This window comes from Phoenix dactylifera, chromosome 2 (assembly GCF_051530095.1).
Source record: "Phoenix dactylifera cultivar Ajwa chromosome 2, Ajwa_hap1_PhDact_Kaust_v1.1, whole genome shotgun sequence".
NCBI lineage: Eukaryota > Viridiplantae > Streptophyta > Magnoliopsida > Arecales > Arecaceae > Phoenix > Phoenix dactylifera.
The window spans coordinates 48,978,238-49,099,599 of record NC_143191.1 but is presented as its reverse complement, the minus strand read 5'-3'; the positions used below and the strand labels follow the sequence as shown (position 1 = coordinate 49,099,599).

The 121,362-nt window shown below is 40.5% G+C and overlaps 8 protein-coding genes and 2 long non-coding RNA genes across 21 annotated transcripts; 6 read left to right on the top strand and 4 right to left on the bottom strand.

Annotated features, from left to right (window-relative positions):
• Window positions 1-13,659: 13,659 nt before the first annotated feature.
• Window positions 13,660-21,668, top strand: EMB2217 (Pentatricopeptide repeat (PPR) superfamily protein). Of its 3 annotated transcripts, none has more exons than XM_088716754.2 (2): window positions 13,660-16,408; window positions 21,394-21,668. In XM_088716754.2, exon 1 carries the CDS (start codon window positions 13,780-13,782, stop codon window positions 16,159-16,161), a length of 2,382 nt encoding a protein of 793 aa, XP_088572880.2. In that variant the 5' UTR covers window positions 13,660-13,779; the 3' UTR covers window positions 16,162-16,408; window positions 21,394-21,668. The 3 variants fall into 3 exon arrangements, with proteins under 3 accessions (XP_088572880.2, XP_088572879.2, XP_088572878.2); XM_088716753.2 differs by having other exon boundaries at window positions 21,332-21,668; XM_088716752.2 differs by having other exon boundaries at window positions 21,322-21,668.
• A 5,757-nt stretch (window positions 21,669-27,425) lies between these two features.
• On the top strand, window positions 27,426-28,977 carry UFO (F-box family protein). The gene has a single exon (XM_008811127.4). It carries the CDS (start codon window positions 27,529-27,531, stop codon window positions 28,975-28,977), a length of 1,449 nt encoding a protein of 482 aa, XP_008809349.4. The 5' UTR covers window positions 27,426-27,528.
• Window positions 28,978-36,217: 7,240 nt separating this feature from the next.
• LOC103700338 (uncharacterized) lies at window positions 36,218-40,138 on the bottom strand. 2 transcript variants are annotated; one of them, XR_005507106.3, is made up of 3 exons: window positions 37,252-37,815; window positions 37,110-37,171; window positions 36,218-36,623 (listed from the first exon to the last, which is right to left on the bottom strand). It is a non-coding gene; the product is annotated as an uncharacterized LOC103700338 (long non-coding RNA). The 2 variants fall into 2 exon arrangements; XR_016399530.1 differs by lacking the exons at window positions 37,110-37,171; window positions 37,252-37,815 and adding an exon at window positions 37,827-40,138.
• Window positions 40,139-44,075: 3,937 nt separating this feature from the next.
• LOC103721085 (protein SUPPRESSOR OF FRI 4-like) lies at window positions 44,076-61,276 on the bottom strand. Of its 4 annotated transcripts, XR_015975763.2 has the most exons (8): window positions 60,860-61,247; window positions 57,433-57,530; window positions 53,039-53,165; window positions 52,469-52,887; window positions 45,429-45,586; window positions 45,280-45,312; window positions 44,618-45,200; window positions 44,076-44,477 (listed from the first exon to the last, which is right to left on the bottom strand). XR_015975763.2 is itself a non-coding variant. In XM_039124614.2 (7 exons), the coding sequence occupies exons 1-7, from the start codon at window positions 61,048-61,050 to the stop codon at window positions 44,406-44,408; spliced, it is 1,119 nt and encodes a 372-aa protein (XP_038980542.1). In that variant the 5' UTR covers window positions 61,051-61,247; the 3' UTR covers window positions 44,076-44,405. The 4 variants fall into 4 exon arrangements, 2 of the variants coding, with proteins under 2 accessions (XP_038980542.1, XP_038980458.2); XR_005511012.3 differs by having other exon boundaries at window positions 44,618-45,312; window positions 60,860-61,276; XM_039124614.2 differs by lacking the exon at window positions 44,618-45,200 and having other exon boundaries at window positions 45,259-45,312.
• A 217-nt stretch (window positions 61,277-61,493) lies between these two features.
• Window positions 61,494-62,367, top strand: LOC113463648 (uncharacterized). The gene is made up of 2 exons (XR_003388304.3): window positions 61,494-61,794; window positions 62,190-62,367. It is a non-coding gene; the product is annotated as an uncharacterized LOC113463648 (long non-coding RNA).
• A 2,980-nt stretch (window positions 62,368-65,347) lies between these two features.
• Window positions 65,348-72,896, bottom strand: AAH (allantoate amidohydrolase). 3 transcript variants are annotated; one of them, XR_005511016.3, is made up of 12 exons: window positions 72,656-72,859; window positions 72,468-72,562; window positions 70,266-70,369; window positions 70,108-70,192; window positions 69,916-70,032; window positions 68,183-68,292; window positions 67,996-68,101; window positions 67,831-67,917; window positions 66,292-66,531; window positions 66,047-66,172; window positions 65,793-65,944; window positions 65,348-65,713 (listed from the first exon to the last, which is right to left on the bottom strand). XR_005511016.3 is itself a non-coding variant. In XM_026810017.4 (12 exons), exons 1-12 carry the CDS (start codon window positions 72,837-72,839, stop codon window positions 65,576-65,578), a joined length of 1,554 nt encoding a protein of 517 aa, XP_026665818.3. In that variant the 5' UTR covers window positions 72,840-72,896; the 3' UTR covers window positions 65,348-65,575. The 3 variants fall into 3 exon arrangements, 2 of the variants coding, with proteins under 2 accessions (XP_026665818.3, XP_038980554.2); XM_026810017.4 differs by having other exon boundaries at window positions 65,793-65,954; window positions 72,656-72,896; XM_039124626.2 differs by lacking the exons at window positions 67,831-67,917; window positions 67,996-68,101; window positions 68,183-68,292 and having other exon boundaries at window positions 65,793-65,954.
• Window positions 72,897-76,201: 3,305 nt separating this feature from the next.
• Window positions 76,202-79,258, top strand: LOC148714874 (uncharacterized). Its single transcript, XM_088714716.2, has 4 exons — window positions 76,202-78,094; window positions 78,202-78,263; window positions 78,349-78,448; window positions 78,530-79,258. The coding sequence occupies exons 1-4, from the start codon at window positions 76,202-76,204 to the stop codon at window positions 79,256-79,258; spliced, it is 2,784 nt and encodes a 927-aa protein (XP_088570842.2).
• A 296-nt stretch (window positions 79,259-79,554) lies between these two features.
• LOC148714873 (uncharacterized) lies at window positions 79,555-81,296 on the top strand. The gene is made up of 4 exons (XM_089929126.1): window positions 79,555-80,010; window positions 80,098-80,421; window positions 80,531-80,638; window positions 80,745-81,296. The coding sequence occupies exons 1-4, from the start codon at window positions 79,927-79,929 to the stop codon at window positions 81,105-81,107; spliced, it is 879 nt and encodes a 292-aa protein (XP_089785252.1). The 5' UTR covers window positions 79,555-79,926; the 3' UTR covers window positions 81,108-81,296.
• Window positions 81,297-95,968: 14,672 nt separating this feature from the next.
• Window positions 95,969-98,352, top strand: LOC103721084 (polygalacturonase QRT3-like). Its single transcript, XM_039124637.3, has 3 exons — window positions 95,969-96,395; window positions 96,836-97,072; window positions 97,154-98,352. Exons 1-3 carry the CDS (start codon window positions 96,162-96,164, stop codon window positions 98,162-98,164), a joined length of 1,482 nt encoding a protein of 493 aa, XP_038980565.2. The 5' UTR covers window positions 95,969-96,161; the 3' UTR covers window positions 98,165-98,352.
• Window positions 98,353-99,483: 1,131 nt separating this feature from the next.
• On the bottom strand, window positions 99,484-114,878 carry LOC103721078 (uncharacterized). Of its 4 annotated transcripts, XR_606261.6 has the most exons (4): window positions 114,440-114,878; window positions 113,765-114,334; window positions 100,416-100,574; window positions 99,484-99,814 (listed from the first exon to the last, which is right to left on the bottom strand). XR_606261.6 is itself a non-coding variant. In XM_008811116.4 (2 exons), exons 1-2 carry the CDS (start codon window positions 114,847-114,849, stop codon window positions 113,824-113,826), a joined length of 921 nt encoding a protein of 306 aa, XP_008809338.2. In that variant the 5' UTR covers window positions 114,850-114,878; the 3' UTR covers window positions 113,636-113,823. The 4 variants fall into 4 exon arrangements, 1 of the variants encoding a protein (XP_008809338.2); XR_606259.6 differs by lacking the exon at window positions 100,416-100,574 and having other exon boundaries at window positions 99,484-99,828; XR_606263.6 differs by lacking the exon at window positions 100,416-100,574 and having other exon boundaries at window positions 99,705-99,814.
• Between the last annotated feature and the right edge of the window lie 6,484 nt (window positions 114,879-121,362).

Sequence of the window (121,362 nt, the reverse complement as noted above, 5' to 3'; positions counted from 1 at the left end):
GAGCCCGGAACCAGAAGGGGAACGGGTGAAGGGAGTGATGCTTCGAGATTGCCGCCATCCCTCGGAGAGGCGCGCGCGCTTCGAGCTCCCCGCCTTCTTTATGGCGTATGGCGGTTGTTGCTGACCTGGCAGTCTGAGGATTTCGGCGGACATCCTTCCTTAATGGCGTCGATTCGCCTTTGGGGCGCGAGCGACCCTTCGGCAGCCAGGCGTCCTCTGGCGTCACCGAGGCGTCACCCACCTTTCCGCCTATTTAACCGGGGGCCCTCCTCCGTCCGCCTTTCTCTTTACAGACATCTTCGAGTTTCTCCTTTGCGCTGCCGTCATTGCCGTCGGACTGTTCGCTTGCTCCTCCTTTGACGCTCTCGGAGCCGTTCTTCCTTCTCTTCCGGTGAGTTGCCCCATTCTTCAATTTAAGGCTCTCCATACTTTCTCCTTTTGTATTAGTGTACTCCAGTCGTTCCGGTCCTTTCCCCCTTCTTGACCCCGTCCTGACCGTAGATACACTGGCCATTAGGGATGGGCGAAGTGAGAGCAGACCGCATTAAGTCGGAGCTGGTCGCCGAAGACCTAGATAGGTTCGTGGCTCGATACCACCTTCCCGAGGCCTGCAATGTTACGCTCCCGGGGCCTGAGGAGAGGATGTCCCATCCTCCTCCAGGGAAGGTTGCCATCAATGAGGGCATTCTTCAGGCCGGGTTCCGCTTTCCCCTCTCGAACTTAGTCGTTCAGGTGCTTCGGGGTTTAAGAGTGGCGCCGACGCAACTGGTGCCGAACTCATGGCGCGCCCTGACGGCCTTTCAGGTTCTCTGCCGCATGCACGAGGTTCCCGCCACCCTGAATGTCTTTTGGGAATGCTACAGCCTGAGCGGCCACCCCCAGGACAAAGAGTGGTGGTGCTTTGCGGCGCGGCGAGGGTGCGGCCTCGTCAAGGAGGCTCCTACCTCCATTCACGGCTGGAAGGGGCGCTTCTTTTTCGTTGACGCAGATCCCTCTTGGGGAATCAGGGCAACCTGGGAGACGCCGATGAAGTCCCCGATTGGCCTATCGAGGTTGTCGAGGGAGGAATCCGATGGCGTCGCCGTCTTGAAGGGGTTGGTTGCCGAGGGCCGGCTCCCCCCGGTGGCTCGCCTTATTTCAGAGGATACCTTGGTGAACGTCGGTCTGAGCTCGGTCCCCGCTGACCGTGAGCCCGCCACCATTTCTTTTTTAGCTCTTTTCTCCTCTTTCGTCTCGTTCTTTCCTTCAGTTTCTCAACCTCCGACCAACTCGTCCTTTTTGCAGAGATCGACGACGTCATGCGGTCGGACAAGGCAACGGCTGTTGGTAGGACATCCCTACTGGAAGCAGTCCGGAGGAAGAAACGAGCTCCTCCGAGCGGGGCCCCACCGGCGAAGAAGTCCCGTCGGTAGGCGACTCCGACGCCGATAGACGGGTCCGGACCCACCGATCGGGGGGACGCCGCGGGCGCGGACCGGCAGTTGACGCTGTATCAGCCCTCCGATGCCGAGACTATCGTTTCTCCGGAGGCATCACCCGGGCGCGCCCGAGATGGACGGGTCGGACGTGATCGGTCCCCAGCCCAGCCTTCGACTCGGTCGGCTCCGGATGATACGAGGAGGGACGCGCCGAGGCCCCGGCCGAGCGGGACCCTGTCAATTCCAGGGGCGGTCCCCGCCCCGAGCATGGTCAGCATGACTCTTCCCCAAGCGATGGGTAAGGGTAAGGCTGCAGAACCACCGTCCGACTCCGGGGAGAAGTCGGGGTCGACCTTCACTTTCGCCGGCGCCCGAAACCTCATCGAGACGGTGCTGCTGGAGAAAGACCGCAGGCAGGTCCGGGAGATGAGGGTCCCTGACGTTGGGGCTGCCAGCTGCGTCTGTCTCATGTCGGTGAGTGTTCTTTTGGTCGCTTTCATCATTTATAGGCTCTGTTGATCCTCGCCTGACGCCCTCGTTTTTCCTATCTCTTAGCTCGCCCAGTACATGATCCGCCTGGAGGAGTGCTACGAGGAACAGGCGAGGCTTCTGGCGAGGGCCGAGAGCCAACTGAAGGCAGTAGAGGAGGGAGGTCAGGCTGCGGCGGGGAGGACGACCAGGGACCTCGAGATGAGGCTCCAGGTGGCCGAAGAGCGGGCACTCGGCTTCGTCACCCTCGAGAAGCAACTGTTGGAGGCTCAGGAGCAACTCAAGGTTGCCTCGGGTCTCGAGGGCGAGATCAAGAAGGCGGAGGAGCGGGCCGAGAAGCAGTCCCGGAAGGCTGCCGACTACCGGGAGAGGTGGGAGAAGGCCCAGCGGTCAGCCGACAACGCCCGCAACCGAACCCGGTCTCTTGAAGCCAAGCTGGGCGAATTGGAGTCGGCCTTGGAGAAGTCCCGCGCGAGCGACCAGGAGCTTCATTCGCGCCTGGAGGAGGCTGAGGCTGCTCGCATTGCTGCCGAGGCGAAGCACAAGGAGGCTCAGGCTGATCTGCTGAGGGTCTCCTCCGAGGCGGACGACCGGATTGTGGCGAAGGTCTTGGAGGCAAAAGCTCAGATTATGGAGCGGGCAGAGGCGGCGCTGGCCGAGAAGAGTGCGGAAATCGGGCGTCAGGCGGTACAGGCTTATCGTCAGTCCGCCGAGTTCACCCGTGATATGTCGGAGGCGGTACAGGCCTATCGTCAGTCTGACGAGTTCGTCCGTGACATGTCGGACGCGGGGTCCGACTCCTTTATCTTAGGCTTCGAGGAAGGGCTGACAAGGGTGTCGGCTAAGTACCCCGAAATTGACCTAAGTGGGATCTCTCTTCTAGACTCCTCTCCGGCGCCATTGCCTGTTGATTCTCCAACCGCCTCCCTACCCCCTGCGGACGTGCCCGGCGTTCCCGACCCGGGGGTTCCTCCAAGCTGACCTTCTGTATTTTTGTTCTTTTCTTTGTGTGTTGGCGTTTTGCCAAGTTGTATGGGTCTCGGCCCTGAAACAATGAAAGTTAATGCAAATAGAGTTTCTTCATTTCACTTTCGTCCTTCTTCTTTTTAACTCTTGGTAGCGTCTCGCTGACTCCCGACTCTTGAAATTCTTCTGGCGCTAGGCCAGGTATCTGAGGGTTAGGCCTCAGGGAATTCTTCCGGCGCTAAGCCAGGCATCCGAGGGTTAAGCCTCAGGAACTTCTTCCGGCGCTAAGCCAGGCATCCGAGGGTTAGGCCTCAGGAACTTCTTCCGGCGCTAAGCCAGGCATCCGAGGGTTAGGCCTCAGAAAATTCTTCTGGCGCTAGGCCAGGCATCCGAGGGTTAGGCTTCAGGGAATTCTTCCGGCGCTAAGCCAGGCATCCGAGGGTTAGGCCTCAGGAACTTCTTCCGGCGCTAAGCCAGGCATCCGAGGGTTAGGCCTCAGGAACTTCTTCCGGCGCTAAGCCAGGCATCCGAGGGTTAGGCCTCAGGAACTTCTTCCGGCGCTAGGCCAGGCATCCGAGGGTTAGGCCTCAGGAAATTCCGCTCGTTGGTCGGCCAAGGCTGGCGCAAGCCGAGGCGACCGGTCGGGGCTTCAGGCTAGTCTGCTCCCGGGATGATCATCGGGTTAGCCTGGCATCCGAGGGCCGAGCCTCGGGAGATTCCGCTCGTTGGTCGGCCAAGGCTGGCGCAAGCCGAGGCGACCGGTCGGGGCTTCAGGCTAGTCTGCTCCCGGGATGACCATCGGGTTAGCCTGGCATCCGAGGGCCGAGCCTCGGGAAATTCCGCTCGTTGGTCGGCCAAGGCTGGCGCAAGCCGAGGCGACCGGTCGGGGCTTCAGGCTAGTCTGCTCCCGGGATGATCATCGGGTTAGCCTGGCATCTGAGGGTTGTCAGGCCTCAGGAAATTCCGCTCGTTGGTCGGCCAAGGCTGGCGCAAGCCGAGGCGACCGGTCGGGGCTTCAGGCTAGTCTGCTCCCGGGATGATCATCGGGTTAGCCTGGCATCCGAGGGCCGAGCCTCTGGAGATTCCGCTCGTTGGTCGGCCAAGGCTGGCACAAGCCGAGGCGACCGGTCGGGGCTTCAGGCTAGTCTGCTCCCGGGATGACCATCGGGTTAGCCTGGCATCCGAGGGCCGAGCCTCGGGAGATTCCGCTCGTTGGTCGGCCAAGGCTGGCGCAAGCCGAGGCGACCGGTCGGGGCTTCAGGCTAGTCTGCTCCCGGGATGATCATCGGGTTAGCCTGGCATCTGAGGGTTGTCAGGCCTCAGGAAATTTCGCTCGTTGGTCGGCCAAGGCTGGCGCAAGCCGAGGCGACCGGTCGGGGCTTCAGGCTAGTCTGCTCCCGGGATGATCATCGGGTTAGCCTGGCATCCGAGGGCCGAGCCTCGGGAAATTCCGCTCGTTGGTCGGCCAAGGCTGGCGCAAGCCGAGGCGACCGGTCGGGGCTTCAGGCTAGTCTGCTCCCGGGATGATCATCGGGTTAGCCTGGCATCCGAGGGCCGAGCCTCGGGAAATTCCGCTCGTTGGTCGGCCAAGGCTGGCGCAAGCCGAGGCGACCGGTCGGGGCTTCAGGCTAGTCTGCTCCCGGGATGATCATCGGGTTAGCCTGGCATCCAAGGGCCGGGCCTCGGGAAATTCCGCTCGTTGGTCGGCCAAGGCTGGCGCAAGCCGAGGCGACCGGTCGGGGCTTCAGGCTAGTCTGCTCCCGGGATGATCATCGGGTTAGCCTGGCATCCGAGGGCCGAGCCTCGGGAAATTCCGCTCGTTGGTCGGCCAAGGCTGGCGCAAGCCGAGGCGACCGGTCGGGGCTTCAGGCTAGTCTGCTCCCGGGATGATCATCGGGTTAGCCTGGCATCCGAGGGCCGAGCCTCGGGAAATTCCGCTCGCTGGTCGTGCGCCTGTCGCTTGCCGCCCGACGGGATTTCTCCGTGGCCAGCTGCGATCGTGTTTCTCCTCCTCTCCAAGCGTCGCCTGGGGAACACCAGATGGGCATTAAATGCTAATTGAGGGGTTACCTGGGAAATCGAATCGCCAGTTGCTGCTTGCGAGGAGTGTCAGTTAAGCGGCCGCGATACGCGCGTTCTTCGAGGCGGATGCAGCCTGGGCGCGAGCGGAGATATGTGGACCTAGGGGTACAAGCCACCCGGAGTGTCCTGCACAAAGAATGCGATTAAGGAGAATAACGCTTAGAAAATCGCGGAAAGATACGCCTCGAGAGCCGGATCGGCTCCGGATTCAATGCGCCCGCATTTATTGGAGCCACCCGCATCGGAACGACCGGGGGGCCGCAGTTTGGCTATAAATATAGGTGCAGGTGCGATGGAGCCTGCCAAGCCGGAGCTGTTCAGGTTGCCATGGATCGTGGGCCTCCTCTCCGGCGCATGGTTGAGAGACCCCTACCGAAGGAACGGGAGGCGCGCCCTTCGCGACTTCCGCCAACTAGCCGTTTCATCTGGGATCAACAAGGAGGTTCTCCCCGGCGGAACTCCGCTCTAGGCGTTTCATCCGGGATCACGTCTCCCCTCCTTGAAGTTCAGCCTCCCGATTGAGCTCCGCGCCAGACGCTTGATCCGGGACCGCGCCTCCATATGCTCTTCTTCCTTGTATTCCTTCTCTCCCCTAACACTGGGGAGGACCGGAATATCCCTTGGAGGTGGCGTTCCCCTGGAGGCAGCGGGAGCTTCTTCTGCGGCGGCTCCTCGTCTTTTTCGTGAGGCGTGGATGGCGCCTCTGGGTAGGAGCAGTGTGGACTTCTCCTTCGTCCACTTCTTCTTCATCCGCGCTGGCTCTTCGTCTTTTTCGTGAGACGTCGATGGCGCCTCCGGTTGGAAGCACCCACTTCCGGTGGGATTGCAGCCGCTTCGGATGGAGGTTTCGGGATCCCAGATCTTCAGCTCCTCGGAGTCTCCACCTCTTCTTTACTTTCTTTACACCCTAATTCTCCTCTGGGAATTTCTTGTAATCACACGAGCACGCCATTGTAACCAGAAATTATTGAAATGAAAAGTGTTATACATTTTTGAACTGTCTTTCTGGCATTGTCGTTCTACTAGTAATACATCCGCAGGTTAGCGGAATTCCAGCTCCTTGGAATTTCTCGACCATCTAGGGCCTCCAACTGGTAGGAGCCAGGTCGGTTTATCCAGCGAACCCTATACGGGCCTTCCCAATTTGGCGCTAGCTTCCCACCTTCCGCAGGTTGAGATGCTTTAGCTCGCCTTAACACCAGATCTCCGATTCTGAAAAGCTTCGGTTGGACCTTGGAGTTGTAATATCGGGCCACCCTCCGCTGATACATCGCCATCCGAACCTGCGCCATTTCCCTCGCTTCTTCCAAGAGATCCAGGTTCCCTCGGAGTTGCTCCGAATTGGCCTCGGGTCGGTGCGCGGCCACCCGAGGTGAGGGGAGTCCGAGCTCCACGGGGACAACGGCTTCCGTGCCATAGGTTAGGCTGAAAGGCGTCTCCCCGGTAGGGGTCCGATGCGTGGTCCGATACGCCCAAAGGACATTCTCGAGTTCTTCGACCCAAGCTTGCCCCGTCCGACCGATTCGCGCTTTGATTCCTTGGAGGATTGTCCGATTTGTGACCTCGGCTTCGCCGTTGGTTTGGGGATGCGACACAGATGTGAACCGATGCTCGATCCCGAACTCCTCGCAGAAGTCACGAAAATGCTTGTTGTCGAACTGTCGACCATTATCCGAGATGAGGACCCGAGGTACCCCAAATCGGACAATGATGTTCTTCTTCACGAACTTCCGGACTTGCGCCTCCGTGATAGTGGCCAGCGGCTCTGCCTCCACCCACTTGGTGAAGTAGTCGATTGCAACAATCAAAAATTTCCGCTGAGCTAAAGCGACGGGGAATGGTCCGAGGATATCCATTCCCCACTGGGCGAAGGGCCAGGGTGCAGTGATTGGTGCCAAGGGGACAGAAGGGACTCTCTGGACGTTGGCGTGGCGCTGGCAGGCGTCGCATTTCCGTACATGATCCTTTGAGTCCTCCAACAAGGTAGGCCAATAATAGCCTTGCCTCATGATCTTGTGCGCCAAGGACCTAGCCCCCAAGTGTGATCCGCAAACGCCTTCGTGGACTTCGCCGAGGACGTAGGCCGCTTCCGAGGGGCGGAGGCACTTTAAGAGGGGGGCGGTGAACGAGGTCCGATACAGCCTCCCTTCATAGAGTACGTAGTGGGCGGACTTCATAACAAGTCGCCGAGCTTGATCTTCGTCTTCAGGGAGGATCCCTTCGGCGAGGTAGGCGACAAGCGGGTCCATCCAAGACGGCTCCGGATCAATCGCCATCACCGCTCCAGCCTCGCCGATGCTCGGGGCATCCAGGGTCTCCAGGTAGATCGCCCTCGACAAGTTGTGCGCGTCTGCGCCCACTAAGCGGGACAACCTGTCGGCCCTGGCATTTTCACTTCTTGGGACCTGCTGGATGTCGACACTGCCGAGGTCGGGAATGAGTGCTTGCACCTTCCGGACGTAATTCTGCATGGTCGGGTTCCGGGCCTCGAACTCCCCACGGACCTGCCCGACCACCAGCTGGGAGTCGGTGAAGACCTTCAGGCGCCGGATGCCGAGCTCCTTGGTGAGTTTGAGTCCCGTGACTAGGGCCTCGTACTCCGCCTCATTGTTGGTCACTGGAAATCCGAACCTCAAGGCATACTCGGCTATTACTCCATCAGGACTGGTAAGGACCAGCCCGGCCCCTCCACCTTCGGGGTTCGACGACCCATCGATGTGAAGCGTCCAAATCGGGAGGTCGAGGCTGGGTGTTTCCGGCGACCTAGGTTCCGCCTCCTGCACCGTGCACTCAGCGAGGAAATCCGCGAGCGCCTGGGCCTTGATGGCGGGTCGGGGCTGGTAGCGGATGTCGAACTCACCAAGTTCTACTGCCCACTTCACCAGCCGTCCCGCATTCTCAGGATTGCTGAGGATCTGCCGCAGCGGTTGATCGGTCAAGAAGGTGACAGAATGGGCCTGGAAATAGGGGCGAAGCCTCCTGGTCGCGGTCAGCAGCGCGAAGGCGATCTTTTCAGCCTTCGTATACCGCATCTCGGCATTCCGTAGGACCCGGCTGATGTAGTACACAGGCTTCTGGAGCTTTGCCTCTTTCCGAACCAGTACCGCACTGACTGCGGTTGGGGAGACCGCCAGATAGAGGTAGAGCATCTCCCCTTCTTGCGGCTTGGACAGCAGGGGAGGAGACGCCAAGTATTCCTTGAGCTGGTCGAATGCTGCTTGACATTCGGCCGTCCAGAGGAAGTCTTTCGGGCGTTTCAACACCTTGAAGAAAGGTTGGCAGCGTTCGGCCGATTTTGCCACAAATCGTCCGAGCGCGGCGACCCTCCCAGCGAGCTCCTGAACCTCCTTCACTTTGGTCGGAGGGGACATATCTTGGATGGCCTTGATTTTGTCCGGGTTGGCTTCGATCCCCCGCTGGTTGACAATGAAACCGAGGAACCTCCCGGCCGAAGCGCCAAAGGCGCACTTCGCTTGGTTCAGCTTCATGCGAAACTTCCGCAAGGTGGCGAAAGTCTCCTCCAGATCCGCGATGTGCTGGTCTGCATGGCGGCTCTTCACCAGCATATCGTCCACATACACCTCCATGTTCCGGCCGATTTGCTCTTTGAAGATTTTGTTGACGAGGCGCTGGTAAGTGGCGCCAGCATTCTTCAGACCGAAGGGCATTACCTTGTAACAGTACAGCCCCCGGTCTGTTATAAAGGCAGTTTTCTCCTCGTCCTGTGGAGCCATCATTATCTGGTTGTAGCCGGAGAAGGCGTCCATAAAAGACAGCAGCTGATATCCGGAAGTCGCGTCGACCAGTTGGTCTATCCGCGGAAGCGGAAAGCTATCCTTGGGGCATGCCTTGTTCAGGTCGGTGTAGTCGACGCACATCCTCCACTTTCCGCTCGCCTTCCGGACAAGTACGACATTTGCCAGCCATTCGGGGTAGCTGACCTCCCTTATGAATCCTGCCTCCAAGAGCTTGTCTACCTCCTGGTCGACCACTCGGATCCGATCCGGGGCACAGTGTCTCTTCTTCTGTTTTACCGGTCGGTGGGTCGGGTCGACGTTGAGGGCGTGAGAAATGACCTCCGGGTCGATCCCAGGTACATCGGCCGCCGACCAGGCAAACACATCGACATTGGCTCGGAGAAATTCCACCAACCGGGCCCGAGCTCCCGGGTCGAGATTGGCGCCGACCCGGATCGTCCTGTCCGGGCGACCTTCCTCGAGGGGAACTTCGATCACACCCTCGGCCGGCTCCCCGTGCCGCAAGGCCACCTCGTCTCTGGCGTCGAGGGACTCGACGCTTAAGGCTTCTACGGGCTTCTTCCTTTTGAGAGTTGCTAGGAAACATTGCCTTGCGGTCGGTTGGTCACCTCGGACCTCTCCAATCCCGGCCGCCGTGGGGAACCGCATGAGCAAGTGGTACGTAGAGACCACCGCGCGAAGGGCGTTCAGTCCGGGTCGTCCGAGGATAGCGTTGTAGGCCGAGGGAACACGGACGATCAAGAACCCGAGCCACACCGTGGCTTCTGCGGGTGCAACGCCCGCAGTCACAGGCAGCTCAACGACACCTTCGGCCGAGATAGCGTCACCAGTGAATCCTATGAGGGGGGTGGATGTTTTGTGCAACAATTGTCTGGACAAGCTCATCTTTTGGAAGGCCTCGTAAAACAAAATATCAGCTGAGCTTCCACTATCCACAAGAACACGCCTTACATCATAGTTTGCCATAGTGAGGGAGATCACCATGGCGTCATCGTGGGGGGTCTGAACCCCCTTTACATCTTCATCACAAAAAGTGATTACATTACCGACCCTTTGCCTTTTTGCGACGGCTGCCCCTGACGCTTCAGTCGAGCCCCCTGCGTTCCTCTCGGGCCGGGGGCAGCCCCCAGTGATAGTGTGGATCACGCCCGCGATGGGTCGATTCTGCTCCCGAGGCTCCTGAGGGGCCGGGTCGGCCGGACGCGGGTCTGCGGGGGGACGTCGGTCGTTCACATATCGACCGAGACGCCCTCGGCGGATGAGAGCCTCGATCTCGTCCCGAAGCTGGAAGCAGTCTTCGGTGTCGTGGCCGTGGTCCCGGTGGTACTCACAGTACGCCCGAGAGGGCCTCCTCCCAGGAATCTTCTTCATCTGTCTCGGGACCGGGAGGTCCTCCCGCCCCTTGATTTCCATGAGGATCTGGGCCCGGGGAGTCAGGAGAGGAGTGTACCGGTTGAAACGTCGGGGCGGAGAACGAGGGCGTAGGGCGCCGTGGTTCCTCGCCGGCGACAGGCTTCTGCGCCGACGTTGAGGCGTCGGGCTCCTCCTCTGGTGTGCCTCTTTTCGCCTTTTCTTCCCGAGCTTTGGAGGGATCTCGGCGGCCTCCTTGCTCTGGTGGGCGGCCGCCTCCTCGGCGTCCGCATACTGGTTCGCCCGGGACAACAGCTCCGGGAAGCTCCGCGGCAGGCGTTTGTCCAGGGAGAAGGTGAGTCTGCCCTTTCGGAAGCCACGCTTCAGGGCTGAAAGAGCCACCTCCTGGCTCAGGTTCCGGACTTCCAGCGTAGCCTTGTTGAAGCGGGTAAGATAATCCCGCAAGCTTTCTCCCTCGTTTTGCCGGACATCAAAGAGGGAGTCGGAGACCAGTCGCCGCCGGCTACTGACGGCAAAATGGGTGATGAAGAGGCGAGTAAACTGGTCGAAGGACTGGATTGAGTTAGCCTCCAAGCCGGCGAACCACGCCCTTGCCGGGCCACGGAGGGTCGCCGGGAAGGCCTTGCAGAGGAGAGGATCTGATGCTCCGTGGAGGAGCATAAGTGTCCTGAAACTCTCGACGTGATCCCGCGGGTCCGCCGCCCCGTCATAGGGCTCGATCGCCGGCATTTTAAACCCCGGCGGATTCGGGGTCCGCAGGATCCTCGAGGCAAGCGCCGGCTGGGAGGAGATCTCCAAGTCGGCGAAGGGATCTTTGGAGTGGCCCTTCAGGACCTGGAGTTGTCGGTGGAGATCGTCCACCCGCCGGTCCAGGGAGCGCGACCGATGGGTGGGAGACAAGGAGCACCGAGAGGGGGACCGACTGGAGCGCGGGTTCCTTGAGGACTGGGGGGTCTGGGAACGCGCCCGGGCCCGCCTCTCGTACCCCGCGCAGCTCCGATGGGAAGGTCCCGGCAGAATGGACCGTGCTCGAGAATCTTCCTCGCGCCGGCGCTCCTCCCCATGGGAGAGAAAGGAGCGCGGGTTGAGGAGGACAGGTGAGCGCTCAGGGAGCAGCGGCTCCTGGGCCCGCTGCGGCGCCCGAGACATCACACCCTGCAGGTTCTGCACTGCCTCCGCAAGGGTGCGAACCTGCTGGGCTAACTAGTCGAACTGAGCGGCTTCGACCATCTGAATGGGAGGTGGAGCGGTGGAGTGTTGCTGAGAATGTGTTGGAGACGCAGCGGCCTCCCGGCCGGAGGCGCGAGAGGCCCCGCGACCGGAGGCATTGGAAGCTCCACGACCACCTCGCCGTGCCATTACGATCGCTCTGAGATTCGTGCCCTCCTTCTAGCGCCAACTGTTGCTGGTGGTCCAAACCGAGAACGATTGGCACAGCGGTGTGAACGGGGTTCCGTTTGAGTTGCCTTGGTTGGTGTTGATTGCGCTCCACCTTCCACCGGAAAACCTGCAAGCAAGCCTCGCACCACCACTGGGGCAGTGGGGGCCCTCCGACGATCAAGTCAGAGGAGATTGGAGGAGAAGGAGAGATAATAGTAGCAAGTAAGAGAATGCTCTGGAAGTTCTCGCTTACCCCCCCTCCTCCCCCCAGCCGCATATATACCAGGCTGGGGGGTCTTTCAGGGGGGTTCGTCATCGTGGGGCACGATGGAGCTGCCACTGACACGGCCGTTACAGGACGTCGTGGGGCAGCGCTGGGTACGGCCATGACAGGGCGTAGTGGAGCTCCGCCTTGTACGGCTGTTACAGGGGATCGTGGAGCAGCGCCAGATACAACCGTTGCAGGGAGTAGTGGAGCAGGAGGCTGCGGCGTGCCTCTGGGGAATAGCCTATCGTTGTCGAGAGATGTCCGACTCGGGGTCGGGCTGCGGAGACGAAGATGTCCGACTCGGGGTCGGATTGCTGGATCAAGGGGCAGCCGACTCGGGGTCGGGCTGCGGAGCCGAAGATGTCCGACTCGGGGTCGGATTGCTGGATCAAGGGGCTGCCGACTCGGGGTCGGGCTGCGGAGCCGAAGATGTCCGACTCGGGGTCGGATTGCTGGATCAAGGGGCCGCCGTAGTCTTCCTGGGCGCGCGTGCCGGTCACGTGGGGCATGGTGGCTAAGTTCCCCCGTAACAACATTGATTGCAAGGATCCGTGGAGGTATATGTTTAGCCGCCACATCAGCTATGTATTGAATAGATATTGGATACTTACATAGAATCACAAAACTCAAATAATAATTTTTTTAGCCAACTGTTTTTTTTTAGATCTATTATGCTTTGGAAGCAGAAAATTGTGATGTTAAATTGTCAGGGGGACAATGGATTAACACTTCTTTAAGATAAAAGGCAATATGCGAAAACTTATAACGCGGTTATTTAGTCTTCAGTAATGTTAGGCATGCGCTTAATTGGAGTTGATTGAGTCGATATACTACTATATTTGATAATAAATCAAATCAATGATGCCAATTAAGAGAGGGAAAGAGGACATGAACCTCTTGACTAACCTTCGATTGTCAACTGGTGAAAGATCATGTTAAAGGATAGATCAACCCCTTAGATTTGCCAATCACATATGGTAAATTTCGCAAGGTGGATGAATCTCTAAATAATTAGTACACTATGAAACATCTTCTATACATATAATGGTCATAAATTTATAAAAATCAATGCAACAACTTTAGTCTATCTACATCACATCATTAAGTCTATATATCATGTAAAAGAAATAAGCGTACATTACTGCTTTATAAAGTGTGTGTCCAGACAAAGTGTGGATCAGCATGATGAATAACTGTATATTAATAAAAATCTCGCAACATCCTCCATGACTCCTTCCTCCACTCTGACCCTCGTTCTCATCCATTGCCTCGATCTAATTCGCTGCTTCACTGAATCATGCTGCAAAGAAAAGCATCAAACACATGCAAAAGCTACCCTATAATTAGCATTACATGAGTCAAGATGATGCAAGGTTTTTTTTTTATAATTTTAGCAAGTCAAGTACTTGAAGTAGCCGAGTATAGATACAACTCATAGCATTTGAAACTGTAAGATCATAATGCTCAGTAGGAAATGATTGTGGCATGGTCTACTCCAAACTCGGCCGCCCAATTGGCCGATTTGAGGCTTTGAGAGGAAGAAGGTATCCAACAACATGGGATGCCAATCAGTGGTGGGTGAAGCATAGCTTTTGATTCAATTGACAATATTAGAGAAATCATTCTCGAGCCAAATGCAATTAATCTAGAGTCATTCAATGGCAAAGGTAATACCACTAGTATGTTCTTGTACAAGAAAAGTAAATTTACACCCATCTGAGCCATGTTATAAGGTTCGAATCGTATCTTTCGGATTTATTTTTCTTTACATGAATCTATGATTCAATTGTGTGATAATAGTTTCGAAAAAGATGCAGGTGATGGACGAGTCAATTTGGAGTGTTTGGAGATCTGTGCATGATATGATTCACTGATTGACGTTGTGGAAGAACAGGAATCATTGCTTCGGACAAATGCAATCCTTACCTAATTTATATATCCCATTGTCCTCGTCCCAACCCTAACCCACATCCCCAGTGAGCCAAAGGCTTTCCATACTCTCACTTCTCGCCTGCTTTACCGTTCCAGATTCCAGACCAAGAAAACGATGCTCCTTCGCCTTCGAAACCTCAAGCTATCCCCAACCCATCTCCAAACTCTCCCCTTCCTCGTCTCCACGAAAATCCTAAACCCTAAACCCTTCTCCTCCTCCGAACCCCACTCCGACGCCGGCCCGCCCGAGTGGACCGACGAGATCCTCTACCTCGACGAGTCCGGCGGCGTCATCGGCTCCGGCCGCGGCCTCCGCCCCACCGAGCCCGGACGCGACGACCACATCCTCGCCGGCGGCCTCCGCCGCCCACTCCCCCGCTCTGCCGCCGTCTCCAAGCTCGTCGAGCTCGCCTGCCGCTGGCGCTGGGGCCCCGACCTCGACGCCCACCTGGACCGCCTCCCCTTCCCCCCCGACCCCTCCCTTCTCTACTCTGCCCTCGCCGCCCTCCCTGCCGCCGACCCAGAGCCCTCCCTCTCCCTCTTCCGCTGGGCCCGCCGCCAGCCCTGGTTCTCCGCCTCCGACGCCACCTACTCTCTCCTCCTCCATCGCCTCGCCGCCTCCTCCGACCTCGACGCCGTCCTATCCCTTTTCGACGACATCCTCACAGCTGCCACCTTTAGCGGTAGCGAGCTCTCTCCGGCCTCCTTCTCCTCTTCCCTCAACCTCGCCATCCAGTATTTGTGCCGGGCGTCGAAGCTCGAGGTCGCCTTTTGTTGCTTCAAGAAGCTCCGGGACCTTGGCTTCAAGGGGGTCACCACCCAGACCTACAATTCCCTCATAACCCTCTTCTTGAGCAAGGGATTGCCCTACAAGGCCTTCGAGATCTATGAATCCATGGAGGCCAGCGGGTGCTCCCTCGATGCCTCCACCTATGATTTGATGGTGCCTTCCCTTGCCAGGTCCGGTCGGCTCGATGCCGCCCTCCGTCTGTTCGAAGAAATGAAGACAAGAGATGGTGGCGGCCGGCCAGGGTTCAGCATTTACCTTGCGCTGGTGGACTCGATGGGCAAGGCTGGGAGGCTGGATGCTGCCATGGGGGTGTATCGGGAGATGCAGATGGCCGGGTACAAGCCGTCCATCATGATGTACGTTTCGATGATCGAATCTTTGGTGAAGGCTGGGAAGCTTGATGCTGGTGTAAAGATTTGGGATGAGATGAAGGCCGCTGGGTTTCGTCCAAATTTTGGTCTTTATACCATGATGGTGGAAGCACAGGCGAGGTCAGGGAGGTTAGAGGCTGCTGCCGCCCTTTTTGGTGATATGGAGAAGGCCGGGTTCCTCCCATCGCCGTCCACTTATGCTTGCCTCATCGAGATGCAGTCTGCCGCTGGTCAGGTGGATCCAGCAATGAGGCTTTACAATTCGATGAGCAATGCTGGCCTCCGGCCTGGGTTGAGTACCTTCACCTTGCTGCTGACTGTTGTTGCTAAAAGAAAGCTCTTGGATTTGGCTGCTAAGATCCTGCTCGAGATGAAGTCTGTTGGCTTTTCGGTGGATGTGAATGCAAGTGATGTGCTGATGATTTATATCAAGGATGGGTCGACGGATCTGGCATTGAGGTGGCTGCGATTTATGGGTTCAGCTGGAATTAGGACTAACAATTTTATCATCAGGCAGCTTTTTGAGTCTTGCATGAAGGCCGGGCTTTATGAGTCGGCCCGGCCATTGGTTGAGACATATGTAGGATCAGCAGCAAAGGTGGATTTGATACTCTACACTTCGATTCTTGCCCATTTGGTGCGGTGCCAGGATGAGAAGAATGAGCGAGCTATAATGGACATTATGAGTGCCACGAAGCACACAGCTCACGAGTTCATGTCTGGTCTGTTCACTGGACCAGAGCAGAGGGGGAAGCCCGTGTTGTTATTTGTTAGGGAGTTCTTTCAAGGAATTGATTATGAGGTGGAGGAGAGCGCTGCTAGATACTTTGTGAATGTGCTTCTAAATTATTTAGTGCTGATGGGCCAGATGAACAGGGCAAGATGCGTTTGGAAGGTGGCCTATGAGAATAAGTTGTTTCCAAAGGCAATTGTGTTCGACCAGCACATTGCATGGTCTTTGGATGTTCGGAACCTGTCAGTAGGGGCTGCACTGGTGGCTGTAGTGCACACCCTGCACCGATTTAGAAAGAGGATGCTGTACTATGGAGTGGTGCCCCGGCGCATCAAATTGGTCACAGGGTCCACACTTAAGATGGTTGTGGCGCAAATGCTTGAGTCAGTTGAGTCTCCATTTGAGGTGAGCAAGGTCGTGCTGAGGGCACCAGGGGATTCAGTGCTGGAGTGGTTCAAGAAGCCTATAGTACAGCAGTTCTTGTTAAATGAAATACCCTCGAAAGCAGACGTTCTGATGCACAAACTTAATGTTCTTTTCCCAAGCTCTGCACCAGAGGTTCGATCACTTTCTCCTTCAAAGGCATTGGCCATGTCAAGGTGAATATGGATTATATTTTTGGGCAAATGCTTGAGTCAGTTGAGTCTCCATTTGAGGTGAGCAAGGTCGTGCTGAGGGCACCAGGGGATTCAGTGCTGGAGTGGTTCAAGAAGCCTATAGTCCAGCAGTTCTTGTTAAATGAAATACCCTCGAAAGCAGATGTTCTGATGCACAAACTTAATATTCTTTTTCCATGCTCTGTGCCAGAGGCTCGATCACTTTCTCCTTCAAAGGCATTGGCCATGTCAAGGTGAATATGGATTATATTTTTGAATTCCTTTGATTATATTCATTTGGAATGAAAAGAAAATTAATAAATAGTTCGGTACTAACTGTATGTATGGAAAACAAAATATTTTCCAAATGTGCTTCTGATAGAGGAATTATTGCTTATGCCCACAGTTCAGGACTTCTGTTTTTCTAAGTTCTCTCAGGGTTCATAACTGCCAGCATGCAATTAACACAGCATGTTAGAGGTGTGGGATTTTTTTTTCATGTTTGCTATTCAGTCATACCTTTAATAACTACAGCTGGAGGAAAATAGGAAAAGGAAGTGTAACATTTGTTATTGAAACAAAGTATGAATTGTTTTCTCATAAATTCTTTATTCAGTTTTAGATTGTAAAATGATTGTAACATCTGGATTTCTTTTAGAAAACTACCTGTGTTACATGATAATCATCTATATTTCATGTATTTTCTTAGGCTTAGTGCACTATCACAAGGGAATTCTGAAATCTAGCAGTCAGAGAAGCTTTCATTCTCAATCTGTAGAATTGTTAGATATCCATCTGTTTATACTTTCAACATAATCTTTTCGATCTTCTCTAGGAAATTCATTGATAACTTGACCTTCTACTCATCCTCATCCTCTGGCTATTATCATGTCCAAATGGCTGCTCCATTCTGTTGTAAACATGTTGCTTACCTTGCCAGTGCCCTTAAACAAGCATGGGTTTTCACTCACAGCGTTTGTCTTGCTCCTCTCTTTAGTAAGTTGGATGAAGGTTTTAGGTGTCATTTGGCACTTATTCAAATATAACCAGCTTTCTCCCTCTGACTGCTTTCAAAGTCCTTGCCACTTCCATCAACTTGTTATCCTTGTCTCTTCAACATCCTTTAGGGTATTCATATCTTCGTTTTCCCACTAGTGGTGTGTTACTCATGGGGCTTTGTAGATGAAGGATCATAAGGGACCCATGGATTTCTAATCCTCACCCTCGCCATGAAGTTCCGCTTTGTAAACAATCTCTATTATATGCTTTTTCTGTCTTTCCCACCTTTAACCTTATGTTCATGGTCATTCCATGTTCCTCGATCCCCCCTACTTCTAAAGTTAGTTTCCTTATATCTGTGAGCATTTGTGTTGTCATAAATGACTGATTCCTGTGTCATACCAGTTGGAATTGATTGTTTACAAGAAGTTGACGTCCAACATCTTTACTGGATGTGAAAGATGAGAGCAATGGTTGGCCAAACTATCGCAAGCTGCCCTGTTCGGAGTGTACTAACCTGAACCGGTCAGTTACGGAACAAAACCGACTCTTGGTTCAGTTTGGGGCTTTATGAAGTTTGATTCGGCTCATCTCCTCATTGGATCATGTTAACGCTTCTAGCTCATCTCTATTTCCACTCTCTCGCGAAGCATTTGGCTCATCTCCTTACTGCCCTCATCTCTCACCTTGCCATCCTCTCCAATGCTTCGTCCGCCACTTTCACGATGACCTCAGCTATTGCGGAACCCGTCGCTACTACCTCGAGTCTAGGCCTCTTAGATGATGATGCTCCTCCCATCCAGGTTTTGCCCGTTCATCCTCTTAATGGCATCCCTCATTGAGGGCTTATTCCTGAAGGTCATGAATCTAAAGCCCCATGGCCTCCCTTATCTCCCGGTTGTTGATGATCTCCACCAAAAAAATAACTAAAAGCCGTCATATCTGATATGAAGAAATTGAGAAAGCTTGGATTCGAGGATCTTTCTAGGTTGGATCGAAGGATTGAATCTTGGATTAGATGATCTCGCTGCCCTCTTGAGGGAGGTGTTGTTCATGGTCCAGGCGACCTTCTCTCTCTCTCTCTCCTCTCTCTTCTCCCTCTCCTCTTCTCCCTCCCGCCATCTCCTTCTTCCTCCTCTTGATTTGACTACTTGTTCTTGAAGGTCATGAAACTAAATCCCTTTGACCTTCTCATCTTTCGATCGATGATGATCTACACCAAAAAACAATCAAAAGTCATCATATTTGAGATCGATAAACATAAAAGGCTTGAATTTGCTTGAAGTTGAGGATCTTTTGATTAAGGGATCAGGACCTTGAATTCGAGGATCTCGCCGAATTGGCTGAAATTCCTCTCGAGGGAGCCATCTTTCATGGCCTAGATGAGTTGATCTCTCTCTCCCCTCCTCATCCTCTCCCCCTTTCACTCACCCTCCCTCGGTTTCGGTACGCATCAGATTGGTACGGTACGCATCAGTACTATATTGAATGGATCATCAATTGGTATGTTGCTTGGTACCGATTCGGTGAACCTTGAGTGAAAGTAATGAACTTTGTTGACATACCCTTGGACCAACCCATTGGTCTCGAGATTTTGAGACTCCAGGAAAACATGTTAGTTTTGCTGATCATAAGTGTAATTCGATTAAATTGCAATATGTTTAGTAATGAGTCTAAACAAATTTTCATGAGCCTTTCTTTATGAGGTATATCTGATGTTGTAAACATATCAAAAAGTGTCTCCATCTTTTTATATAAAATGATTGGTAGATTGTAAGAGCTTATGATTGTAAAATCTAGGTACTTAATGTTCCTTTCTGACGGGGGATAGCAAATAAGCTTTTTGTGAATTGGTTCAAGGTTTCAAATGACTAGGACAACAAGAAAGGTTGTGAGCTAGAAATAAGCTAGCATGCAGAAAATAACAGAAAATATATATATTAAAACTGCACTATTGCTTCTACAAGATAAGCTACCAAAGTTTCATGGAAGCGGCCCAAAAAGAAAATTTTCACTTGACATTGTAAGACCTCCTCCAGACTACCTGTCTGCACACATGAGAAACCTGATTTGGCGCCCATATCTGTTGTTGTCCTCCACCTTCGGATCTGATTTCTGGTGCTCTTGGCTAGATTCAAGGTACATGGGTGTGGCTTAGATAGATAAATTGGATGGTTTGGTGGTGGCTTAATATTTTAGGTTTGAAGGTAAATGTTTAGGGTAGCGTAGAGGTTGTATGAGAAAGGTGTTTGCTACAGATTCAGCCAGCAACATGCTGAGAAGATGCTTGTAGCAACTTGGGGATTAGGAAGTAGGTTTCTGGGTGGCTATGGGATTGTAGTTAGAATATGGCAGCAGCAGAAGTAAATAGAACACACAGGAAAAAGAAATGAAGGGAAGATAGAACAGAAGTAGAAAGAGAGGGTCCTGTCTCATGCAGAACTCAAGAAGACATCACACCCTATCATTCTCACATTAAGAGGAAACCAGAGAACTTTCTTTATTCCTTTGTTCTTGCCTATAGAAGTGGAGTGCATGCTTTTATGTGGAATAAAAGTGATAAAGACAACACCTGTTTCATAAGAATGATTACTTCCTATGGATCAATCCTAGTTGTATCGCATGCTATCAGACCACAGGACTGGTCGAACAATCAGATGGCGTTTCCTTCATGTACAAACTTAAAATCCTCTATCCGGATATCCACCACTTTCCTTTCTCCCCCTTTTTCCGCTGCAGAACTATAACCACATGGATTATGTGCAAATTAATGCCAAGTGTAATGTGTTGTTACTTGTTAGTCAGCCCCCATATAAAGATTGCTTTCCCTCCTATCTTCACTACCAGGTGATGCATTTGTCATTTGAATCATCTTAGTTCTAGGACCATTGATAGAAAACATGGAGCAGATGCTGCCTTTGAAGCATGTGAAACAAGTGCTGCTGCTTTTCTGCCGAATTTTATTTAGGAATATCATTTTATTAGAATGTCTTCCACATATGGAAAATACAATGTGGTACCAAGACCAGTTTAGTTACTACTTAATTTGCTTGTTAAACTAGCATAAGTTATTACCTTAATATGTCACCAAACAGGGCATCATCTAAACCTTAGATCAGCACTCTCGAAGCATTTGTTTTTTATCAGACAATGCTAATTAACCAGCACTCTCATCTACAAATTCAAGCATATTCCATTGTTCTAACCATTGAAACACTCCCCATAGACACCTGGATTTGCCTATAAGCACTAAGATGGAAGTGTGTTAAAAAAAATGCTTTTTGTTACTTCATGTACCTTCATGCCTCTTAAGTTATGTCTTGTAACCTGTATTCTTCATTCTAATGGGTTGAAGTTGATTGGTCACTGCCCAGAATACTGTAATGAACTAGGTGCTCCCTTTATGGATGATTCGTTATGCCACCCCTTTCTCCAACCTCATGATAGACAAGTCAAGCAATTATGCTCCACGGCTTTCTATACCTCGCTTTTCTTGCTGAACCATGCATAGTTTGATAGCATCTTGCCTGTCATTTGTCCATTCGATTGTTTCTTTGCACATATCCTCTGCATGACCCCTTAATCTTATTGGGTCATTAAAGTTGCCTTGGTGTTTTCATTCTCTTTCCTTCTTTAGAACATATATGGGCCAAGATGATGAGATAATCCTGGCCTCTTTGAACATATGTGGGCCAAGACTATGTGATGATCCCGGCCTCTTTGAAATCCATTTTTATGAGCATCATCTTAGTAAAAGAGCAAGTCTTGGATCCACATCTGAACTCCATAAAAAAGAAGAAAGTTAAGGAAAGAAAGTAAAAAGGAATAAAATAGTGGTTGGGCGCCGGGCGGGGTACCTCTTTTTTATCTTAATCATTGACTGTGGTATCTTAATCATTGACTGTGGTGAGTCCAGGTCATCCGTAAGGTTTAATTTGAGTCATCGAGGTTATTTAGAGAGGTGAAGTGAATATGTCAAATATTATGATTTATTGATGAAATTTCTGGTTATCTTGTTCTTCTTTCTTTATTATTTTCTTCAGTTGCTTGTTGATTGCCCTCAATTTAGGGCTTTACTGATGTCTCCCAAAATGCAAATTTATTCATGGTGCCAAAAATTTTAAGTGTTGACATAAAAATCTTAAATCTGAAATCAAGTTAATCATAGGGTATTGCAGGATGTGAGATCTAGTCTGAATGAAGATGATTCTGTGAAAATAGAGGTGTTATGAGTTTGCAGAAATTTGGCTGCTTTGTCCGAGGATCAACCTTGAAAGAAGAATTTCTGGATGAATCGTATTCAATATCCTTCTTCGTATGAAGGAAAAATATATCCTCTTCTTGAAGCACAGAGATATGGATGATAGGCTAGGTCAAGGTGTAACCTGATATTTTTCTGATCTATGCGTGAATTTCTGAAAACAGCACCATCCATAGTGCTGTGCAATCACCGTACGCCTGTAATAATTGAAAAATGGTTCTATAAGATTCATTGTACTGTTTCAAAGACAGAAATCATGCATGATAGTGCACAGGATATTAGTCTCTTGAGATGGGAAGAGCATAAATAAACACAAGCATAAAAACTGAACAGCAAAGTACGAAGTACTCAATTGAAATGGTTTAGCGACGTGAAGAAAAAGCTCGATAATTCTGATGTGATTTGATTAGTTCTGGATTGGACGTGCAGGTAATTGAACTGGATCATGTTGGTATAGATCTATTTTTATATTTGAATCTATCTAAATAATAATTTGAGGATCCAAGTAATATCTATATTTGTATCGAGATAAAAATGGATAAAGATATGGCTAGACAACTATCCATGAATTTTTTCTTCCGATTGTAACTCTGTTTAATTTTATGGTATTGATGAACTTTTAAGAGAAATAAGCGATCGTGTTAGCATGGTATTGACTTAATTTATCTTCCAATTAGGGCTATCTTTGATCAGTGGTCATAAAGTTTTTAACTGTCCAACTTATATCCGTTTGTATCTATATTCGTACTTTTAATATCTGATTTGTATCCATATTTTTTTAAAATAAGTAAAGATATAATTTTTTGTATCCGACTAATATTTGGATTGATATTTATATCCATCAAACAAAAAAGATACAAATATGTATATATTAATATCCGATCTATTTTTAACTCCAACGTAATGCCTATTAATACAGAGGAGTGAAAGAGTTGGCAGCAAGATCAGACCTTCTCCCTTAGGTTTTGCGGTATTTCTGTCTGATTATTGAATTGAAGTGTTTCTTTTAGTTGACCAAATGTAAGTTTCACTCCTCCAAGACCAGCTCCGGGGTGTTTTACTCATCATTTCACAAAAGTTGGCACTACAGTTTTGGAAGGAAATGGAAATGGAGCTGCAAGAAGTTCGGAAGTTTATGGGATTGTATGTCATGCTATGCACAATCCTAATGTTTCATAAATTCTATTAGCTTGGAGATGGCACTAAGATGCTTTCCGATATGGATACCATGATCTTCATTTCTTAACCCTTGCTCTAAATTTGTTGCTCTCTCTTTCTTCTTCTTATTCTCATGCAGGCATTTAGAATTCATATATATTAGGAATTGAGAGTTATTAGTTCCTCTTTGCTAACCAAATTCCAAATTAATCCTTTTTTTTATCAATAAAGATTTGTTGGGACCTAGTTTTTCTAGAGACGGGACATGTTGAATTCTTTAATTTCAATTTTAAAAAGGTTATTGAGTTGAAATACTAGGATTTCGATGTGATGTTGATCCCCCTTTTCCAAGCCAATTCGAAAACAGTATTCTTTTGCCACCAAGGTGGTAGCCTAGTGGTACTGGGCAGCAATTCTAACCATAAGGTCCCAAGTTCGAATCGCTGCGGCGACGATTAAATTGTGGATCGGAGCTCACTACTTTGGCCACTGCTTGGACTTGTGGTGTAGGACCGCTCTTGAACCGCTAGTAGCCGGGGTGGTGCCGGGTGTGACGTACTCACACGTGGGACTCGAGCCAGAGCTCAGAGGAGTAGCTGAGCCGGGCCTACGGGTGGGGAGGGTATGAGTAAAACCGGTCGGGGTGCCCAACACACGGCCATTTCTGCCCGCATCAAACATTCTCCTGGCGGGGCGGGGGCCCAGTGGGGCTGCTACGCGGGGGTGGGCTTGTCCCTTCCTCCCCCCTACCCCTTTTTCTAAGCTTCCTCCCCCCTACCCCTTTTTCTAAGCAAAAAAAAAAAAAAAAAAAACAGTACTCTTTTGTTTGGAAAACATATAATACTTAATTTTTTTCTTATTCGGACAAAATAGTCTATATTATTCGACTAATCGTTAATTTGGTTGATCACTCTTTATTTAATGATGATTATACTTCAATTCTTTTAGCATGATAATACAAACTACTTAAAATGGATGACATACCCTCTCTCTTTTTTCCCAAAAGTTTGTGTTTAAGTAATAAAAAAAATCAAAACTACGTTCATTATTTAACAGATGACGATCAAATAAATCAGTTAGCTAGATAATTGGGATTATTTTGTCCCAGCGACCGAAAGTTAGGAGCTACATCGTTTGTTATGGGAATATATATATATATATATATTGGATCAGGGTTAAAAATAACTAACTTGTCAATACTTCTTAACACAAAAATTAACACTAGGTGAAATAATTTAAAATAATTTGACACTATATATATATATATATAATATTGGGCTGTCTTTGATGCTGTTAGGTTCTTAAAATAAGTGGGCGGTCAAAATATTTCTTCTTTCTATTTTCTTATTGTTTCATTATCAAGAACTACATAAATATATTTTTTTGTTAAAATAGATGATTCATACCGTTCTAATATTGATATATCTAAAAATATTAAAAAAAATAACAAATTATGAAGCGCTTTAAGTAATTTTCTTTTTTCAATTCAGAGAGGTTCTGTTGCAGCTGTGTTCTCAGAAGGACTTCGCACAAGTTTTTTTTTTTTTTTTGGGGTTGAAGCGATTAGTGAAACGGTAAACTGTTGCCTCAAAATTTATCATTTGAATACTAATATTACCTGAATGAGTTGGCCAGGGCTGTCTTCTTCCTCTTGTCTTTTTCCCTCTCCTTTTTGGTAGGGAAGCTTTGTGTTCTTGTTAGAGTACAAGTCCAAGTCTTGAACAGGTGTTACCATCTGATATGATAGCTTGGATATTTTCCAAGTAAAAGAATCTTATTTTTATGTTCTCTCCCACACCCAAATCCTTGCTTTTCCTTTTTGTCGTTTTAATGATTAATCCCTGCTTTTCTTTTCTGGTGCTCAATACGATGCCAATGCGATGGCCAACTGCAAATCAACACGAAGCCTCCCCCTTGCCATCTAGCATAGTGAGCCCCCGTTCTCCCTCACCTGTTGGAACGTTCTTCAATCCATTTGTCATTTAGGTAAATATGCTGTCAAAATGGTCTTTTGGACCGACAGGATGGAGTTATTTTGTGGTTATGACACCTGAGGCAAATATTCTGTGGTTTTTTTATTCCTAAACCAAGCATTGTCTAAATTTAAAGAATCTAACTGAAGTCCAACCTCAACTAGAATATCTTCCAACTCCGGATTAGGTCAGGTAATTCTGCTCCTATCATTGAATGGATTCGGATTACTGTTGAAAACAAATCGGATACCAATATATTCATTTTCAAATTTATTTTATTTGACGAATACATATATAAATACACATATGTTAGTTAGTTACAAAAATTAATATTTATATTTATTTTAAATAAATATGAAAACAAATCGAATACTAAAAATATGCATATATATACAAAAATAAATTAAATAATTAAAAATTTTGACCACAAAATCAAAAATAGTATTAAGTAGATAATATGGTATATAAAATTAAATAGGGTTACAAATAGAATTAGATATTCAGATACCAATCAAGTAGCTATCTATTTATATCTATTTTTTGTTGATGGATATGGATAAAGTTATAGATATTAATTAGCCGCATGCTCAAATTTACATCTATATTCGGATAGTTTCAGATATGAAAATGAATCCGAATGGATATTATCCTATCCATTTTCATCCTTAGTTTGGGTTGTATCGTTTCGTTTGTGCGAAAAAATAATTGATCTTCTTTTACAACGTCAACCATTGAATCACATCTTATACAGATCTTAAATCACTCCAATCTCTAATCACTCCTTTCTTCCATCTGCTTGTATAGATACCGAAGCAGCTATCATGCGATCTAATCCTACAGTTGATATTGCAAAAAAAAATATTTTTTTATGCAAAAGATACAATATTCCGAGCCTTTCGTGAGCATGTTACGTGGCAGAATTATAGGACAATCACATGATGATGCAAAGGCCATGCTAGGTTTAGGTTTTGAGGTTTTCTCATGCCCAAGACCCAACCCATGCAGCCAGCCGAGGCCATGACATGGGTGAGATTTGAACCCATGGGCTACGAGAAGGCGTGGTGCACCCATGTCTTTCTTGAGACGAAAAAGAGTTGAGAGGAAGTCAAGGAACGCTAGACGATAGACAGGACGTCCATTTATTACATCCTTGTAGCTGACACCAACGCAAACGCATCGAATCACGAGCCCCCAAACCATAGAACAAGCCATAAAGAAAGCGGCAAAGCGGAGGGAGCAGAACCCTAGCTTAGCAAATATAGCAACAAAGAGGAGTAGCCAAGAAAAAGATGACTTCAGATGAAATTAGCAAAAAAAAAAAAAAAAATTCCATCCATCTATCCATCCATCTATCCATCCATCAAATATCCAAAAAGCTAGCTTTTGAAACAAAACATCTTCCTCTCTCTCTTCCTTCCACTGTCCTCTGACCACTCTTCACGCCAAAGCAGCAGTGCCCCATCAACCCCCCAGCACAGGATTGGACGTATGAACCCAGTCTCTGTACTATTATCTACCACTATTTTTCGTTAAGGGAACCCCTCTCCCACCGCTATATAGATCTGCTGCTCGGTTCCCAACAGCAGAAACTCTGTGCAGGGCCAAGTAAACCAAGGTTTTGATAAGAGGTTACCAGGGAGCCGTAAACAAAGTTGGCAAATTCATGTACAGCTAGCATTGTTGAGCATTACGATGGAACTAGGCAACTAGCTTGTCATTGCTTGTCCAACCTAGCCTTGTAGAAAAACTTTTCAGATAACTTGCAACAACCATTATTAGCCAATATTTTATAAGGAAGTAGCTGGAGAATATGGCTAAAATCACCATTTTTTCTCATACTATATGTTTCTTAGATGAAAATATCCATGGATAAATTGTTTAGAGGATAACCAATGGCTTTATTACTGCGTGTAAAAGTTGTTATAATTTATAATAAATGTATTCCAAAATTCCCACTATATATATATATATATGTATGTATAGTATTACTGGAGGTACATTATACGTGATGCAGCTGTTATTATTCTGAGCTACAGTTTTTCCCATATAAAACAGACTTAATGCTAGAATGATACCTTGTTTAGCTAAAGTTCTATTGACATATTGTTACATTGTTTTTTAACTGAAGCAGGACAACCGATATTATTGGCCTTAGAATGCAGGATGAAATAAGAGCATTCCCACCAGCATGCATAGATATATAGAGACAAAAATGCAAGTATTTTTCATAAGAAAGCAAGAGTCGGATAGGTTCTGTGACCTTTCTATGAGGCATTTCTTTATCTATCTTCAGGTACAGAGCAAGTACCCAAACCCTAAGTCCGCTTTAGCTGTCCGTTGATGACAATTCAGCCCCATCAAATGCCACTCCTCATGGGACCTTTGTGAAAAGAACTGGAAAGAGGAGACTTCACATGACTTTAGGACAAGGAGGATTCAGATCCTACTATCAAGAATTTTGCCGAATAATTGCCGATCTCCCGGATCTTCTTGAAATATTTAAAACTTTGTGCATTATTAGGCGTGCAAGATATGGTGCATGAGCAAGCTAAAAAGAGACAGAAGAATGCTCGACGATGGGCGGCGACTGAGGTCACTCTATAACCATTTATAACCGCCATAGCGGAATAGAATTATAGAACACATGTATCAAGTGGGCTACACCGCAGGATCTCAATGACATGATCTAAGCCAAAAAAAAAAAATTCATCATTATCTGGCTCTCTGCTGTTGAGAGCTGAACACCCAACATCCTCAGTGTCATTAGGGTTTTCCCACTTCATTACATGGCACCCCCTCCTCTTTTTTTTTCTTTCTTTTTTTTGATCCTCTTTCGAGTTGGTTTTTCACGTTGTGTACAAAGCCAGCAGTTCGTACGCTCCGCCTCCTTCACTGCCACTGTTCTCCTGTCCCTTAATGCGTCCTTCTCCCCTTCCCTCCTTGAGAGGAGCAGCTGAAGATATCCAAAGATATAGACAGATACATGGAAAACACAGCGCAACAACACCACCACCAACAGCAAAGCAGCAGTCTCCAACCCCTTTACTTCCTCTCTTCTTCTTCTTCTTCTTTTTCTTTTTATAACAACAACAACAACAACAACAACCTACGTGAAGAAGCATTCTCCAACTGCACCACTGCTATCACCACCACTGACGACCGTGAGCTAATGGACCCAGCCTTTACCACCGCCGCTATGACTGCCACCATCGCCACCTCCTCCACCGCCTCCGGCGTCCACATGGACAGCCGCATCTGGAGGCACCTCCCGCAAGGCCTTATCGACCGAGTCCTTGCGTTCCTGCCGCCGCCGGCGTTCTTCCGCTTCCGCTCCGTCTGTAAGCGCTGGTACTCCCTCCTCTTTTCCGACAGCTTTCTTGAAGCCCACCTCCGCCTCTCCCCCGGCCTCCCCTGGCTCGCCTTCTTCCTCCTTCCCCCCCGTCCTCCCCTCCTCTACTCCCCTTCCGCAGCCGGCCCCCCTCCTCCCCCCGCTGCCCTCCTCCTCCTCGATCCCGCCACTCCCGCCTGGTTCCGACTCCCACTCTCCCCACTCCTCCCCCGCGGCTTCTCCCCCGCCGCCTCCTCCGCGGGCCTCCTCTGCTTCCTCTCCGACGATCCCGGCGCCAAGTCCCTCCTCCTCCTAAACCCCCTCTCCAAGCTCTCCTCCCACCTCCCCCCCTCGCCCACCCCCCGCCTCTTCCCCTCTGTCGGCCTTGCGGCCGGCCCCTCCTCTCTCTCAGTCGTCCTCGCGGGCGACGATCTCATCTCTCCCTTCGCCGTCAAGAACCTCACCGCCGAGTGCTTTCATGCCGACGGCGCCACTGGCTTCTACTCCCCTTGGGCCACCGCCAGCGCACTCCCCCGGCTGTGCAACATCGACCCCGGCCGCATGGCCTTCGCCGCCGGCCGCTTCTACTGCATGAGCTGCGGGCCCTTCGCCGTGCTAGCCTACGACGTCGCCTCCAACGCCTGGTGCAAGATCCAGCCCCCCATGCGCCGCTTCCTCCGCTCCCCGAGCCTCGCCGAGTGCGGCGGCCGCGTCCTCCTGGTTGCCGCCGTCGAGAAGAGCAGGCTCAGCGTGCCTCGCAGCGTCCGTCTCTGGTCACTGCAGCCGTGCGGCCGCGCCTGGGCCGAGGTCGAGCGGATGCCGCAGGAGGTCTACGTGCGGTTCAGTGAGGCAGAAGCTGGCCGGGGATTCGAGTGTGTCGGGAATGCCGAATTCATGGCCATCACCATTAAAGGATCTACTGACGTCCTCCTGTTTGATTTCTATCTCAAGGAATGGCGGTGGGCGCCACCATGCCCGTTCATCCGCGGCGCCGCCGCTGGTGGAGGCCTTCGAGGATTCGCATACGAGCCCCGCCTCGCAACACCTGCCATCGGCCTCCTCGACTCATCGTCATCCATGCCCTTCCAGGGTTTCAATGGCTAGCCAGCTAATATTAGCAGTAGTAAGTTTGTCGTTTGACTTAGTTGCTCTTAGTTAGCAGTTTACCAGTAGCTACTATTAGGTTTCCATGGCTGCTACTAGAAATCTCATAGATATTACGTACGTACATGGTAATAGACTGGTAGTATCAGTCGTAGTTTGATGTCTTCTAAGTCTGCTACTAGGTTTCTCAGTTTCTCTAGCTACTCTCCCCATGCTTGTCCAAGGCTTCGAAGACAGTCATTTGTTATCATCAAGGCGCTTCCAAGGTTTCAATGGCTACTAGCACTGGTATTAGTTTTCTGAAGATCGAACAGCAGCAGTAGTAGCATGGCTGTGTGAGTGTTGTATGATTGTTGATGGTTCATGGCAGTAGGGTTTGTTGTTGATGTTTGCCTTTTTGATAGCAACGGGGCAGGCAGGGTGTAGTAGGGATTGGGTGCTTGTTTGTATGTAAGCTAGCTATGGTTTTCTACTATTGGAACTATGGGTCCTATTGGGATATCCTTCTCTTTTGTTTTGGTGCACTTTATGTATGATGGCATACCTGGCTGCGGTTTAGTACATGGGGGTTCTCTTTTGATGCGAAAAAGGGAGAATCTCACAGTCACATGCATGAGAAAGAGTGTGACATGGGAATAGTCCTTGACTAAACCTAGCAGAGTTGCAGAACCTTCTGACTGCTTGGATTCGGGCTGACACATGAGAGAGAGAGAGAGAGAGAGAGAGAGAGAGAGAAATGAATAATTAACCCTAGCTAGAGGTCAGTTATGCTCGTAAACTTGGCTGGTCATCAATGCCTTCGGCCAAACATGAGTTCCGAACTCTGGTTTGCATCGTCAATGGAAGAGTGGACTCGAATTTAAGTGCCCCATCCACGAGAATAATTAATGCTGAAGCATAAATGGATGTATGAGAACCTTTGGGTGTTCATATCAGTAGTACTACTCCGTGCATGAGCCCAACAAAAAGCTGCTTATATTAAAAACGGAGAATGCTGGAAATTAATATCTCTAAATCAGCCAATTTGCGCATGAAAATAATGGAGAACACGGCTTTTTATTACCAAATATCTCTAAATAAACCAGTTCTAGAGTTTTAACCAATTAACAAATAATCTTCAGAAACGCAAAAACAAGTTGGAAGCATAACCTTTTATATTAAAAATAAATACATGTTTTCATTTACAGTTCCACCATGAAGAACGTGGCAGATCATTAGTGAAGCCAGGAAACTCTCTCAACAGTTGGTCAAATATTATATAATTACTGTAGATGCGAGGCTCCGGGGGGTTATTATGTGAAGGGAAAAACAGTAGATACCCTTTTGTTTTTAAAACAAGAAAGCCTGCATGACATTCATTCATTTAGGCCGCATCGTCGACGCCAATTTTAAGGCTGGATAAAATATTGCCCTCCATGCACATAAGATAGATGGTCAGCTACAAAATACTGCCCTCCATGTATAAACGTTGAATCTTTTCTATTCACAGGTAAGATCCCTACGTCAAAATACAAAGGTGGGACAAGCAAAATCTCTGGTGGAATGTATACAGGCGAGATGTATACCAAAGATGGCAGCCTATTTATGTGGGTGGATCCAGTTAGCTAGACCTAGGAGTCAACTTGGGCTGTATGAGTGCACATTCTCCAATGGATTACCAGTAATCACCTGATAAGCAACCATGAGCAGTAGACACGAACAAAAATCCTCCAGTTGCACGCTTATGGGCACACTTCCTATTTCGCCATGGTTTCTCTAGCTACCATCTTAAAGGAGAAAACCCAAATACCAAATGGGAACGGAACTTTATTACTAACGAATTCCAGCATCCCCATGACTTATAAAAGAAAAAGAAGAAAGGATCGCAGGTATGAAGAGTTGTCATTGACTCGCATCCTCCTTTCCTCCTCGTCAAACCTTTTTCTATCCATTTTTTTCCTCGTCAAACCGTCCTTCCAGTCCATTAGGCCTTTCTTCTTCTATTCAAGTTTTTTTTTCTCCTCCTCTAAATCTCTTTCTTTTAAAATTAAAAAAACTTGCAGTATGTATTAGAAAGTCAATAAATATGTATTATTTGGTCATATATTGTATACTGATGAACATCGTATTCTAAAATTATGTATCAATTTATCTGGATATATGTATTAGGATTTTATATGACTATTTTGCTAGGTATGCATCACCTGGTAATGTAGTGTGTACTAGTGAACACTATGTATTGATTTATCTGAGGGTGTGTATTGGGACGTTAGATAACTATTTTGCTAGGTGTTAGAAATTATGTATACAAATGAATAACACAGTAGAAATTTGTATACCTCACAATCGCAGAAATTTGATACTCCAGAGGTTGTTTCACGTATTCTAAAGTTTGAGCCTTCAGGATTTCTAACCTGGTGAAGAATGCACTACGAGAGTAACGTCCTAAATTCCACAACCTGAGTGCCCCAACAAAAGAGAACACAACATATCTTCTTTTTTTTTGGTTTGGTGCAGCTAAAACTGGGGAGGGGGGCCTTATGTAGTCCCCCAAAACCATAACTAATGGCCGGATTAAATCCGGCCATCAATGGCCATTTTTGGCTATTTTGCCCAAAGGCAAAATGGCATGTAACGCCTGGCCTTAAGCCAGGGGTTACTGTCAAGCCATAAAAAAGAGAGAGCCCCCACTGAGGGCGCCCTTCTTTTATTACATCTCCCACTCGCACACAATGGGCACAACCTCAGTTATGCATCTCTTTAAGTATTCTCAATATTGTTCATACTAGTAAACAGGATGTATGACCACGAGCACGCATGTAGAAAAAATGCGGGAGCACTACACCAAATCTCTCACCAGAGAAAACCAGCATAGCAACATCCTTAAGTATCTCGTTATACCCTAGACCTATTCAGACACACCATATCAAGCCTTTTTTTAAACCCTCTCGAGTATAAATACTCAAAACAATGCTTGACCCTTACACTATTATCGTGATGTATTCACGATTATGCCACTATACACTATAGCGCCATAACCTGTCAACAGCAAATAAACTCACTGATGTATCAACCAATAGTCTTCCCTTCACCCTTATGTCACTTAACCTGAGCCCAATCGCTTTCCTGGCAATGCCCCTTTAGACTGTATCAATCATAGTCATAGACAACATACTAGAGTAGCTGACATCAAAATCTTAGTTATATGACATAGTCAAAAGTAAATAAGGGCATAAAATAGGTCATTAAAATGACTCAAGGACTCACATAGTGAAGAAGCAGGGTTTCATTCACTCACTTTCCACAATTAGTTGTATAAGCACTTGTACTATGAAATACATACTACTATGGAGTTCTCTTTGCTAAAGAGTATACGTCTAAACTCTAAAACATCGTACAGATCTCAGTCTAGTCGCTCGTCAAACGCCTAACCTAAGTTCTCAATTTACTCGCCTCTCCAAGGCGCCTAATAAAGATCTCGCATCTAACTAGAACACAAGCTACACGGATTGTGGGATATCCATGCATGGTGTTTACAAGATAGACCTCATCTTAGCTCCGACTAAGGCGACATTTAATGTGTCAACAATTAATTCTTCTTGAACCAAAAAAGTATTAAGAGACATAATGTCTCATCTCTGCTTGCTTCCAAGCGCTAGAGGCGATTGCTTGTGTGAGTGAGCCAATCTAACTTGTTAACATACCTTTTATATCATATGTTTAAACATATGAAAAATGTGTGTAAATCAATTCATGAATAACATCATATTCATTGATATTCCAAAATGTGTACAACTCATAGTCAACTGAATTACAATCTACGCAACCCTAAACTTTTAACATATACCTTAAAAACATCTCTTGCTATAGGCTTAGTCAAGAGGTCCTAACCATGCAACTCATAGAAATATACTTCAAGATCACCTTCTTATGCGTAATCATATCCCTCACGTAGTGATGTTTTATGTCAATATATTTGGTTCTTCCATGATACCTAGGATCCTTAGCATAGGCAATTGCTGTTGTACTATCACAATGAATCGTCACAGGATTTGAAGCATCCTTGACAACTCCAAGGTGCTGGAGGAACCTCCTTAACCAAATTGTTTCTTGAATAGCTGCTACACATGCTACATATTCCGACTCCATAGTCGATAAAGCTATACAGGGTTGTTTCTTACTACTCCAGGTAATGACGCCATTATTAAACAAGAAAGAATATCCAGAAGTCGATTTGCGCTCATCCAGATCGCTGCCCCAATCAGTGTCAGTGTAGCCAACAAGATAGCAGAGCACATAGTCCATTGTCTCCTTGAGGTATCTTAAAACTCTCTTGACAGCTTTACAATGAAGAAACCCAGGGTTGGACTGAAATCTGTTGACTAAGCTAACCGAATAACATATATCCGGTCATGTACACATCATGGTATACATCAAACTACCTACAACACTAGCATAAGGAACACAAGATATTTTCTCAATTTCATCTAGAGTCTTAGGACACATTTCTTGACATAAGTTTTCACCTTTCGCTATAGGAGTATCAATAGGCTTATAGTCATACATCTGGAAGCATTTAAAAACCTTTTCAATATAGGTTTTTTGAGATATGCCCAGAAGTCTCTTTGAGCGGTCTTTAAAGATTTTAACTCCCAGAATGTAGTCTGTCTCACCCATATCCTTCATTTTAGAATTGGAGGATAGCTATTCTTTTGTGGCAATAATTAATTCCTTATCATTTCCGGCCAATAAGATGTCATCAACATATAATGACAAAATAATGAAACTATTCTTGGACCATTTAACATAGACACAATGGTCCTCCTCGAACATTGTAAACTTCTTCGTCAGAACGGCTCGATGAAATCTAAGATACCACTATCTAGACGATTGTTTCAAGCTATAAATAGACCATTTGAGCTTGCATATTTTACGCTCTTATCCATTGACCACGAAACCAACTAGCTGATCCCTATAGATCTCCTCATATAGTTTTATATTAAGAAAAGCAGTCTTAACATCCATTCGATATAATTCCAAATCAAACTTTGTAATAATGGCCAGAATTTGGCTAATTGAGGAAAACCTCATAACCGGTGAGAAAGTTTTTTCATAGTTTATGCCCTCATGTTGGGTACAATCCTTCGCCACAAGGCGAACTTTATGCCTTTTTATTGACCCGTCCACCTCGCGTTTGACTTTTAGAACCCATTTGTTCCCAATTGCTTTTCGTCCTGGCAGTAGGTCTACTAGATTCCAGATCTAATTAGTCCTTATTGACTCCAACTCATCGTCCATTGCTTTTATCCACTCATCTTTAGCAAAAGATGAGAGAGCCTCTTTAACTGTTCTAAGCTCCTCAGCATCATGTAGAGCAACCATGAAAGCTTCCTCTTCAATTTCAAAACGATGACAGAAAATATTTCCATATTGGCTTCTACGTAGTTGAGGTTGTTGTAGATCATCCTCTAATGGTGTACTCCCACTAGGTGGTAAGTCACTCCCACTATGCCTATGAGTTTGAGAAATTTCTTCCTCATTCTCTATTGGGTCACTTAGAGCGCCTTCCATTTGATCCATTATTTCATATAGTTCTAAACTTCTATTAACCTCTCCTCTGCTTGGAAATTCATCTTCTATGAATTTTACATCTCATGATTCAAACTCTATCACACTTCCATCAGATTATTCACCTATTAAAACATAGCCCTTAGAATGCCCTGGGTATCTTATAAAGATACATTTTCTTCCTCTAGGGCCTAACTTTCCATACATGTGAGAAGTATCATGAACAAAACCCGTTGAACCCCATGGCCGCCAGTTACTCAAATTAGGTTTCTCACCGATCCAAGCTCCTACGGGTTGGAAGGTACTGACTTTGAGGGCACCCAGTTAAGAATGTAGGCTACAGTCAATAATGCCTAACCCCAATAAGATATCGGCAGGTTTGCTTGTTTCATCATCGACCTAACCATCTCTAGCATTGTACGATTCACTACAAAAGAAAGGATATATCCCGACGCTTTTTGAGGTCTCTACCGACGCTTTTAAGCGTCGGCGAATTCCCAGCCCACGCACCGCAAAGCGTGGGTCAGACGTCGGGCAGGTGGGCGTGGGTCGGATTTTTGCCGACGCTAAGAGAAAGCGTCGGCAAAAACGGGGATTTGCCGACGCTAATGAAAGCGTCGGCAAAAACGGCTTTACCGACGCTTTAAAGCATCGATAAAGCCCATCCAGTTTTGCGTTTTCGCCGACGCTTTAAAGCGTCGGCAAAAACAGCTTTACCGACGCTTTAAAGCGTCGATAAAGCCAAATCCAGTTTTCGTTTTCGCCGACGCTTTAAAGCGTCGGCAAATGTATTTTGGCCGACGCTTTAAAGCGTCGGGATTGCTATTTTTTTTTAAAAAAAATACGAATGTAAATTATCGAAGAAAGGTTGCCCAAGCTGAACCAGTAAACCTGCAATCCAAATTATTACTAAATCACAAAACTTCAAAATAAATTGTTTATGAAATTTAAACCGAAGAAGAAATTAAAACATATATATATTCTCTCTATTTCTCTTATTCAACATATGTCAGAACAGCCTTACTAAATATTCTATATTCCGTCCCTCAAAATCTACTTTGTTGAAAAGCTTATAAAATATGCTTTTGTGTTTATCCAAGACCACCAAAGGATACAACCCTTTGTCTAATACATAGCAATTTGTTCAGCAAACATAACGTACCCCCTTTATAATATTTTCCTTTCCTTTCCATTGAAACCCTGTCCAAGACCAGGGGAATTTTGTCCTACCTGCATGAGCTTAAACTACAACATTCCTAGAAAAGTAGATGCTCAACCAAACATAAGCTACTATACAATGTGTCACTTTCTCATGATCAACCAAACATGTCAAAACCATTTTCTCAGACATCATATTCCTAAGAATCATCTTCGCAGAAAAAATATTCCAATAAGAAAAAATTCTTGCCGCGAACCAAAGAAATTCTTGCTCATCATCACTCACAAAGAAAGCCTCAAAAGCTATGCAGTGAAAGTATCAGCATATCCACCTTACCCAAGAGGTGTGACACCGCATACAAATCAGAAACTACAGGATTGGCAATGAGGGTTCTTCGGCTTGTTGATGAGCTCTCCAAATAGAAATCAAATTCAACAATAACCACTAGAATGGCTAATAGATGGTCAAAAAAATCATAATACGTACAAAAAACAAAACCAACCAGGGACAATACCAGCTCCATGAAGAGTGCACTGTTCGAAAATAACCATTCATAAAGTCATAGCAAATTATTAAATTACTATATTACAAAATTTTATATCAGTTGTTCACAATATTCATGCTGAAGGCAACCAGTTACATTGGTAAATAACTGCCACAGAAGCAAACTCACTCGACATAGGGTCTCCAACATCTTTGGCTCCATGCAGCTTTCCACAAAGCAACTATAAGGCCAGAATGGAATAGCATGTTCCCAATGTCAACCTGAAGTACTGGACCACAATCTGGCAAAAATAATGGCCTACAAACAATAATCCATGTAATGTTGCAGTAATACGCCATGGGCAGTACCTGTATCATGGTCCAAATACTAATTCCTTTAAGGCAGTCATTGGCGAATTGTAACCGTAGGCTACCGTATCCCTCCAGAGAGCCATTCCTGATTGAAAATGGTAGACTCAAATCAAATAATGCACAGCACAACCAATAATAGAAAAGAATTACATGATGTTTTAGCCATAATCAGTTGTCCTGCGATCAAAGCGCTTCCAAGTTCTAACAAGAGTAATACATATCACAGCAGCACGGACCCAGTTTTGTTAATTATCGATCACATTTGTCAGTGATGTTTCAGGGTGGAAAACCAACAAGAAGGGGTGTCACAGCATTCTATTCAAGGGATGCTACAAGTTGACATACTCCTCTCAATCGTTCAAATTTTGAAGTGAAGGTTAAGCAGCCTTCAGAGAAAAGCTACACCAAAGCAACATTTCACCAAATCTCTGTTTTCATGAATCAGCAAGACTTAAAACAACATAACTAATGGTCATGCGCGATACACTAAATTGAGTTTGGGGATAATGAACTAAAAATGTGTTAATAGATACCATGAAAGCATAATGAGGTTAGGAGTAGAGAAAGAAACCTAGCCATATAAACAAGCCAAGCGTTGCTGAGAAGAAAAATTCCCTGCTGATACTATTGAAACTGGAATGATGGATCAAAAATATAGAGTTAGTAATCAATCAGTCGCATTCTTTCAAAGCTATTAAACAAAGACAACCTACCAGTACATGCAGGCCAAGTTTCCCCAACCAAGAAGAAAGGTTGAGGGTTCCGTTTAATACGAATGAAAGACCAAATACGAACCATCTCGGTTTAATTATTGTTTATCACGGACATGGTTCATCATTATTTCTACAAAGCATTTTTTTCCCTTAAATGTTGAATATTGGCAAACAGATTGTCCTCTATTCTTATCATTTTAAAATGCACATCATTAGTTTGCCGAATTGTCTCTTCTTTTGTGATGTTTCCTAATTCAAACCTTGAGCATTTGAAAGTAATCAAGACCAAAACCGCCCAAGAGGTTCCTCCTTTCGAATGTCAAATTTAAGCCCTTGCAAGGAACCTCTAACACGTCTAATCTGCTTGAATCCAATCGATCAAAATACCAATAAGATCAGCTTGCAAATCCATTTCTAACCGGAATAGTCCCCAAATGAGTCTAATTTTGCAACCAAACGCAAACCACAAAAGAAATAACCACTAACATAAGCAATCTAAAAATAAACTTCTGGATCCACAAAGCGACAAAATTAAAAAATCATTCCGCAAAGAAACTGATCGATCGGTTCTCAACCTTGAGGCGATGACACAGCATGAGAAAATCGATGGCGGAGGAAGCAGAAGAAGACGAGATCGACAACGCAGCAGCTCCGTCCGCCATCTCCACCGAGCCGTTCGAAGCAGCCCCGTCGGAGCTCGAGCTAGCGGCGCAAGCGCGGACAGCAAGAGGCCTCGGCGCATCGCTCGAGATCCCGAGTTTCAAAGACCTCGGAGAGAGAAGAGATCGGGAGCGTAGGGATCGGGGGACGGAGTGGCGGTGAATTTGAAGCAAAGAAGCGGAGGAGAGCGGCGATTTTACCGCCATGGGCGTCTCCGGGGAGGAAGGGAAAGGGGGAAAGGGGGAAGGAGGGAAGGAGGAGCAGCGGTACGAATGGGTTCCGTTTTCTCTTCGATCTCTGGAATGGGTTGAGGGTGGAGGGCGGTGGCCGGGAAAACGGAAAGAGAGAGAGAGGGCTTGTTGGGATTTAGGATGGTGGGGAAATGTTGGCTTCTGACGACGCTTTTTAGCGTCGTCTTAGGCTGGCGACTACACCGACGCTTATTAGCGTCGTCTTTGGCCGACGCTTTTTACAAGCGTCGTCAAAGTTTGACGCTAGACCAAAAATTGCCGACGCTTATGAAAAGCGTCGGCAAAAAAGCGTCGGTAAAACCTATTTTTTCTGTAGTGATTCCTCCTTTCTGCCACACTATTCTGTTGCGGTGTGCTTGGCATCGTCAATTGCCTCTTAATTTCTTTCTCATCACAGAGTCTTTTAAATTGCTCAGATAGATATTCACGACCATGATCGGTTCTAAGAGTTTTAATACTCTTGTCTAATTGATTCTCAACCATACTGATATACTGTCTAAAACAATCCAAAGCTTCAGACTTATGGGAGATGAAATAGATAAAACCAAATCATGAGAAATTATCTATAAATGTAATGAAGTAGACACCACTATGTCTTGTCCTCACGCTCATTGGACCACAAATATTAGAGTGGACTAGTTGCAACGGAAATGATGCCCGAGTGGCTTTTCCAAATGGTTTTCTCTTAGACTTTCCAATTAAATAATATTCACATGTAAGCAAGAAGACCTTAGCGAGATTGCCTATAAGGCCTTCTCTAACTAACCTAATCATCCTATCTTGCCCAATATGGCCAAGCCTAGCATGCCATATAAGTGAATCAACATTATCAGATGAAGTCAAATAAATAACTAAATTATCAACTTCAGAAAAATTCAAATCCAATATCATAAAAGCATCAGAAATAAAACTACATCTATAATAACTTGTTCTCAAATAAAATAAAACACTATTATTCTCAAAAACAAAATGGAAACCAAGTCTTATTAAAACTACCAATAAGATCTTGACCATGCTGCTTAAAATAGTAAAGCGCACATAACGATCCTTTTTGAGCCAATTTTCATAGGCATCAAAATCTCTCTTGTGTTGTTCGGTATCTTCTTTCGGAGGCTTAACCAGCGAATGTGTCAAGGTCTCCAAGACCTCTTGTTCATCCAAGATATATTGGATCTTGTGATGTCATATGTCATAATTATCCTCGTTCAGTTCCTCCCCCTTATTCAAATTAGCAATAATGCACTTTGATGCCATCTCACTACAAAATTGCGCCATACAGAAATATCATACACACATTCTAGGAATTTGCCACGTCAATCTAAGTCAAAAATTAAAAATAACTTGTGACATGTCGCTAGATCGAAAATTCGCTAAGCTTCCTAATCATCTCCAATGCCACAATATCTAGTCATTAGTTCTTTAACCTAGTTTTTGAGCAAATTATGTATTGGAGGAAAAATAATTCTTCAACTCCATCATACCATACTCTCACTTTCTAAAATGGATAGCACCTTAAGGATCTGCCATTAACAGCCCTAATAAGGATCTTCCAAGCTGTTCACAATCACGGAAACCATGGATTCTGTTGATTGATTTTCCATAATTGCTATTAATGGCCCTAATAAGAACTGTTGCTCTCAGTGACTAGCCCAAAAGACTATTTTTATGGCCATAGTAAAAACTATCGTTGTTAGTGACAAACTTAGTCCTAGATCTTAGTAACCTTTTGGGCCGGTCACTAACAGCAACAATTCTTATTAGGGCCATAAAAATAGCCTTTTGGACCAGTCACTGAGAGCAACAATTTTTACTAGGGCGATCAGACCGGCTTTCGTTCTATGCCAATATCCGTTTCTATGCACTCTAAGCCAACATGTGAAAAAAAACATTTATAGCCAAAAATTGAGTGCAATAACATATTTCTAAGCATTTATTCAAAAATAATACCAAAGCATTAACATCAAATATAATCACATACAAGAATATTGTGCAATATAAACAAGCCCAACAATTTCTTAATAATATACATGCGCATAAAACAAAAGCCCATAAACAATTCCAAGCATTTAAAGAAATTAATCAATTTAAATACAATAAAGGAATTAATCATCAATTCAAATCTAAATGCGCATAAATTAAGCATTTTACCAAATATAAATGCTAATAATTTAACAATATTTAAATAAATAAATATTGCTTGCTCATACAATTTATCTATAATAGCCTAATGATTAAGGCTCTCAATAACTAATAAGAGCCAAATAAACGTCTATGCATTTTTCTTACCACATATGGTTATATAAATAAAAGACAGGTTATAAAATGCATTAATGGTCAACCCAATGGTAGTCACTCAAATTTGGCAGTAAATTGAATGAGTTAAAATCCATATAAGTTGCATATGCCATTTAAAAATGGATATTATTAGAGCATTTAATACAATTGAAAACTATTCAATGTTAAAACATTTGCCTAGCAGCCTAATGGCTGCCAGGCTAAAATCTTTTGTGCAAGGGTTGGGGTTCGAGCCCTCACGCCTCCTCATGCCAACATTTCCAATTTTGCATTGTAAAGAGAAAAATTCGGCTGGGCTTCTTTAAAAGAATATTCTGGGCTATGGTTTAACTAAACAGAAATGGGCTTTGACAAAAAAAAAAAAGAAAGAACCGAGTAGGGTTCCTAGCAGCCCAAACCAGACAAAATCCTTTTTTTTTTATCAAAACTCCTGCTTTCTCTTCCGGTTGTGTAAGTCGGAAACACGTTCAGCAGACAGATCAGAAAAGAGTTTTCACGAAGGGTTGGGCTTTCCTTGCACAAACAAGGCCTTCTGAAATGTTGTGATAACATAAAAGTGCCATACATATAGCGTCCAATCCAGTTTTCCACGAGCAAAGAACTAAGCAACCAAAGAATTACAACTGATTTTTTTTCTTCAGCCGCCTTTTTTTTAACAAAAAAAATGCCTTGCAAATCCGGCAGCAAAGATTAGAAAAAAAAAATCAATTGCAATAGTGTAAACATGGAATCATTAGAGAAAAATTTTCGTGTAAATATCTCAATACCCAAAGAACACGAAAACAACCCAAATAGCTGTGATACCAATATTAAAGACTATATATACAAATGAATAACACATCAAAAATTTGTATACCTCACAATCGCGAAAATTTGATACTCCAGAGGTTGTTTCAAGTATTCCAATATTTGAGCCTCCATAATTTCTAACTCGGTGAAGAACGCACAACAAGAGTAACGTTCTAAATTCCACAGCCTGAATTTTCCAACAAAAGAGAACACAATAGAATTTTTTTTTTAATGATTTGGTGCAGTTAAAACTAGGGAGGAGGGGGGCCTTATATAGGCCCCCAAAACCATAACTGATGGCCGGATTAAATCCGGCTATCAATGGCCATTTTTGGCCTTTTTGCCCAAAGGCAAAACGACATGTAAGCCAGGCGTTACTGCCAAGCCATAATAAGGGGGAGCGCCCAATGAGGGTGCCTTTCCTTTATTACACTAGGTATGTATCGTCTGGCCATATACTATATACTGGTAAATACGGTATTCTGAAAACTATATATCAATTTATCTAAAAGTGTGCATTAGGTCGCTGTAAGCTTATAGTATGTATTTGGAAGCCGACGAGTGTATATCATCTAGCCATAAAGTCTGTACTAGTAAACATCATATTCTCTAAACTATATAACAGTTTTGGAATGCTGAAAGTATGTTTGGAATGCTGGATAACAGTTTTGTCAGGTCTGTATAACTTGGTCATGTACTTGTATTTGTAAATACTATATTTTGGAAACTATGTATCAATTGATCTAGAAGTGTGTATTGAGTCGCTAAATGATTATTTTGCTAGGTGTATATCACTTGACCATATGTGAATACTATATTTTTGACGTCTTCACAAAGAAGTAGATTCACAGGAGGAGAAAAAAACTTCGAAATGAGAGGCCTCAGAGGAAGAAAAGAGAATGTGGGTGGACGACCCTTTTCACGCACGTGATTATTTTTGCTTCTTTGTTTTTTTTTTTTTAAGTTATAGAACTAACAGACCCTATTAGTAGGAGGAATCCTATTTCGATTTGACTTTTGAGTTCTCTTTAAGACAAAGAAAATATGGCAAAATAGAAAATTTGTCTTATAGGATATTTTCTGATGTACGCACTAGAGGATTTTTTGTTGGGCAGGTACCATGGCCATGTTGCATTCCGTGACTTGGGTCATTGCTCAAACTGGCTCCAATGAGAAAATATTCTTTGTTAACATGAGACCATCGCTTCTTAGGTTGATAGTCTATCCACGAAACTCTTTTTCCTTTTTTTTTTTTTTTTTTGATACATTGAAGGGGTTAGGAGCTCGGCCACGACCTAACAAACTGGCCACCCAAAGCATCTGCCTGGGCGAAAGTATTCAAATGAGAAGGGAAATCATTAAACAGCAGTCAGTACTCAGTAGGAATCATTTTTAGCAGCACACCCACCTCACCATTCACCTACTTGATTGGCTTCATGCAAACATGAGATGCATAAAAGCTTCGCAGAGATGAAGACAAAACTTGAGTAATCATGGAGCATCAGAGAAGAAGAATGGTTCAGGCCAATGGCTGCAGTGATCCAATCTTTATGACCGCATTGGCCGGGATCCCCCTCGAGCCAAATGGAGGTATAGAACTGGCCCTTAACCGCAGACAAGCTATTTCTACAGTCTACACCTTCCCAAACTGTACCAAGCCCTGAGAAATCTCTGATGACATTAACCAACACCAGCTTTACCATGTTCCTCGAACGACCCATACATAAAAATCAACCTTCACCGTTCCCTCAGTGGGGGCATGCCAGGAGACCAAAAATGGACCCAGAGGATGAAGAGCTCGGAGAGTTAAAGGCTTCCGAGTGTATAGAATCGGATACAAGATTAATTTAGCTGTTAACCATCAAGAAACTTTGAAGGGAGGGAGGGATTGCCCACAAATTCTACTGCAAGGAGATGCCAATACCTGCTGCAATGCCCACAAAGTCTACTTCTTGGTATTGGAGCTCCGGTTGTTGCTTCCCCAGGTCACCAGCACGAACTCGGCACCATATATGAGAAACCTGACGCCTGATCTTAGAAGCAGACCAAGTAGGCGTATAACAAATCCAACCATCAAAGCAATATCTCTTGTTTACCATCCTTGACCAAGGAGATTTTGGATGCAAGACAAGGTTTCCTGCTGCTTTTACCATTAAAGATGACATGGAGCTGAATGACTAGACCTCCACTTGATCTGAGGTTGACAGAGATGATCCGAAGAAACCAAATGCATATTTCTTCACTGGTGTAGAACCGCCACCCCTAAGAAAATTCTTAAGCATACTTTCAAGCTTCTCAAGGAGCTTCACTGGATTACTTCTACCTGCTGAAGGTAATTCCTTCTTCTATTTCCATGCTTGTAACCGGCCCTCCACCCTATCAATCAGTTGGTGGGAATCATGAAAGTGGAGGCCTTTGTTGCCAGAGGAGAATCCAATTAACTCCAGGGTTCGGTTTCAATCTGAATTCCTTGCATTCTGCTTATCTTCCTCCATCTAGCCGTAGGGACTGATGGACTGACTAGACAGCACATAAAAGATTCGTGTATCAGGATTCAGGAATCATATCAGGCAACCACATTACAAAGAAGAGTAGTCCCTCATAGCAGTGCTCAGACAAAAGATATATAAAGAAATCGTTGAGCACAAAATTTATATAGAAGGGAGTGTTGTTTTATGCACCAATATCGAGTGCAAGCATCTAACAGACCTCAATAGAAGTATGCAAAGACTGGAGGTTACAAGTACCGATATAACAGTTTTATAAGCTTTACTCAATCAGAACAGGGCATGAGGCTTATTTGCTCATACTAAGGGACATCAACAAAAATATTCGAATGTGTGTATAGCATATGAAATTCAAATTAGTGTCAATACCATACATGAAGAAGGATCCCTAACAGAAAACAACAATAGTTAGTTTCTCATAATGGTGAGAACCTCTACTCCTAGCTAATTAAAAAGAAAGAATCATTGTAGAACTCTCCACACATATACGGATTGAATAAACTCAACAAGATGGCAGCCTTCCACTTTCAAAAAGAAAACACCTGGCTATCTGATGACCAGTGCCTCCCAAGAGTTAAAAATTTTCAAGGGATTTTATCTAGAACGGAATGCTTTGATGGGATCTGGCTGACATCCAGCTTCAGAATGACCACTAGAATGCCATACGACCAGCAAGTCTGCTTTCAGATATCCTTCTGTCTATGGCTGCATCAATAGAGTTCATCTGTAAAATCAGTAGCACCAACAAAGCAATTAGATAGGTACTGTGATCAGTGCCTATTCAACAGATTAGAATGATTTTTTCAAGCTCATTATCTAACTAATGCAAGAGGTAGCAAATTTGCTGGCAGAATGAAAGCTGACCTGTACAAAACTTTCGTCGCACACCGTGATCAAAAACAGATAACAAGATATGCTATGAATTGACAAAAGCTTGCCGGCATATATTCTTGTACCACCCAAACCCCCACGCTTGTTAAGAAGCAATAGGGAGAATGAATACCAAAATAAATAATAAAAACTTCAATTAAAGCACAATACATACACATTTTCGCATGGCCGTTGATAGGTTGTGAAGGCCCGAGTCATTTGCAGCACAAGCTTGTCAGATTTGTAACACTAACTAGAAGCAAAAATAACATAAAATACCTACTGGACCTTGATACCTCAACAATGGCAGTTTGCAAGCAAAGCAGAGGATGGGAATAAAAGATCAAACAAATTTCCCATCAACCACACGTTTAAACAACAATATGGAAAGACCATTTGGCCAATATTCATAAATTGCAAAGGGCTTTACTACTTACTACTTATTTTACAGACTAAATGCTCTAATCATTTCATTGTAGTACCTAGATTGGCATAAACAAATCACAGAAGTACCTTATAGTAGTACCAAAGAAAACCTCGGAAAGCAATAATAAATTGTCTATCCATCCAATTGCAACTGCAAACCATTTTGCACATCCATCAGAACGAATAAACAAATGACATTTATAACTTACCTGGCTAGTTTCATCATGCACCTGATACTTTGGCAGAGACATTCTCCTTTCCTCCTGGACAGCGTGCATATATTAGAAACAATCATAAAGTAATACATAATATTATAGCCTTGAATGATAGGAATAAAAACAAAAGTCAACCAGAAACTAATATAAGTGAAAAAGCTAACCATGGACATTGCCTCATCATCCCAAACCAAGTATACTTCGTTAGTAGCTGGTTGGGTGGCAGGGCCTTTATTAGATATCACAGGCGGAGGGCCAATCGAGGGCCCACCTGTGTTAGGCCCAGAAGCGTACATATGTGAAACTGTGTAGGGCGCACCACCTAGAGCAAGGGAAGACAAAGCATAATTAGCCACATCAGTAAGGATGTAATCTAGCTTCACAGATACCTGAAGATTTCTGGAGCACAGGAGTTATAATTCAGGGTTATAAATACTAGTGAGGTGGCGAGCCACCCCACTGTCCCAAGTGTCGGGACAAGGCACCATCCCAACTGTCAGAATAGGAATGCACATCCACCATCCCACATGTCAGTACCACGTTTCCATGAAAATATCAGGATAGCCCTGTTCCTTAGTATTTAAACCTTAAGCTACATAGCATCACCCTTTATGTACAGAAGAGATCAAGGACTTCCATAGGTCGTAAAAAGTGAGACAAAATATCACATATCAAAATAATTTACAAACTTTCTGGAACATAACCACAACATTTGAAGGGTTGATGAATATATACTATGGAAGCATTAACAATGCAGTTAACAGGGATTCTAACTTGCATAAATGCCGATGAATCAGTCATAGCATTCATTACATCAAATATATTTGACATGTGAGATAAACATTTCAAGAATATTAATGAAAGTTTGCATATTTCCCAATACATCAGCTGGGAAAAAGCAAACATGACGATGTCAAGGCACAAGCCTAGATCATGTGCCTTACTGTTTAACCATAGACTCATAATTTTAACGAAGAAAAGAACTTCATGAATAAAAATGCAGAGAGAACAGTTAACAGCAGAACCATTCCATGAGCAATTCTTCACCTTACTCTGTCATGCCATTCCTCGATCTCAATTATTATCCTATGTATAAAAGAATTCCTCATCTTCAAACAGTCTATAATTATTTGAAATGCAAGCCTCCATTTGACCAAGTGGACTGTGATGAACCACAAAATACTTTCTCTGAGGGTCTATGGTACAGTTACAATCATTAAAGATTACACACAATGGTTATCATCAAACATGGATATCATTTCAAACAGATTATTTTTATGTTTATTTTTTTTTCCTTTGGGCCAAACAAAAGTTCAAACCATCATGAACTAAATTCCTACAGCCGTTCAATCTATGAAAAGTTCACTATTTTTCTCAGCTCACAATTTCCATTAACAGCATATTTGAAATTATCTTCATAGCAAATTAATGCACTTCACGGATTTTCTTCAGCATAAAAAATACTCAATAAAAGTAGGGGGAACTTCAGATTGGAAAAGCAAAATTTTCAGAGAATTCCTAGCACGTAAGGAATTCGTGACTAAGCCTATGCTATCATCCATAATTTCTACACCATGAGGAAAAAGCTGCATACAATTATGACAACCTCATCAGCAATGTTAAAATCCTACCAAATCAAAAAGATACAATGGAGTTTGATTGAGTTCACTTCAGAGAGTAACATAATAACATCAAGATGACCTACGATCACCTGATAAAAGAGCAAGTCTTGATGACAGAAGGGTGTAGTATCTCATGCATAAAGCTGTTAAATCATTGGAACCCTTCTTTATCACAAACTGGTATAGAAAATGATATGATGATTATTTAGAGTCTAAGAAGTGACTAATGCATCAGACATCTGATGAGGAAACTTGACTTATACCTACTTTGCTTTTAAATACAATCTGCCACTTGCCACCTTCTCAACCTGATATTGAAAGCTAAAACATCCATGGGCATCATGAGGGGATTTTTCATTGAGAAGTGATCAGGTTTCTGAATCAACTGCATAAGTACCGTTCAGAGCTTGTTTTAAAGATCAATGAGTGCTTTATAGTGTGGCTTGAATGCATTGTATCCGCTCTTCATTCATATGACTGCAATCAACTCGAGTACCGCTCCCTTGCAACTCTATAAATGCTCAATGCTCCATGTCCAATTCATCCAGATCAATTACATCACCACGACAAATAGTAGAAAAGCAACTGCCAAAACTAAATTTTTCATCAACCCAGAATTAAAGATGTTAACATTTTACTCCTTACAAGTTCATCATGCCTCTTACACCATTACAAGTTCATCACACTAACTAGCATATACGTTCTTCAGATAAATGTCACAAACTCCACACAATTTGGCAAAGAAGACTTTTTAAGGCGATCCATTCCATGCTATCATCATCATGAATTATGTACTACTAAGAGTGTCCTCCCATACGCAGACTACAAAGATAGGACACAAGATCTCGCTATAGCTCATCTCAATAAAGCATCAAGTGCAAATGGAAAATGCCAATTTCTACATGCTCCCATCTCCAGACAAGAAATGTCTTTTACATTGAAAAGAATATATTTTCATTGTCAACACATATATGATCGAAAATCTTTTTCATGAAAATTTTTGACTTACAAGATACAAATCCAAATAGTACTCTCGATGCTCTTCAATATAAAGTTATTTATGACATAAGAATAAAATTTATATCCAATTCTTGAAACAAGGTAACCATATGCCAATTTCACATTGCTAATCCTACAAGGGTATGCTTGGGAGCATGGAAAAGACTTTTGAAAACTAACTTTTTGGGAAAATTGAGCTTCTCACCTGTCCAGATGGCGGGAAATTAAAGTAATATAGAAGTAGGTTTCCAACTTAGCTAGATATTTTTCCCCTTTTTCCTTGGAAAACTTTTTACAGAAGTAGGTTTTCCAAATTTGCAAGTTTTTCTCCTTTTCATTTCCTTTTGCTTTTCCACATTTTAACAAACTCCATACAACCAACCAAACCCTTATTTCGTAGATAAAAGATGCCATTTTCTAGTGCTCCATGATCACATCTCCAAGCAGAAAAGAAAATCCTTCAGTATCTATGATAAACAATCCATTTGGGACATCTTTTACCACACAGAACCAAAGGACCATTAACTTGTCTGACCCTAAAGACAGATACTTCTCTTCTAGCCACAACAGCAGCAATGGCTTCGATGAAATAGTACTATAATCCAACTGCATATATTTACTTCAACCAACATTTGGCACTATAGAAATTGAAGTTCCTCAGATAACGAATCAGAAGCTATTTCTTCAGGAACACAAAGCATACCAACATAAGATGCCATTTGTCTAGGATATGACGGCCAATGAAATGTTGGATATAATGCCCTAAGAAAGCCATCTAAGATGCCTGTGTAGAGATAAAAATGGGAATAAGCAAGACTGTGGATGCAGAATTTTCAAGTCAGGCTGGACCTAAAAGTTAGGACCCAATAGATTCCAGGCTGGTTGGGCAACTGTTTGCACAAACCAAGCCTGACCTAGAGACCAAACCTATTAAATAACATTACACACACTACATGTGTATATATGAATACATGTATATATGTATTGTATTAAATTTATACAAGATATCCTATGAATCCATCAATTTTTTATGCATGGCCAAGGTCACAAATACCCAGACAAAAGATAAAATCCAAACCCCTAGACTCCATTTTCTATCTTTATATCGAGTCCCTTACTCTGGTTTACTGCTCTTGCCTCACAGCATCAAAGACTTCACTTTGCTACTCTTCTTGCTGGCCTTGACCTCTTGCCTTCTTCTCTACTCCACTTGACATTGATGACATTATCCCCCCTGATGATTTGTGGAAAACTAGGGACCCTCCCATCTATTGATCTGTGATGGCCTTAGCCTCTTCTTCCTTGATCCTTAGTGGTCTCAGCCTCCTCACCTTGCCGTATGAGATAACCTTTGCAAGGCATAAATCAGATCATTTTTCTTTATCGTGCATATTCAGGTGTTATTTATAGTAGAATGAGATGGCTGGTGTGGATAAATACATAATAATTATATAGGCATTTTTTAAAAAAATAGGTTTTTTTAGATAATTGAGTGAAAGCTAAACTTCTAGCTATCTGTTCCTTCAAAAAGTCACAACTAGGGATGATGATAGGAGACCCATGTATATGACTATCAATTACATATGAAGACTATAAGATGGTAAAAACCTTTCTCAGTTGCTTGAGTAGAAATTTCATATCAACATTTAGACATTACATATCCATTGATAGGAGGACCTGATAAATTTGATTAAAATCACACTGCCAGCACAATCTGTGTTTTCATTAAGTGATAATGTATGTATCTGTTGACTTGAGGGATCCGTGTGAATCAATATAGGCTATTGTCAGTTTCCTGGTCGGGCCGCATAGATCAACATAAAATTTATATCTAGCAGTCTATTAGGAGTACATATCTTTTATAAAAGAAAAGGCGAGATGTCCAACAAAGAATCCACTATCCAACCAAGAAGAAATATTGATTTGGGTAAATATGAATTTTTATTAGATAACACAATCCAGCTTGTGACTTGCCTAGACAGTTCTATAAATTATTTTAGCAAAATGTATTGTTGGAGAAGGGGTTTTTCTGAAGTCTAAACAAACCATAAACCCCAATGAATGAATGTATCAGTTTTGTTCTAGACAGTTTTACCGATTTTCATCATGTAGACGGTTGCAAGTAATTGGATATAGTGGAGGGATGCAAGTGCAAATAGTTGAACCATCACATGATACGCATAATAGTTGGGGACAATGTTGTAGTACCACTTTGAAAACTCAAGGGACTCAAAAGATGGGACAGGTTCGGTCAAGTGTTAATTGATAGCATACCTTATAGCACACCTAAAGTTGTTTTGGCTTATTATGAAATTTGCGTTCCATTTATATCAAAATCCTACAATGACACACAAAGGCAAACTCATTGGACTACCATGGAGGGCTGTATAGCTGCTAACAGAATCTATTTATTAGACAAGAGATCATGAGATTTGTTTGGGCCCTCATTTGAAGCACCTCACTTGTGTGTATTACAGGGCTGTGCATCTCAATCCTAATCACATCCCTTCTCTTGATCCTAACTAGATTAGAAATGGAATGCAGCTGTCAACTCAAATATTGTTCCTCACTCCTAATAAAATTAGCAGGGGAGTAAGCTTATAGGGATCAAACCTCCTCTCTCCTCTAGTTCTCTATTTAGCTCTCTCCTCTCTTTTGTTCTATCTTGAAATTCTTTAGTTCTAAGTCTCAGAGAAAGCCTAAAAGGCAGTTGCCTGGGTGAAGCAAATCCAATCAAGAATCTAATCGCAATAAAGGAATTAGAGACCATGACCCTTCACTCCGAAAATGAAGTTGCTGAGATCATCATCAACATATGTTGAACGGACATATGTTGAACGGACAAAAGCTGTTAGATAAAACCCCTTATTCTTGTAAGTGATTTTCTACAAGAAATTTTTGCATGCAATTGGTTGGTTGATCTTAGGTGACTTGTTTCAAGCTGAAGATTTTGTGAAATTGCTCTTACAAACATCAATAGTTAAGTGAGAAAACAATACACATAAAAATTCCATGTTTGTTTTTTATTAAGACTCTCCACAGGTAATCTTGAGTGGCTAAATGCAGGCCTGTCCTCCCCTCTAAACTATACTAAAATATGTTATGTGCAATGCACATGGTATTTAGATGGACATATTCCCAAGTGGAGCTTCAAACATCGCTTGGGAGTTTGCTTTTGATAGTAGTTATACACCCTCTTAATGAGAATCGCATAACTTTGTATTTACTTAAAAGAATGGAAGACTAAAAGGAAAAGAAGCACATAAGATTAAATGAGGGATATACCTTCTATCACATCTACTCCATATAATTTTGATTGGTGTGATTATAGGGATTGTCCATCAAATGCGAAACAAAAGTGTGAATTGCACATGCCAAATATTAGTATAAACATAACAACTTTAACAATTCTACTTCAAGAGAAGGATATTTGTAAATATCCAAAAGATTACCTTCGTATATTTCCATCAACATATCATGATAATAAGGTAAAATTGTTTCAAAAATGTTTATTATCTTGTAGTTGTATGTTTATAACAATTCTACTTCAAGATAAGGATATTTGTAAATATTCAAAAAGATTACCTTCGTATATTTCCATCAACATATCATGATAATAAGGTAAAATTGTTTCATAAATGTTTACTATCTTGTAGTTGTATGTTTATAATAAAGAATATGTTTGCTATATATTTATCCCATTATTTGCTTGATACTTCTTGATTTTTATTATCTTACAAAATCCCCAAAAATATTAGACTCAATGCCTAGTGTTTCCTTACAAAATTGCCAAGAGGTACTTCAAACTAACAAAGGCATGATACATAACACTTTTCACAATTGTGAAATCAATTATATAGAAGTCTATCAAACTGATATGAAATTTAAAAGCAAAGATACTAGAAAAGATATTGCATCCATAATCCTGTATGGAAAATCATATAACTTTACAAAACTAAGTAATATATGATGGCATAAAATAGTTAATCAAGATACACTCACAAGTCAGGTAGATTAGTTGATCAAAACATTTACATTGACAAACAGAATGAAACCTAGAATCAGTTAAAGAAATCATCAAAATCAAGAAATATATATCTAGTATTTCTAACCTTTCAATTCATTGTACGGTCACCAATAAGATGTTTAAGAATCTCATGTTATTTAAGAACCTCAATTACAAAATTTGATCATCAAAAAATATTATTAGCATATGAATCATGACATTGGATCTTGCACGTGACCATAGCACAACAACAATAACAAGCAGGCAGCAATAAAAGAAAAAAAAATCATTTTAAAAGTAAAATATCTTATATATGGCGCTCAACATATAACGATGGCTAATAATATCTGCTGATGCTGCCAATAAGAATAAGTGCCAACTGAGATGAACAACCTTTTAGTTATTAGAAATCTGCCAGCAATTTTTTGAAGCTGATATTCATTAGGATTAGTAACAGAAGCATTTCAATAAATCTGATATTAGGGGAGGGTAAACTGTGCAATCAGATACTATCAAACAAAATTACCAGACTCTGCAGAAATATACATGTATTAAAAACGATAATGTATTTTTTTACCTTGATTGCTTTGGGCAGGGTATCCACTTGTTGCAGGGGTGTTGGATATAGAATTCATGTCAGCTGCACCCTTGTATACTGTGGGAGAGCTTGATGCAATTGTTGCAGGCAGTGTACTTGCCAGAAAAGGGGAACTTCGGGCAGGTATACTACTAGTACTAGTGATAGGAAACAATGGTTGGGATACTGAAGGCGGTGTGGAAGATGGCAAACCAGGTGGACCAACTTGGAATGATGACTGAAGTCCAGGAGCAGTAGTGGATGTCAAAGGAGTCACATTCTGAATAGGAAACAAGGGTTGTGGTGGCAGTACTGTCGGTGCAGAAGGAATTGGAATTGGTGGCTGTGGTGGATACCAAGACTGTGCCCGAGGTGGAGCTGGCCAACTAGGACGCTGCATCGGCAATGCCGGATTGTAACTAGTCAAAAAGATGCAAATGAAACGTAAGAACATGTGTAACATCAACAAAAAAAAGGACAGAAGGAAAAAAGGCAGGCTGATCCATAAACATTCATGAAAATAGAAGGAAAGTACTCTCTTTAAATAAGCAACAGATAATGAGGTCATACACTGGTGGCACTGCACCATAAGTTGGTGCTGCTGGAAATCCAACACCTAAAGGCCCAGGTAACACACCACTGACAGGTAAATTAGATGGTACTTCCACTTTGGCTACCTTTGCTGAGGTTTCCTCATCTGCATGGTAACAAATGGTCAAGTCAAGAAAAACAGAGTGGGGTGCAGGGGGCATATAAGCAAGTTTTATACCTCATTAGGTCTTCATAAGCAAATCATTAACTATAGATGTGGATAAAAAAAACATTTTTTACAAATTAAGGGAATATGTCTAAGTAAAGAGAATATGTCTAACTTATACTGCACAGCTAGCCAGATGCAATAAACTGGAAGATAAATATTTTAACAACATTCTGAACACAATTCATTGAACTGCTCTGGATTGCAAGGGCACAATATTAAACAAAAGACACAGGAACTTCATAAATTTCAGGTGTTGCAGTCAAAGCCTTTTCTTAACCTGTTCTCATGAGACTAAAGTTTATACTCAGATCAGATAGCCTCTAGATTGACAAATTCACAAAAAACAGGTGAAAGCTTCCTGAGCTGTCCAAAACATTCAACTGGATGCAACATCGATAGCCTTCTCAATAGGATAGGTAATTCTCGTTTTAGTATAAAAAAAGGAAAAATACAATAGATACATCTGCCTAAATTTATATCTGAGGAACAAGGCGCCTTTCTTCAAGGAAGGCAAATTCTGCAATTGTTCAAAAATGGAATCCACTCACATATACACAAAAGGAAAAAGATGTTATGCATGCATTAGTTAACAAATGAATTCCAATAAGATAAGTAATTGTATTTAACCAACTTGCATGTGATTCAATTATTTCTCATCTTTCTATATACTTTTTCAACTGCTTAGCAGTTTAATGATCTATTTAACGTAAAAAACTTTGTAAGCATTTAAGGATTGGAAAGCATTTAATAACCATTTAAACATTTTAAGCACCTTGCTATCACCAACGTAAGATATAGTTTAGTTGTATCATTTATGCATTCAATGAAACCATACCAGAGGAAAGCCATCACTTTTTAGACCTCTCCGAGGCACTGCCATGAAGTGTATGGTATCTTGAGAATTAAGACGGTAAGTAATGAATCGAATGACAGAATCAAGAATAACATGGGTACTTGAACCGCCTAAATAATCAATTGAATGCATATAACATCTTAAAGCCCAACACTTGAACACTACCACAAATTGGAAACCTTGGAGATTCAAGCAACACTATTGCAAACTCTTTGAATGTTCCATCAACTTGCATAAGGCACTTCCAACATTAGAAGAGATGAACCTTGAGCGCTGTCCAATTTCAACCAACCAATAATGATCATGGAAGAAAATTGCTCTCTCTTAGAAAAGAAGGGATCTCTCTGTCGAGAGGCCGTAAAAATAGATCCAGCACAAAATCATGAATTCCATACTTGACATGCATGACTGATCCATTCTCAATATAATTGTGGATGAACATATAGACAAATCAGGCTGCAGGCATTCAAGCAGAGACAACTTATTCGAAGCAAATGAAAAGACGGATTTCATCTGACTAAAATTATGGCAGTAAAGCTAGACGGATTTCTCCCACATTGCCTTAATAAGCCTGTTAAACTAGGTCCTCTCCATCACTTTTAGAATATGAACACACTTAGGTCAAAACAGCCTGTTAGCCCGACCTGAGGATGACCAAATGAGATTTGAAAACCTAGTTCGGTCAATACGAGTAAGGCAACTAGAAAGGGAAGAAAAGGAAAGGGCGGGGAGAGGGAGACCTTGATACAGCATTTCATCCTTGTCCTTCACAACCACCATACTGTTCCTCTCCTCCCTAGTAACACCCTCGCCTCCACCTCCAACATTACCTTCCAATTGTCAAAAGCCATCATGCCTCCCATCTAATCCCAACCAAACCCAGAACCTTAGCAAGCCATGAATTCGACTGTTAAAAAGTCCAGAATCGGGGAGCAGCACATCGGAGACTGGGAGGGGGCAAAAGAGGCAAAGGGCCCAGGGTGAGAGGTTGGGTGATGGGAGTACATGGGCCTATTCCAATCAGTAGTCAGCATCATACATGTTGCTGCTCAAACCCACTTAAATACAGCATGGGCTGCCATACACCGTACTTAGCACAATATGGTCAAAATACACCAACATAGTTCATATGCCATGACACATCAGCTGGCATGGACACCAACATGACCCCTAAGGCAGATAAGGGAATAGAGTTTTTTTCTTATAAAATTCTCATTACATCTAAAATTATTCTTAAATTAGAATTTTTTAAAATTCTAATTGTATTATAAACTGGATCCGACTCAAATTAACACAACTTTGTCTAACATACATTTTCATCTTCTTGACTAACTATTATTCAAGTTACATTTATGTTGAGCATTTCAAATCTGACAAAAACTTAACCTTGTTCGAACTTAATTGACTAAACCTATTATGCCCATCCCTTATGAATCTATAATAAAAATTGACCATAATGAATGCAGCACCATGAATGCTTTAAGTGTAAGTTAACTAGCATGCCACTCAACAGATTTCAATAAAAATTAGTACTTTCGAGCATGTAAAATAACTTATGTTTTCATAGAAATTTATAAAGGATTATTGTTCGTACCAAATAGCTTTATCTCAAACATTTATTTGCAGTGGAAATTGAAGTTGCTCACAAACTTCAGGAATTTTGCTCAATAAATAACCAGATCAATGAATTCTTTTCATCAATGTTTATAGTAGTCATCCAACATTGCCGGATAAAGGACTTTAACAAAATAAGCATCAACTTTATAACTTAGGGTTTTTTTCCATAAATACCCTTCTAAAAATTCAAATTGGCGTGAATATCCTTTTAAAATTTATATTTATTTCTGTACCTGCATAAAACACTGTTTTTGCACAAATGCCCTAATATAACGATTCTTCTAATACCATTAATGAAAAGCATATTTATTTTAATTAAAAATAAAATAAAATTTTGAAATTACTTTTTTGTCTCCATCGCGATTTGCTCGCGATCGCAATCGCCTTCTTTCCCCGGCTATCATGGTCGCGATCCTTCTTCCCCCTATTGCGATCGTGATCCTATCGCGATTGCCTCCTTCCCCCCCGCGCGGTCGTGATCCTTCTTTCCCCCGCTATTGCGATTGCGATCATGCTCGCGATCGCGATCTTGCTCGCGATCCCGCCTGCTCGTGGTAGCGATCGCGATCCCGTTGGCAATCGGGCTCGCGGTAGCGATAGCGATCCCGTTGGCAATCGGGCTCGCGGTAGCGATCGCGATCCCGTTGGCAATCGGGCTCGCGGTAGCGATCGCAATCCCACTGGCAATCGGGCTCGCAAACACCTACTTTCCCAGCAATGCCCTATGATCCCTGAAACAGCAGCATTCGACGATAAAAAAAAATCCTCGCTACTTCCAAATCTCTTCTCTCCCGAATCTAGTCGTGGACTCGATCGATCTTCTAAATCTCTCCTCTCTATTTATATCTTGGCTGCAGAAGCTAGTCCGGAGATCAATCGCCAGACTCCAGATAGTGTTCATCTTAAAGAGGTATTTCAATGTCATCTTATGATGTACTAATTCATCCTACTTGTGTAGAAGCATAAATGCATGACTCTAGCGGCTATAACAGTAATTAATAAATGTGAAATTCTGAAGGCTATAATATTAACTAATAAATACAGAATTTGAAGGTTATTACATTAATTAATGTGTTTAAATTCTTTCCATCTACTAGATTTTTTTTTGCATATATACCCTCCTAAATATGTAAAATTGCATGACTATTCTTATAAAGTTGCTATTTGCTTGTATACCCTTATAAATGTTTCTTTTTACACATCTATCCATTAAGGATATTTTAGTCATTTTAATTTGAAACCGTTAATTTTTTAATGGCGTCAGATGGCGTGGATACATGTGCAAAAACAAGGATAAAAAAGGGTAGAATAGCAAAACAAGTGTTTTATGAGGGTATACATGCAAATATCAATTTTGTGGGAGGAAGGGTATTCATGCAAAATTCGATATTTAGGAAAGTATTCATGCAAAAAACCCTATAACTTAACATCGTTGTCAGGATCCCATAACAGCTCATACCTATCTTCAAGGGTAGAGGGGATATGCCTAAGAAAGCTAGACAGACAATTATGATATCTGTATATACAAAATAAAACAAGAACACAAATTATAAGCACTCATGCAAAGGTTAATTAGATTTGCGATACCATGATTAATAAATGCAAAGCCATATGCTTATGGATCGCAAGAAAATTATGCAAAGGAAATGGCAAAAAAAATCTTGCACCAACATCTAAAAAAGGAAGCAATTGGTATATTTATTTATCAGCAGAAAGCAAGCAAGCAGGCGTTACCTTCCCCATAATGAGCTGCTAAGATTTCAGGAGGAATTCCTTGCATTCCAAAAATCTCAATATCTGTTGATTCTCTATCCGGTTTAGCATTAGGAACTCTGGAAAAAGGAAATTTAAAATATGAAGCATCAACTGTAGTTGAAACTAGGACATAAGTAACTCATACAATAAAACCAAAATCATGATTAACACAAAAATAAATCCATTATCATAAATTCAACATTTTCTCAAAAAATTTAAACCATTAAAATCACATAGTTTTCATGGTTCAAAATTCAAATGGAAAACATTAGGGAACAAGAGAACCACATAACAACATACGAAAAGTTGATGAAGCATAGATCTTTAACTAAACCAAAAACTTTTGCAATACAATCTAATGTCTTCGTGTATTTTGTTGCTTAACCTTTTAGAGATACCATAAAATCCATAATTACTTTATTGGAATTGATCCAACTATATGATGTAACACTCAATGCTAGCTTTCCAATATCAGATGCATATGGAAAATGAGCAAAAAGAGAATCAAAATTAGTTGACATCACCAAATGACTATATTTCGATTAGCAATGAAGCATCAATCTCTGGTGCGCATTTTGCTGGAGCATGACTACATTGAATAAGTCACGTGATTAGGGTTTGTTAAACAAACAAGCTGTTTGTGTATAGCTGAGGTTCAGCTCGAAATTCAACTGGATTTTGGCTTGTTATGCTAGTAAACAAGCTGAACACTAGTTGGAAATATAATTGAGCTAAACACAAGCTATGCTAGGTCACTCTTTGTGCATCTCAATATAACACAAAATATAAAAATAAGTAATATTTATTTTCATTGTTATAAACAAAATTTATCTTTAAAATTTACTAATAATAATAACTTTTGTTTAAATAAGCATCCACAATAATCATTATAGCCATCAGATCAAGATCTAATAACTTAAATGTAATAAATCTTTTTTAACTCACTGGTGCCATGAATCCCTAATTTCATGAACCACTCTTCCAAGATGGTTATGGCGCCTCTCCTTTCCCTTTCGTTCTTACTCTTGATTCACTTTTTATATTCATTATGGTGCCTCACCACTCCATTCTCTTCACCTTATCCTCTTCACCTTATCCTCTCGCCATCTTCTCTCAAATCCTAAAAGCCCGTCCATAATACCAATGCCTCAAGCCTCAAAGGTGTTTAACTCCCTCTTCTCCTTGAAGACAATAATGATGACCAAAGTGAGGTTGAAAACAATATTTAGGGGGGAAATTGGCCATCATGACTATTGATGATGATAGGACTTCTAAAGCCGACATCCAGTCAATCTAGTGAGTTAACAAGTTTGGGCTCCTTGAGCTTATTCTAGCAAATCTAACAAGGCAGCAAGCTGACTCTGAGCTAGCTTGATTATAAATGAACCAAGCTCAAGTTAGGCACCTTGTCTCATAACTAGCTTGAGTGAGCTTGAACTAATACTAGCTCGGTCAAATTCTGCTCAGTTACACCCCTATATTTACTGTTGTTCCAATGTCCTTAGCTCACATTCCACTACAACATCCTTGGATGGTCAAACATGACTCAAGTTGAAGCACTCAAGACTAGAACAACGGATGATATTAAGAAAAGATAGAATATTGGAACACTATCCAATGTTGAGACATGTTTGGCAACCCAAACAAGCTCTAGGATGAGCCAATATGTAGTCGAAGCAATTAATGGGACCAAATTTTTAGAGCTTCAAGGTTGTTGGTTACTTGTTTTCAATTTAATAAGTTTTGATTTCAGTTTTTAGTTGTTATTTTCTGTAGTGAGACTCAAAGATGAGCAATCCATTCCTCTTGAGTGTTCGTAAAAGTCTTTCCCCCTCCTTTCTTTCTCCAAGACATCAAAGGGAAGGTGCTACTAAATAGCATTTTCTAAATAAGTTGATGTGTTTTAAGCAGGTTTTCCCATTTATTAAGTCCAATGTGGTGTATGAAAGAGAAGTTGTTTGCTGACCAAACAGATTGAAGTCTTCTTCTCTTCTCTTGAGCATAGTGGCTCATCTTTCTTCCTGTTTGTCCTAAAATCTGCAAAAATTTCCTCACTCCTCTCCACTTTTCTCTCTTTCCACATAGATTTTTTAATCCTTGGGGATTCTGTTGCGGCAGTTTGTGGTTGAATTGATTTCATTTTCAGGTCTTAAATTACTATAGCCCAGTATAACCCTAAATCTAGTGCTATTTTCAAGGGACTATATCAAGGTTGGTATTAGAACCATCCATCCAGCAGATCATGCTTCAAGTTGACAATTGTGCCTTGATTGACAAGAGATCCAAAACAACCACTTATTAAATCTCTGCTAAATATCGACAAAAAGCTTCCTCAAATAGAAACATGTGTTACAGACTCTTGCATACTAAACTCATCCCACACGTTTTACTCTATGCTTATATCCCAGCATTATTATCCAGATAGTAAAGCCAGTTTAACTGGTTAAACAGTGTTGTAGCCTCACGTATTATCATGCAATATGAAAGAAAGTTCGCTGCCATTTTCATCAATCATTCTGATTATGATGTTAATTTTTTTAAAGCTTTTACCAATCCATGATAATACAAATATAATAGAAAAAATATTCTATCCATGATCAGTAAGAAAAGTAAGTGATAATTAAAAAAAGCAAGGTGTCCCAGCATAAGATCGAAAGATGCAGCAAGAAAGGCCCCCTCCACCTCCCCCTCCCCCATCAGAAAGAAAAGGAAAAAGAAGAAGAAGAAGAAGTAGTAGTAGTTATCATGCAATATGAAGAAAGTTCTCTGCTATTTCCATCAACCATTCTGATGAGATGTTAGAACTTTTTTACCAATCCATGACAATACAAATATAATAGCAAAAACATTCTATCCATGATCAGAAAGAAAAGTAAGTGATAATTAAAAAAAAGAACAAAGTCTCTCAGCATAAGATCAAAAGATGCAACAAGAAAGCCCCCCTCCCCAAGGAGAAGGAAAACAACACAGCACGACATGCACAAAACGAAGCACCGTCCGTGTTCTGCAACATAGGGGTAAAATTTGAGGCAACCCTCGGCAGTTTGGTTCATCTATATTGGGTTGGTATAATTAACATCACCATAAAAGCTACAAGATCAAGCTTGAATCAAAGAAACATCAAAAACTTGTTGTCCAGCTTGGGTTCTTCTTTTTCTCTTGCGGAACTTTGTATGCGCTTGAGGACATTAAAAATACCAAATCCAATGAAAAACACTAGTTTCTGACCCAGTAGAAACTTTTCAACAAGAAAAACACACATCACCAACAATCCGTTTAGATCATCACCTATCAATTTCCAGGCAGCCCGCCACTAATAGCTCAATAAACCAAAAAAAAAAAAAAAAAAATCGAAGATATAGAACAAGATCGAGAGAAAATGCAGGGGGGGTTTCTTTCTCCTTACTTCGTGACAGTCTCCTTGTGGACCTGGAGAACGTGGATAGACATCCCCCCGGCGGTGGAGAGCTTCTTGTGGCAAACGTGGCACTTGAAGTGTTTCGCCTTCTGGTGCTGCACCAGGATCTTCTCGTCGTCAAATTCCCGGTCGCAGTAGTAGCACCATACCTTCGACGTCCTCTTCTTCTTCTTCCCCATCCCCTCTCCTCCCCAAAAGACGATCGAACTTTAGGATTAGGGTTAGGGTTTCTCCCCTCCGTCTTCTCCTTCCTTCGATCCCGACGCCGGAGAGAGGGCGAGGGTTACGATTAGGGTTAGGGTTTTGGATATCGCCTCCTCGAGCCGATCTGGAGAGGAGAGCCGAGCGGACCTTTGTTTCTCGCCCTCGACGCGGCGAGCGTTTTTATTATAGCGGTCTTGGTATATTGACAGACACCCACGCACAGAAACATACCAATAAGAAGATGACAACTCATCACGTAGTTGTCCGCACGTGCTGCCATTTCCGGGTCGAATTTTTCCTAGGCGGATTCGAATACAAATCCTGATGAACCCGCAAAGGATTAAAACGTCTCGGATTCGGGTACAGGAGTCTTTTTCGGAATACAAATATGGACCCGGATTTTGCCCCCCCCCCCCCCCAAAAAAAAAAAAACGTCGAACGCCCCTGCCCTGATCTGTGACCCCTTCTTCCGTTCCTTCCTCTCCTCTGTCCGTAGCGTGCTCCGGTCGCGCCGGCGCCGCCCCGATCGCAGCCACAAGCACCGCTGCGAATCGCCTCTCTCCCTCTCTCTCTCTCTCTCCTCTCCTATTTTGTCCATGGTTGCCTGCCATTATCTTCGCTGTTGTGTGCTTTTGGTCTGTCTTTTTGTGTTGCCCACCACCGGTTCGATCGTAGGTCTCGCTGCCTGATTGTCCGAAAGTCGAGGAGAAGCCTAGAAGGTGAGTTTATGTTCTTCTTTTTTGAACTCTAGAAGGATTTAAAGGAACCATGAAGGTAAAACATTGGTGGTTCTTGAACTAATTACTATCTAAACAAGCGCATATATGTAAAGCATGTTTGTTTGCATATTTTACATAAAACTTTCCAAAGTAATTAACATGTGCATGTACATTACATCATTAAAGGCCATTCTGTGAGACAATCAAATAATAGCATTTATATCTCTATCCCTGTTTCAGGTTGAGAAAGTGCCATATAATCACTTGAATGATCCCTTTTTTATTGTTCTGCTTACATAATCCCGTGAACAACTTTTATTTTCATTTTTTTTTGGTTGTTAACAACTTTATTTTCATTAGTGTAAATACTTTGTTTTACTTTTGTCTGTGTGCAGATAAATTGAAGCAATGTTAGGAGTGATACAGAAGTTTGTTCTTGCATCCATGATCATGTGGGTGGCTCCAATTGCAATACTATATGGATTTAATTATCATATTTTTCTTGGTATTCTTGCTTGTCCAGCTATGATTTCTGTGTTAATTATTACTTCTACTGGCATTCTTCCCTTCTCATCAGGTTTATATTCTTATCCCTTCTCATCAGGTTTATGAAAAGGCCACATACATATAGTTCAGTTATGTGTTTTTGTATTTTGAAAATGCCTTCAAGTTCCCACTTCAGACTTTATTGACCATCTTTTTCCTATTGCCATGTGATGGCTTGATCAAAAGTATGGAATTCTACCATCCACTAGGATTTTTGTAATTTAGCTTTATGAGACTAGTCAATTTAAATCAAATTATTGGCAGCTGTCTATCCCTAATAGTGGCCCTCCATATTCTTAAGCAAAGATCAAGATAACAACTTCTCTCATACATGACTGATGATATGTCCTGTATCATAGTGTTAAAGGGGTACGGAAGGCCATCATGATGCCCCTTGTTGTTTATATTGGTGTGATATGTTATAGCAGAGTTGCAAAGTGATGCAACCACACCTAGCTGGCTTATGATTTATAAATTTTGTTCAACAGTGAAGGATGATTTTTTGTTTTTTCGTCTGAGACTGGATTTCTGTTCAAATATACAATATAAAGGTTAAGAAAACACTTGAACCGAGGAAATGTTTACATAATGTGCTTTAGAAAGTGATATCACATTCTTAAAGAGTGATGCCCAACCGTCTTCTCTAAAAATTTTGAATAAGTGCTTGTATGGTGGAAAGCTAAGTTCATTGCATTGAGAATATCTTGAGATTGACGTTGTAGAGATTGACATAAATCATATATCATTCCCATGATTTCCTCCATAAGATGCAATATCAAGACAAATTCAAAAAATGTCATTGCATCAAAAGCTGCATTAGCATTCCCTAGTAAGGAATATGTTGACCTACATAAGTTATTTTCTTCAAAATAGAACAAGTTGCATTAAACATGTTTCAAAAGCTGCAAATAAAATTTATATGAGAGCCCCATCAAGTGTCTTCTGTAAAGTACCAATTTGGTTAAGTTCCCTATCATGCTCAATTTCATCCTTGAGCAACTTCCATGACATGTGCATGAATCATGGTGTAGCAACAATATTGACAGTAGATGTCAATTTATAGAACTGATGGATATGAATGACTTCTCTGGAAGCAGCAAGCAGTGGTAACTGCAAAAAATGTGCCCTAAAATACGCATAATATGCATAAGGGCATTCTGTTATAAATAAGGCATGTAACTCATTCCACTTACCACACGTTACTGGTACAATTATATGTTTGTGCTCGGATATTTTTGGTACATAAATTATGTTGAGATAAAATTGCACATGTTGCATTTTCCAAAGTTAAAGCGTAGTATTTGCAAGATGGATAAGATCACAAAAGCACCCACATACAAATCCTTTTTTTATCAACAAATCTTGGAACAAGGTCATTTGCTCTCTTTTAGATTCGTCCTGTGCTTCATTAACAATAATAAAAAATTTGTCATGGTCAATTTTCTCGAACTGTACTCCAGACTTCGTTGGTGAAAATATGCCAAATCTCCTCTTGGGGCTTTTTGACAAAAAAGAAAAGAAAAGCATCTACACATATCCAAGGGTATAGAAAAAGACCTATTGGATTAGCCTCGAGGGAACCTGACATGATCCATGTTACTTCACCCATAATTCTAGGCCCATTTAGCAATAACAGACATTAAACCTCTACCAAGAAGAAGGGCAAGATATGTTCCTAACTGTAACCTCCCATTATTTTGCATCTTAGGGTTTGTGAAATCAGCTGCAAAGAGATCAATGAGAGCCATATAAATTAAAATTCCAGTAGAGGCAGCATCGAAAATACCCTCAACAATGAAGGCAGCCAAGCTATTTTCATTATAGTTGGATGATAGTGCAATGCCTAATGAAATTCCAGTTGGAGCTGTGAGAGAGAAAAAGAGTGCCATGATCATAGCTGCCTTTGCTCTGAACTTTGCCTACAAGGAAACAATTTTGATAGAAGTCTTGATACATCAATAGCATTACTAATATGATATAATCTTTATGGTTATGCCAATTTAAATGTTCTTGTATCATTTTCAAAATGTAGCACCTAGAGGTATTAATTCTTTTTTATTTTGAATTTTCTCTTTTCTAGTCATGCCATTGACAATGTTTATGTGGGTGCATGAGAGAAATAGAGAAATTTCCAATTGAAACAATTGAGGGGGGAAGGAAGGTGCTGAGGAGCTTTGTGGAAGGCAAGTTTTATAAAAAAATGAAGGTGAATTTTCAAATATACCTTTTACCATTTAAATGTGAAAGAAGTTATCCATTTGTTTAGTGGTTTATAACTCTGACTGAACCAAATAATCATAAAACCTGATTTTATGTTAACAAAGGTTTTTATAAGTTTTCTTGTAACTTTTGGAATCTTGTGATTTATTAGTTTTAGCAAAAGAAAAGGTTCTGTGAAATGCTAATAAATAAGTGTTTTCAAATTCACTTTAGGTTTTGTCTAAAACTACTTCAGTAAATATCTAACAACCAAACAGCCCTTAGGTGCAATTTCATAAAAGCATATCCAGGAACCCTAGTCATATAACTTGAAAATTTGGATGGATGGTGTGGATTTGGTCATGAGCTGCTCTACTTAATGGCACATTTACTTACATTGGCTATCATTAATGATCTGGCTTTTAGTTGGTTTAGCTGATAGTTTGAGTCCTCTAAGAGACTATGGGGACAAACAGTAAAATTTTAAGTTGGTTGATTTGTTCCGTCTGCCTATCTCTGGGAAGTACAAAACAATGAGCAATTGCATTCACCAATGAAACAATAATGTTTCGAATGTTGCTGGATGCAATAAGTTACTCCAGGACCTTATAACAAAATCTTCTATTTAAAGAAATAATTTATCTCAACCAAAAAAAAAAAAGAACAACTTATCAACAAGGTTTCAAATGCCGGTCTCTGCCAACCAGTAGATCCTGTACCTAGCTAGTACAGATGCATGGCATGGATAAGCAAGACACCTATTAATTTTTTTCCAATGAAAAAAAAAAATTAAAATGATCCTTGATCCTGTATCCAAGTTAAAAATATTTTTTTTTAATTTCAATGCAGTATGTCATGTTCCATCTTAACATGAAGACATGCAAGCAGCCAGCAAACCCACTGGTTACTGCTTTAACCTTTGATTGTCTATGACACATTAATTCTCCCAAGTATATGAAAGTATATGATACAACTCTATCAGCATTATGAAAAGGCCTGCTACTCTAACAATACTTCTTTCAGAAATGTACTTCTTTCAGAAATGTAACAGATTTACATGTTGATCAAAAAAATGGAGGAGTGCGAGACCAGCAGCCCAAACATCATCATCTAATACAGATTCTTCAGGAGAATGACTAATACCTCCTTGACAGCGAACAAAAAACATGCCAACCTGCTTTTATACGATGAGCCAGTCAAACATGGGGGCAAAGACCATTAAATTGTTAAGTATAGTGCATGAGGTATCTGACCTTCGTTAAATGAGACATTGCCATAGCATCGTGTCCTGCTCCACTCATTAGGATAGGCACGTCACTGTGAATGTCACCTAGCATCTTCCCCAGAGCTGAACTTGTTGCGTGTTTTAGCTGCAGACTTAATCCCGAGTCACAGTGGGCTGCGTCTGCATTATGCTAAAATGATAAATGTGTCATATAGTTTATCCAGTAAAGGTATCAATACTGAAATTTGAATAGAAGACTGTAGTCCGACTGTAGTCCCACACCTTATGCTCAATGGTACAATTAACCATCCTCTCCTCACATTTTCGATAAACCTGGTTAGAAAATTCAGATACCACTAATTCTCTTGCCTCATCATCTATTGCTCTTATATCCACAGTAAAATTTACCTGCAAAATGTTTTTTTTAAAAGAAATATATAAACATGCATGAGGAAGTAACCAAATAACATGGTCAGATTCGTGGAATATTTTCTTTTATGCAAAACAGCCGCATGGTGAACCAATACCTGGCCAGGAATGACATTGCTTGCACTTGGCCAGCAAGATATCTCTCCAACTGTGCACACCAATCCTGCAAAAGATTCCTTTCCGAAGAATCCACAATGTTCATCATAAGCCAAGAACTTATCAGGATATTTACAAAGAGACTCCACAGTTACAACAAGTTCAGCAGCAGCAGCCATTGGATCTTGGCGCATTAACATTGGAACTGTGCCAGCATGCCCTTGGGCACCACTTACTTCAACCTAGAGAGTGACTGCAGGTAAACTCAGTGGCTTCTTTAAGGCATTCTGATAAAGATCTAAACTTATGGATTGCTTAAAGAATCATCTTGCAAAGCTCAAGTATTTACTCTTTAAAAAACAAAAATACATGCTGCTGTAATAGGCATCATTCAACCTTTAATGCATCTTCGGGAAAATAATTAGATTCTTATCTGGCATTGATTTTTTAATCGTAAAAACCAGTTACCGGGCTCACAATCCAATATGAATCCAGGGGGAAGAATTTCTACACTCATGTTGAGATAATATATCTCAAGAGGCAGGAAAGTCGTAAATTCAGTTGAGTGTCATAACCTGCACTTAGTGTCTTTTGACAGGGAAACCTAAAGCCGAGTGCTGATGCTCATGGCTGATGTAAGCAGAACACTTTGTTTTTTTGGATCCCATTAGTATAATTTCATGTTTAAATCTTCAGAATTTTTGAGTCAGGATACCAGAATCTGGAAAACTGAAATGTCCAGTTAATTATCCTCTCCAGTTTGGCGAAGCATAGATTCATGTGCTGAAAGTTTTTAAGCATAGATTTATGTGTTGAAAATCCTCATCCAAAATCCATGTGATTTAGCTAAGGGAATGGTTCTTCCATTTAGCTAAGAAATTTCAGAAACCACCATTACTAACAGAAATAACATGATCTTCCAGATGACTTTGATTCTTCCTGGGAATTTTGGAACAAAAGCCAAAGACTGTTCTCCCTTTTCGAAACTCTTGTCCATCGTATGCCATTATAATCAACTCCTCCACATTAAGAGTGGCGCAAATGTCGAGATCTGTGCAGCTTGCTGGTCATCTATTTTTGAAAAAAAAATGTAATTTTTTAGTATGCTAGTATCTTTTTTCATGTTACCATTGCTGCACATTGTGCAAACTGTAAGTTTACCCAAAACATTAATTATTTCAATTTTAAAACATCCAAAAGATTATCCTGATATATCAGCTAGCTGCTAGTGTTTTATACCAGTTTCTAAATATCCATGAAGGCTGCATATTTATCCAGAAGCAACCGCTCCAGTTTAATAATAGTTACTCATGAAAGCAATTTCAAATGCAACAATTCCCACTACAGAGATAACAATTATCTAAGAAATGATCTAATTATCAATTTCACATTCTTAGGATGCTATAACTTTGCATTCGACACATTTATATCCAAAGCAATGTTTTAATAAATGCCCTAGAAATTGCTTGCTACTACTAGCTATAACAAATAGTTATGTTTCTATAGCTTTCCATATGATAGGATGTGCTACGCTTACAGACCTTTAATCTCGTCTGTCCAGCAATCCCTTTCACAACACCAAGGGGGTAACCAAGTGTTTCCAGTACAGGTCCTTGTTCAATGTGCACCTATGCCATATCATGGGTTATAAGCATATTTAGATTTTGTCAAGGTCAACAGGAACAGCCATATTAGAAGTATCATACCTCAACATAACCCCAGACTGATCTTGGTTCATACTTGACCCAAACAAGGCTTTCATCAGTAGCATCAAAAGAATTTTCTCTAAGAACATCTTGCACTGTAATGCCGCTGTATACGTTCCATCTATTAAACAAACAGGAAGAAATAATCTAGCATATGGAATGAGATGGTGATGTTTAGAAAAACAACCTTTTATCAGATATTTGTAATGTTGTTGGAGGTAGAATACCAGCTATAGCAGCACTTCCTAGAAAGGTAGATTGAAACCTAACGCCCTCCTCATCGCTGAATGCGATAACCTGAAAGTTGTCCGCAGAGTTACAGCAATAAGAATTAATAAGAATCGCGTGATGTAAGTATACACACAAACCTAGGGGTAAGATTTATAACGTTTCAACATTTCAAACATCAGATCAAGCATCAAAATAAAAGAAACAGGGTGGACATGAACATTTGTCTATTATTTACGGAATGGTGGGACCCAAAATCCTGTATGGCACCTGCCAGTGAAGCTTTCAAGGGTTACGTTGGAATCTGGTCATGTGACCACCATTGCATGCAATAAGTCTGGCCTCAAGACATAAAGCAAATGCTTCAAAATCAAGGGGAAAAAACTATAGACTGATCTAATCTATCATTTATGTAGCCAGAACAATGGAGATTGGCGGGGGGGGGGGGGGGGGGGGGGGGAGGGGAACAGAGGTTGGCTGGACAATCTGGAATCAAGAAAGTAAAGTGGCAAGTAATTGCTTCCAAATCAAGAGACTGATTGATAGATGTCAATAATAAGAGCCTAGCCCTTTGATCAACTTAATGTGGCTGCCCAAGATCAACTTGTTACCCTTTATGTTGAAAAGTTCCAAATAATTGTTGGAGAAAAGTATTGCTGTTGTATTCATACTGGGAATAGTTTGTACCATAACCACCTATTACCTTTCCCACTAGCTCTATGCATCAATCAACTAATAATCTACCTGACAATAGAAGGAGAGGAGATAATATCTTCCATTCAGGCAGTCCCTTCAAAATCTGCAGTAACACAATTTGTCGAATTTCCATACCCTTCAAAATGCATGCAACAAGAATTTCCGCAAGGTTCTAGTACTGTTTCAAGTTTTAGAATAATTGTTAGGTCTTAGACATAAGATCCTAGATAAGTACACTAAGTTTTCCTATGGAAATTTGTCTTTCTTTCATTCTTTCTTCCTTTCCCACTCCTTGCTCTGTTTTTCCACTTCCTAAACATGTATGTCCTGAACTATTCACTCATCTTGCTCATAAAGTCCAAACGCATAAAACTCAGGAGAAGGCGAAAAAGATTGATAATTGAATTCAGAGAATGCAGCTGTGCTCTCTCTCAAGCTAAAAACCATTCATATTATCATGTACAAAGCCATCTAAAGTTTAAGGCAATCATATAAATTCATGTTATCTATAACTTGGTCACTTGGTCATATCATAAACATGTTGTCCCAAGGAAAGAACAGTTAAGAATTATGCAGAGATCATTAGCAACACATTCTGCATAAGTCTGATTGACGGCCATATATAAGTTATCATCAAAATCAATGATTAACTACATAAGAGTGATCACTAAAATGAAAAATGTGTTTCTTACATCCAAGGAGGATTGTGAAAAATGGAGTGTACCAGTTTTGAGTCAGTCTGGGCTGGGATCATGTCACTAAGCAATCCATATCTGATTCATATAAAAAAACAGGCCATTTTTTTGATCCAGTTGTTAGTGGGCAAAGTAATTCACAGGATGGCTGTGGATTAGAAGCAGGTAAATCCAATACAATTGCAGGCTCAAATGTTGGGATGCTAAGTCCTGATATCTGGTTAATATAGACTAAAAGATGTGTCACTTGAGTTTGCACTTTATTTACAAAAAAAAAAAAAAGAGGAGTAAAAACACTAACCTCTACTGGCCTATAAAGTTTCTCCAACTTCCCTTTGACCTTCAAAACCTTCAAAGCAGAGATTGCACAAACTATACCCAATGACCCATCATACTTTCCAGCATCAACAACAGTGTCCTGTTTAGACCACAAATTGTTAAGGCTACATGAACCAAGTTATCTTGATTAGAAAGATCAATCTTGAGACATTACCAAATGAGATCCAATTAATAACGTCTCTGCAGTTGCATTAATTGCATTGGTTCGACCATGTAGGTTGCCCATTTGGTCCACCCACCTGAAGGTCAACATACGTTTTCAATCAATTACATTGAAATAATTCATGGAAGAAAGATGAAAAACAAACATACGTTTTCAACCCAGCATCCTGCATCCAGCTCATAATAAGATCTGTAGCTCTTATAGAGCCTGGACTTAAGAATGTTCTTTCAAGATAACCATCAGCATCAGATATCTGTACAGAATGACCAAAGTAGCCATTAGGAGGGAAAGAATGTTTCTTGAAGCACCAATATAACAAATTAGAAATTCATACCATTAAGCTTAGTAAGAATATTGCACAAAAAAGTGAGTACTCAGTATTACACAATAAGAGTGTAATCCAAATAACAAGAAATTTTAAGTCAACTAGTTCCGAAATGCCTGATATATTTTTGCAAACAAAAAACTGTAAATGAGAGACAAGGTGGACTGTAGACAGATAGACTTAAATCTTCATTAGAGTTTCTAGCCCCTCAATTATTTAAACTCAGATTATTGGTTCTTTGGATCTGTAATGCATGGTCAAGCTTCATATTTTTCAGTTTCTTCTTCTTGGTGCTTACATAGTTTTGCATCTGATAACACAACAACTTTGGCTCACAATTTTACTTTCCAGGACTTTAGTACTGAGAAAAATGATCATACCTCGCACCAACTCAATCATGCTTCTCTTGCATTTAGAATGAGGCTAGTATTTGAAATTTTCATTCTAATCGATGCCCTCGATGATTTTTTTCTCAAGAAAAAAAAAAGAAAATCCTTCCCCAGGATTTAAATGAGTTTATTAGGAAAAAATACTTAAACCTTGTTGGTTTCTCTAAAGATCCAAGTCTTTGTGCCTGCAACCAGACATCCTCAGGAAAATTATGGCGGTGCTATCAGCCAAAGATTTAAATTGAAACTTAGCAAGCATTCCTAAAATAGTTAGCATATCTCCTTTATAAGCTTAGACTATTACTGCTTGGATGTCATTTCTAATACCTCAAAATGGAATTGAACACCTGAGTAACTATCATGTTATGATCCTACATGAGCAAGAATGAGACCCTGAATTCAGTACAACTAAAACTAAATTTAAGATGCTTAAACAGGATCCGATTTCCGTGCAAGATTTTCACAGGGAAAACCACTTAAGCACTTAAAAACCAAGATGTGTTCCAATTAAGCAGCCATGAAAACCTTCAATAAACTCTTAAAACCATTACCCAAAATCAAAATTGTGACACCTAAATATAATAATCAATGCATTGAGAAGCCTTGAGAGCAACTCAGTGGAACAAAGATATTCTTCACTAAGCTACTCTAGCAGCATGTATGTTGTACAAGTACTAAACATTGCTAGATCGACAAGAAATTTTATGCATGTGGTTGCATCAGATTAGCACTCTTTGGGTCCAGCACCTTGTCATTGCCCCCAGAATGTCCAAAGTTCACAGGCACTTTTCACACAAAACCTAAATTAAAAAAAAAATCCTGTAAATGTGATGATCATTTTGTCTTCCAGTCTTATATCCCGAGGACATGATAAAGTATTTACCATTAAGCTGCCAATATAATGTGAAAACTGAAACAAAAAAAATAAAAAGAGAAAGAAAGCAAGCAAAAATTTAGCCTTCCCTGTACATATAAACAGAAAAAATATGTTATTTTACTAATAAGCATATAAAATGTACTCAATACAACAACATAATAGAGCATAGCCAAAAAAATAATATTTCTAGTAACAGTATTAGTAAAATTATATTAATTTCGATATTTCAGAAGCTATATTTATACCATACACTGGCATTCGTGACCCACAAGAAGTAATTTCCGTATTATCATACATTTCACCAACATCTATTTTCTTATCCATTCATGTAGCTTATAAAGGGCCCTACCTAATCAAAATGTTCTGCTCCATAAACTAGTTCATATTAATTCAAAAAAGAAATGATTAACCATCATAAGGCTACAGGAGCATGTTAAAAATTTGAAGTTTATGAACCTATAAAAAATTAATTAAAATCAAAATTAATGCATACCCCTTCTCAAAGTTTCAAAGGTAGCTACCATACTCATCTAGCAAAAAAACAAAATTTCTAAGAACCATCTTTATCCAAGTTCTCTTGTTCAACATTGAACCAACATCAAGCAATACCAAGATTCTTAGAAAAAAAATTGTGAAAAACAGAAAAAATACAGTAAGATTTCACACCACGGGATTCAATAACTGATTACAATCTAATATCTCCATCTTATATAAAACAGAAAAAAGAAAAATTGGACAAAAACGAAATGGTTTTCCGAACCTTTCCTAGCTGATTAATTCTAGACACTGCCTCGTCCCTCAGAATCTCTCGAAACAGCTCGTCTCCTCCATCTTCTCCACTTCCCACCTCCAAACCTTCTTACAGCGAAATCTTTCTCGTATGATTAAGATAATGGGAAAAATCGCATAAAATTTGGGGGGAAATCCAAGAAAGCACTGAGCAAGTACCCGAGAATAAAAGGGATGCGAGAAGGATCGAAACAGAGAAAATTAGAGCTTTGCGGCCATCAACAAGGGAGAAAGGTGAGAGCTTTGGGGGAAGCGAAGCCATGGCCCCTGCTCCACTGTGCACCGCCACGAAGAGATCATGCGTCGGGGGAAAAAATGTAGACCAAGATTTCGTGTTTCCCATGTTCCGTCAGACCACATTATGGTATACACTCAGTGATAAGCCCTACCCGCTTGATCAGTAATGGGACGTAGAAAACAATAATTTCTCTTAACTAAAATAAACCTGAGGTGCACGTTATTGCCTTCCGTAATAAACTGCAACTCTCTCGAAGCTGGCTTGCAAAAGGGCGCATAGATATTTATATGCGGACACTCGATCGGCCTCCTGCGATTCCGGAGGCGAATCGCAACCGCCAGATGGTCTCGACTGCCGTGATGTGGACGGCAGATTGGAAGGTCGCAGAGTAAATTATATGCCGCAGGAGTGGAAGATGAGGAAATTATATGCGTAGGAACAGTGGGGACGGAGGAATCTCAGCGAACAAATAAAATATTATGCGATAGATTCTACGGCGACGTGACTCGTGCCAGAGATTGGTATGGGATCAATTGATTACGTTAGGCCATAAAATGTTAATTATGTTCATGGACCCTTTAGATGGTGGGTGAATATACATGGAATCAAGGAAAGGATGATAGAATGCATGCATGCTTGGACAGCATGTTGGATGTATATGTGAATAAAAGATTAAGAATCCAGTGTGTTGGCAAAAGCATAAGAACAAGAATCCAATGGTGCACTGTAATGTTGCATTGGTGACAAAGATTCAAATAGCTTTATGGTCATGGACTCCGAGTGGGACTAAGCTAGCCAACATGGCGGTGATCCGGAAAATACCGTGCATAAAATCAAATTTTATAGGTTAAATGCATGCATGTGACATTTGATCAAGTATAGGGATATTATTGAGGTTGGAGCTATAAATTTTATGTAAAGAAGGTGAAAAATTTGTATTGAACATATGATTTGAACTGCCTTATTCTATTCGTAGCAATGATGTGCTTTATATACAAGTTGAGCTCGAGATATAGTAGAATACAATAATAAAATATTATGATTATAGAAAAAATATCACTACCAGAAAACACGCGTATAGTGACGGGAAATTAGTGACGGACCGTTATCAGTTACTATTTGTGACGGATTAGTGACCGACAGAAATTTGGTCACCGTGGTGTAAACTTAGTGACCGTTTAGTGACAGACCGGTCACAGAATGCGCGGGTAGGATGGGCGCCAAACCTTAGTGACCATCATAGTGACGGGGTATCTGTCAGCAATATGATAACCAAAATTGCAACCAGACAGTGACAAATGCAGCCGTCACAAATATAGTAACCCTAGTATTTATAAATTTTTAAAAGATTATTTTTGGCAGTAACAGATTATTGACAAAAATTTCTGTCACCAAATTTAATTTTTAATTCCAAAAATATTAAAAATATTATTTTTGAGTAAACCTAAATTAAAAGAAAAAATAAAAGGAGGAATATCCAAAATGAAACTAAGTGTGCCCGCCGTTCCGCCCAAATTTCTTCGATAATCCAAATTCCAATCGCTCTCTATAAAACTCAAATTTCTTCTTCTCATTTTAAAATCTCATGGTGTCGGCCATGACCCATTTGCACCCCTATTGCAAGTTTTCTGCTTTATAGAATTTTTTTACCATACTTTATAGTTCAAAAATATTTTTGCCTTGCAAGTCCCATCCAATCAGCCTTATAAATAAAAAAAAAATTTGATATGAAATTTGGCTTGCAAACCGATTTAACCCAAATCACGATTTAGCCCAAATCAGCCTATATACAATTTGGCTTGCAAACCGACTTAAATACCAAAACCCTAACCTTTCCCTTCCCTTCCCTTCCCGTCCCTCGCTGAGAGCAGCCGCCCCCCCCCCCCACTCCCTCGCCCCCCCTCCCTCGCTGAGAGCCGTCGCCGCCCTCCCTCGCTGAGAGCCGTCGCCGCACCCCCTCGCTGAGAGCCGCCGCCGCACCCCCCTCCCTCGCTGAGAGCCGCCGCTGCCTCCCCTCCCTCGCTGAGAGCCGCCGCCGCCGGCCCCCCTCCCTCGCTGAGAGCCGTCGCCGCCCTCCCTCGCTGAGAGCCGTCGCCGCCCTCCCTCGCTGAGAGCCGCCGCCGCACCCCCCCTCCCTCGCTGAGAGCCGCCGCTGCCTCCCCTCCCTCGCTGAGAGCCGCCGCCGCCGGCCCCCCTCCCTCGCTGAGAGCCGCCGCCGCCGCCGCCCCCGCCCCCCCTTTTCCCTCGCTGAGAGCCTGATAGCCGCCTCCTCTCGGTGTCGTCGCCTCTTCAACGACCGGCCGGCGGCTCTTCGCGTCCTTCTCCCCCGGACGGCAACCTCCGCGGCTCCGGTCACCGACTCACAGTCACCGGTAAGAGTTTTCTCCTCCTCCTCCTCCTCTTCAAGCTCGATCCCGGTAGATTTTGCCCAAGCCCGGAGAGAGAAAGAGAGAGAGAGAGAGAGAGGTGGTGGGGCAGCGAGACAGCTCGGAACAGTGGGAGAGTGGGGAGTGGGGACAGTGGTTTTGTTTTGGGTGGAGACGGGAGACAGAGAAAGAGAGGAGGGATTTTTTTTTTTTGCTAAAATAGACGAAAGAAACTTTGATATATCTGAGTAGCTGCTTTTATTATGATACTTGGACACATCACTTGGTTGGGTAAATCATGATACGGGCACTGTGTCGAATTTACTGTTGCTAAAATAGACAAAAATAATGTTGTACTTGAGGAGCTCCTTAATATTATGCATTTTTATTCTGACACATTTGTTAGTTCTACCAATGGTTTGCATATATTTAGACTGCTTCACTGATTATTGTTGTAATTTTGAGGGTTGATGGGTTGGGATTATGTAAAGTTCATGGATTTTAATTTTTTCGTCATGTTATTCATTTTTACAATCATTGTTCATCTGCAAGGAATAATGGAAAGTGGTGGAAAGTGGTGTTGCTTCATGGTTGTGAGTTATTTCCAGTGTGCAATCAAGAAACTGGTCAAAAAGCTTGCTAAGAAGTACCATGCTTTCCTAGCATCAGAGGCGATCATGTATATTCACATTTGTTCTATGTGAAGCAGATAGTATTCCATATGTAAATTTGGATGATTTGACTTGTATTCCTTGTCTTTGTAAAGATTAAATGCTTTTTGAATATTGCTGGTATTAGATGAATGAACAGATAACTTGTAAAGGTTAATTCCTTATGTTCAGCTTTTTGTAAAGATTGAATGCCTTCTTAATGTCAATGATGCTGGGACAAGATTGAATGACTTATTTTTGTCATGCTTATGATAACTTCTCATCTTCATAAATATCATACCAGTTTTTGTTTCTTTTACATTTTTTACGATCTTGCCTTTCGTGTTTTTAATGGTTCGGTTTTTCTTATGTTGTTTTCTTTTTTTATCATCTCTCTAATATTTTCTAGGCTTTCTTATGTTGTTTTATTTTTTTGATTTTTAGAGGAACTATGTCAGTTGATCGTAATTGGATGTACCACCGACTTAGTAAAAATGGTTATATAAGAGCTGAGTTCTGTGATGGAGTTAAAGGGTTCCTTGAGTTTGCATTTACTCAGTTAGAGTATTGTAGTGGTGATAAGATTAGATGCCCTTGTATAAGATGTGACAACCAAAAATTTCTTAACCGTGATACGGTCAATGTTCATCTGTTGAGAAAGGGGTTTACACCGAGATATTCAACATGGTTTGCACATGGGGAGTTACTTGGTGCAGTTGCTCCTGTAAGTACAAGTACAGTAGAAGCATCCACATCAATGGATGTTGGTTGTGAACATGGTCAGCAATATAGAACCATGGTGATGGAAGCTATGGGTCCAGAAGAGGAACTTCATTTGAGAAGTGCATTTGAAGTTAATCATGAGGAAGAGCCAAACAAGGATGCTGCAGATTTTTATTCTTTGTTGAAAGATGCAGAAGTACCTTTGTGGGAAGGGTGTAAAAAACACTCTAAGTTATCTGCTATTAGTCAATTATTAAATTGCAAGTCTGAATTTAATATGAGTATATCTTGCTATGATCGAATCATGAAAATAGTGAAGAATATGTTGCCGGAAAGTGAGAAGCTGCCCTCTGATTTCTATCAATCAAAGAAGATGCTTCGGAAGTTGGGGTTGGAGTATACAAGTATTGATGTTTGTGAGAATAATTGTATGCTATTCTATAAGGAAACAGAGAATTTGATTGAGTGTACTATTTGTGGTCATCCTCGTTATAAACTCAGAAGAAATGATGGTGGTGGTAGAAGAAAAGATGTTCCTTATAGAAGGTTGCGATATCTTCCAATAACACCAAGACTTCAGAGGCTTTTTATGTCAAGCAGAACGGCTGAACTCATGTCATGGCATGTGAAGGGAGGTGATTCAGATGAGATGGTGCATCCTGCTTGTGGGGAGGCTTGGAAGCACTTTGACCGCATTCATCCATCCTTTTCTACCGAGCCTCGTAATATTAGACTTGGGTTATGTACGGATGGATTTAACCCCTTTAGCCAATCAGCTCGTCCTTATTCTTGTTGGCCAGTTTTCGTAACAGTTTACAATCTTCCACCATCAATATGTATGAAACGACCCTACATTTTTCTAAGTTTAGTCATTTCTGGACCTAAGAGCCCTGGCAAAAGTATTGATGTCTTGCTTAGGCCTTTGATTGATGAACTTAAAATATTATGGGAAGTAGGGGTCACCACTTATGACATCTTTAGAAAAGAGAATTTTCAAATGAAGGCAGTTTTATTATGGACTATCAATGATTTTCCTGCATATGGCATGCTTTCAGGATGGAGTACGCATGGAAAGTTGGCCTGCCCATATTGTATGGAGAACTCAAAAACATTTACACTACAACATGGTGGGAAGACTTCTTTTTTTGACTGCCATCGTCAATTCTTGCCCATGGACCATGCATACAGATACCAAGTTGATAGTTTCTTCAATGGTAGAATAGAGACAGACCCCCCACCTCGTCGACTGTCTGGTGAGGAGTTGAAAAATAGGATCTCTGCTTTGCCTAATATAACTTTTGGTTTGAAAGCTCCTAAGCACACCATTCCTGGATTCGGTAAAGATCATAATTGGGTGAAAAGGAGCATATTTTGGGAGTTGCCCTATTGGCATACACTACTTATTCGACATAATTTAGATGTCATGCATATTGTTCGGAATGTGTTTCTCAATATATTTTACACTTGTATGGATGTAAAAGGGAAGACTAAAGATAATGTGAAAGCAAGGCAAGATTTGGAGTTGTATTGCAAGCGTCCTAAGTTGAGGATTCAATTTGTTAATGGAAAGCTAGTTAAGCCTCCAGCTTTCTATGTATTGTCCAAAGACCAAGCAATGGAGGTCTGCGAGTGGGTGAAAGGGTTAAGACTGCCTGATGGATATGCTTCAAACATATCGAAGTGTGTTAACCTTTTGGAAAACCTTCTGCAAGGCATTTGACTACTCAGGAGTTTAATGCTGCTGAGTTATATGTTCTTCTTAATTGTGTGGAGGTTCAACCTTTTGGAAAGTAAGTTACACAAGTACTTAATTATAATCATGCTTAAAAATGCATATGGAGTACAATATATGTGATTATAGCTTTTGTCTTGTAGGTATTTTGATGATTATATCCGGCAATCTTGTCCAAATATAAGCCAAATTGATTTGGAAAGACGACGCGAAATGGAGTTTCCGGCTTGGTTTAGATCATATGTGAGCTGTAAATTCATAAATATAATAATAAATTAGACTTTCACTTGATTTATTCTTACGATATTATTTTTATCATGCTAGGTTAATGACAGTAAAAATCATGTTGATGGGCGCTTAAAGGACCTATCATATGGCCCTGGGAATAAAGTTAAATGTTATAAAGGCTACTTTGTGAATGGGTACAGATTTCACACCAAAGAATATGGAAAGGATAAAAGAACCTTCAACAGTGGTGTGTGCATTAAGGGAAGCAGTTACAATGACTTTGAGAGTGACTATTATGGGATGTTGGTTGACATTATCGAGTTAGACTATTTTGGGATTGGTAATAAAGTAGTGTTATTCAAATGTGACTGGTATGACAGAGATAAGGGTATGAAAGTGCATCCTCAACATGGCCTCGTTGAGATCAATTACAAACTAAGACTTCCAACCAATGATCCGTTTGTATTAGCTCAACAAGCACATCAGGTGTTCTATACTGGTTACCCAGGTAAGAAGAAGAATCGAAGATTGTGGTGGGCAGTAATTAAGACAAAAGCTAGAGGTAGGTTCCTTCCTAGTGGGACAGAAGAAAATTTTTCTGATTTTTATCAAGAAGAAAACTACAGGATTCCTACCCCAATCTCGATGACAGATGAGCTTGATGACCCAGACATTTTGGTTGGTGTTAATAGAGATGCAGAAGATATTGATGCAGCAGAAATTGAGTTGACAACTAACCAAATGGAAGAGGATCTTGAGGATGAAGAAGAAGATTTTGAAGATGAACAAACTGAGGAAGAGGAGCATGAGGCTGAGGAAGATTAAAATACAACATGCATATTTATGAATGCTAAAATAACTAATTTTAGACTTATAAATTATAGTTGTGCAGACATGAGAAAGAGCAAAGGGAAAGCAACAGGTCCACTGATTGTTCTTTACTTTGATTGAATTTGTTGACATTTACATTGTGAAATAACTATAACTTTTTATTGTTGTGCAGTTATGGCCAAGAAAAAAGGGAAAGCAATAGGTAATGGAAAAGCAGCTTTAATACTGGCTGCTACTCAAGTTCTTCCTCAACCTCCTAGGTTGCCTGAGCGTGTCGAGGAATGTCATGATGATGATGATTACATTCCTGATGGGGACATGATTGAAGAGTTGGATGCAAATGAAGAAATAAATGATGAAGAAATGAATGGTGCAGTGCAAAATCATGAGGATACAATGAATGAGGATCAGATGAATGATGAACTTGGAATTGATCCAAGACAGAGCAATGGCCCAGAACCAACCCTTAAAGCCCCTGTTGATGCAAATGGAAAAGTGATTGTTAGGTGCAAAAGAGGAATGTATGAAAATATCACTTTCTTATATCACTAATTTGAATTTATGTGTTTGTTGCATTTAAAGTATTTAATTTATTTTCTAATGAATATTTTTTAAATTGCAGGTTTCTTGATTATGAGGTCCGTCACAAAGCTGTTGCTATCATGCGCCAATTTTTTAATGGTCCGTGGTTGTCATGGAGGGAGGTCCCTACACATGCTAAAGTTGGAATGTGGAACAAATTTGAGGTGATGTAATTAATTTATATTTCTTATCATTAACTTTTGCCCTTAACAAATAGTAAGTCTGATTACTTGCGATCTATATATTGTTAGGAGATACACACAATTCTTCCAGGACAATTGCATCATGTGCATGAAGTTTGGAACAAGCATTGTCAGCGACGATTGACAACCTCATTAAGGAAGGTCAGAAGCCAAAAGCTTCTGGAAGCAAAAGGAGATTTAAACAAAGCCCGTGATAAACCCCCTAATTGGATCTCTAGAGAAAATTGGAATAAGCTAATTGATATTTGGATCTCCCCAAAATGGAAGAAGAAATCAGAAGCCAACAAAAATAATAGAAACACCATGAAGAACGGTAGCATCTCTAAACACTGTGGAGGATCAATCACATTTGTCAATCATGACGAACGATTGGTACATATCTTTATTCAATTAGATTTCTATAATAATTTTTATATTATTGTTCAGTCATCTTAAATTAGCCCATTATATGTTAATGAATTTTTTCTTTTCTCTTTTGTAGAAATTAAAGTTAGGCAGGGAGCCAACAATAGTTGAATCTTTTAATCGGACGCATAAGACAAAGCAAGGCATGGGAGGATATGTAGATAAGAGAAGTGAAGCTGTCATGGTAAGTATAATTTTTTTATGATTCATAAATATTATTGAGCTTGCTCATGTTTATCTCTTGTTTGATCCACCATAATGTTTTTTTCTTCTTTTAAATCAACTGGCAGGCAAAGTATTCAGCTGAATACTCCAAAAAATATGGTGATGCCTCCACCTCAGATGCTCCTCCACGTGAGTATGACTTGTGGTTTGAGGCAACTGGTGTCCCAACTCATGGCCATGTCTATGGCTTTAGTCCCCTAGAGGATCTCACTGGAATTATTGGGCAATCATCATCTGCTTCCACCTCTACAAGTCAAGCTCCAGAGCTGTACACTCATGAAGACCTTCTACGTATTCTTGAGCAGGAAAAGAAAAAATGGCAAGAGGAGGTTCTTCAAAAGATGAGAGAAGAGATTGGCTTTGGACCAAGGCATGCAGATCGGGGGAGTAATGGTGATTCTGGTTCTGCTGATCATGCTTCATTATAATTGTTTTTGCCTTAGATGATAGGTCTTTGCATTCCTAGGAGGAATAAAATCTCTGTTGATCTTTATGACATATTTTTAGACTTTGATTTTGATGGATTCAGGACATGTTGATGCCAATTTTGAATGACATTTAAAATGACTTTTGCGTAATGTTGAATGCCTTTGCTATTAATGATATTATTGTTATTATTATTATGTGCCAATCAATGTACCAAATGTACCAGGTTATTAGATTGTGATCGGTGACCAAATTTTGGTTACTAAATTGTTTACCAACTATTGTGACGAGCAGTCATAAACTTAGTGACAGGATTTTGGTCAATAAAAATTGATTTTGTTCAGCGCGTTTGTAACCAATTAGTGACCGTAAACTTATCACTAGGTCAGTGACGGGATTAATGACAAATGTAGTGACAAAATGTGTGACCATGTCTGTGACGACTAAATCTGTCACTAAAGGTCGTGACAGATTAGTGACCAAACTTGTGACCGCATTCTGTGACAAAATCAGTGACCAAGTTGCCTTCGTCACTAACTCCGCAACTGGATAGTGACGGGAAATACATAATTTCTTAAATATTTAATTCTTGAATTTGTAACGGCTTAGTGACGGCGGTTCTGTCACGGAGGTTAGTGACGGGAATCGCCGCCGTCACGGAGAATTTAGCGACGCGTGTTTTTGTAACGAAGTCAGTGACGGGAGCTCCGGTCACAAATTCCATATTAGTAACCGGAAACACGGTATAGTGACGGGAATCTCCGTTACTATACGCGTGTTTTCTGGTAGTGTATTAAGGATTAGATATAGTATAATATAATAGCAAATTTTTATAATTTGATACAAATACTAATTTTGAATATGACAATCAGATCCTATAAATTTTGAAGATTGATCTGAGATATTATACCAAAATTATGCATGCAATATATGGCAACTATGATATAATATCAACATTGTGCATGCAATATGTGGCAATTATGATTTCCAATATCGTATATACTATAATAGACGAGGTTGTGTATGATTCTAAGCTATAATAAAGGGGAAGGGGGTGCTTGAGTGTGGACAACAAGAATTATATCTTCGTGGGAAAAAAGGATTCATCTTCTTTCTTGGATGATGCAATAGTTTCTTTGAGATTTATGCAGATAGATCAATAAAAGAGTATGGAATACTTCAAGATCTACATGGAAAGCGATCCAATGGCCGATGTCACGAAAGAAGATCGATCATTCTTTCGTGCAAAAGATAAATCCGAACCGAGTATGGAAGCATCCCTCCTCTCATAACAAATTAATTCAACCACGCCGAGCTTCTCCACACTGCCTGCATTGATATGTTTCAGAGACACTATTCTTTCCCCAATGTACCATATTTTGTCTGTAAGAGATTTTTGAAATTTGAATAGAATAGTTACGAAACCGTCTCTCATTTAAACTGATCCTTGAAGATTTGCCTGTTGAAGAACTTAACGAACGATGGTTCAAAACTGTCTTGAATAGGGAAACGTTGGTCTCCAACGTTTCTCTAAGTGAAGCCTATAAAAGGCCACACCGAGAGGGAGAGAAAAGGGGGTTCTCTCATTTTCTCATTTCTGATTTCAAAGCTTTGTTTTTTCACGGTTTCACATGTAGAGAGTCTTTCAAGCTCTGTTTTCTTCCATTTATCTATGCTCTTTTCATCACCCACCAACTTATCATGTACGAGCATACAGAAAAGTTCCTGCCGAGTTCAAGATAATTTGTAGTACTGTGTACGTCTGCAAATTCAATGGTCTGTTGTATCTTAGGAAGGATCGTCAGAACCCGGTGCACAAAGGAGGCGAATCTCTTTTAAAGATAGTGACTACGCGCCTCAGACCGACCTACAGGTACTATTTAACTTATTTTTTTTATTGTGGATCGAAAGAAAATGATACTAAAGAGTTACGCATTGGAACTAGTTGTTTCAGTGAAATTAAATTATTTGTGGATTATTTGAGTTTTGTTCCAGCAAATATTCCAACATTTTTGAAAGAGATTCCTTTTCGAAACACAAAGATGGACAAATTTAAAAACTCATTAAACGATATCCTGACACATGAGCCATTTGACGGAAAGAATTTTGTTAGATGACAAACAAAGATGGAGTCTTGGTTAGACACATTAGATTTATATTATGTGGTTTCAAATGATCCTTCAACTAAGGACCCAATGGATCATGAACCCGGCAGATCAGCTGCTAAATACAAATTTAAAAGAGATGATCGTCTGTACAAAAGTTTGATACTTAGTGCACTAAATTTTAACTTATACGACATCTACTTTAGAGCTAAAGGTATAACTAAGACATTGTGGGATGAACTTGAGTCGAAATATAGTAAAGAAACCAAATCAAAAGAAAAGTTCGTCATAGGAGAATAACTTTTTTACAAAATGGTAGATCACAAATCAATAATTGATCAAGCACATAAAGTTCAAAATATAATGGCGAAGATCATCGCAATGGATATCCCCATTGATGAGAGAATTCAGGTGGCAACCCTCATAAAAAAAGTTTCCATCTTTCTGGACGAATGTTAAAGTCTCTTGAAACATAAAAGACACACCCTTTCTTTGGATCAAGTACTAGTGTCCCATCAAATAAAAGAAAAATATAAGATAACCATAAACAGAACTTGGATAATGACTCAAAAGTTAGTGCAAAGGAAAACTTAGTAGAAATAAAGAAAACTAACTTTTCAAGGAATAAACATAAGAAACACTTTAAGAAGCCAAAACTGAAAATTCAAAAGGAATAGAGCAAGAGAACATGTTATGTCAGTGAAAAACCAGGACACTATTCCAAATAATGTAGACATACAAAGGACAAGGTCAAGGAGCAAGGAGACAAAGTGACTCCTCATACAAACAAGATAACTAGTTCTGGCTCTGTTGGAACCAAGGATAGGTTAGTAATCTTGAAATTTGAGTTAAATCTGGCATACAATCCAACCGAATAGTGGATTGACACAGAAGCTATTATCCATATTTGTTCTGATATTTTCTCTTTTTCTTTCTACCAGGAGGTTAAAGAGAGAACTATGACCATGGGGCAACTCCAGTGTTGCACAAGTGATTGGAGAAGGAGAAGTAAAATTAAAGTTCACATCTGAAAAATTTCTTACTCTCCATAACATGTAATATGTGCCAGATGTTCGCAAGAATCTTGTTAGTGGTTTCCTTTTGAGTCAGTTAGGTTTTAAATTTGTGTTTGAATCAAACAAGATTGTAATTACCAAAGGTGGGACATTTGTAGGGAGAGGTTATGTTGCTGATGGGTTATTTAAATTAAATATATTACCATGCAACAGTGTGAATGAAAATATTTTTTCTCTACTTATTATGCATATCGACTCTTTAGAGATGTGGCATAGTAGACTTGGACACGTGAATAATACCCTTAAAAGAATGATGAATTTAAATTTAATTCCTAATAATAATTTAGAGAAGAACAACAAATGCGAAATTTGAGTTCAAGCTAAACAACCTAGCAAACCATTTAAATCAATACGTAGAAGTTCTAACCTACTTGATTTAATACATAGTAATATTTGCGAGATGAGCGGTATTTTGATGAGAGGAGGAAAAGGGTACTTTATTACCTTTATAGATGATGTGTTAAAATATTGCTATATATACTTAATAAAAACTAAGGATGAAGCCTTAGAAAAATTTAAAATTTATAAATCAGAGATTGAAAATCAAACCCAAAAAATAATAAAAAGACTCAGGTGAGACAGAGAAGAAAAATATAGTTCAACAGAATTTGAGAAATTATGTGTGGAACATAGGATTATACATGAGACTACTGCCTCTTATACTTCTTAATCAAATGAAGTTGCTGAAAGAAAAAATAAAACTTTTGAGGATGATAGTGTTATTTTGATGATTAACACAACCATTGAGGAAATATCTAATTAAATACTACAAGTTAACATGATACATCATTACTGAGTTCGACACTCTCGATACATTAGAAGAATGAGATCAAGATGTCTTTCAATGATTAACAATGAGATAAAATTTGCGATAGAAAAGGGATAGTGAATTCTAAATTCTAATCCAGCAAAGTTTCAAGTGAAACGTACTCTTAAGGGCACAATAGTAATTTTTATTGTTAAGAGTATGTAGCACTACCATGGCATACATTCAAAATTGCTTGAACTATATTTCATTGATTGTATGGATGTATCTAACCTTAAGATGTAGCAAAGTGTGGAATGAGTCGACTCCAAGAAAGGTGGAGTCGATCCCGGCACATCATGGAACCATCAGGCACACCTCTGCGAAAATGGCACGGATGAACAGTAGTGGAGTCGACCCCAAGCATGCTTAGGTCGACCCCATCTTCAAGCCTCAAGAAAACAAGTCTCTGAAATTTACTGAGAGGGCTGACCCCAAGCTTCCTTGAGTCGACCCCAGATGGAGCCGATCCCAGGAATGCTTGAGTCGACCCTAATGGAGTCGACCCCAACTGAACATGAGTCGACCCCAAGGCTGTGTCGTTCAAAACTGTGTCTCTGGAATCCCTAAAAGGGTCGACCCTAATGGAACTTGAGTCGACCACACTGTACCTTGAGTCGACCCCAAAAAGTGTTGAGTCGATCCTAGTGAAAAACAGCTGAAATATAAGGTTCTGTGTTTTCTGAGAGGGCCGACCCCAATGTAGCAGGAGTCGACCCCAGTGAAAGTTGGGTCGACCCTAGTGAAAGTTGAGTCGACCCCAAGTATGATGAACAGTGGTTTGAGTCGACCCCAGGAAAGTTTGGGTCGACCCCAGCACGGGCAGAAGCATAACGGCTAGTTCTGCAGAAGTACTTTTTGACCTCCCAACAGCAAGTAACGGCTAGTTTTTGAAATCTAACCAATGGGAGGTGTCCAATGGATGAGGAAAACTATTTAAAGTGACACTATTCATCAGAGAAGACATCCTTTTTGCAAAATATCAAAGCTTACACAAGAAAGATAAGAGCCCTAATTTTCTTCATCCAAGTGCTTCATTCAAAGTGCCAAAAGGAAGTGATTGAGCAGATTCCAAGAAACATTAAGAGCTCCATCAACCCTTGAAGAGTGAAGCAATCTTGACAAAGAAGAGAGAAGTCTCATCAAAGCGATAACTATATTCTAAACTCTTCTTAGTAGCTCATAGTTGTTATAATTGCTCATCTAGGAGTTTCATCTTTCTTCTTGTTCTTAATCACCTTATAAAGGTTTGTTGGTGAGCCCGTAAAACCAACAGTGTAGGTTTGTTGGTGAACCCATAAAACCAACTATCAAGGTTTGTTGGTGAGCCCGTAAAACCAACATAGGTTTTTGGTGATCTCGGAAAACCAAAGTGTAAAGGTTTTTGGATTGTGAGCCCGGAAAATAATCCAACTATAATCCACGGGATTATAGTGAATTCCCAAGGGGTCGCTTGGGGAGTGGACGTAGGTGCTTGGGAGAGCACCGAACCACTATACTTCTTGTGTGTTTGAATTGTGTATTGTTTTAACTTCACTCACTCATCAATTGACTCAATTAAGGTAATAAAAATTTAGAGAAACCAATTCACCCCCCCCTCTTGGCTTGTCACCTTGGGCAACAACTTTTGTTGATATGATTAACTCCATGCTTACTAGTTTTGATCTTTTCAACGAAGCTCTAAGTTTAGCATGTAAAATACTTAACCATATACCATTTAAAGATAACCAAAAAACACCATATGAGTTATGGTAGGGTAGAAAATCTAGTCTAAAATATTTCAAAGTTTGGGGTTGCCTTGCGAAAGTTAAAATTAACTCTAGCAAAATGACTAAATTGTCTCCTAAGACTTTTGATGCAGTTTTTATAGGGTACACAGAAAATAATAATGCATACCGATTCTTGGTAGTATGATCAGATGTACCTGACATCACACCGAACAATATTAAAAAATCGGATGATATAGTATTTTTTTGAGAATGCATTCCCTATGAAAGAAAAGAAAAAGTTAAAAATAGAAGAATCCTCTAAATCACAAAATGATAACACTGAAATAGAACCTAATGTTCAACTTAGAAGGAGCAAGAGACCTAGGATAGAGAAAAACCTAGGAGATGACTTTTAGACATTCCTTGTTGAAGATGAACCTTTGACATATGTTGAAGCGATGAAATCTAGTGATGCACCTTTATGGGAGGAAGCCATTAAAGTGAGATAGAATCAATCCTTTCACACAATACATGGGTGTTAACCGACTTACCTCCAGGGTCTAGACCACTCGGATGCAAATGGATCTTTAAAAGAAAACAAAATCTTGATAAATCCATTGAAAAATACGAAGCTAGATTAGTTGTTAAAAGTTTTAGTCAAAGAAAAAGAATGGACTATTTTGACACTTATTCGCCAATCACCAGGATAACTACAGTTCGAGTGCTTATAGTATTGGCAGCATCATATAAACTTGAAATCCATCAGATGGATGTGAAAACTGTCTTTCTTATTGGCGAGTTAGACCAAAAAAATTTATATGGAGCAGCCAGAAGATTTTGTAGCTTCTGGTCAAGAGATAAACTGTGTAAGCTAGTTAAATCTTTATATGGGTTAAAACAAGCTCATAGACAGTGGCATAAAAAGTCTGACCAAGTCATTTTATCAATGGCTTTACCATTTGTGACTTCGATAAATGTGTATATTGAAAAATATTTGATAAGTCTATTATTATCCTATATTTATACGTAGATGATATTTTAATTTTTGGTAATTAATATGTCACAATTTTAGCAAAAGTAACCCCGATAAGATATATGGGGATGCAATAGAAAGGCTTCTTAAATATTTGAAGGGTACTATTAACTACAAGATATATTATTCTAGTTTTTCCACTGTACTAGAACGGTATAGTGATGTTAACTGGATCTCCTATTCCGAAGACACTAAGGCCACTAGTGAATTTGTTTTTATACTACGTGATGGTGCAGTCGCTTAGAAATCTTCCAAACAGACCTTGATTATTAGATCCACCATGAAGGCTGAGATGGTAGCCTTAGAGTTAGTTGGTGGAGAAGCAGATTGACTTAGGGGTCTGTTATCAAATATTTCCATGATGGATAAGCCTATTCCTGCTATCCTAATTAACTATGATAATCAGGCGACTATAGCAAAAGTAAAAAATAAAAATCACAACTCGAAATTGTCTAGGCACATTGAGCTTTAATATAAAATTTTAAAGAAGCTCACCTCTACTGAAGTTATAACTTCAAGTTATATCAAATCAGTGGAGAACTTGGTAAATCATCTGACCAAGGGCTTGTCGAGAGGACAAGTTCAATATGCTTCGAGGGGGATGGATCTAAGGCCTATTTTTGTGTCACCGTCATCGGCAACCCAACCCATCCGACTGGAGATCCTAAGACATAGGTTCAATGGGATAAACAAGCTGATCGAGTGGCTGGTAGGAGCACCAAATTTAAAGTGAACTTAGTTCACTACCTATCTCTATGGAGTAGGTGCTCAACTGTACTAGATAGGATATCAAGGTTATTATAGCAGAGTATAAAGATGCACTATACCCTTGGAGATATCATTAATATGAGTGTGACTGTGGGGCCGTAGTCACATAGAGAATTAGGGCTTATTCTCTAAGAGACACTCACAAAATAAGATACCCGTGCACGGCCATAATGCGCTACCTCGATCACATGCAGGGTCAACTCTTAATTGTTCGGTATTCTCAAAATCTATATATAAAGTCCAAGTTCAAGATTTTGTTCACTTCGGACCAGTGTGGATGGCGAAATACAAATAGATGAAGGTTTAAGTCTGAAAGACACCTTTCATCAAAAGCTAAGTGTACTAATTGTTCGTATTTTGAATTTTTAAAGTTCTGTCATTTTCAAAATTATCTTAAAAATTTCCGAAAGTTCAAAAATGGTGGGGAACGTAAGAGGTTTTTGAAATTTGAAAATAATGGTTATGAAACCATCTCTTATTTAGACTGATCCTTGAAGATTTGCCTGTTGAAGAGCTCAACGGACGACAGCCATCAAAACTGTCTTGAATAGGAAACGTTGGAGACCAATGTTTCTCTAGGTGAAACCTATAAAAGGCCACACCGAGAGGGAGAGAAAAAGGGGTTCTCTCATTTTCTCATTTTTGATTTCAAAACTTTGTTTCTTCACAGTTTCACGTGTAGAGAGCTTTCAAGCTCTTTTTTCGCCCTTTTATTTATACTCTCTTTATTGCCCACCAGATTATCGTGTATGAGTATACAGAAAAGTCTCTGCCGAGTTCAAAACAATTTGTAATACTGTGCACGTCTGCAAATTCAACGGTCCGTTGTTTCTTTGGGAGGGATCGCCAGAATCCAGTACACATAAAGTCTCTTTCAAAGACAGTGACTACATCCCTCGGACCGATCTACAGGTACTATTTAACTTATTTATTTTATTGTGGATTGAAAGAAAACAACGTCGAAAATGTACGCATTAGAACTGGTTGTTTCAGTAAAATTAAATTATTTGTGGATTATTTGAGTTCTTTTGAGGAAAATATTCCGATACTATCTTCTTATTTTTGGGTTTTGGAGATGGCCCAAGTTGGGCGTTCAATTTTGAGAGCTATTTAAGGCGGTTTTATTCAGTTCAGTCATTCTGCTCTATTAAAATATATACAAGACAGAAAAATAAAAAAAAGAGAAAAAAATAATTTTATTTCTCTGCTTTGTCACATTCGGTACATCTCATAATTATATATATTCTTATACAGACTCAATAAAAAAATAATATAGGTTGATGTAGAATCATGCTAACAAAAAAAAAAATATTCACTGATATAAGTTGTTATGTGATCCCTAAAATTACTCAAACAAAATCATGCTGATAAAGAAAAATAATACCGACCAATACAGGATCACGCTAATAAAAGAAAATAATATGGCCTGATACAAGTTGTTACGTGATTTCTAAAATTATTCTAACATGCTCTAAGGCCTCTTTGACAGGTATTATTAACACATACTTTAATTGTATAGATTCAGATTATTTAATCAAATATTATTTATTCTAATGGCGAGAATAACGTAGAATATATTTAATTTGATGCCACCTTTTGTCTTGCACGCTTCTTACCATGTTACTCAGATTGTTGTAACTTTTGGATGTCTCAGAGGGTACCTTTTTTTTTCTTGTATCCGGTACTACGAGAAGTTTTCAAACTCCAATGTACCACAGATGTGTCCTCTTGATATAAAGGGAGGCATAGCCTCCAATTTTGTTACTAGGGGAAGAAGGTATTTACAGGAGGGAATACATAGGGGGAGGTAAAGAATTTTAACAGAGTATCTGCTTTGGATCTGAAACAGGGGAAGAGTTCAGCAAAAATAAAAGACCTCAGGTGCTCCAACTTAGTGAAGTGGTAACAGGATAGAGCCAGAACAGGGCTTCAAAGATTTACTGCTCTCCCAGCATGATAATTTACAGATTTAGTGTACCTTAAAATTTACTGCTATCTTAAAATTGAGTTAGTAGCATTTTGTGACATTTAAATAAGTAATTATTTTCATAAAAAAAATCGATATTTTTTTTATTGAAAATGAAAAATAATATACTTCATTTTATTATTTATGATATTTTCAAAAAGGTTTAGTGTTTAGAATAACTGAGAACATCGCTTTCTATGAATTCCTATAACATATATAATTTACTTACAAGATTTCTAAAAAAAAAATACATAATTGGTATTTTTTTTATTTATGCTACAAACAAAGGGCAGTGTATAATATAAATCCACATGACCTAAAGTATGCTGTTTAATATAAAAAAGTTTATCAACATTTCTATTAATATTTATATTTTATTTTTTTAAATACATTCCAATGCAAACTTGATCAAACTAGTTGACCTGGCGGCCAGATTATCGATGCAGATTTTGGGCCAGATCTTTTTCTAGTCTATATTTAATAACTATGCCTTAGACTATTACCTTGTTATATGCATCACATGTGGTCTGAAAAATAGATCCCATTCATATCATTTATAATTATATCATCGAAATTAGTTTTCATTATTGAATTATACTCAACTCTGATTTCTACCCAAAATAATATTTGATTGTATTAGCATCCATTTAGAAAAAACATGAATATGCTTAATATCATATTTGTATCTTTATCTGTTTATAATAACTTTTGGTATCTATTTAATATCTATATTTATACTTATATCCATTGAAAAAATATAGATACCGATATTACTAATATCCGATCCGTATCTGATCTTTTTTCAGCCCTAACTACTCTTGAGTTGCATCCACCATTGCTCTGAATGTTACAAGGACTCCATCTCATTCACCAAGGGAGGGCAATGGATTCGAGTTACACACAACTACTATCCACTTAAATTACATACGGACCTAAGCCATATTTACAAGCCTAAAACAATATTTTGATTGTGGCTTATAATGATTGCTATAAGGTGGTTTACTCAGTATCCTTGGGCTGTGTTGGGCCCATTTGATTGGATTAGAAGGCTGTCTCCAATGCCTCAGAGTTCCATCAACACATATAAAAGCACTTGTAACGAATTGCTCTTCTGCATCCAACAATTGCTCCCCCTGCAAGAAAGAAATAACTATTGCTCCAAATGCAATTTCCACACCAAAATATCGAGTTCCCTGCTCTGGATCTGTTGTCAGAATAGAATACCTTACATTGGTGGCAACTCTTTCCTATGAACTGACCACTTCTTATCTCATCTCTCTTAAATGCACCTAAAAATTGGAGCTTTGTGAGGGACTAGTGCCAAGGTTGTGATGTCTAACTTTTGTGTTCAATTGAAAAGGAGAAGATCTTTTTCTTGGTGAAAAGAAAAGAAAGAAGTTGATGTCAAGTAAGGGCAAGAAAACATCATGATGCCTCTCTTTTCTTCGAAGTGGGAATGGCAGTTGGAACGGAAAACGCCAGAGGAACATTAACCTACCCACAATCATTGTTGCCACTGTCTCGTTGCTATCTTTAGAAAAAGGAGTTTTGGGTGGAGAAAACTTAGGAAGCCAGCATTGTTAGTTGATCAATTTATTGTGTAATATGCTGAAGAATTTGCTCATAGAGCGTATTAGACTTGCATATAGGAATGAAGGGTTGGATGGACTTAAAATGTGAGCCCAGTCCCAAAACAATTTGGACTTTGGACTCGTTCATTACTTCACACCCATTGGCCAAGTGCGAGTCCGAGCACAAGATCCATGACTACCAGAAAGTTGTCTATCGACTCTGCAGCATTGGAGCCATATTGATCAAAACTTAGAACAAAAATTGATTAGGGAATCAAATCCATTCCAATTCACTTGTTGAATGTATCTGATCTAGGCCTAAGTTTTGCAAATAATTTTTTTTATTGATAATTGAAAGAATGATATAATATTATTTGTCTATCTATTGTTATTTCTTGGATCACTACAATCACAATTATCTAGTTTTTTTTTTTTTCTTATTTGAGGTTGGCTTTATGGATTTCCATTTGCTAAGCATTTCTATCAATGAGTATCTTTGACGTTGTTCCAAGTTTCTCGGTATCATTTCTCACAATTTCTATCCGTATTATTCAAAAAAAAATATTTCTCTTCCCGGAATCTTCAACATAAATTTAAATATCTTTCTTTATAGGAACATCCTCAAAGTACATATTTTCTTCTGTTAGATAATAGAAAAAATACCGTAAGTAAATCTGCTCCAAAATACCTGGAACAAATAGGTTTGACTGAGGATCTCTGTATTGTTGACTTGGATTTTAGGTTGCTTGAAACTACTTTGAATACGATTGGATTGGGTTTGGAATTTGCTTTCAAATTTAATAGCTCATTGTAAGTTGGACTGCAATCTAAAATCACATAGCATGCCTCTATATCATCCATGTCCCAGTATAGTATGAACTAGAGTATTCTTCTTCGTATCTACTTGTAATTCATCAAATTGAAATACACTATTGAGATTAATTGCCAAGTCCTAATCCTATTAGGATTTTTGTTTAGTTGTTCATTAGTTTTAATGATTTAGGATTCTATTCGTGTTTTATTCTACTAGAATTCTTTAGTAGTGATAAGTCTCATCCTAATCCTTTAGCAGTGATAAGTCACATCCTTATTCTTTAGCAGTGATAAGTCTCATCCTTTTTTTTAGCAGTGATAAGTCTTATCTTTATCCTTTAGTAGTGATAAATCTTATCTTATAGTAGGTGTTAAATTTCAGTAGGAATCAAATGAGAAAGTGAGAGTGGCATGAGAAAACAGAAAAGGAGAGAGTGAGAGTTGTCGAGCATGGTCGATCTATTCCGCATAGTGATCTACTCCGCAGACACCTCTTCTTGTATGTCGATATGAATAACACGACATTTATACAGTAGAGAGCCTGATATAAGGATGAGACAATATGATATGATAAAGGTTTCAAACCTATTCTTAGCCCGTGAAAAAACAGTAACAGTATAGCATGTCATAGCCTCATCAAGGCTTGGTTTCAATGTGTGGCAACGAAATCATGCAGCTCATGATCAATTAAAAGAATAAGAGAACCGAAGAAAAACATCGGGCATATAACATGATCAAAACTTATCTTTTACATTTTAATTTTCTTTTCTATCTCTTCCTCTCATTTTATTTGGATGCTCTATTTATTTCATTTTTATGTTTAATGTATTTAAATAATCTGTAAAATCTAATCTGATTGATAGGTTGAGTACATATCCACATAAGTAAACAGGTTAAAACGGAGGTCAATGATACAGACGGTGGGACATGAGGGCAATGGTGTCAAGGCCAATAAAAGACAAGGCTACTTTATTTCTTGGCAGGAGCAGGTGAAACAACATAGCTCTCACCACCTAGGAAATAGCATTCCTCGCCTTCTTTACTCCACCATAAAGTCGACATAATTAATGTCATTTTCTCATTACTATTTTATAGTTCTTTCCGTCCATAATAACTCATTGCAGGATATATTTACTTGGAAGTGTTATTTTTTGATAGCTTTTGTGTTCAGTGTGACTGGAGCCCACAGGTTGTGTTGCGGTTAATGGCGCATGCAGAAATAAAGCAGAAGGAAAAAAAAAAAGGTCAAGCATATATATGTAACTTTATTTATATCTATGCTTACAAACATTTATTATTATTGGTTTATTTTTTTTAGATGTCAAGGAGCAAAAATGGAGTGATAGACCACCCTTGAGTTACTGAAGCATGACATTGATAGGAAAATGACATTAATGAAAGATTTAAAAAAATAAGACATCAGTGTTTTCTCCTTTTTACACCAATTTTAACCACCTTAATTTCCTGCTGTATTTTTTCTCAAGTGTGAAGTGCCCAAAAAATAAAAATGCTCAAGCAAAGCTGGATGTAAAGAAGGGCTTAGGCATGGGGACTTTAATGTGATTTTCTATCTAAATCAACCAATAGGCTGACATTAGATAGCGATAGTCGCCTAATTTGCACCAGATTAGGCTGGTCGGCAACATGAGTCATGTCCATATCCCCATCAAAGGAGGAGAAACATTTTCTGTCATTGCCTACCTTTCCAGGAAGAGCAACGGTTTGAAGTTGAATCATGTCCTTTTTTGGAACTACTCAACATCAGCTAGCACCAAAAGAAAGATAATCTTGAAAGCAAAGCTCATATAACTCAAGATCAATGCAGCACCACATGTTTCAAAGTTCTGGAACATCAAATAAAACTTTAAGTTGCCTAAGAAACATGTGTTCCATCTGCTACAATCTATGGTCCAAGTTGATTCAAATGTCAAAGCAGTTTTTGGCACGAAAGGTTCACAAAAAATGAGTGACATAATAGAGGTAAATCTTGTCGGGTGCAGAATTTGATTTCAAGTCACTTGGTCCAATTGCTAACTACTTTACTAGCCCGATCGGTTTTAATCATGAGAATAAATATATGTTTCTAAATAAATACGAGTGATGTGGATCGATTTAAAAGAAATTAGCTGTAATAACTCAGGACCTCATCCAAAATGGCTAGCCGAAAGGTATTATTTGGATTCATTAATTCTGTATATGTACCCAAGATCTAACTAGCAAATAACCAATGTGGACTAGGGTACACTGCAGCACGAATCTATTAGGGCCGACCATGAGCCGGTCGTGGTGTTTGTGATTATATTTGAACCCTTAGCCTAACGAGAACGTTAGGGCTTGAACTGAGTAAGTATGTGAGGGTCTATGCAGGCGTGTGTTTAATCCCACATCGGTTATTTGCTGGGTAGATATTGGGTATTTATACAGGACTAAGAAACTCAAATAATAATTTCTGGCTAGCCATTTTGGATGAGGTTTTGGGTTGTTACATTAGCCTTAAACCATTGGGTCCAAATTGCCTACTTTTTCCTATGGTAGATTTCTCTAACCTTCTAGTCCAAGCCTAAATAGTTAAAAACAGAACATAAAGACCATACTGCCACTCTTGTGGAAAGAAAACCTAGAAAGCTGTGGACTTTGACGTTGGCCCAAACCACCTTTTGGTTCTCCCAATTCCTTAGCCGGCACACCCCCATACCTAACAGAAGGAACAAAGAAAGGAAGAACCTTTAAAGGAAGAAAAAGAAAGGAATACCCACAAACCAAAAGCAACTTTTCTATCCCCACTAAAACATCTTTGATTCTCACCATGCCCTCTCCCTTTCCAAACCATCCACTCCCCATCTAATGGTATAAACTCTCACAGCAAAGCATTTTACTACTAAGAAACAGAAACTCAAAGGCCCATGTGTGACTCCTCTTTTTCAAAAGAGGCACCTCAAAGGGGTCCACCCTCTTTACCTGGGACATCTTTCTCTCCTCCATTTGTAGCCTTCTCTTCCCATGCACTCCTCATTATTATAATACATGTAGTTATAACATCACCATCTTGTACATCTATAAATCTCCCACCCCCCTCCCCATCTCTTTCTCCTATACTCTCTCTCTCTCTTTTGTCTCTTCTCTTGTCCATTTCCTTCAACAAAATATACTGCAATTAGGAGAAGCGGCATATATAGATGATGTCTTAGTGAGGAGCTCCTCCCAAGAAAGATGGGGAGAAGAAAAGGTGGCGGGGTGGGAGACCTTCTAATGGTTCTTGGGCTAATGGGCCTCGTGGGCCTTGTCGCGCTAGCCGGTGCTCATGGAAGTTATCCGGCGGTGGGCGGCGCCGCCAATCTTGGCCTCTCCGGTGGCCCGTACCGCCAACGCGAGCGTGTCATTCGTCGATTGGAGACCCTCAAGGCCTCCCTCGCCGCCGGAACGGCCCCTTCGCCGGCTTCACCGGTAACCCCCCTTCCCCCCTCTCTCTCTCTCTCTCTCTCTCTCTCTCGAACTCTCATTTGCTCTTCTTCTTCTTCTTTCTTGGTCTTCTTGGACTTCTAAAAAGATTTTGGACTTCTTGGGTCATGGTCTAATGTGAGACGTTTGCTGGGGCAGTCAATGTCGCAGAAACGTAAGGCCATGGGGTCTGCTGAGATTTTTTTTTGACTATTTTTGTTATGTCTTTCCTATTCTTGTTTCCAAAGATCATTTCGTGAAGATTACGCAGACTAAAAGCCCAACGTTCTCTGCAATCAAAGTATTACACATTGCTAAATTAAGGAACAAAATTAAATTCTTAAACCTTTTGTTTTCTAGTAATATTTTCTGGTAAATTTTGTTGCTTATGATGTTATGTGTTACCGTAAATTGCCAATGGTGATATATGGTGATGAACGGTGCAGATTACATCGAGATCGCGGGTGTACCATGTGATAGACTATGGTGCTGACCCAACTGGGAGCACCGATTCTGGTGAAGCAATCGGCAAAGCCATCTCTGATGCCTTCCAAGCCCCGTCTGATCGTGTTTTGATGCCTGGGATCGCTGATCTTGGTGGTGCTGAAATCCATTTAGATGGTGGATCATACTTGATTAGTTCTCCTATAACATTACCTGCCGCTGGAGGTGGCAATCTTAAGGTAAAATCCATCTCTGTAATTATTTTTTTTTCTTGAAATTAAACAGTCTCTTGATGCTAATCTAACTTTTAATTGGAACAGATCCATAGTGGCTCACTGCGAGCGTCGGATGAGTTTCCAACGGACCGATATCTAATTGAGCTAGACTCCACCAATTCAGCCTCCTCCGGCTTTAGCTACGAGTACGTTACACTCGATGGCCTAATGCTAGACTCCAATTTTCGGGGCGGCGGCATTGCCGTCGTAAACTCCCTTCGGACGACCATCGATAACTGCTACATCGTCCATTTCACATCGGATGGCATCATGGTTCGATCAGGACATGAAACCTACATCAGAAACTCATTCTTAGGCCAACATATTACTGCCGGCAACGACCCTGATGAGAAGGATTTCTCCGGCACCGGGATCAATTTGGCAGGCAATGACAATGCCGTCACCGATGTGGTCATTTTCTCTGCGGCGATTGGAATTCTGGTCTCCGGCCAGGCTAACACCCTGACGGGAGTTCATTGTTACAATAAGGCCACAGGGTTGGGCGGGACGGGGATATATTTGAAATTGCCCGGGCTAACCCAGACTCGAATCATCAACTGCTATTTAGACTATACTGGTATCGTTTCGGAGGACCCGGTCCAGCTTCTTGTGTCGAGTTCTTTCTTTCTTGGCGATGCCAATGTGGTGCTCAAATCGGTGAACGGTGTGATCAACGGTGTTATTGTTGTGGACAACATGTTCTCAGGCAGCGATAAGGGTATCGACATCGTCCAATTGGATGAATCAAAGGGAAAATTTACGAACATTGATCAAGTGACTGTGCAGCATAATGTTGCTAGAGGCATGACATTACGATCTACGGCGGCAAAGGCATCGGTGGATGGAAATGGGAGCACGTGGACCGTCGATTTCTCGCCGATGCTGCTATTCCCGGACCGGATCCAGCATGTGCAGTACACGCTACTTGCTGATGCAGCATGTCCGAACCATGCTCTCCGGAACACATCGGGAAATCGGGTGGTGATCGAGTCAGATATGATAGTGGCAGCGAGTGTCTACGTGGCAGTGGATCAATGTGTACACAGTATTGGGTGAACTCTAGTTTTAAATGGTTGTTGAGGGGGGTGGGGAAAGTTTTCAAAATCGCCCGCAGAACACCACCTTTCTGATTCAATTGTTTATGACTTGATGTTGTTCTTCTTTCTTCGCACAATTCATACTGAAAATAACAACAAAAATCCTGATCGAAATGAACCAAGTGATGGATTTCTTTGTACAGCTAATGAGCCTGTTTTCCATTGCATTCCCCTCAGCTCTTTCCTTGCACAATAATGTGAACAATAACCATCGACATGCATTAATACCATTTGGACATGCTAACACATGGTTATTCACAACATAAGTTATCTATACTTAACCTTCATGTCACTATAATAAGCCATTAATTGCTAATATGTTAGCTAATCAAGGTCTAAAACAAGCTCCATAACTTGCGGCCCGACCCCTTAGGGCTTGTTTGGTTCGCGGGAAAAGAAAGGGGGAAAGTGTGGTCAACGCAAAAGTAATGAGATGCCTCTTGTTTGGTTGGAGATTTCAAAGAAGAGAGATGGAAAAGTTGTATTCCTATGAAAATATGATTCCCATATTTTATGAAAAAAAATTTTCCATGAGAAACATGAAAAAGTTACTTTCTCATGAGCCAGTAATCACTCCATTTTTATTTTTCTCCAAAAAGGCCCTTCAGCATTAAAGAGGCATTAAACACCTAATTTTTATTAAGGATATAATAGAAATTATACATAGCCTTTCCAGAAAAATGGATGGTCAACCAAACATGCCAAAAGTATTTTTCCAGGTATTCTCTTTCTAGGAATCTACTTTCCAGAAATCATATTTGTATGAGAAAAAATACTTCCTGCAAACCAAACGAGCCCCTGATGTGAATGAACTACTGGAAACTGTGCCACGGTACCCACCTCTGTATCACGTTGTCATGCTGATCCTATCAAAACTTTCCTTCAACAACTCAATCAGGTTCACTTCATCCACATTAGACATAGGTATTGAAGGTGTTTGATTGGTGACTTCAGCGGTGACCCGTGCACGAGAGAGAGTGGTTGAGGCATAGTCATCAATGAAGGCACGATAACTGGAATGACTGCTAAATTTGGACCAGGTACGATCCATGTGATCTCTGACCTTCTGGTGCTATTCATGATCTAATAAACCAAACTCTGAAGAAATAGAATTCATTTCTTTTGTGACGCATTCATGAATCATAAATTTGATGCCATGGAAAAGATTATTGCATTGGCCTTGTCCATTGCAATCATGGTCGGTTATTGGAGCCAAAGTTGGCGAAGGTGTTTGGAGAAGATGATAGGAAGACCCACATCAAAAAATTCTCCAAATTATTGTGAAAAACCAAGTGATTCTTTTACTTTAAGTCTCAGAAGATTAATACAAACCATTCTATGACTTTTTTAGGCTGTCGCCATCTCTATTATTGATAAAAGTTCTTGAGAGGTGTACAAAAGGACGAAGGCCACAATGACATTCCATGTGCTAGCACATTGACTTCTGTTTTGGCTGCCAATCAAGTTGCAACATACACACTTCAATGATTTTTTCATAATGACCAATCACCGCTGCGAAGAATCTAAAAGAGGACAAGATGAAGCTTCCTTCGATCTCGATGACATTTGTCGGTTGTTTAGCTTCGTGGATGAAATGGGCAAACCATCTCTGCTAGAAAGAAACTACAAGAGTAATAACTTGAGCAATTCATCTTTCAGAGTTGTAGCCAGGAATAGCAACCAATTTGAAAGCTAATAAATCACATGAAAATTTTAATGCAATTTCTCCAAAGGTAACACAGCTAAACCTATCAGAAGTTGCATAGGAAATGTGTACTGTGGATTAAAGAGGTCTTCAGCATGGAAATTTTCTTCAGATGCTTAGAAATCATCCAGCTACATAACTGAATAGAAGACAACAAAAATAAAAAAGGGGTCATGGATGGTCCAAGCTATGAAGGACCTGTCCAATTTGGATGCATGGTCTGAGCTAGGAAGGATCTATCCATTTCAGTTGCTCTCTGATCCCTGACAATTTACGTACACTCTCTTCTGGTGTTGACTTGTAGCATCCTAATATCTCAAAGGTTAAAACAAAAACAAATGGTTATCCAGTGTTTTCCCATTAAATTCTATGAGTTAAACAACACCATCTTGTTATGAAATAGTATTATTATGCAACCAGATGGTTGGTGGAGTTGGATAGAGATTTGACACAGCAAACAGATGATGACAGTAGAAACAGCAAGTCTTGAGCAGAATAAAAATACCTTCAGGCAGTATCCCAAGTCCAAGGTTTTGAAATCAGTTGCAGCCAATGGAGAGGATTTTGTCAACATTTCCCATTCTATTTGGTGGTAAGGTCGGACAAATGAAACCGTTACAAAAGCGCAGGGTGGTAGAGTTGTTGAAACTCTTCTCCAATAAAGCTGAAAAGAAAACAACATTGAAGAGGATGACCTGAGATCGAAATATGTTTATAGTCATTTAATAGAACTGGGTCAAATTTGGGCTATGGAACCATAACATCTTTCCTCCTCTCTTCGTAGTTGGTAAGCTAACATCATTCAAAAAGACATGTTAAAAAAATGGATGGAGCACATATGACTAGTTTAGCTATAGAAATTGAGGTAACCTAATAACAACTTCTTTCAACCCGGTCTAAAGCACAACCACTCTGATGTTTTGCATCAAAATAACTGGTTGATTACCACCATCCATCACATCCATCATTAAAAATATTCCAATCAATTTCAACGTGTGTACGTAGAACTAAGTAAATACAACTAAAAAGTGGGTACTTCAAAGATTTATAAGCTAACATCATCGGAAAATATGTGTGACAAATGGATGGAGCACATTTAAGCTAGTTTAATTGTAGAAATTGAGGTCACCCATAACAACTCTTTACTCAGTCTAAAGCACTAGTACTCCCCTCAACTTTTAAATCAACTGGTCAATCATCATCCATCATATCCATCATTAAAAGTCAAACCTGGATCTCACTTGTAAACTAGACGAATTCAGCTCACAAGTGGGCACATGATGATTTATAAGCTAACAACCACTGATTGAACAAATATCAAGGATCCTTGGGTAATTAATTGTTTCCAAGATTTACTATTTATCTTTGGAAATTCTCTGTTTTTATTAATATTAACTAAAAAAGTCTTAAGAATCAACATCTTATAAAATAAAAGAGGGTTAGGTTAATCCTAAAGAGAAAACCAAGTTCCTAATGTTAAAAGAAACTCTGTTTCCTGCAAGGCCCCTTTGCATCAATACCTTTTCATATGCCAATTTCAATAGATCTACCTTACGAGAATAGAACTGATATCGCTGGAAAGGAAGTGCATGTGTACAGACAAATAATAGTTTGCATAGAATCATATATTTCAAATTTTCTTCAGTATTACCAGTAGATAATTTTGGTGTTTCTCCCACCTTCGTTTTTTAATTCTTAAGAGAAAAACTTGAGGATGGGATCTATTAATTTGAAATGTTTTCAGATTGCCTTCTACTTGTCTCGGGCGTCAGAATTTGATTTTCGCTATTTAAGATCTAAAGTTCGGTTTTCTTCAGAACCAATCTTTCCTTATCGCCCATTTTGGTAGATTTCTCATTGAGGTCAGCAGATTTGTTCAAATGTTTACTTTGTTAAATTTGAAACATTCCAGTTCTAAAAGTTATTAGGACCTGAGAATTTCTTCCACGTGCTATATCTTCATTACGATATGAAAATTGAATAAGTAATGAAGAATATAACTATGTTCACAGTCTAATCATCTATAGTACTCGTTAAGTTTCATTTCCACCATGATTACTAGTTTTCAAAACACTCATCTTAAAAGCAATCCAAAAGAAAACATAGTCTCGTATCAACATGTAGGTTTGTCCATTACAGAACAAAGTCAAAGTAGGTTTGCATAACTAAAGCACTTTCTTTTCCATTGGGTTGGTAAACCATCAGAATTGATACAATAGGAAAGAAGTTTTTGTATCACATTGCAATGACCAAAGCCTCACTTAGTTTATAAAATTATCACATTCATCAGATCAACCCAATGGCACCCCTCCCACTACTCCCACCCCACATCATGCTCTCAAGTATCATTTGAAACCATGGTATCATGGATTTCCAACAGAGGCCATAATGCTCTTATAATGATGGTACCAGACCAAACTTTCACACCCTTTCTGAAATCAGATGGAGGCTACTGTATTTCCATGAAGGCTACCTGCACTCATATGCTGCCAATCCCTACAAGCATTTCACCTCCTGCCAATCACTAGACTTTCTGCCTCTTCATCATTAATATTATTCAACTAGCATTGCAGCAACTTAGAAGTCTCAAGTTCGCTTTTATGTCTATGATAACAATAACAATAGACCAATTCTAGACCATAAGCAATTACCAAATTCCAGCCAAAGAATTAGGAAGTCAAGATCCAAGCTTGCTGTGAACTCTAATATTGTTCATGACCACCAACCACATACTGTCAAATATGTTAGATAGAAATAAAAGAATTGCAGATTTGAAGCATAACTGGATGCTTAAGCCCATGAATATGTTAGAAAATTTTAAACCATGTGAATCATCCACAAATGGTAATATAAATATTATTAGCCAGCTATCTGATTGTTTCATCTGTTTCATGAAAACTTGATGTTAAATATTTGATTTATGGGATTAAGGGTAGTACGAGGATAACTTTTATCCTGCAGGGAGGTTGAAGTGGTTTTCCTGCTTGGAACAATTTATTTGTCAACTTCACCGTCAGAATGAAGCTCTTCACAAGGATCTACAAAAAAGGGATTTCTAAAGTAGATTAACTAGGTTCAAAATTGACAATCATAGTAAGCTTATGGACCTTTTAACATATGGGAGATGATTTAGGACTGTGTAGGTCCAAAGTCATGCTCGACAGTCCTCCACATAGCCTATCGAATCAACATCACTATATCTAGAAAGGCTTAAGTAGGAAGAGAACATACAGGGCAATCTTTAATAGATTTGACAGCCTAATACTGAATCACATTTAAACAATTAGGGACATCTAATACTTAGAGCTTGCAAAAATTGGAAGCATGGTTGACTACGAAGGTAATACTAGGTGAAGCCAATGTACTACAAATTAAATGACCTATAGAATGATTCATGAAAATGTTGATCGATAAATGAAAGACTACGATGGGAAATGATGTAAAAGAAGACTTGTGCATCACTTGTTTTGCAAGAAGTTCGTAAATAGACCCTTTTATCAAGACTAGAAAACTTAAACCAGATGAATTGTTTACAAGCCTAAGATCCTTTACACCTCTTATGGCCAAGATTAAATATAAATTGGATAATTCATTCAGCTCATCCAGCTCTAGAAAGATCTTTTCAGCTTCATCTAATTTCTTTTTAAGTTTCAGATACTTTAGATTTGGTAAATTTATACGATAAAAATATGATCTTTTCTTCCCTTTCTCGTTAGTCAGACTCGGGATACGTTGGAACACTATAATATGGGGAACTGATATTATTTGATATATGGATATGTAGAACTGCCACCATAAGGCAGGTTTAGGTTCATTCTTGCAGCCACAAAATACTTCTCCAGATGGGCTGCAGAAAAGCCCCTGATGGAGGCCAAAGAAAAATACCACTACATAATTCTCCTAAGATAATACCTCAGATCATATCAGGATCCCATGTCGACTCATTTCTGATAATGGTCTTGCCATCCACAATTCTAAATTTGGAAGGTTTTCTAATCGACATAAAATTGATAACCAACACCCATCCATTTATAATGCAAGGGAAAATAGCCTGGTTGATGCCTTCAACCTCAAAGCTTGATATGCAATGGTGACAAAAAAACTGGTGGGATTGGAACCTAAGATTTTACAAAACATTTTAAGCTTACTGAACCGCATATCAGACCCCAACTCAAACTATGCCTTATTCTTTGGTATTTGGGGTTAAGGAAGTGCTTTCACTGGAGATAGGAATTTCTTCTCTAGGCATCACATTGCAAATGGGCAGCCAACCGATAAAGATTTCACAGTTATGCTTTGAAGAGCTTGATGCCCTTGATGAAGTCAACTTTGTGGTTCAGCAAATTATAGAGCTACGTCAAGCCCAAATGGCAAAAGCTTACAATAACTTGATCTGAACATAAAACTTCGAATATGGTGAAATGGTTTTAGCCTTGGGAAGACCTGTTATCCCTAATTGCCATGCAGAAGGTAGCAATTGTTTGAAGGCCACAAGAAGCAGCCTGTTCCACCTATGCATGGAGAATTCCTGAAAAAATATTTATGCACACTTGCACAGGCAACCCTATGCCCCTAAAAAAGGAGGATATGAAACTTATTTAGTTGATGCTAGTAATACATGAGCCACTAATGAACTTGGTGAAAGTCATAGAGGTTAAAAAGATTCAAATCCATACCATTTTGCAATTCCATCAATTATATGTCTATCAATAAACTGAGTTAGCACAGTTAATCCTCCTATACCAATGGCTGATTTAACCCCACAAGCGAAAATACAAACAATGCTGTACTCAAATCTGAAAGGGACCAACAGATAAAATTAAAATGTTCAGATTTGGTGAAAACCGACTTTGGAGCCCAAACCTAGTAACTGTTTTGCTTATGAAGCAACTATTTGAACCTTATATTGGAGACTTGGAGTACTTGGTCATGTACAAGACACCAGTATGCCTCTCAAGATTAAAGAAATAAAAAGAAAGGTCTCATCCCAATAATGAGGCTATTTGGTGATCCCCTGTGAAGTGCTATTGAGGCATGAAGGATAACCATCTATAGCAACATCTCAACTTTGAAGGTGGAGGATGTTAGGTTTTGAGCACCATGACTCACTAAGAGCCTGCTTGGATGCTTTGCATCCAATATTCATGGATAAGTTAACATCGACAGAAAGTTGGAGGGATAGTAGAAAGGCAAGGATGTGTGCAGAGGTGGGAAGGAGAAGCTCACCTGATTTGGAAAAGAAGGGCTTAGGTGATCCCTAAATTTTAGGGATGAATCACTTCTGGGAAGGAGTTTGTTGTTCCTGAAGTTTGAGGATCGCAGGATATCGGCATACCATTCAATCAACATTTTCTCTCCTCACCTTTCTTCGTCCCTTATTACTTTCTGGCAGACATTAAGATGTCCGTGACCAATGGATGCGAAGCATCCATACAGCCTGTAAAAGTTCATAATTTTGGGTTGCAATTATACCTCACATTGACAAAGATAATTCTACCCAAAACTTTAATAATTAGTAAAATGCATAAATACTGAATTATACATCATCAGTCCAATCTTGAAGTCTATCCATATCCATGTCCTGATGTATCCTAAACTTCCCATTCCATCCTGGCTGGCTTCAAAATTTTATAGCTAAGGTTTCTCATCCTTTCGTTGCTGTATTACCACACGGCAGATTGTTTACTGAACATTTTAAAATATGTTCCATTAAAATCTCATCTTCCTGAGCTTGTTATATTAGATTTCTACAGTCATGTCTCTTGATTGCTAAATTGTTGAATATCTGAATCAGATATCTGTTGCAATCAAAGCTTAATCTGATACAGACACCTTCTTTTCGCTTCTAATCTCCTTGAACCTGTCTTGATCTTAAGTTTACCTAGCTAGACATTCCTGAGCCCAAGAAACTGTTGCCAATGTTTTGAAGCCTCCCAGAACTCCTTTTTCCTACTTCAATTGGGATCTAATACAGATCTGCCCTGTTTCTCAGTCCAGGATAGCACATACTAAATCTCCCAAAAAACTCCTATAGCTTTATCCCGCCATTGCTTGTGGAGGCCCTTAAGCCCATCATCCTACATCAAATTTGGTATTAGAGCATCAAAAGATCTTATTATTTTCTTCTTCTTGGTATTGCTTCGTACTTTCACCATGGTTTCAAACACAGGCCTCAATTCTCAATTTAAAGCCTTATTAATGATCATGAGGGTGGCAAACAATCTATCAGGCAACTAAATGATAGGGTTGCATCATTGAAAACACCAGTAACTCCTGTATAGACCACCTTGGATGCAATTACAGCAGCAGACCTTGGTGGAAAAGCAATGGAGAAGAAATAATATGGATGTGGGGTCATCTTCATCTTTTCGATCGTCAACAGGTACAAGAAAACATCCCTCCTGAACAAATTCAGGTTTGCCAACCTGATGAGCAGTGATGTGTTGATGTGGACCAAGAGGCAAAGATCGAAATGGCTGACTTTTATGGAGATAATAATCCACAGTCATTTCTTGATTGGCTGCACGATACTGAGAGCTTCTTTCAACGATACGAACTGATAGATTAAAGAAAACTATTTTTTGCATAGGATAAATTGAAAGGTACAGAAGAATCTGGCAGATAGATACCAACAGATATTTGGCAGCTATTAGGTCATGGGATGACATGAAGATACCCATGAGTCGCCATTTTGTACCTCCAAACAACAAGCAGTGAGTACAGCTTTAGTTTATATAACTTGTGCAAGGGAGAATGATGGTGGAGGAGTACACCTCTAATTCTACAGCTTGGTGACATGTTCAAGATTTTTACGGAATGAAGATGTCATGATTTTGATGTATTGCCAAGGGCTGAATCCTTCCATCTTGTTGGGGTTGGCTACTACCAGGTTATGTACCAAGGCTGAAGCAATTCAAGTGACTTACCAGATAGAAGAAGAGCAGAAGAAAAAAAAGAGGCTGTAATGCACCTTTTCTAAAATTCACTTAAGGGTTCATTGATCTACTGCATATTTGAGCCAAGGGAATTCTCAAATGGTTCTGTTTCTTCCAGTAACAGGCCAGTTAGATCCTATATTTCTTCTAGAATCCACAGTAGTTCTGGCTCCAATTCTAAAACAAGGATTGAAATCCAATGCCACACATGCAAAGTAATGGTTCATTTTTCTATTGATTGGTTACTTTTGGTGACAAGTCTGCGCCTAGTCCTGAACAAAAAGGTAAGAGAAGTTGTCAAGTCAGAACTAGAACCAGAAAGCTATGATGACAAGAATAAGTAAAACTACGAGGTGGTAGACCACCATTATATTGTTCGTAGGCCATTATCGACTACATGCTAGGAAGGTAACAATGAAGATAGTCGAAGGACCAATTTTATCCAGACTTGTGTGTGGTGTAATGGACAGTTGTGCATGATGGTAATTGACTCAGGTTGTTTCACAAATGTGGTGTCAGAGGATGCAGGCTTTTATGTTGTAAGGGTGGATACTATTTGGCACTGTTCATGCTACAGTATCATTTTACAATGACGAGCAACTGAAGCTGCCATTTTTCCATATTAGCTTGGTCCACTTGAGCACAACATTGTAGGAGTCTATTTAGGAATAGTAATTGACAACCAGATCTTCTTCTTCTTCTTATACAGATTGTTTACTGCACATTATTAATATCCGTTCTACTAAAACCTTACCTCCTTCTTATTTCCCCTCATTATTTATTCACCATCTACCATGTACTAGCTACTGCTTTTTTCCCCTCATTTATTCACCATCTACCATTTACTAGCTACTGCTTATTTCCCCTCATTTATTCCCCACCTACCTTCTATTAGATACTGCTTATTTCCCCTCATTTATTCACCATCTACCATCTACTTGCTGCTGCTTTCATTATATTTCTGCTGCTATTATCCTTCTTTGTTGGATTATTGCACTACAGATTGTTTACTGCAAATTATATTCTGTCCTATTAAAACCTCGCGTCCTCCTAGTATTCTTCTTTTATTGGATTAAAACCTCACCTCCTCCTATTATTCTTCTTTGTTGGATTATTGCACTGCAGATTGTTTACCGTGCATTATTAATTTCTGTTCTATTAAAACCTCACCTGTTTCAGCAAAAAAAGAAAAAAAAAACCTCACCTCCTCCTCCTTATTATTTCCCCTCATTCACCATCTACCATACACCTGACAATGTTTTGAAGCCTCCCAGAAACCCTAGGGCTAATACACAATCTCCCTTTCCCCACTTCCATTGAGATCTAATTCAGATCTGACTTGTTTCTTAGGCAAGGACAGCAAACACCTAAACTTCTACATCCCAAGAAACTCCTATTCCTTAATCCTACCATTGCTTGTGCACAGCCCTAAACCCATTCTCCTACATCATTTTATTTCTCTGTTTGAATCCGAAGGCAAACTCATATGGCTACTTGCCACACCTAATAGCAATGGCTTATTATATGGTGCTTGCTGCCCTAATAATTTGTGTGCAGTCTATCATATCATCTCATTGTTTACCTCTCACAGTATTGCACAACACTTGATGTTTTATCATTCATTGTAATTTTGCTATTATTATGTGCCATAATTCCTTTCTGTCCAATAACCAATATCAAGGTTTTCTGCCATTAATTGTGTCCTATAACCACACAACTGAGAGTTGTTTTATTGTCTTGCTGTTCTATCATCATATCTCTCCCTTCAACTAAATTTGTTGAGTCAATAAATATAGAACTTGGCCTTCTTGTGGTTCTAGTTGTCTTTTAGTTAAGTGCTAACACTTCATCTTGTGGTGTTGGCCTACATTTTAGTCTTAATATCTACTCATGTCCTTCAATTTTTTTCCTTTACTTTTTGTAAGATGAAAATAGATATAGACTTTGAGTGAGAAACAATAAAATTTGCAGCCCATCTTAATTGGAACATTAAAGAGATTGAAGAAAAATTTTCTACTCGGTCTTAGGAAATGCAAGTAGATAAAGGAAAATAGTTTAACCTTCATTTGATTTAGCAACGATCTATGATTACATTTATAAGTGTCCAATTTATCAAAAAACAATTCTTTAAATAAATCCATGATTGTCAATTCATTGCCAACAACATAGGAATTTCCTAAGGCGAGTTTTTCAAACTTCTTTATCCCATTATTCACTTCAGCATTCATAGAGTCAAATTTATGGGTGATTATCAAATCTGATATAACTAATATGATATATGACACCTGTTAGATTTTATGAAGGTAAATTCTTGAAACAATCTAGACCATTTGTATAACTGAAACATATATTAGTCATCTAAGAAAACTACACAAATAGAATAAAGCTTATGTTTCTCCTCTAGGCATGGAATTTTTTCTGGCCTAATAAGTAAAAACTAGACTGCGCTGAACATCTTGTGTTACCGAGCACTTCAAAAATCATGTCATATGCTACAACCTACGAAAACTATCCCCACCCTCCACCTACTCTCTATTATCTCTAAATCACAAACACATGAACAAGGGAACACACTGCATAAATATGGTTATATGGCTAATACTTATCACCAATAAAATTTATACACTAGTAAGGTAAAAATCATGCTTCTAAATAAGTCAAGTCTTACACTTTAAGGCTCCTACTATAATAAATATTAATTATTAAATAGAGAGAAAAAAGAATAAAGAAAATGATAAAGCTTAAGATAGAAAGAGCCAGATATCTATGTCCAATGAGTACCAATTGGAATAGAACAATCTAAATTTGTTTCGATGAAGCTGGTTGAATGAATAAAATTGGTATTGTTTGTTTTTAGTCCAAATTTGATCCAAACAAAGAGCATTATTTCATGCACAACATAATTTACTTCAGCCCTTAAAACCAATTTTAACTGAAACAATTCAATACCAGTATTTGGAGTCATGATGAAGTTAAGGGCCCAAATCACGAGATAGATGGTTCAAGCCCACATCAGCACTAGGATTGGCGCGTCAAAAAAATCAGACAGTCCAAATTTTTTCATGTAGTCATCCTATATCTCTTTCGTGTTTAGTTAAAATCCTTTTGTATGGTCACTTGGCTTTTAAGGAACCCTTTGCAAACTTCAGATTCAGTTACCTAACATTTTTTGGAGACTTGCAAATTTATTTGCAGGTCTAGAAACTCCCTAGATTCACCCTCATCAGAACACTCTTTTCTACCCTATTTTCTGTGATAGGACAGTGAGGCAACAAATTTGCTAGTACTTAATTCCGCTCACCACTTTGGCCAATTCATGCTCTAGCAGGCCAACCCCAAGTGGTCTTGCATCAGGTCAATTTCTTTTCGGCTACTAAAAAACGAAAAAAGCTTTAGCCTCCTAAGAAAGCACTCTAATCTCCTAATGATGAACCTGTTCTGTTCCAAGTTTATCATTTCACAAATCTACACCACTAAACTAAAAGAACACTTCACTGAACAAAGAAACATTATTCCTCCCCCTACTCCTACCCCTGAATCACTACATTTGCTCCAGTTTAAGGGAGTTGGAAACTTCCAAAATCAGTATATACTAAAAACGTTAGATAAACCATGTTCAAATAGTATACTATCCTTGTTATGACAAGAGTGAACAAGTTTTACAAAAGGGTCCAAATCATACTGTCAGTCTCCAAGATCACCAAAGGTAAAGCATTTCATTGAGATCCACTAGATTGAATGTAAGCTCCATCAGATTTCTCCGAAAATGTCATGACACACTAATGCAACATCACCATAGAAAAATCAGTCCACACTTTTTCCAACTTTAAATAATTGTTGAATCCTTCCTACATGACCTTAAAACACATCCAAATATCCTAGCAAAAATCAGTTAACTATGCTAAAAACCACAAGAGAATACTAAATACTCATCAATGTTTCTACTACTGTTTCCCTAATGAATATTCCAAGCAAAATTACAGATTCAACATTAGTGAAAAAAAAAGAAAGAAAAATGAGATCTCAATCAAAGATGATAGTAGAAAATTCCCAACAATCACTATTTCATATATTTATTTAATTGGAAAAATAAGATTAATAAATTTACTAAAGTTAAAATGCACACTCAGTATCATCTCTTGCCAGAAATACTTTCTTGTGATGATAAGATCTCAGTTCACCTCTCACACGATATGGAAGAAAACGAGTCCTTACATCCCATAGGATATCATGACTATCTTCAACGACATGAAAGAGCATTCAGAAGAGTTAAAATGCACACTCAGTATCATCTCTTGCCAGAAATATTTTCTTGTGATGATAAGATCTCAGTTCACCTCTCACACGATATGGAAGAAAACGAGTCCTTACACCCCATAGGATATCATGACTATCATCAACGACATGAAAGAGCATTCAGAAGAGTTAAAATGCACACTCAGTATCATCTCTTGCCAGAAATGCTTTTTTGTGATGGTAAGATCTCAGTTCACCTCTCACAGGATATGGAAGAAAACGAGTCCTTACACCCCATAGGATATCATGACTATCTTCAACGATATGAAAGAGAATTCAGAAGAGTATATCAAATGGAGCATTGCTGTCAAGAAATATCACCCTCTACAAATGTATTCCCTAAGGTGAGTTCACTGACATTCTTAATCCCATCCTAAGCCATTAGATCATCTGTTTGCACATTCAGAGTAAGTTTTGAGCTCTTATAGGATTTTTCAGTATAATGTTTTACATGACAATTCTAATAAAAAAGTAAAGAAAAATTACAAAGATACCCCTCCAAGTTTGGGTCATTGTCATTTATACTTGCACCCCAAAAGTTTACAAAGTGTCAATTAGACACCAAAACTTTAAATTTGCTTTGAGATCTATGCAAGCAAATGGATCATATACGGAGCGCTTTGAGATATGTGGAGGATGGATGATAAAGAATGGAATGCTTTGAGATCCATGCACATGGATGGATGATTGAGGTTGGAGCACTTTAAGATTTGTGCTGGAAAATGAATGATAAAGGATGGAGTGCTTTAAGATCTGTGCGAGTGGATGAATGACAATAAATTGAGCACTTTAAGATCTACACAGGTGAATGGATGATACGGAATGGATCGCTTTAAGATCTATACGGGTGGATGGATTATAGAAAATGAAGCGCTTTGAGATCTGCGCAAGTAGATAAATGACAAAGGACAACATCACTAAATCAAGGGTACTTTTAACTTTTCCTTACTCTATTAACGGCGTTAGGATCCAGATAGATAGTTGGGCCACACTGCAATAAATTTGAAGTTTTGGTGGGTAATGGACACTTTTTAAGCTTTTGGGGTCTAAGTGTAAATGGCCAAAACTTGAAATTGTGTCTCTGTAATTCGGGAATATTGATTTGAATGAGACAATTATTAATCATCTAGCACAGCTAAGCCAAGATAAATAGGAAGACAATATATTTTCCTATTTGAATCACAGATGTTGTCAGGTTCGATATTGATTGTAAAAATTTAGGCCAATACATGATTGTGAATGGTATAAAGAACTACAAAACATCATCCCATATGCAAAGGCTCCGAATACAAATATTCTTTTTATTAAAAAATGGGAAAATAAAAGCAAATATTCAAATATAACATGGTAAGAATCCGTTATTTGATGCATCAAGGGTACACATTGTATTAAATTCCCTAATCAAGCACAAGCTAAACCCCTGTGGACTTCTTACTCAATGTCTCTAACTTATCAAATATCAAGAAAAAAGTCCCTATATTCAATTTTGGCTGCTATGTTGGCCATAATATTGATGGCTCTACTCTTACAAACATTTTCTGTTTCAAAGTCAGTTAATGCTTACACTAGCTGTATACTAAAATCTTTAATTTGTTTTGAGTGATGCCAGATCTAGCCAAAATTACCTGAAACTGGTTGAACACTATATGTTCATGTAGGTTGCAATTTGCTGAATTTTATGAGCTTCATCATTCTGCATAGACTTGAAACAATTCAAACTACCAAATCTAAAAGAAAATAAAAATTTATAAGGTTCAGACAAAACCAAATTAAATTTCTGAACTCACTTACACATTTAGTGATTTACAATTCTACCTTGTTCAATTTTATATGTGATCAATTAGGTTGAAAGATAACAACATAAACCAATCCTACATATATGGCCTCTAATAGTCTCCTATAGGGTCATTTCTAACGTAGCAAAAAAAAAAAAAAAAAAAAAAACAAACAAACACCAATAATCTAGTCTTAGAATATTCCCATAAGTCTTATGCAACAACGAGACGATTTAGACTCCTTCAGCAGCTACCGTCTTTAGAGAATATGAAGATTTCTTCATAATCAACTTTTCATATGTAAAGATCCTTCCTTGAGGTAAATTATAGTAGTCCTTGTTTTTCTCACACTTCAGCATAGACCTCCTAACAAGTTGTAATAAAGAGATAAATCAAAAACTCTTTTTTTTTTCGTAACTTCCACTTTCCAATGTCATCCAAATTATGCAAGCACGATAACGATTTTCAAATGGAAATATGAGACGTCTGCTATTTCTGAAAAATTTACTAGCTCTAATCAATTGGATTCATATTGTTGATTTACAATCTTTAATGAAAAATGAAGGAGGCATACTCATCCAACACCATTTGACTAGAGCTAGTAATTCAAAGATTGCTTTTTGAGGTCTCCATATTAGTCATAAAATTGAGCTAATAACAATAAGATCACTACATAAAGTCAGAAAAAAAAGGGAAGGCACATCATACAAGGAACATACTTTCCGTGTAAAACATGCAAGATTGCATTAGTATGTTATTAAATCAGAAGAGTAAGTACGCAACTCGGAGCTCTTATATCACATACATTTGCCAATATCCAGATACAGCTTGCTGTAATAAGAACTCACCATAACATTGCCCTCCCACCCTTCTTATATACATTACCAGCTTCCTTCCAATGTGCCAGCTATGAACAAGTGACCAAATTCTCCATACCAATCCCCACCAGAACCTGCTCCTCTTGCTCCAGAGTCCCCCTAACCGCCCGATAAAGCTCCAACCACGAGCATGACCCTAGAACCCCAGAACCCTCCATGGCCACCCCCCAAAACGTCAAATTAGGGCTCGGCGGGCATGCGGGAGCCACCAAATCCATCACGGTCGCTGGTCCGACCACCGCCTGGGGGAAATTGAACGCCAAGTTATCAACTTTATGCTCATATATCTTCCCATTCCGATCCAATCTATACCTCGACGTTCCCTGAAACCGTCCCCTTGCCTGCCATGGCACCCGGGGGACCCCCTGCAGCTCCCACCGGATCAAGATCATATTCTCTGACGGCTGCCAGACCCGAAAAATCTCCAGCCCGATCTCTCTAAACAAAATTCGGCCATGGAATCGGAGCGCCCAGAAGATCAACTTATAGTTCTCGATTCCACGAAAGGTACTGAGCGGATCGACGAAGGTGATATCATCACTGAAAAATCGCAAGAAAAAAATCAAGAAAATCCCAAACATGAGGGAAAAGGGTAAAGATCCGAAATTTACGCCTAGTAGTAGGATCGGAGGCTAGGGTTTATACCGGTAGATGTCGTAATTGAGGTCTTTCGAGAAGAGGGAGGGGAGGTCGTCACGGAGGGTGCGGACGGCGAGGCCGAGGTTGAGGTAGAAGTCGTCTTTGTTCCTGTTTCTCTTCTCGTTCTTCTTCTTGGTTTCTTGCAACGCGGCAGGGGACTTGCCGTGCAACGCGGGGTGCTTCTCGCGCGGGGCATCGCGCACGGGAGGGGACTCGAGCTTGGTGAGAGAGGAAGAAGAGAGGAGGAGCCGAGAAGGGGTATTTTGGGAAGGGTTGGGATGGGGGAGGAGGGGAGAGGAAGAGATTTTGGGAAAAAGGAAGGCCATTTTCTTCGTCTCTCTCTCTAATATTTTTCTCTTCTTTCTCAGACTTCCATGGCCGAGAGGGAGAGGTTTTCGTGGTTTCGAACGTTGCATCTAGTATCGTGTTACCTTTGGATGGGGTTTTGTGGATTAGTCCTGAATATTTTATTATTACATTTTAATATACTTGTTCAAACTTTTCTTAACATGTAGACCTTGTATTAGGTTTGAATTTCCAAAAGGTACTTGGTCTCTTTGGGATCTTGCTTAGATTAGGCAAAGATACGCTCAATCTTGACAAAGAATGGTTTTGAGATTTGTTTTTTATTTGTGAAATTTGAATTAGAATGAACTTATTATTCCAAAACCGAATCCAATACAGTTTAGGTCTGGATATTGGCATGGTTGGGTCTCGGGTTCGATCCAAGTTGGTTTTGGGCTTGTAGTCTGGTGGCTCGAATATATTTAGCCTAGAATGAAAGCTGAAATTGGATTGGACCAGGTTTGGGAGCAGGGCCGGCCCGACCCTTAGGCGAGATAGGCGGTCGCCTAAGGCCTCGGGCCGAAGCAAGGCCCACCGCAGAGAAATACGAGCTACAGTAAAATTTTAAATTTTCTTGCTACAGTGCTACGGCTACTTTCCGCACTGCACTGCAAGAGGCTACTTCCATTAGACCATGGGCTACTTGCCTACTTCCCATCGCACCAGGGCACCAGAGGCTGAAAAGACGTGGGAAACAGTCTGAAAAGTAGAGGTCTCTTGGCCTCTCCTAGCCCCCCTCTCTCTCTCTTCCCTTCGAGGGAAGAAGAGAGCTTTTTTTTTTGGTAAAAGGAAGAAGAGAGCTTGGAAAACCAATGAAATCCTAACTTTAATCCCGTCCATCAAACCCTAGTCTCCTCGTAACCCCTTCGATTCTCCTTTTCCGATCTCGATCCGGTGATCTCTTCTGTAGAAAGGGTTTCTTCTCTGTGATCTCGAGCCTCCCCTCGATCCCTTCGCGCTCTCCTCTAGACCCCGTGCATCGGATCTTGCTCCTTTTCTCCAAGATCGGAGCCATGGCAATTCACATCACCATCTCCTACTCCAACTACCTGGCCCAGTCCCTCGCCGCCTCCGCTGCCCTCCGCTGCGGCCAGTGCCTCCTATTCTGTGACGTCGTCGATCGCAGCCCCCTCGGCCTCTTTGCCTGCCACCGCCGTTCCGACAATGATTATCCCCCCCCCTCGGTTGCCAATCGATCTAGGACTTCCGATTGGCCCAAGACCCCGGCTTCCCAGTTCTTCTCCTTGTCATCCTTCTCGAAGGACTCCTCGGTGAATGATCGCTGCGTGCCGAATATGACTGTTGGGTTGCTCTCTGTCAAGGTTTCCGGTTCTGGCTCGTCGACGTCTGCAGCCCGGGCCACAGTGGTACCGCCCTCGGGCTCAGGCTGGCTGAAATCGGGTGGATTCGCAAATCTCTGCAACAAATATGGGTATAAATTTTTTCCTTTTTCTCTTCTCTCTTTTTTGAATTTTAATTTGTGATCTATTGTTTTGTTTGATCTTTTTTAGTCCTGAGAATCTTGAAGTGTCTAGCTTTTCCTTTAAGTAGTATTTAGAGGTGGCTTTTGTTTCTTTGTTGGATTTGATGGAAAGTTTGGATTTGGGGGGTGGGGATTTCAGGTTTTGTTGTTCTGACTTCTGAGGTACAAGATCTTATGGCTTGCGTTTTTTCTCTTGTAGTGTTTGTTGGGCGGAAGATTATGTGGAGATACTGATAATGTTATTGGTTTCTTGGTATACTAGTTGTCTGAATTTATGATTTTTGTAGCTGCGTATTCTTTGTTGTATTATGAATTTCTAATCTGTTTTACTCTAGATACTCTTTTTTCAATATGTTTAGGGCTGTTATGTAGGCTTATATGATTAATTTTTACCTCTTCAAAATTTTGAAATGCACAAGCGTTTTCTGAAATTATCACCACATATTATGCAAGGTTCTCTTTCCATATGTGCTTCATGTTTGGATACTTTTTGAGCCGAGCATTCTGTTCTTGCTATGGGCTTTATCAAATTTACTTTATGACATGTTACATTCTTATGTTGTTGTATATGAGCAGTTAATTTATTTTTTAAGACATTTGATAATTTTAATTTCCATATGTTCTTGCTATGAACTTTTTTTAATGGTGTATATTATTCAATGCGCTATTTGCGGCGCCTTTATTGTGAATGCATCGCTTCAAAGTTCTCATTTGGATTGCTTGACAACGGTGGAGTTTAGTGTATTAGCTGCCTGAAGAATTCAGAAATTTCCTTCGTAAGATTTTATACAATATATGTAGTTTCATTTATATGCTTACATAACATGTGCATGCATACATTCATATTCACTTAAGCACTCAAAATATTTGATTAGTAAATTTGCATCTCAAAAAGCTAAATGAATTATTTTTAAATAAATTTTTAAAGTATTTTGCATTTATTAAATTTTTATTATTATTTTAAAAAAGGCCTCTTTTAGTGAGTTCGCCTTAGGCCTCTAAATACATTGGGCCGCCCCTGTTTGGGAGCTTATCCAGTTAGCAAAAGAAAAGGACTTGATCAGATGAAGTTTGTCATTTAGCTCAAGGGGGTCATGTTTGTAGGTGGCTAATTTGCAAGTCTGGGGATAGGTTAGAAAAGGATGCGTTTGCAAATGAAATATCTAGAAGAGTGTGTTTGGACTGATATGTTGGAAAAGTGAATATAGAGGGAGATGCCTCCATGGAGGCATAAAAAGATGGATATTCTTCCTGAGTTTAGAATGGGGAGAATCATAGGAGGGCTTCAGGGCTCTGTGTTTCCTTTGGTGTTTTTCATATAGCTAGTTGTTGCACCTAGATTGTCATTTTATATTGTTGTATTTTGTCCTTTCCTAGAAAAATGGAAGAAATGAGGGCCATGTATATATATATCATTTTTCCGTTGTTAACATAATAATAAATTCATCTAAATTTCAGCTGATAATTAAATCATAGACTATAGATTATTTGGTTTAGAATTTGGAGGTTTGCAGTGTTCTTTAAGATTAATAGACTATCTATTAGAAAAATTTGAGGTCATAAATTTGAGGTCTTATTATATAATTAAAAACTTAACATAAAGTTTTTCAGGAGTTTGTCAAAAATACACCATACTATAGATGTTAAGGCATTTTGTAAGTATAGCTTGCAACCAGTTTGTAAGCCAAGCTTAATGGAAGTTCATTGTGAGATTGTATATAAATAGGGTGCACAAGGAACCTATAATTTTTTTGCTTGCTTAAGAGTTCTGTTAAAAAATTAATGGTTAATTACATGTGATCTTATTTGTTGATTATGTTAACTCAATGTGGCGTTGGCAAGAACAACCCTAGTATGCCATAGAAAGAATTACCTCTCCATAGGGCATGTGCATCTGGAACCTAACATGCATATTCTATGACTAATTTTGACAAAATCAGATCTAATTTGCATTAAAAAGCATAAAAATATTATAAATTAGGAGTGAAAGTCGATCGGATAATATCCGTTCAGATCTATTTTTGTTTCTGAATCTGCTTGGACATGAATAGAAATTTGAGCATCTGACTAATATCCATATCCATATCAATATCTATAAAAAAATAGATATAGATAAAAATAGACAATTATTCGATCCATATCCAAATATCCAATTTTATTTTTAATCCTATTTACTTTTATATAGTACTCATGAATTAAAAGAAATAAATGATCATATTAACATGCTATTAATTTGATTTATCATCCATTTATTTTTAATTTTATGGTTATAAAATTTAATTATCTGACTTATATCCATATTGTAAGTAGGTCCAGCCCACTTGAGAAGGCCCAATAGCCCATTAGGGCTTGATCTTTGTTTTTTTTAGGATCGCATGGGAGAGCGCGTGATGAAATAAAAAGGGACGCATGAACCTGGGGGCTGGCGGCTGGCGGCTGAGAAACAAAAGAAAAAAAAAGGCAGCCAAGGGGTGCTGTGATAAAAAGGACAGAGGGCAACTTGCAGCAGCAGTGAATGAGATTTGCACGCCGAATGGAGAAGAAGAAAAGAACTCAAAATAGGGTTTTTTTTCTTTGCCTTTTTTGGGTGTGGTTTTTCACACAATGATTTAACAAATTGGGTTTCTATCTAAGAGTTGTATTGGATGCTATAGGGAGTTGTAGTATTCATTGTTAGAGATCTCATTACATTCTTGGGTTCATCACATTGTGGTGGTTTGGATGAGATCATTGTTACTCTTAGGAAGGTGATACTGGAGTTTTCCCAATTTGTTGTGAACTCAAGTTTTGGGTATAAACTTGATGATTGTAAACTTTTTATTTATTGTAGTGGATTGATAGGATTTGCACCGTAGTTTTTTCCCTCTACAATGGAGGGTTTTCCACGTAAATTTGGTGTACTTTCTTTCTGCTCTTCAGGTATTTGATATATTGCCTGTGTGAATATTGCTTCTAATTGACTTTATTTTTGGCTTAGTTTATTTCGTAATATCCCTATTTTGGCTTAGTTTATTCCGTAAGATAGTTTCTGGTACCCCACAGCATAATGGTATTGCATAGAGGATGAATCGCATCATTATAGAAAAAATTAGATGTATGTTGAGGATGGCTAAACTGCATAAATCATTCTGGGGTGAAGCTGTACTTACTGTGTGCTACTTAATCAACCGATCTCCATCTGTTCCTTTAGGTTTTGATATTTCTGAAAAAGTGTGGATAGGGAAGGATGTTTCCTACTCTCATTTGAACGTATTTGGGTGCAAGGCATTTGCACATGTGCCTAAGGAACAACGAGCAAAGCTTGATGATAAGGTTATTCCTTGCATATTTGTTGGTTATGGAGATGCAGAATTTGGCTACAGGCTATGGAACTAGAGAAGAAGAAAAGTAGAGATGTGGTTTTTCATAAAGACCAGACCTTGGCAGTCTTTGAAAAAGTAGAGAAGCCCAGTCAAATAGTTGAAGATGTTCCCGACTTTACATCTATCTCTTTGCCTCCAGAAAGTGCCATTGATAGAGAAGAGATGCAAGTTGAAGACTAAGGTGATGAGCCAGTTATTGATGAGGACGATTTGTTTGAGCAGGGGGAGCAGTCTACTCTGCCAGAGAGTGTTGAGCAAGGGAAGCAGCCTACTGCGGTAGAGCCTTAGGTTAGGAGGTATACCAAGGAGTGTCGTTCATCAACTAGATACCCTGAATCAGAGTTTGTTTTGTTTACTAAAGAGGGGGAGCCAGAGAGCTTTCAGGAATTGCAGACTCATAAGGACAAGCAGAGCTGGGTGAAGGCTATGCAGGAAGAGATGAGTTCTCTATAGAAGAATGACACTTATGAGTTGATAGAGCTTCCTAAAGGTAAAAGGGCTCTAGAAAATAAATGGGTGTTCAAGCTAAAGATGGATGGTGAAAAGCTAGTGAAGTACAAAGCTCGATTGGTGGTAAAAGGCTTCAAGCAGAAGAAAGGTATTGACTTTGATGAGATATTCTCTCCAGTTGTCAAGATGAGTTCTATTCAAGTTGTTTTGGGTTTGGCAACTAGCTTGGATCTTGAACTTGAGCAGTTAGATGTGAAGACTGCTTTTCTCCATGGTGATTTGGAGGAAGAGATCTACATGGTTAAGCTAGAAGGATTTGAAATAAAGGAAAAAGAGCACATGGTTTGCATGTTGAAGAAGAGTCTATATGGGTTAAAGCAGGCTCCAAGGCAATGGTATAAGAAGTTTGATTCATTCATGGTAGGTCATGGCTATACCAAGACAGAGGCAGATCATTGTGTGTATGTCAGAAAATTTTCTGATAGTAAATTCATTATTCTTCTGTTATATGTAGATGACATGTTGTAGTAGGACACGATGTTCAATTGATTCACAGTTTAAAGACAGAGTTGTCCAAGTACTTTGATATGAAAGACCTTGGTGCAGCACAATAGATTTTGGTATGCAGATTTTTCGTGACAAGAAAACCAAGAAGTTGTGGTTATTACAGGAGAAGTACATTGAGCTTGTACTTGAAAGGTTTAACATGAAGTAGGCTAAACTAGTCAGTACACCTCTTGGTAGTCACTTCAAACTGAGTAAGAATACTTGTCCTTCTACAAAGGAAGAGAAAGATAGCATGGCAGTAGTTCCTTACTCCTCTGCAGTCGGTAGTTTGATGTATGCTATGGTTTGCACACGCCCAGACATTGCTCATGCTGTTGGAGTTGTTAGCAGGTTCTTTGTTAATCCTAGAAAAGATCACTGGCAAGCAGTAAAGTGGATCTTCAGATACTTTAGAGGTAGCTCCAAGATATGCTTGACTCGGACTCAAAACCAATTTTGGAGGGATATACAGATTCAGATATGGCAGGTGACCTTAATGAAAGAAAATCAACTTTAGGGTATTTGTTTACTTTTGCAGGAGGAGCTGTATCTTAGTAGTCGAAACTGCAGAAATGTGTTGTCTTATCTACCACTGAGGCTGAGTATATTGTAGCTACTGAAGCAGAAAAAGAGATGCTTTGGATGAGATGGTTTCTCCAAGATTTGGGTATAAAGCAAGATAAGTACGTAGTTCATTGTGACAGTAAAATGCATTAGACTTGAGCAAGAATGCTGCATATCAT

Excerpts from the sequence above, each read along its gene's own strand:
- LOC103721085 (XM_039124530.2), bottom strand. The coding sequence starts at position 61,050 with ATGGGGAAGAAGAAGAAGAGGACGTCGAAGGTATGGTGCTACTACTGC. Across the intron at positions 52,888-53,038 it reads TATGGTGCAGTGCCACCAGT|TTACAATCCGGCATTGCCGA; the intron begins GTATGACCTCAT and ends CTTTTTGACTAG. Across the intron at positions 45,587-52,468 it reads CCCTGCCCAAAGCAATCAAG|GTGGTGCGCCCTACACAGTT; the intron begins GTAAAAAAATAC and ends CCCTTGCTCTAG.
- LOC103721084 (XM_039124637.3), top strand. The coding sequence starts at position 96,162 with ATGGGGAGAAGAAAAGGTGGCGGGGTGGGAGACCTTCTAATGGTTCTT. Across the intron at positions 96,396-96,835 it reads CCCCTTCGCCGGCTTCACCG|ATTACATCGAGATCGCGGGT; the intron begins GTAACCCCCCTT and ends TGAACGGTGCAG. Across the intron at positions 97,073-97,153 it reads CTGGAGGTGGCAATCTTAAG|ATCCATAGTGGCTCACTGCG; the intron begins GTAAAATCCATC and ends TAATTGGAACAG.
- LOC148714874 (XM_088714716.2), top strand. The coding sequence starts at position 76,202 with ATGTCAGTTGATCGTAATTGGATGTACCACCGACTTAGTAAAAATGGT. Across the intron at positions 78,095-78,201 it reads CCAAAGACCAAGCAATGGAG|GAGTTTAATGCTGCTGAGTT; the intron begins GTCTGCGAGTGG and ends TTGACTACTCAG. Across the intron at positions 78,264-78,348 it reads GAGGTTCAACCTTTTGGAAA|GTATTTTGATGATTATATCC; the intron begins GTAAGTTACACA and ends TTTGTCTTGTAG.
- LOC103721078 (XM_008811116.4), bottom strand. The coding sequence starts at position 114,849 with ATGCAACGTTCGAAACCACGAAAACCTCTCCCTCTCGGCCATGGAAGT. Across the intron at positions 114,335-114,439 it reads CTCAATTACGACATCTACCG|TGATGATATCACCTTCGTCG; the intron begins GTATAAACCCTA and ends GCGATTTTTCAG.
- EMB2217 (XM_088716754.2), top strand. The coding sequence starts at position 13,780 with ATGCTCCTTCGCCTTCGAAACCTCAAGCTATCCCCAACCCATCTCCAA.
- UFO (XM_008811127.4), top strand. The coding sequence starts at position 27,529 with ATGGAAAACACAGCGCAACAACACCACCACCAACAGCAAAGCAGCAGT.
- LOC148714873 (XM_089929126.1), top strand. The coding sequence starts at position 79,927 with ATGCGCCAATTTTTTAATGGTCCGTGGTTGTCATGGAGGGAGGTCCCT. Across the intron at positions 80,011-80,097 it reads GAATGTGGAACAAATTTGAG|GAGATACACACAATTCTTCC; the intron begins GTGATGTAATTA and ends ATATATTGTTAG. Across the intron at positions 80,639-80,744 it reads AGAGAAGTGAAGCTGTCATG|GCAAAGTATTCAGCTGAATA; the intron begins GTAAGTATAATT and ends ATCAACTGGCAG.
- AAH (XM_026810017.4), bottom strand. The coding sequence starts at position 72,839 with ATGGGAAACACGAAATCTTGGTCTACATTTTTTCCCCCGACGCATGAT. Across the intron at positions 70,033-70,107 it reads TATTAATTGGATCTCATTTG|GACACTGTTGTTGATGCTGG; the intron begins GTAATGTCTCAA and ends TGGTCTAAACAG. Across the intron at positions 65,714-65,792 it reads CAATGTCTCATTTAACGAAG|GTTGGCATGTTTTTTGTTCG; the intron begins GTCAGATACCTC and ends GTATAAAAGCAG.